Source organism: Pseudopipra pipra, chromosome W (assembly GCF_036250125.1).
Source record: "Pseudopipra pipra isolate bDixPip1 chromosome W, bDixPip1.hap1, whole genome shotgun sequence".
NCBI classification, from domain to species: Eukaryota; Metazoa; Chordata; class Aves; order Passeriformes; family Pipridae; genus Pseudopipra; species Pseudopipra pipra.
Genome location: NC_087580.1, coordinates 9683736 through 9796836, shown reverse-complemented (window position 1 = coordinate 9796836; position 113101 = coordinate 9683736). Strand labels below are relative to the sequence as shown.

Sequence of the window (113101 nt, the reverse complement as noted above, 5' to 3'; positions counted from 1 at the left end):
AGGTTTGATAAGCAGGACTTTCCTCTCCTGAAGCCCTGCTGGCTGTGAGCATTGTCTTTCAGGTGTTTTTCAACACCTCCCAGAATAATCTTCTCCATAACTTCACCAGGCACTGAAGTGAGACTGACAGGGTTGTAATTTCCAGGGTCCTCCTTCTTGCCCTTCTTGAAAATCGGGACAATTTTCACCATCTTCCAGTCAGCTGGGACCTCCCTGGATTCCCAAGACCACTCAAAAATCATCGAGAGAGGTTTTGTGATGACATCAGCAGCTCTTTGAGGACTCTCAGATGAGTCGCATCAGGCCCAAGAGATTTGTAGGGATCCAGCTGGAGCAGCAGATCCTGCACAAGTTCAGGGTTGACTGGGAGTTGATCATTCTTGCTAATCGTGGCCCTGCAGCTCAGGGCACTGAAACCCCCTTGGTCTGTCATCCCTATTGAAGACAGAGGCAAATAAAGTGTTAAACACATCTGCTTTGTCTGTGTCCCTATTTGGGAGGTGACCATCCCCATCCTGGAATGGGCAGATGATATTTCTATGCTGCCTATTGCCGTTAACGTATTTGAAAAAAACTCTTCTATTGTCCCCCACTTTTCTGGCAGCTATCAGCTCCAGTTGAGCTTTGGCCACACAAACTTTCTCCCTACAGTGACAAGCAGCATCTCTGAATTCTTCCCATGTCACTTGACTTTGCTTCCACTGGGCACGCACCTTCCTTTTTTGCCTTATCTCCAAGAGAAGATCCCTGCTCAGCCAAGCCGCCTTCTGTCTCACCTGCTTGACTTCTGATGTTTGGGAATTGCTGCTCCAGTGCCTTCAGGAGATAATGTTTGAAAAGTGACCAGCACTGATGGCCCCCGGCACCCACAAAACCATTTTCCCAGGAGACCTTACTTCCTAATTCCCTGAGCAGCCTGAAGTCTGCTTTCCTCATGTCCAGAGTTGAGGTTTTGCTGGTACTTTTCCTCCTGTCAACAGAGATTTTAAACTTGATTGTTTCATGGGATGGGAAAGGAAGGAGCTGGTTTAGTTTTGGGAAGGGGAAGCAGAACAAATTGCTGCCAGATCCTGGTGTTTCCCTCAAGGCAGCTCATGGGGCATCTCCAGGCTCTCCAGCAGGTATAGCATGGTGGTGGGAGTGTAGGAGCAGGGCAGGGAAAGATAGAGGTGTGCAGAAGTCCTTTGCTTTTTCCTTTGCCACCTCCTCAAGGATAGAGTTAATACACTCAGTGCTTTCTAGGACTGTGAGAGGGCCTGTCTTGGTGTGGAACAGGGCAGCTTCTCCCTTGGCTCAGAGACAACTCTGTGCTCTGTTACATAGCTCTCTCACAAGGTCCTTTTAGTGTCCTCCTGCCCAGACTCAGCATCCACCTTCACCTGCTCCCCACTTTCCCAAAACCTCTCACTAGCTCTTGGCTGGAAATACCAGCAGGTGTCAAAGCCTCTGCTCTCCAGGGCTGATTTTCTGCTGATTTTGTCCTTGTGCAGTCCTTGGAGCTGCACCAGTGGGAGCTTTGCTGTGGACCAAGTCTCTTACATGAGACCCCAAGGAGCAGAAAAGGGATTAATGAGTGTCTGACTGGAGGTGGAGCACAGAGTATTTCATAAAAACTTATCGATGAAGCTTCAAACTCCTTGTGGGAGATCTGGGTAAAGTAACAAGGTGGGGGTGGAGTGAAAGCCTGAGAGAAAGAGGGTTGTGGTGCTGGAGCAGTGGGAGGTGCAGGGCCCTGGGTGTGGGATCAGCAGATCTGCAGGGCTGCGGGATGGGGGAAAGGCTATGGAGCCTGAGCAGGGGAAAGTGGAGGGAAGCACCTTGTCTGCATTCCTTGGTTTTGGACCAACAGGGAGTAAATATGTTGATTGATCTGTCATTGATCCCACACCCCTGCACCTCTCAGCATCACATTCCCCAGGACTCTCTGCAGCACCCACAGCTCCCACATCCTGCACTCACCTCGAGGCACCTGCACCCATGGGGACCTTGGCACCCTGGCACCAGCACCCTCACACCAAAGCTCCCTGGGTCCTCCCCACCGCAGCCTGAGCTGCCCCCTCAACGTGTCACCCTAAGTGGGAGGACATGGGCCAGTGCCTGCTGCCAGCTGCAGGAATCCGGGCAGGGCAAGGACCATTCACTTGGCTTTGGGCTCTTCAATGGCCCAGGGTAATGCCATGGGGATGGGAAGCAAAGCCCGGAGTGCTTGGAGCTTTAAAGGCTTAAACATCAGCCCCTCCAGCTCCAAAACCTTCTCCACACATCCTGATTCCAGTAATTCCCAAGGCTCTCATGGCCTCCGGGGCATCAATTGGGATTTTGCATCTCTGTGGCCTGATCCCAGCTGTCATCCCAGGAGTCCCTTTGGCTCCAGCAGGAAGGGGAGCAGATTTCCTGTCTGCTTTGGGGGCAGCACTGCAGGGGCTGCTCATGTCAGACTCCCTGTCTGCTGGGGACAGCTTTGCTCTTGGGGACACTGCTCTGCCCCAGCCCAGGGACACCAGCATTGCCCAGTGCCACCAGCATTGCCCAGTGCCGGGACCTTCCCAAGTGGGACCCCCCTGTGCACAGATCCTCCCCCACCCCCGGGGGGCTGTGCCAGCACCCCCAGACACCTCCAGCCCCAGGAACCCGGACCAAGTAGAAAGCACAACTCTGCAAATGCTACATGTGCACAAAGCAAATGGAAAGAGAGCTGGGGTGTGAAAAACAAAGACTATTTATTTACAGAAAAGCAGCAAAACGAATGAACTACAGAATGTTTTTACATTGTAAGAATCTTTATACACAACAGTGTATAAAATGTATTTACATTGTCAGGGCCTATATAACAACAATAATGTATGAAATATATTTACAGAAGGACAACAAAACAATAACATATAAAACATATGTACAGAAGAGCCAATTCCGTGTCCGGCCTATCTGGAAGCAAAGCAAGGGCACAATCATTCCAGTCAGGCCCTGCTGGGTGTTCCATTTGCCACCAGCCTGGGACGCTCTGGGCAGAGCAGGACTCTGCTGCCAGGACTGAGACAGGCTGGGGATGGGAGTTGGATTTGGCAGGATGTTGGCCTGAACATACTGTGCCCTGCACATCTGGTGAATTTTTGCCTAACTTCAGAGTCTCTGACAGGAATAACCTCCTTAGGCTTGGCTGTTTTGGTCAGGAACTGCTTGTGCCATTTGAGCTGAGCCAAAGAAGGATGCTATTTGAGGCATCCAACAACATCCATAATCTGCTGCTCAGATAACATCACAGAGTGGCTTTGTCAAGGTACAGAATTCCTCTCATAATTCCATAGAAATTATGTAAACCCTGGTCTGCAGAGCTGTTTCCCTTACATATTCTCCCTCTGCTCTTCTTTGGACAGCTGCTCAAGAACTTTTTCCTTCTTAAAGACCTTCAATACCTTCAGTAGTACCTTATCCCCAAGGTGTCAGTGCCATGTCTGATGGGCTCGGCCTTGGCCATGGAGGGGATGTCACTGTGAGACACGAATACACCAAAACATCCTCAAAGAGGCCACGACAGAAAAGGTGATGAAATATGAACATCCTCAAGAACAAATTCAGGAACTAACGAATGCCACAGACATTGTTTTTATGGCTTTTCCCCTTGGAGCATGTGGGAAGTGGTACTATGGCAATTCTGAGCTTTTGAGGGCCCTGGGTGTCTCCAGTTGGAGGCAGGAGAAGACTCCCCAGGCCCTGCTTCCAGGGCACTCTTTCCTCCTGCAGACATTGGACAGATGTTTGCTGCTCAAGCATGTGGTGTTGTATCATCTCAGTCACCAATAAAGTTCCACAGGACATCAGGGATGGATTGTAGGTACAGACAGTAGAGGAATTTTACATGACGTGTCACAGACCATCTTGACCAAGGTGGACAGGCCAGCTGTACTTAACCTGGTGTATTGGGTTGCTATGGCCAGGTTCTGGGGGAAAGGGGGACTGCAGGGGGGGCTCCTAGTATAAGGTGCTGGGCTGTCAGTCCAGGCTGTGCCAGCTCAGCAGCTTTGGAGAAGTCATTTGTGGTGTCATTTGTTCCTTTCTCCAGGGATTTTCCCAACTCTGCCACATCTTCCCCTCCCTTTCAGGATGTTTCCCTTTGGTATTGATGAGTCAGGCTGGTTTCAGCTTTGTTCAACCCCAAAAGCAGTGTAACCCCCCTTCTTCATTTCCCACTGGGGGCTTTGCAAACAGGGCCTTGTTGGAATTCATTCACCCCATTCCAGGCAGAGCATCCTACTAAAGGATCCCCATGGGATGCCTCTGTCAGCTGTCCCACTCCTTTTCCTCCCTCTCCCACCCCTTTCCCATCATCCCCACAATCCCCAGCTCATTTTGGGGTGTCCCCCCTCCCCCACCCTGCTTGGTTTCAGGGTTTCAGCCCCTTCCCACTCAGTCTGGGAGTTCAAACCCCCCCCTTCTTCCCCGTCCCACACCTGTGAGAAATTTCTCATTATTTAATTTAGAAAGATTCAATTAACTGTGAAACAAAGGAACTTTAAGAGCAAGGAAAGGTTTATTCAGCACATGCTGGGTCTCATCTAACACCGAGCTCCTGGGGAGAAAAAGACCCCTTGGCTTTAAATTTTATACATTTTATAGTTTCACAAAATCCCACCCTTTTTCAGATAAGTTTAATATATTAATTTTTGCCTAAAAAGGTTTCTTTTCTCCAAAAAGGGACTTTCCTTCTGATTGGCTGCGAGGCATCCTCTGTCAAAAATGATAGATCTTCCTTTGTTCTTAGCCCAAAGAGAGGAAAGAACCCCCTGTGTACAAAATTTTCCACATGGGCCCGAAAGATTTTAATTTTTAGGAACTTTATATTTCCTTTATCCCGTCTGCAAAAAAAAAAACCTAGTACCTAATCCAGTTTGGAACTGGATACCTTACAACTTCACAATGCGCCTATAATTTGGTTTTATAATAACACTGTATTTTATTTCTCATACACCCATTGTCCCCCAATCCTCAGCGTCCCCCCACTGAGCTGGGGGGACCTACTCCCCTTTTACCCCCCCCCCCCTTCTTCTTTTTTCTCATGGTCCCCCTCCTGCCCACCATCTTCAGCACCTTCTCTGCCTGATTTCGGGGGTCCCAGTCCCCTTCACCACTCTGGGGGGTACCGCTCCCCTTTCCCCCCTTTTGGGGCTATGTCGTTGGGGGGCCTCTGTGGAATGGTAGAGGGAAGGGCTTTGGGGGGCATTTTTATGGGTTTTTTTGGGTCCACCCCAGGCCCCTCAAATGATCCCAGGGACACCCACCCCCAGCCTCCCTAAAGCAGCAGCGCCTTCACCTCCCGCTGCCGCTCCATGGCAGCGGGTTCGTGATCCAGAGGGATCCGGGAGGAGTTTGGGAGGTCCTGGGGGTCTCGAGGGGCTCCGAGAGGCCCCCGGTCCTGGCTCAGAGCGAACCTCGCGTCGCGCTGCAGCCAATGGGAAGGGAGGGATTGGTGATTGACAGCAAAACAAGCCAATGGAAGGGCGTCTGTCGCAAAAGGGCCGCCCACACCGCTCTTCTACAATGGGAAGTGAGAAGAACGATGACAGACAGCAATAGGAGCCAGTTGAAAGGCGAAGACCCGCCCCCGGGGTGGGTCTCGCTCTCTGAGTGGTGGTGGCAGCGCGCAGACCCGGAAGTGGGGCCGCCGTACGGGCTGGAGCTGCCGGGGCCTGCGGGTGGGCGGTGTGTGGGGGGCGCCAATGGGGAGGAGGGGCAGGGGCTGCCTTGGGGGGTGGGTCTCTGGAGTACTTCAGAGGGGCTGGGAGGGCTCCCTGGGCTTGTTTAGTGTGTCCCTGGGGCTTCCCTGGGGTATCGGGGCTGGAAAGGTCCCTAGGCTGTTTTCGTTGGGCTAGAAGAATCTCTGGGGTGGTTGGGGGTCCCTGGAGTGGGTGGTTTTAGGATGCTGGGGAGTCCCTAAGCTTTCTTTAGGGGTGCTGGGGGAGTCACTGGGTGGGTCTGGGGGGTGCTGGGGAGGCGTCTCAGGGCTGGTTTGGGGATGCCGAGGGGTTCTCTGGGGGCTCCCTGGGATGGGAGGGTCCATGCGGGTGTTTGGGGGAGACTCGGGGGGTCCCTGGGGGATGTTGAGGGGTCTTTGGGGAGTCCCTGGTGTGGTTTGGGGGGTCCGTGGGGTGGGGGGACTTGGGAGGGGCCCTGGGTTGATTTAGGGAGGCTGAGGGGATGCCTCAGCTGGTTTGGGGGGCTGAGGGGGCATCCCTGGATTGGTTTTGGGGCCCATGGGGAGGTCCTGGAGTGGGAGGGCTTTTTTGGGGGTGCTGAGGGAGGGGTCCTTGGCATGGTTTGGGGGGTCCCTGAGGTGGAGGGGCTGGAGAGGAGGAGTCCCTGGACTGGTTGGGGTGGACTGGGGGGATTATTTGGGGTGGTTTGGGGATTTTTGGCAGCTTTGGGACGCCCCTTTTTGGAGGGGGCTGCCTTGGGGGTCTCACCCCAACATCCCCTTTGCCTCCCCCTCTCCTCCCACAAGTTCCCTTTTTGCTGGGATATTCCTGGATTTGGGGCTTCCCTGGGATTCTCCCAACCCACCCCTCGCCCCGAGGCCATCCTGGGGGTCCCCCAACCTCACCTGTGCCCCCCTCAAATCCTGCAGGCCCCCTGGATTCATGGATTCCCTGCTCTTCCTCTCTGCCCGCCGGCTCGTCGCCCACCGCCCCCTTCCCACTGTTCCCGCCCAGCTCTATCCCATCCTCTTCCAAGCTGCGTTCCTGGATGGGAGACCTCTAGTCCTGCAGGATTTGGTGGCGCAGTGGCCATTCCCAGTCCTCAACTTCCAGGGGATCGTGGGGCACCGGGAGCTGCTCCGGGATCATCCCTCCAAGCTCTGCATCCAGTCCGTCATCCTGGCCGTGGTGGACCAGCTCCGGCAGGATCTGGAGGAAGCAGGCCATGATTCCAGGTGAATCTTGGGAATTCCAGGATACACAGAACCCACTTCTGTGGTTTTTCCCTGCTTGTTTATTCCTGTTTTTCCCATTTCCTGGCCCAGCCGGTGCCGTCTCCGTGTGCTGGATGTGACAGGACTCCGGGATGATGCCGCTGGCCGTGCTCCGGAAGGGATGAGTGTCTGGTCTGGCACCGTGGCCCTGGCCAAGGCTTGTGTGGAGGTCTCCAAACACCAGCGGGAACTCCAGAAATGCAGATCCAGGAGCCATAAGGGCCGTTCCGGCACCACGGCAGCTCCACGATTCATCGACATCCACGCCGATCTCTTCGTCAATGGAACATCCTATGGAATCCTGTGGGATGCACTCCAGGCCGGGAACACCAGCCCACTGCGCCTCAAGTGCCGGGAGTTCCAAGCTGAGGAGCTCTGCCTGGCTGGAATTGTGAGTCTGCTGAAATCCTTGGATCCCTCTGGCGTAAGGAGGGTGGACCTTCGCTTCAACAACCTTGGACTGGGGGGTCTCTCCTTGGTTTTGCCACATCTCTCCCGATTCCTGGGTCTCCGAAGCCTCCGACTTCCCTACAGCAATGTCGACGTGCGGCGGCCAACGCCGGAGTCGGTGCTGGGAATCCGGTGTCTGGCCAGGGAGCTGGGAAAGCTGCAGAGCCTCAGGGAGCTCAACCTGGGATCCTCCAGGCTCTCCGGGAATTTGAGGCACATTCTCTGGTAAGTTCCTGCTGGAGCAGATTCCCAACTGCATTCTTCCTGCACTCACTGAGGATTTGCAAAGGTTGGACTTGGTGGTATAAGATATCTTTTCCAACCTTAGTGACCCCATGATTCTGTGATTTTGTTATCCCAATACTCCATGACTCTATGCTCCCATGATTCCATTATCCTGTAATTCCATGATTTCATGACACCACAATCCCATAATTCCTTGACTCCAGGATTCTCAAAGGTTGAACTTGACCATCTTGAAAGCCTTTTCCAACCTTAATGCCTCCTTGACTCCGTGATTCCAGAATTCCCTGATTCCCTGTTTCCAGAGGACAGCAAGCGCTGTATCCCGGAGCTCCACCAGCGCCAGGTGCTCCTGGCTGGCTCCATGACTCCATAATCCCATCACCCCATGATTCCATGATTCCATAACTGTAATCCCATAACCCAGTAATTCCATAACTCCATGATCTGATAATTCCATGACCCCATGATTCCATGATGCAATGAATCCATGATCTCATGGCTCCCACAATTCCATGATCCCATGACCCCACGATTCTGTGACCTTTTAACTCCATAATCCCATGACTCTATGATTCCACAATTCCAAGACTCCCTGATCTCATGACTCCAGAATCCCATAATTCCATGATTCTCAAAGGTTGGATTTGATAGTCTTGGAGCTCTTTTCCAACCTCAGTGATTTCCTAATTCCATGATTCCATGATCATGAAGGGAATCATGGGTCTTGTTTGCTGCAGTTCCCCCAGGAATTTGGGAGCCATTCCAACATTTCAAGGTTTCATGGAGGGTTTGATCTATTGGCACATCCCTCCCAGCTCCATGTCACCACAGGGTCACATCTCCTTTTTCATCCTGGCAGCAAACTCGAGGCTCCATTGGAAAGCTTGGAACTGGCCTTCTGCTCCCTCCTTCCCGCTGACTTCGCCTTCCTCTCCCAAAGCTTCCATGCTCCGGCCCTGAAAAGGCTGGATCTGAGCGGCCATGATTTCTCCCAAACTCTTCTCCAACCCCTTCAGCATCTCCTGGAGGAAACCTCGGCTTCCCTGCTCCACCTGGACCTCATGGAATGCCGGCTGACAGACTCACACCTGGATGCCCTGCTGGTGTCACTCCGGCACTGCTCCTGCCTCCGCTCCCTCGGACTCTTTGGGAATTCCTTCTCCACAGCAGGGCTCAAGGATTTATTATGGAAAACTGTGGTCCTGCCAGATCTCCGCTTGGTCGTGTATCCTATCCCTGTGGATTGCTACAAGTCAGGGCTGGATCCTGGCTGGATTTTGGAGGAGCAGCTGGACAGGGAATGTTTGGGAGCAGTGAGCGCTGAGCTGGGCCGGATGCTGGAGAGCTTCGGAAGAGCCGACATCGTCTGGACTTCCAACCCCTATGGACACGAAGCCCTGGATTACTTCTGCTTGTAGCTGGAGAAGAGCTTGGAGCCTTCAGCCTGGAGAAGTGCTGTGGCCTCAGTGCCTCCTTCCTCAAAGAATTTGTGTGTATTCCACCTCATTTCAGTGTTTTTCACCTCATTTCAGTGTTTTTCAACCTAATTTTGGTGGTTTACTGCCTCATCTCACTGTTTCTCTACCTCATCCTGGTGTTTCCTGCCTCATCCCGGTGTTTTTCCTCTAAACTCATTGTCTTTCCGCCTCATCCTAGTGTTTTTCCACCTCGTTTTGGTGTTTTTCTGCTTTATCCTGCTGCTTTTCCCCCATCACAGTGTTTTTTTCCGCCTTATCCCAGTGTCTTTCTCCTTCTCCTAGTGTTTTTCCACTTCATCCTGGTGCTTCTCCACCTCATTTTGGTGGTTTTCCACCTCATTGTGGTCTTTTCCCACCTCATCCTGGTGTTCTTCCACCACATCCAAGTGGGTTTTTGCCACGGCCCGATGGAGAAAGGAATAGGGACGCAACACTGCACAGAGGGTTCTGACAAGATGGAAGGTCAGGGTGCAATGGCCACTTTATTGAGGGGGAACAAGGACTTATATAGGGTTCGAGTGAGGGGAGGTCTGATAACCAGGGCAGAGCATGGGATGGACATCTCAGGGTATTGCAGGATTGAGGAATGAGGGAAAGTGGGAGGAACTTAGGAGGAGTTAAGCAGCGGAGACCAATGGGAGCTCACTCCGCACTGCGGCACTTATCGGCCAGTCAGTGGGGGATGAGGGGGAAAGCAGGGGAGAACAAGGTGGTAAACAACTTTTGATGGGAAAACTTGTGGACAGGTACAGACATGTTTGGGGCAATACAATCTAAGGGGATTAATACAGAGGTATATATGTAAGGGTACATAAAACATGGGACGAACTGGGAAGTAACACAAAAGTCCATAATTTATCGTCTTCTCTAAGCTCCATATACGTCTCTCCAGGCTTGGAATTGTTCCCACTCACTCTGATGTTCCTCCACAGGTTTTGACCTCATTTTGGTGTTTTTCCTGTTATCCCAGTGGTTTTTTGCCTCATCCCGATGGTTTTCCACCTCATCCCAGTGTTTTCCAGTAACTTTTGTTACCACCTTGTCACCAGCCATAGCTGGGACAGACCTGATGTCACTGGAAAACCCCCCGAACTCTGCTGATTAACACTGGATATTAATTAATTAATTAATAATTAATAAATCAGCATCACTTGGCTGGTGATGAAATTCCTGCCAAATCCCCCCTAAATCCCACTCTCCTGTATCCTGAATCCCAGCACTTCACAGTGAGGAATCAGCATGGTGAGTTCTGTTTTTTTGGGGGAGTTTCATGGAAATAAAGGGATCCCAGTTGCCATGGAAACACCCATCCCAGTGCCAGGATGGGCTTCCCTCCAATTTAGGGATGTTGGGGGGTTCCCTGGTGCCAGGGGTCTCTGATTCCACCATATCCCGTTGCCATGGGAGTTATGGGAATGGTTGGGGGGGGTCTCAAACTCCACCATATCCTGCTGCCCTGGGAGTGACTGGGATGGTTGGGGGTCAAGCCACCTGTTTTTCAGGAATACCAGCCCAGGGACCCCCCAAGCACCCCTGAACCAACCAGAGACCCTTCCAGCCCCCCGAAGCAGCCCAGGGACCCCTCCAGTCCCCCTAAACAAGCCCAAGAACCCCTCTAGCCCCCCATCCCAGGGAGCCCCAGCCCTTCTAAACCAGCCCAGGGAATCCCTGCCAAGGACCCCCCAGAAAACCCCTAAACCAGCCCAGAGACCCCCTCAAACCCCCCCAAAACCAGCTCCCCATCCTAAAGGACTCAGCCAGCCCCTTCTAAAACCAGCTCAGGGACCCCCCCCAAACCACCCTCAGATCGCGTGTGTCTGTCACACCCATGTGGGATCCAGGTTTGTGTCTGTCACACCAAGATGTTTGTCCAGGTGTGTGTCTGTCACACCCGTGTACCACCCAGGTGTTGTCATCCCCCCTCTCCTCCCTGGTCTGTTCCCTTCACAGGCCCAGGAGGGGACAGGCACAAGTGTCCCATGTGTCCCCGCCCCCACAGGTGTGCACACACACCTGCACACAGGTGTTGCTCAACAGATGTTTATTGGTGTTCCTATCACCACGTGGCCTCCGGGGGGGGCTGAGGGGAGGGGTCTCAGGTGCCCCAGGTGTGCAGGCACAGCCCCCTCCCCAGAGCCCCGGGTGTCACCTGCTCACAACCCGCAGTTATACACCCGCTCTGCCGTGGTCCTGCGGGACTCGGGGGGCACTGAGGGAGTCCTGGGGGTCCTTGAGGGCATCTCGAGGGGCCCCTCAGTGGCCTCGAAGTGGTCGACACGGAAGGCCCAGCGCCCTGGGACCCCCAGGTTGCTGCGGTGGCCGAGGGTCTGCACAGTGGGCGTGCGGGACCCTGGCACGTTGTAGTAGTGCACATCATCCCCACTGTTAAAGCCGGCCTGGGGGGCATATGGGGGGACACACAGGGGGCGACAGGACAGGGTGGGTGGTGAGGGGGGCAGTTCTGCCCCAGTTCCCGCAATTTTACCCAAAAGGAGATTTAGTTCACCCCAATCCACTCGTTCCACCCAAAATTCCCTTAATTGCACCTAAAATCCCCCTAATTTCACTTAAAATGCACAATTCACCCCAAATCCCCTTAATTCCACCCAAAATTCCCTTAATTCCACCTAAAATCCCTGATTTCACCTCAAATCCCCTTAATTCCCCCCCAGAACTCTTTACCCCCCCATCCCAGAACCCCCCTAGCCTAGTGTCCCTGGGGGTGTCCCCGTTTCCCCACCTGTGCGGGGATGCCCCCCAGTCCAGTGTGGGGGTCCCCCATGTTGGCAATGCCTGTTGTCCACTGCAAGTCCCCGTAGTTGAGCAGGACAAAGCAGGTGACACCATCGGAGGCCAGCACGGCCTGGAAAGTGTTCACCTGGGGGGGACATTGTCACTGTGTCATGCTGGCACTGCCACCCCCAGCTGTGTCCCCCAGAAAGTTGGGGACACCGTGGCTGGGGACACTATGGTTGGTGCCACTGTGGCTGGGGACACCTCGCTTGAAGGCCAAGCCACTTGAGCCCCCTCCCCTCCTTGTCCCCTGTGTCTGACCTTGTCTGAGGCGGCCCCAAAATAGGCCACACGGTCCCAGGTGGCCACGAGGGCCCAGGTGGGGCGCGGTGGGGGGTCCCCTGGGGGCACAGTGGGTGCCAGGTCCTTTGCCAGGCGCTCCAGCAGCTCAGGGTCACGGCTCTGGCGGTACCAGACATCTCCCCCCAGCCGCGTGTCCACGTCAGCCCAATACGGGGCCACGAAGGGGCGGTGGCCAGGCAGTGGGAAGGGCTGGGGGGTGAACTCGGGGACCCTCGTCCCAAACGACACCACCCCATTGTTGTTCACCTGGGGGCAAAGGGCACCTGTGAGGCACCTGGGGGGCACCCACCAGTGACCCCCCAGTGGTCCCAGTTATGACACTGCCAGTCGCAGTGACCCCAAACCAACCTGTAACCCCAGAACATCCCAGGATGGGCCTGGGACCCCAAGTGTCACCCCAGAACCTCCCCATATGGAGCTAGGATCTTCTAGTATGGGACTGGGACCCCCCAGGATGGGCCTGGGACCCCAAGTGTCACCCCAGAACCTCCCCATATGGAGCTAGGATCTTCTAGTATGGGACTGGGATCCCCCAGGATGGGCCTGGGACCCCCAGTGTCACCCCAGAACCTCCCAGGATGGGCCTGGGACCCCAAAACCACCTGGGGGTCCTGCAGGTGTCCCCCATGTCCCCAGGGGTCTCCACTCACCCATGTGGCCAAGAAAGGAGGTGCCACCAACTCTGGTGGCCCCCATCCCACTTGCCATCCTCCCCTCCTGGTGTCACCCCCCCAGTGCCACCCTCCATGTCCCCCCCGTGTCCCTCCAGTCACGTGACCCACATAGCAAGAGTGGTGGCCGCTCCCGAAGAAGGAGAAGTTTTCCCACAGAAAGATCTCGGGGCTCGTCCCGTCATCCTCATGGGGAGTGGGCTCATCCCCCACGCCTGGCCCGAAGGGGTACAGGACCCCCCCTGGGGACACACCACAGTCAGGGACCCCTGACACTGCCCAGGATGAACTGGGGCACCCCAGGATGGGCCTGGGACCCCCAGTATGGAGCTGGGACCTCCTGGTGTGAGACTCAAACCTCCCAGTGTCACCCTGGGACCTCCCATTATGGGCCTGCGATGCCCAGTTGTCACCTCAGAACCTCCGAGTATAGGCCTGGGATCCCCAGTTGTCACCTTAGAACCTCCCCGGATGGAGCTGGGACCTTCCAGAATGGGACAGGGACCTCCCAAGATGGGCCTGGGACCTCATACTGTGGGACTGGAACCTCTCAATTTGGGTCAGGGACCTCCCAGTTTGGGCCTTGGACCCCCAGTGTCACCCCAGGACTTTACAGTATGGGCCTGGTACCTCCCCACTCTAGGCCTGGGACCCCAAACTCACCCAAGGGTCCCACGGGAGTCCCTGATGTCCCCAAGGGTCCCCATTGCTCTGTGAGGCCGAGGAGGAGGAGGAAGAGGACAGGGGGGACCTTCATTTGTCCAGGCCTGGGGGAACAGAGGGTCCCTCCTCAGCCATGTCCCCATGTACCCCCATGTCCCCAGTGACCCCCCATCTCCTCAATGTCCCCCATCTGTCCCCATGTCCCCCATGTCCCAGTGTCCCCCCATGACCCCAATGACCTCCCATGTCCCCATGTCCCCTCATGACCCTCCATGTCCCCCCATGTCCCCCAGTGTCCCCCCTGTCCCCCATGTCCCCCCCAGAGTCCCCACTCACTGCACTCTCATGGTCCCAGTCTGTCCTACTGCTGTGACTGGAGCCACTTTATCCCCGGGGAGGGGACAGGGTTGGGGACATTGGGGGGGGGGATGACACAGGACACCCCCAGGTGGCACCTCCCAGGGCCCCGGGCAGTTCCGTCTTTGCCCAGACCGCAACTGGGGGGGACTGGGATGGACTGGGAGAGGCTGTGGGGGGACACTGAGGGGGGCTGGGATGCATTGGGAGGCACTTGAGTGGTACGGGGACATATTGGGGGACACTGGGAAGGCTGGGGAGGGACACTGGGGGGCACTGGGACAAACAGGGAGGGATTTGGGAACGCTATGGGGGATGGGGACTGGAATGCACTAGGAAGGGACTGGGGACAGTGGGGGCACACTGGAGGGGACCGGGATCAACTGGGGATGCCTGGAAGAGACTGGGGGGAATTAATGGCGTGAACCGGGAACACTGAGGAGAACACTGGGGAAAACGGGGGGGGGGGGGGGGGGAGGCTGGGGTGTACTGGAAGGGACTGGGGACACTGGGGAGGGGACCCCCCAGCTGTGCAGCCACCCCCTCCCCCCGGGGCACTCGGATGTCCGGGACCCCCCTTCCCCCCCCCCCCCCCCCCCCCGCATCCGGGTGCCCCCCCGCCCCTCCCCCCCCGTGGGACTCGGGCCTTGGGAAATATTGACCCACGGGGGGGAGGGGGGCACACGGAACTGCCCGGGGCGGGACCCCCCCCGGCCCCGGGAACCCCCCCCCCCCGCATTCCCACGCTCCTGCTTTCTCCAGAACTCCCGGAATTCCACCCACAAATCACCCGCAAACGGCGTTTTCTCCCCAACTTTTATTTTTTTTGGGGGGAGGGGCAGGGCGGGTTTGACGGATATAGAAACGCGGCTGTTCCGTCTCCGGGGCGGTTTCGGGTCACGGAAGCGGCGAAAAGTCGATTTTCTGCATCACTGGAAGGGAAAAAAGGAAAAATCCAGGGGAGCTTTGGGGCAGTTTCCCTCTATTTTGGTCATTTTCATGCTTTTTTGAACTTTCCCCTGTTTTCTAGGGCTGTCCCGTCCCCGTCCCCCCACCCCCGGGGGAGGTTCTTTCCCCTTTTTTTTGGTCACTTTTCCCCCTTTTTTGGCTCTTTCCCCCCATTTTTGTGCTACCTTCCCCTTTTTGGGAGACTCTTTCCCCTTTTTTTGGGGTCTCTTTCTCTTTTTTGGACTCTTTCTCCCTCTTTTTGGGCTCTTTCCCCCTGTTTTTGGTTCTTTCACCTCTTTTCTCTTTTCCCCTCCTTTTTGAGCTCTTTTCCATCTTTTTTTTCCATCTTTCCCCTTGCTGGGCAGGCTCTTCCCCCTCTTTTTCACGCTCTTTTCCCCTTTTTTCCTTCCAACCCCCACCAGCCCCTCCCCCTTTGCCCCCCCAGGTGTCCCCACCTGGCTGAAGTCAGGAGCCCTCCAGGCCTGTGCCAGCTCCCTCGTGTCCCCTGTCACTGTCCCGTCGGGGCCCCGCAGGTCATTGGTCGTGGCCCCATCGTAGTCCCCGCAGAGGCCACAGAGAGTCCCCCGAGTGTCCTTTGTCACCTCCAGGGCCACCCCCTGGGCTCCCAGTTCCACCTGGAATCCTGGGATCCACCCGATCCGGAGGGTCCCGCCTGACTCTGTGATGTTCAACTTCCCAGAGAGCTCCGCGGGGAGGGGGGTGGGGACTCCGTTGAGCTGGAAAAGCCAAATCGTGAGGGATTTCGGTATTGGGATGTGGGACTGGAGGAGTCTGGGTGGGAAAGAAGGAGTTTGGGGAAAATGATGGGATGGGTCAAGGCATGGGGCAGTGGGATGAGGGGCAACCCATATAGGTGCCTCTTTGGCACAAAACTGGGGGAAAAAAAGAGTGATTGGGGGGAAAAAGAGCAATTTTAGTCAAAATGATGAGGTGGGTCAAGGCACGGTGAGGGACAACCCATGTAGGTGCTTCCCTGGCATGAAATCAGAGGAAAAAAGAGCAATCTGGGGCAAAATCAAGGTTAGAACATCTTGTGGTGGTGGGATGGGACAACCCATATGGACTTTTTCCCAGCATGAAATAAAGGAGAAAACCCAGATTTTTGGTTAAAATCAAGGTCAGGAGAACTTCAGGGTGGCACTTTTGGGCCCAACTCACCCAGACCCTGCCGTCCGTGCGGGCGGTGATGAGCCCGTGGTGGGTGAAGAGGTGAAGGGCCACCACCCCTGGGTGGTCCCCGATGTCCCCAATGACCCCCAGCAGCCGGAACCAGGTGGGGGCCTGGTGGTCACACACAGTGGCCACCACGTAGATGCCGGTGGCCAGGGTGGCCCCGGGGAGGCCATCGAAGGTGACAAAGTGGGTGGGGGAGGACAGGAGGCACCGCCCTGGGCGGGGGACACAAGTCCGGGTGCCATTCAAGAGGTCACAGGTGTGGCCCAGGGGGCAGGAGAAGGGGCGGCACTGGAGCCCCCCTGGGCCCCGGCATGTGCAAGACTGGGAGCAGTCCCGGGTCAGGATGGTCTGGGCGATCTGTTTCCAGGGAAAAAGGGGGGAAAAGTGGGAAAAAGTGGTCAAAAAATAGGGATGATATTGCTGTGAAGGTGTCATGGTCCATGTCCCCATGTCTCCCCACATCCCCATCCCCCCCATGGGGACACTTAGGGGGGACTGGGACCTGCTGGGGGACACTAGGAATGCTGGGGGAGGCACTGGGGACACTGGGAATGCTGGGAGAGGCACTGGGGACACTGGGACATTCTGGAGACATTGGGGGGACATGGGGACATTCTGGGGGATACTGGGAATGCTGGTGGAGACGCTGGGATACTGGGATATTCTTGAGACACTGGGGGACACTGGGAAGGACAGTGGGACATTCTGGGGGACACTGGGAATGCCAGGGGATGCTGGGAAATTCTGAGGGATGCTGGGAATGCTGGGGGAAGCACTGGGGGAAACTGGAACATTTTGGAGACATTTGGGGACACTGTGACTTTCTAGGGCACACTGGGAATGATGGAGGAGGCACTGGGGTTCTGGGACATTCAGGGGGATGCTGGGAAAAACAGTGGGTGGCACTGGTATAAATTAGGAGCCATTGGTGAGGGGGACAGAGAAAAACTGGGAGGGATTGGGAACACCAGGGTGGATAGTAGGGAAGGACTGGAATGCACTGTGAGGCAACTGGGATGTACTGGGAGGGAAGTGGGGACAGTGGGGGCACACCAGAGGGGAGTGGGATCAACTGGGGATGGCTAGAAGAGACTGGGGGGGATTACTGGGACAGACTGGGGATACTGAGCGGGCACACTGGAGGGAACTGGGGGAGACTGGAAGGGTCTGGGGGGAAACTGGAGCATACTGGGAGGTATAAGGGACACTGGGGGGTGCAGTGACGGGGAGTGGGATCAACTTGGGAAAACTGGGAAGACCCAGGGCTGGGACTGAACTGGGCGGGACTGGGAGGCACTGGGGCCACACCCACCTGGAAGTACCGCCCTTGGTGGAAGCAGCCGCAGTTCCCCGGGGGGACGCAGCGGGCGCCGTCGAAAAGGAGCCCCTCAGAGCACTGACAGCCCTCGAAGCACCGCCCGCTGCAGGGGGGCGGGGCCGACACACCTGCGCAGGTGCGGGCACAGGTGCGGGCACAGAGCTGGTACTGGGAGCGGGGGGGGCACAGCAGGGCTGGGGGCGAGATAGAGGGGTCACCGAGGGGCACCTGGGGCCAAAGGGCTCAATGGGGGTCATATTCCCAACCCCAAAAATTCCTGCTATCCCAGATCCCTGACCCCCAAATCCCCAACCTCCAAAATTCCCATGCCCCAAAATTCCTGCCCCCCCAAATTCCCAAAGCCAAAATTCCCACCCCCCAAATTCCCGACCCCCCAAAGCCTAACACCAAAATTCCCAATCCCCAAACTCCTGCTATCCCAAAAATTTCCAGCCCCAAATTCACAACTACAAAATTCCTGCTATCCCCCCCAAAAAATTCCCAGCCCTCAAAACTCCCAGCCCCAAAACTCCCAACCCCAAAATTCCCACCCCGTCCTCCTCCCCACCCCCCAAATTCCCTAAATCCCCGTGTACTCACGACATCCTGTCTCCTCGCGCCACTCTCGGAGTTCCCCCCCCGCCGCCTGACACGCGGCCGCGTATCCCTGGAATGCGGGGCAGGGATCGCCACCTCCGGCCCCTCCCGCGCACACCTGGAGCTCGCACGTGTCCAGGTGCGCCCGGGGGGGCACCGCGCGGTGACACCCCCCGAAGGGCCCTGAGGGGTCCGCCAGCACCGCGCAGCGCCCCGGGGGGCACGGGGGGGTCCCCGCAGGGTCCGCATGTGTGCAGTTCGGGGGGGGCGTCCCCAGAATTTTGGGGTCCCCGCAGAGCCCGCGCGGGGGTTGTTGCGCGGGAGGCAGCGTCAGCACTGCGTAGGAATCGCCGTCGTACAGGATTTTGGGCCCCCCCCGCACGTGGAGCAGCCGGTGGGACCCCACCTGGGTGACCCCCAGGGAGCCCCCCCCGAGCCACAGGGGGAGCACGTGGCGCTCGCCGTCCACCTGGGAGGGGGCAAAGGGGGGGTTGGAGCCTAAAAGGGGGAGAACCCCCCAAAAATAGGGATTGCAGCCCCACAACTGGGGTTTGTACCCCAAAGAAACAGAGGTTTCTTAACCCCTGTTATAAACCCCAAAAATAGGGTTTATAACCCTAAAAATAGGGTTTACACGCCCAAAACAGGGTTTGCATCCCCCCAAACAGGATTTATACCCCCCAAAAATAGGATTTATACCCCAAAATATAGCGGTTCTACCCCAAACCCCATGGTTTAAAATGCCAAAGAATACGGTTTATACCCCAAACCCCAGGGTTTATACACCAAAAGACAGGGTTTATAATCCCAAAGAAATACGATTTTGTACCTCAAAAACAGGATTTATAACCGCAAAAATAGGGTTTTCATCCCAAAACCAGGGTTCGTACCCCCTGCCAAAAAGGGTTTATACCGCAAAAGTAGGGTTTGCATCCCCCTCAAACAGGGTTTGCACGCCAAAAAGAACAGTTAAACCCCAAACCAGGGCTTGCACCCCAAAGTCAGAGGTTTTACCCCAAAACAGCCCTTTCCCTGCTGCTGAGCCCACCAAACCCCCATTTCCATCCTCTTTTTCCCCAAAAAACTGGTGTTCTCACCCCAAAACCAGGGTTTTTGCCCTCAAACCAGGACTTGCACCCTCAACTCCAGGATTTGCACCCCCAACCCAAGGTTCTCTTCCCCAACCCAAGGTTTTCCACCCCAAACCGGGACTTGCCCCCCCAAACCCAGGTTTCCCCGCCCCGCACTCACCATGACCTCCCAGCGCTGTCCCCTGTCCATGGCCACCGTCATCCCCTGCGCCGTCACCGTCACCCTCCTCACCTCCCCCTCGTGCTGCTCCAGGGCCACCCTGAGGGGCTGCGGCCCCTCCTCAGGGTCCCCCGCGTCCATCTCCAGCAGCGGGAGGGTGCAGGACCCCCCGAAGCCCCCCCGTTGCCCCCCGAAGGTGCTGTAGGTGCCCCTCCCCAGGAGCTGGCAGTGCCCGCAGGCGCTGCGGGGGTGGCACCCCAGGACCCCGTCTCGCACCCCGCACTCCTGGCCCGGGGGGCACCCAGGGGTGGGCTCACACTCCACGTGCCCCCCCCTAGAGCACACGCAGCGCTGGGTGCAGGACGGGGAGGGGTAGAACTGCGCCCCCCGGGGATAATAACGACCCTCCAGAGTGCAGCCGCACTGGGATAGCGGGACACAGGAATCCCCGCTTCGGAAATAACCGGGATCGCAGAAACAGCCCTCGGAGCACGGGGAGGGCTCGGGGCAGGACGGCGGGCCGGACTCGTCCTGGCAGGTCGGGGGGCAGGGGGGGCCACACAGCTCGTAGTGCTCGTTCGGGGGGCACACAGGGCCTGCGGGAAGGGGAGAGGGGTGAGGAGCACAAACACATATGGACAAGCAAAAATCCCCCAAACCCCACATGGACACCGCAAAAAATCCCATGCAAAACCCAAACCCCCGTGGACACCCCAGAAAATTCCCTGCAAATCTTCAAACCCCTATGGACACCCCAAAACCCTCACGGACACCCAAAAAAACCCAACCCCCCACAGACACCCTAAAACCCTCATGGACTCCCCAAATTCCTATGGACACCCAAAAAAATCCCAAACCCCTATGGACACCGCAAAAAAATTCTACAAAACCCCCAAGCCCTCATAGACAGCCAAAAAAATCCCTTGAGAACCACAAAACTCCCATGGACACCCAAAAACCCCACCAACCTCCATGGACACACCCCCTCCCCCCACAAACCCTCATGAACACCCAAAAAACAATCTGCAAACTCCCAGGGATGCCCCAAACCCCCATGGACACCCCAAAACCCTCATGGACACCCAAAAAAACCCCTGCAACCCCCCAAAACTCCATGGAGACCCAAAAATTTCCTTGCAACCCCCCAAAGCTCTATGGACACCCCAAAAACCTCATGGACCCCCAAGTCTCCCTGTGCAGACCCCCAAATCCCATGTGTGAATCCCAAACCCCCCATGTACACCCCGAAACTCCCTTGCCTGAACTGCACAACCTCCCATGCAAACCTCAAACCCCCTTGTGCAGATCCAAGACCTCCCCTGGACACCCCAAAATTCCCCATGTAGACCCCAAAACCCCTCACAGACACCCAAAAACTCCCCATTTACACCCCAAAACCACTGTGGACACTCCAAAACCCTCATGGACAACCCAACCCCTCTCCATGGACACCCTAAATCTCCCCATGCAGACCCCAAGACCCCCCCAGCCAAACCTCAAACCCCCTGGAGCAGATCCAAAACCTCCCAGGGACAACCCAAGACTCTTCATGTAGACCCCAAAAGCCCCATGGACACCCCAAAACCCTCCCATGCAGATCATAAAACCCCCACGGACACCCCAAAACCCCCATGCAGACACAGAATTCCCATTCACACCCCAAAACCCCACAGACACCCCAAAACCCCTATTCACACTCCAAAACCCCCATGGACATCCCAAAACTTGCCATTCACACTCCCAAACCCCGCCATTCACACCCCAAAACTCCCCATTCACACCCCAAAACCACTGTGGACACCCTGAAAACCTCATGGACAACCCAAAACTCCCCATGCAGACCCTAAACCCCCATGGGCACCGAAAAAAACCCATTCACACCCCAAAACCCCTGTAGATACCCCAAAACCCTTTTGGACACCCCAAAAGCCCCATGCAGCCCCCCAAACTGTCATGGACAATCCAAAACTCTCCTGCAGACCCCAAAACCTCCATGGACACCCCAAAACCCCCTGCGGACACCCCAAGCCCCCATGGACATCCCAAATCCCTCTGTAGCCCCAGCGCCCCGTACTGCAGAATGCGTGTGTGCGCCAGGGCCCCACGGCCACGCCGCGGCTCTGGCACGTGCTGACGTAGGCGCCCACGGCCTGGCACACGGCGTCGTGGTGACCCTCAAAGAGACACGTGTCAAACAGACAGTCCTCCAGGAATGGGGCAGGGTCAATGACCTCGTGGCACGTGGCCAAGGGCCCCCGTTTCTTCACCAGGATGCCACAGTGCTTGTCCCCGCGGTAGGTACGGCGTTGGGTGTTGCTGCACCCCTGGCAGCCCTCGGTGCACCCTGGGGAGCACCCAGGGACCTCAGAGACCTTCCAGCTGTCCCCAAAGTGGGTGTCATTGTGGGCAGGGTGGCCCTGGCGGGTGACAAAGTCGTCGTGGGGGTCTCCGTTGGCATTGCCACAGAGGCCACAGACGGCGCCGGCGAAGGTGCTGGGCAGGATCACGCGGGCGTAGCTGTGCCAGTCGAAGGTGACGGTGACGCCAAAGGCCGTGCTGATGAAGCCGTGGACACCCCGCAGGGACACCCGGAGCTCGTGGGAGGGGTGAGAGAAGGGCAGGTCCAGCAGGACGCCGTTGACCTGTGGGTGGGAGGTCAAAGGATGGACTTGGAGACCACCCAGGGGGTATGGGATGGGCTTGAAGGGAACCTGGATGGCATGGGATGGCCTTAGAAGCCACCTGAAGACCATACAGTGGCCTTGAAACCCAACATAACACCATACAATGACCTTGAAACCCACCTAAACACCTTAAAAAGACCTTGAACCCCCACCCAGGTGTCATGCGATGACCTTGAAACCAACCTGAAGACCATGCAAAGACCTTGAAGCTCCCCCAAATGCCACACAATGACCTCAGCCCCTCCCAAAACCCACGAAATGACTGAACCCCCCTCCCATCCTCTGCCTCTCCCCTACCTTGACCTTCTTGGGGTGCTCCTGGCTGAGGCTGAGGCTCACATTGAACACCTCCAAGGTGACCACCTTGGTGAAGGACACACGGTTGTTCCCACGGTGGTTGTTCTCCACAGTGACATTGAAGGGCACGAGGGTGGGGTCAGGGGAGCACAGCCCGGCCAGCAGGTACACACAGGTGCCCATGAAGTCGTAGCGGTGCCCGTCGAAGGTGGTGTAGTGGGGGTCCCCCGTGGCCACACAGATGGAGCGGTTGGTAGCCACGCACCTCCTGACGCCCTCCACCACGGCACACACCTCACCTGACTTACACCTGGCCTCCTCACACACAACCATGCCCAGCTCTGGGTCACAGCGGCACCAGGAGCGGCACGAGGGGTCCCCCCAGAACTCCTCACCGGGGCGGTGGTAGCGCCCGGCACGGGTGCAGCCGCAGCGGGACACAGGCACACAGTGCCCGGCGCTCAGCATGTGGCCGCGGTCACACACACAGGACTCCACGCACGGCAGGGCACACGAGGAGGGAGCATCCGGGTCGGAGCAGGTGGCTGGGCAGGCGGTGCCACATGGCTCATAGTGGCTGTTCTCGGGGCAAGGGAGGGCTGGGGAGAGAGAGAACTGGGATGAGGGATGGAGAGAGTGGAGAGCATCTGATGGGAGGGGTGGGAAAGGGTCTGGGAAACCAGGAGAAGGGTATGGAGGATGAGGAGGAAAGTCTAGGAAGTGTGGAAGTGTGGGATGGGGGCTGGGACATGTGGGAAGGGGTCTGGGATACAAGGGATGGGGGCTGGGAACAGGCAGGACAGGGTTTGGAACATGTAGGAAGGGTCTGGGCCATGCAGGATGGGGGCTGGGACATGCAAGGAGGTCTGGGAAACAGGGAATGGGGTCTTGGACAAGTGAGATGGGGTCTGGGACGTGCAAAGGGTGTGGGAACAGGCAGGACAGCATCTGGGACACATGGGAAGGGGTCTGGGACACACAGGATGGGGTCTGGGTCACAAGGAGCAGAGTCTGGAGTACCAGGAGAAGGTTCTGGAGAACTTCCGAAGAGGGATTTGAGGGCTTCACACTGAGATGGATCTCACTGCTCCAGAAGTGCCCCAAAAATGCCCCCCAGGACCTGAAGTGCCTGCCAAGTGGCCCCTCAGAGCCCCAAGGCCTGGGAGGATGGACCCCATGAAAAGGGGGCACTCTGGGGGGCCTGGGGCCTCTGGGGGTCTAGAGGGGGTCAGGGAGGATCTTAGAGGGGTCTTTGGGAATTTTAGGTAGAATTCAGGGAATTTTGTGTGAACTCCGGAGGATTTTGGTGAGATTGGGGGCACGATTAGGAGGAATTAAGGGATTTTGGGGTTGAATTAAGGGGTTTTTGGTGATATTTGGGGGATTTGCGGTGGAATTAAGTAGTTTTGGGGCAAAACCAGGGATCTGGGGAGAAACCAAGGGGATTTTAGGTTGGATGAAGGGAATTGGGGGACTCAGGGGATTTGGAATGAAACCAGATAGGTTTTAGGAGCTGGACCGCAAAGCACTCCCATCCCTTACGGCATCCTGCTGGTGTCCTCCAGTCGCCCACGGTCGCCCCGCTCCTCCGGCACGTGGCCGCATAAGTCTCCAGCACCCGGCACAGGACCTGCCTCGCGCCGCGGCTCCGGCACAGCTCGGCCAGGCAGCTGCCAAAGAACTCCTGGGGCTTCACCACAGCATGACATGCCCGGAAGGGCCCCTGGAAGGACTTCTTGATGATCCCACAGTAGCTGTTCCCACCCCAAAGCTCCTTCTCCTCGCACACTGGGCACTCCCCATCACAGTGATCCCAACAAAGGGGATCCTGGGCATCGGGGTCGGAGCTTCTCCAGCCCCTGGCCCAGGCCACCAGGGCAGGGATGTTATCGCCGGCCTCGGGGATGTCGTCCAGGGGCTGCAGGTTGAAGTTCCCACAGAGGCCACGGACGTGGTTGAAGAAGCTGCTGGGGAGGTCGATGAAGAGATGCCAGTTCCAGTCGTAGGAGACACGGAGCCCAAAATCCGTGTCCAGGGTGACGCGGAGCCCGCTGGGATGGACACGGAGCCTCCCATCCACCAGGAACACTGGGAGCAGGGCCAGCTCCCCGTTCACCTGCCAGCATTCCCAGGTATCCCAGGGTTGGATTCAACACACACCAGCATTTCATTCCCAATATTCTATTTCCCACATATCCCAATTCTTTTTCACAGCATGTTCCCAACATTAAATCCCATCATACCCCAATGTTTTACACATCACATATCCCTATATTTTATTCCTGCCATATTTTATCCCAACATTCTATTCCTACCATGTTCAAATATTTTATTCCCAAAATATCCTAACATCCCCCAGTATTTTATTCCTGGTGCATCCCAACATCTTATTCCTGAAATATCCTACTATTTTATTCCCTAGATACATCAACATTTTATTCCCAATTTATCCCAACATCTTATTCCCAACGCAGCCCAACATTTTATTCCCAGCTCATCCCAACATCTTATTCCTGGCATATCCTAATGTTTTATTCCAGACATATCCCAGCATTTTATTCCGGGCATATCCCAACATTTTATTCCCAGTAAATCCCAAAATCTTATTCCCAGCCTATCCCAACATTCTGTTCCTGACATATCCAAATATTCTATTCCCAAGATTTCATTCCCACCGTATCCCGACATTTTATTACTGACACATCCCAATATTTTATTCCCAACATACCCAAACACCATATTCCCAACTTATCCCAACATCTTATTCCTGGCACATACCAATATTCTGTTCCTGACATATCCAAGTACTCTATTCCCAACATTTTATCCCCAAAACATCCCAAAATTTCAACAATCCACCTCCCAGTCTGACTGATTTATCCCAAAACAACACTGGTGCTGACAGAACCATTGGTCAGATGAAGGAGGATGTTGGGAAGTGCTGGATAAAGCAAAAAGTTGGAAAAAATCCCAGATTTCTCCCCTTTCCCCCCAGCTCACCCGGACTTTCCCGTCCTCGTTGTGGTGGAAGGACACGCGTTGTCCATAGACGTCGATGTTGACGACGGAGACATAGGACACGGATCTGATCCCGCCCCGGATGTCGTTCCTGGCCTCCACCCTAAAGGGCTCCAGCCTGGGGTCATTCCCATGGGATTCGGCCATGGTGTAGGTGCAGGTTCCTTGGAAGTCGAATTCTAGCCCGTCGAAGGTACGGAAGTGGGGATCCCCCCATGCCCAGCACGTGGCCACCAGCGCTGGGACACAGCGGGATTCGGAGCCACGGGGCCGGCACCGCTCCTTGGGGCGGCACCTCAGGGACTTGCAGGGGTCTGGGAAGGGAGGGAGAGAGGGGGGAATGTGGGATGAGCGTTGGGAGAAGCCACAGTTTGGGGGAAATGATGGGAAAATACTTGGGGGAAGTCATGGAAGGAACTATGGGATGGGAAAAACAATGGGATGGGAAAAATCATGGGAGAAACCATGGGAGGAATCACAGGATGGGAAAAATCATGGAATGGGAAAAATCATGGGAGAAATTATGGAAGGAACCATGGGATGGCAAAGACCTGGGGAAAAAACATGGGAAGAAGAATAAGAAAAAACGTGGGATGGGGAAAAACATGGGAAAGACCATGGGAAAAACCATGGGATGAGAGAAACCAGGGGAGGAACAATGGAACGGGAAAAGTCATGGGATGAGAGAAGCCATGGGAAGAACCTCCCCATTCCTGACCCTCAGTGCCAGGGATGGGATCTGTTCCCTCTGCCTCCCTTACCTGCAGGATTTTCCCCACTAAATCAAAATCCCCTTTTCCCCCATTTTCCCTCACTTTTGTTGATACATCCCAAGACCCCCTCCCGAATTTCACAGGATTCATCCTCAGTGCAGGAGTGGTCGTGGCAGGTGAGGCCCTGGCCTGGGATACAGGAGCACCGGCGCTGGCAGCGATCCTGGAAAACCACCTCATGGGGCTGTAAGGAGGGAGGAAGGAAGAAAGGGGAATCCATGAAAATAGGGGATAAAAAGGAAAAATGCAGGAAAGAAGGACACAAAGGCAGAAAAATCATGAATAAAATGATTGAAAAGCGGGGCAGAAAAGGCAAAAATGGGGGGGAAATACTGGGAAAATAGAAAAATAAGGGAAAAGGGGAAAATGCAGGGAAAAAAGACAAATGCATAAAATTATGGAAAAATGCAGAGAAAATGCATGAAAAGAGATGCCAATGCATAAAATAGGGAAAAATACAGGGGAAAAAACTTCCTAAAAATAGAGAAAAAAAAGGAATTACATGCAGAGGGGGAAAAAAAAGACAAAACTGGGGGGGAAATGCTGGGAAATAGACAGGAAAATAGGGAAAAGGGAAAAATGCAGGGAATAAAGATGTAAATGCATAAAAATAGGGAAAAAAGGAAGGAAGTAATACAAACCGTAAATCCATAAAACTAGGGAACAAAAGGGAAGTGCCATGGAAAGAGAGGTAAATGCAGAAAGATATGAACAAAAGGAAAAAAATGCAGGAAAAATAGAGGTGAAACAGAAAAATAGGGAAAAGAAGGAAAAAAGTGCAGGGAAAAGGATGCGAATGTATAGAAATAGGGAAAAATGCAGGGGGAAAGGATGTAAATGCCTAAAAATAGGGAGAAAAGGGAAAATACCCTGGAAAAACTACCTTGTAGTATTGCCCATCCTCAAAGCACCCGCACTGCTCCTCGGGAATGCAGCCCTGCCCATCTGACACGGAGCCCTGGTGGCACTGGCAGCCCTCAGCACAGGTCTGGGGACACGTGGTGGCCCTCCCGGCGCAGGTGTTGGCGCAGGTGTTGGTGCACAGGGAGTAGGTGCTGTTGGCCGGGCAGGGGAGGGCTGGAATTTTCATGGAATCATGGACTGAGTTGGGTTGGAAGGGACCCTAAAGCTCAGCCCGTCACCATCATCCCATATCCTGAGTGTCACCGCTGTCACCCAACCCCAAAGAAGAGACATCTCCCCCAACTCCCAGCGCTCCAGGTGGGCTCTCACCAGGGGATCTCCCCAACCCCAAACCAGGGACATTTCCCCCCAAACTCACGGCAGAAGGACGGCGTCCTCCAATCCCCCACAGCGACTCCAGCATCCTGGCACATGCTGACGTAGCTCTGGATGCTCTGGCACAGGGCACCTGTATCCCCTCCAGTCACACAGAGGTTATGGACGCAGGATTGGGAATATGGGGTGGGGTCAATGACGCTGTGGCAGGAGCCAAAGGGCCCCTCGGGGGCCGTGAGGAGGCCGCAGTAGTTGGGTTTTTGGAGGACCAGCATCTTCTCCTTGGAGCAGGTGGAACACTCCTTGTCAGGACAGGCGTCTTCACAAGGCCTATCCTTGGTTTTCCATGTGGATCCAAAGGCTGTTGCATCCAGAGCCAGCTGGCCGTTGGAGAGGTGGAAATCATCGTCATGTTGCCCGTTGTAGTTGCCACAGAGGCCACACAGGTGGCCCAGGTAGGTCTGGGGGACCGTGAGTGTCACGTGCTGGGCGAGGTCGTAGTGGACGACGAGGCCGAAGTCAGTGCGGAGCAGGACCCCTGTCCCATGGGGATACACCTGGATTTGCCCCTCGCCCAGGATGGCTGGGAGGTGGTGAGAGATTGAATTCACCTGGGAAAGGGAAGGAAGAGTCCTCCAGTGAGGAGGTGGGACCAGAAATGTGGGGAAAACACCTTCCAACCAATGTTTTAATGCATTTATGGGTCTTGCTTGAAAAGAAAAGTTGGGATGAATATGGATTGGGCTTGGAGATAGGGTGAGGTGTCCCCTCCATCAATGAAACACAATTCTGGGGGGAACCCATGAGATCTGGCCCATGAAGTGCCACCTTACCATGACATCTCCCCCTTTTCCTTGGGTTAAGGTCAAGTTGACCCCATAGACTTCCACAGACAACGCTTGGATCCCGGAAACCTTCCCCTTCCTACGGGCCTCTTTCTGGATTGTGACCACAAACGATGTCATGTCACCCGTGCAGGTCTGGCTGAGGATGTAGGAGCAGGACCCAGTGACATTGAAGGCCACCCCGTCGAAGGTGATATAGGCACTGTCTCCCGTGGCCACGCAGGTGCCGGATGCTGGCGGGGGACACTGGAAGATGCCATCAACGACCTTCCCAGGGCTGCCATCAGGACAGGAAATATTTTGGCATTCCACAGCACTGCTGGAGAGGCACCGGCACTCCTCATGCTCTGTGGGGTAGAAAGTCTCATCCTCCTTGTAGTACACGCCGTGGTGGGTGCAGCCGCAGTGAGCTGTGGGCACACACTCGTCCCCGCTGAGCATGAAGCCATCATGGCACGCGCAGCCCTCGCGGCACCGCCCTGGGCACGTGGCAGAGCTGGCACCGCAGCTGTGCTGGCAGGTGTTAGAGCAGAGCTTGTAGGAGCTGTTAGGAGGGCAGGGAATATCTGCTGGGAAATAACAGGATCCGTGAAGAACCAGGAAATTCCCAAGCCAAACCCTGGAGGTTTCCCAGAGTTCAAGTGTGTCCGGTGATGAACATCACCAAACACAGAGTTTTTAGCCCAATCTTTGTTTTTGTCCTTGTAGACATGATGAGGGACATCATCCAATGATAATGCAGTGCCTACCCAGTGATGATCCAATGATCATCCATAAGGAACATCCCAATGCACTTAAATAGGAATTTTTGCCCCTAAATCACATAATTTTCTCCATTTTCATGGAGAAAACTGGGATGTTCCATCAAGGAATGGGATCCTCACATGCTGGATCCTCACATGACCTCCAGGCTGGATCCCCTTGCCCCAGTTCTGCTATTTTTGGTGCATTTTTGGTGGTTTTCCCTCTAAATCATCCAATTTCTATCCAATACCAAGAAATTGGAACTCTGGGGGAAATGATCCCAGATGAAACAACTTCTTCCTTGCAAAGGGTTTACTTTGGGTGGAAACAGGGATTATGGGACCAACCAAGACTTTGGTTGAGATTCCTACTGGTTTCCCACCTCTGGGTTGTTCCTACATGGATTTGGAGTGGAATTGAGGATCCTGCTGAAGGAAAACCCCTCCAATCATCCCAACTTACAGCAGAAATTATCCATCCTCCACCTTCCAATGGACACGCCGGCAGCCTGGCACGCGCTGGCGTAGCTGGCAATGATCGGACACATCCCATCTTCCTGCTCCGGGACGAGGCAGGAGTCCCGGATGCAGCTCTGGAAGTACGGCTGGGCGTCCACGTGGCCATGACATGCTCCAAAGGGTCCATCCTTTTCCAACATAATCTCACACCCCATCCCAGACACCTCCTGTTGCAGCCGTGGTGCCGTAGTGGCACCAGAACATTCCGCCATCGATCTCTCAGTGCATCCCAGGATATCGGCGACCTTCCAGCTGCTCCCGAAGGCATCGGGGTCTGACGCCATGTTGCTGTTGCTCATCCTCATGTCGTCACTGGCAGCGCCGTTGAAGTTCCCACAGAGCCCGCACAGGGCGTTGGCGAAGGCGCCGGGCACTGTCACAGTGACATGGCTGTGCCAGTCATAGGTAACAACAAGGCCAAAGTTGGTCTCTACCACTGCGTCCCGCCCGTGGCGATAGACAACAATCTGCTTGTCACCATGGAGATATGGGAGGTTGACCAACCGCTCATCGATCTGGGGGAAAAACCATAAAAATGGACCAAATTTGGGGTCTGATGGGGAAATCCCAACTTATTTTCAACAGCCAAAGCACCCAAATGGCATTGGTTTAATTAAATATTAGATGGAATTAAGTTTTGGATTTAAGAGGATGAGGCGGTTCAAGTCCCAGTGGGAGGTTGACCAACCACTCATTAATCTGGGGGGAAAACCATAAAAATGGATCAAATCTGGGGTCTCACAGCAAATTCCACCAGTGTTTTCAACAGCTGGAGCACCCAAATTACATTGATTTAATTCCATTTCAGATTTAATCATTAATTAATGGGTGAGGAGGTTTGGGAGGAGGTGGTGGAAGGATAAAGGACCATTTCCTGAGCTCACCATGATTTTCCCAGGCTGTTCCCTGCTGATGCCAATGGTTTTGTTGTAGACTTTGACTGTCACCATGGCAATGGCCAACAGGCGCCTGTCACCCTGGCGGCCGTTCTGCACCAACACCTGGAACCCCACCAAATTTGGGTTGTCTTCACATAACCCAACAAACAGGTAGACACACGTCCCCTGGAAGATGAACCTCCTGCTGTCAAAGGTTTCATAGTGGGTGGCTCCAACGGCGCTGCAGACCCCAAAAACTTTGGGATAACAATCCTGGATTCCCTCTTGCACCCGACACTCCTCCTCTGCACCACAGCTGGAATTCCGGCACACTGCCTGCCGCTGCTCCGCATCGCACACGCAGCGCTGTGTGCAGGTGGGATCACCCCAGAACTCCTCTCCTAGGCCATGGAAGAGACCCCTGAAGACGCAACCACAGTCGGAGGGGGGGATGCAGATGTTGGCATCCAGGACAAGGCCCTCGTGGCACACACAGGAGTCCACGCAGGTGGTGCTGGCGGCACAGCTGGACGGCACAGCCGGGATGTTGCAGGTAGGGGGGCAGGTGGGGCCACAGGTGCTGTAGGTGCTGTTGGGAGGGCAGGTGAAAGCTGGAAAGGGAGGGAGACCATGGTCAGGGTGAGGTGAGATGTGGTGGGATGGACTTCCTGGGCTATCTACACAGACTTCCTGGAGTTTCCATGGATTTTCTGAAGTCTCCATGGGCTTTCTTGATCTTCTACCTGGACTTTCTGAGTCTCCACAGACTTCCTGGAACCTTCCACCTGGACTTTCTGAAGTCTCCACGGACCTCCCGGACTTCCTGCTTGGACTTTCTAGAGACTCCATGGACTTTATGGACTTTCTACATGGACTTCCTGGAGTCTCTCTGGACTTTATGGACTTTCTACATGGACTTCCTGGAGTCTCCCTAGATTTTTACAGACTTCCTGCTTGGACCTGCTGCCATAACCTTTCCCAGTACACCATTCCACAGATCTTGGGACCCACTTGAATTAAGCTCTGCCCACCCCAGGGAGTATTTCCACCCAACCATCCCCTCTACTCACGACATCCCATCCTCATTCTCCAATCAGAAATGTCGATCCCATTCTCTTGGCAGTCGTCGGCATAGGCCTGGAGGGCGTGGCACAGCACAGCGCGATGGCCACCATGGGCGCACAGGTCATGGATACAGTTCTTCACGTAGACATTTGGATTGATGGTGCCATGACAGCGCCGGAATGGTCCGGCATGCCAGGACAACACCCCACACCACCGCTCTGCCTTGTATATCACCTCCTCATCCCACCCACACCGCCCACAGTCCCCCTCGCAGGTGTCCTGGCAGTGACCGCTCCCATTGGTCACCTTCCAGCTCCGCCCCAGCTCCACGATGTCCCACACCTTGCTCCCATCGGGAGCCAGTGCATCATCCCGGGGGTTCCCGTTGCTGTTCCCACACAACCCACAGACTCTCCCGGAAAAAGCAGTTGGAATTTTGACCACCACATGATCATCCCAGTCGTAGAGGACCTTCAGCATGAAATCCAATTGGATCAACACGGATTTGCCCTTCTGGCGAATCCGGAGCTTCCCGCAGGAGAGGGAGATGGGCAGGCGAGAGCTGTGGTTGTTCACCTGGGGGAGGTAACAACCAGCAAAACAACCAAAAAACCATCAAAATCAGGCAAAATGTGGAGTTTTTGAAGATTTGGGTTTTTTTCATGCAAGGTCTGTCTGCACACTAGGAAATCCCAGAATTATTTAGGAAAAGACCCTCAAGATCACCACTAAATGTGTAATTTTGGTGAAACTCCATAAAATCGCTTGGAATTTGGGAATTATGTTGATTTTTGCTTACCCTCACCATCCCGTTTTCTGCCCGGACCACAGTGACGGTGACATTGTCAATGCGGACGTTGATGGAGCCAATGGAGGAGACTTTAGAGTTCTCCTTTTTCTCCTTTTGGACCTCCACAGAGAAGGCAGGAAAGGTGGGATCAGAACTGCAGAGGGTGGTCAAGGTGTAGGTGCATGTTCCCATGAAATCGAAGGTCTTCCCATCAAAACTCCGGTAGTGTGAACCACTGGCGAGCCAGCAGGTGGAGAAGGTCTCCTGGACGCACTTTGGTTGTCCATCCACCACCTCACACTTCTCGCACATCAAATCCTCGCAGGAGACCGGCTCTGGAGCTGCAAAAAACAGGGAAATCCATGGATGGCCAACTGGATAACACCCAACTGTTGGGTTGATGCAACAGGGAAACCCACTGATGGCCAACGGGACAATGCCCAACCATTGGGCTGACTCAACAATGGGCTCACTGTACTCACCGGTGATGCAGAGCCCAGCAAAACCGTACCCAGTGTTGCTCTCGAACCCAAACACCAGGAGCCCCATGGGCGCCTGTGGGTTCTCGGCGCTCCGTGTCTGGGGACTCACTGTGATGCCGGCCCAGGAGAACTCCATGCTGGGAACGCCGTGCCACTTCATGGCGGCAGCTGGCTGGTGGTTGAGAGTGGTAGCGGCGGTGGCAGTGGTGGGCGCAATGAGGATGGCATGGTTGTAGTAGCCGGGCACAGTGCTGAGGTGGAACGCAGTGCAGTGGGCAGTGACAGGTGGCACAATGAGGAGGAAGGGGTCTTGCCAAGACGAGCCAGTGAAGAACAGCAGCACCTGCACCGCTGCCACTGCAGTGAGGTGCAGGGGGGAGTTGTGGTTCACCACCAATGCCCGTGCCTCCCCTGCTGCCATGGCCATGGTGACCTCCCCGCTGCTGCTGTTATAGGTGATAGTGTTGCAATCCTCCGTTACCACATAGATAAGGTCAGTGCCTGGCTGCACCGGGTTGGGTGGCACCACGTAGCTCCTCCCCCATGCCACTGTTGGCAGGAGCTGCTCCACCACAAAGTCGTAGCCCGCGGCCACCTTGGTGCAAGTGTGGCCGCTGAGCACGGCCACAGGCGCGTTGGCCACCACAGCGGTGCCAGTGAAGTCCTGGCTGCTCTGCAGCTGCAGGCTGTGGTAGGGCTGCAGGAAGAGGCGCAGCACTGCGCCCGGCACGTAGGTGTCCCCGGCATACTGGAATGTGGCCGTGGTGGTGATGGAGACAGCAGTGATGGCAGCACCGGCTACCACCACGAGCTCAGCCATGCCGTAGGTGTCACTCCCCATGGGCGTCACCACATAGTACCTGGTGCCCAGGCTGGGCATGGGCAGCAGGGCCGTGGCACCCACTGTGTAGCCCTTGGCGCTCATGGCCACCACGGCCACATCGGCACTGGCCCGGACCACCACAGTCTTGTTGGCCATGCAGCTCCCTGTGAGCTCCAGGTGGGCGGGAATGGGCACGGCCTTGGTGACACCGGGTGGCACAGTGACCTCGCGGGTGCCGAAGGGACCGTGCAGTGTCACCGAGGTCGCCGTGTCACTGGGGCCCTGCCCGGTGAGCAGCAGCTTCAGTGTTGCACTCGGGGACTCATCGTCATTCTGGGGGAACACAGCCAGGAATTCCCGACCCCCCGAGCTGCAGCTGGAGAGAGCTGGGAAAACAGGGAAAGGGGCTCCTGGGTCAGTGGATAGCGAGGAAATAGGGGATTGGAGGGATGATTTTTATACAGAATTATACATGGGGGTTTATATAGATTTACATGGATTTGATAGAGAATTATATAGATTAATATATATCATACAGAATTATATAGATTTTTTAAGTAGAATTATATAAAACAATATCTATTATATAGAATTATAGACATTTTTTAATGTAGGATTATATGCAATAATAAATATTGGATAGAATTATAGAGATTTTTTATGTAGAATTATATAGAATAATAACTACTATATAGAATTATATAGAGGGTTTTAGGCAGGATTATATAGAATAATACCTACTATATAGAATTACATAAATTTATTAAAAGATTATATGGAATAATACCTATTATATAGAATTATATAGATGTTTTATAGGGAACTACATAGATTTTTTTACAGAGATGATATAGATTACCTAATAAAGACAATTACATAGGTTTCTCATAGAGAATTATATAGAATAGTATATAGAACCATATAGAATTTTTTATATAGAGTTATATAGGTTTTTAATGTAGGATTACATAGAATAATATCTATCACATAGAATTATATGGAATATAGAATTATAGCAGGAATTGTATTTATATGACATGAAAGGTGTAATGGCAGCCTTATCTTTAATTTGTAGGCTCTATTTTTATATATAATCACAGTAGAAATTATATTGACGAGTTATTACGTTGATAAATAACATATAAGTGAAAGCTATTAAACAATTTTAATAACTATTATTATTATCATTATTTTGTATAAATAAATTGTAAATTCATAATAAGTATTCTCTACTATTAATTAACTATATACAATTATAAGTAAAATGTTATATTATAATCCAGTACAATTCTGTCACATTTCATTGTATAACAATATAAAATCGTCCATATTTAATTTCTATTTATATATTATTCCATTTTATAGTTATCTCTCAATATCCAGATGTAATTACAGATATAATTTGCTGTCTTAATATACCAATATATTACATAAACATATATTAGCTATTTTTAGATATATTAAGAATAACTGAATTTTATATATCATATTTTTATATAATACAAGAGAGATTATATTTATTTCCTATTACTATATTCATACATAGAGATTATATTTATTTATTATCTCATTTATCTATTTATTATTATATTTATATAGACATTACATTTACTTTCTATTCTTATAGCCATACATAACTATAGTGGTGTATATTTAAAATTAATTTAGTGTAAACTTGAAATTAATATATCCACAAAATCTAACGATATTAATAAGTAATAATGTTATTCAATTACACTATTTAATATTATTAGCCAATTAACACTTTAAATCTTTTGTAAAAGTTAATATTTATCCATATAAATTTACAGAAAAATATGAAATTAAACTATGCAAAGAATAGGGATTTTAAAAGGACCAAAAAGGGATTTTGGAGATTCTTGGCAGAAAACCCCCCAAAAGATGATTATTGATCACCTTTTAATCAATTAATCAATTGATTAAAATTTGATTAAAATTTGATTTTAAAAAACCCTTAATATATTTATATACAAAAATGGGTGACAAGGATTTTTTTAATTTAAAAAATAGGGACTTAGGGGGTATTGAGAGAAAAAAGCTGATTTTGGTCTTTTTTTTCTGAAAAAAACCCCAAACAATTGGGAATTTGGGTGTTTGGGGTGACAAATTGGGAATAAAAAACAGGAATAAGGGTTTTTTTCTCAGAAATAAATTATAAATAATGGGTTTTTTCCTAAAAGGGGGGATTTTGAAGAAAAATCAACAGCAAAATAAGCCATCATGATTTTTTAAACTGAAATACAGTGACTAAAAGGGTTTTTTTCCTAAAACAGAGTTCAAAAGAGCTTTTTTTTTCCCTAATAAATTCAATAAAAAGAAAAAAGGACTCAATTAAAAAAATTAAGGAAATAAAAGGGATTTTCCTTTAAAAATAATTTAAAGAAAGGGTTGAATAGGTTCATGAAAATTAGGAAAAAAAAATCAGGAAAACAGAGAATAAAAGGGATTTTTTTCCTTAAAAAATATTGATCTTTCAGTAAAATAGAGCAAATAAAAGGACTTTTTTCATTAAAACCCCCTCTAAAAATGGATTTTAAAGTTTTTTTTTTTAATAGATATTTTTGTTTGGTTGGTTTTTAGTGGGGAAAAACCCAAATACTTTTTTTATCTCGAAAAACCCCACTCAAACCCCAGAATATTCAGGACAAAGTGCACTTTTTTCTGTAAATAGTGAGAAAAAAGGGCACTTTTTCCTGAAAATAAAGGGAGTTTTCATGAAAAAAGAAGATTCTACTGGCTCTTGGATGTAAAGAATTACTAAAAAATGTGGGGGTTTGGTTAAAAATAATAATTTTCTGCCCTAAAAAGCTCCAAAATATACCCAAAATGCAGGAAATTTGGGAGGTTTTTGGGGGAAAATGGAAGTTTTCTCACCACAGAAGGAAAGGAGGAGCCACCAGGTCCCACGCCAAGCCATTGCTGCAAAAAACACCCAAAATCACCAAAAATTACCCAAAATCCCTGTTTTGGGCGGAAAATCCATGTGAGCCCAGAGGGGTCACCAGAACGCCCAAACAACCCCCAATTTACCCCAAAATGGCTTTTTTTTTACCCCATGGAAACCTGTTGGGGCTTATTTTGGCCCCTGTTGCCATCAAATCCACCCCAAAAGCTCCAAAATCCATGAACTTTGTTCAAAAAAATTGGGTCAAAATGGGGGTTTTAACCAAAATCCCCCACATTTGGGGCAAAATGTTGTTTTTTTTTTTCCCCAAATCCCTCAAAATTGGGTCAAAATGGAGCTGGGATAACCATCCACACACACCACCACCAATTTTACCCCTTGAGGCCACCTCAGAGTCCCCATTTCCACAAAATCCACCCCAAAGCCTCCCAAAAATGATGAATTTTGCCCCCACAATCCTCCAAAACTGTGGCAAAATGGGGTTAAAAAGCCAGGACAACCCTCCCACCACTCAACCTCCCCTCGATGCCACCTCAGAGTCCCTATTTCCACCAAATTTACCCCAAAACCTCCTGAAAACTATGCATTTTGTTCAAAATCCCAAAAGTTCAGGTCAAAATGGTGGGGTTTTTGCCCCAAATCTCCCAAATTTGAACCCCAAAAATGGGGTTCAACAGCCAGGACAACCCTCTCCCCACCTTGTCCCACCCCCCTATCCCCCCCCCAAATCCTTAATTTGGGCTCAAAAAGCTCAAAGAATCCCAATTTTGGGCACTAAGAGGGCAAAAAATCTGAACTTCAGGAAAAAGTGGACAAAAAATCCTGATTTGGTGCACAAAAAGAGTGAAAAATGCCCAATTTGAACACAAAAAGGGCAAAAATATAAAACTGGGGGGAAAGTGTGAAAATCTGAATTTTGGACACAAAAAGGGGGGAAAATTAGATTTGGGGAGGAAAAATGGGCAAAAACCCCCAAAATTTGGGCACAGAAAGTGTTAAAAAATTCAAAATTTGGGATGAAAAAGGGGTTAAAAATATGAAACTTCTGGGGGATGAAGGGGCAAAAGTCACTAAACTGAGAGGAAAAAAAGGAAAAACTCTGAAATATGGGCAGAAATTTCTGCACATCCCCAAAAATGAGGAAAAAGAGGGAAAAGCAGGGAATGAAGGCACTCACCGGACTCTGAGCTCCCGAATTCCCGGGATCCTATGGACACAGCGTTTGGCCCCAAATCCATCTTTTATACCCAAACGGGTCTCGACTGGAGCCGCTTCCAGAGGCGGATTTGGGCCAAAACCTGCAGATTTCGGCTGATTCAGCAGAATTTCGGGAATGGGGGGAGCCAAGGGGGAGTGACCCCGGAGTTCCAGAGAATTTGGGAAGTGGCAGCTGGATCCTGTCACTGAGGAGACGTTGAGAGGGGAGTAGGACTCCCAGGGATGTCACGACAGGTGGGACCCTCAGGGATGTTGGGACAGGTGTGGGACCCCCAGGGATGTCTTGAGACCTCCAGGGATCCTCACAGACCCCCCGAATTCCCAGAATCGCTGCCCCCCCAGAGCCCTCTGCCCCTGTGACCCCGGGGGGAGGGACGGACCCAAATATGGTTGTTTTTTACCCAAAATGAACGACCCGAGTCCCAGCGGGGATTTCCAGGGAACGGGAAATTCTGGCCCAAACCCTGGGCAGGACTGAGAAAAACCATCTGGAGCCGGGAGGGAAATCAGGCAATTAAAAGTGTTTCTCCTTAAAATGGAGACGGAAAAATGGGGAATCCCCGAACCCCACTGGGACCCCAAAAACCACTCGGGAACCCCCCAAATTCCCCCCGGAAGCCCTCACCCTCCGGACCCCTCAAACCCCTCCAGAAACCCCAAAGCCACACAGAGACCCTCAAAACCAGTCAGGGAAACCCAAACCACCCAGAGACCCCCCAAACCACCCGGAGACCCCCCCAAACCACCCGGAGACCCCCCAGAGACCCCGAGGAACCCCTAGGCCCCCTGAACCCCCCAAATCTTCTCCGGGAACCCCAAACCCACAGGGTCCCTGGAGGTCTCTGGGAGAGTTTTACGGTTCCCCTGGAGGGGTCTGGGGGTCCAAGGGGAACCGGGCACGGAGGTTTTGGGGGTCCTTGGGAGGGTTTGGGGTTTCTAGAGGAGATTTGGGGGGTCCCTGTTGGGGACTGGGGGAGGCAGAGAGGCACAAATCCTCAGTGGGAGCCCCAAAGCCGCTCAGGGACCCCCAAATCCTCTGTGGGAGCCCCAAACGCCCTCAGGAGCCCCCCAAATCCTCTCTGGGAGTCCCAAAGCCGCTTAGGGACCCCCCCAAATCCTCTCTGGGTGCCCCAAATGCCCTCAGGAGCCCCCCAAATCCTCTCTGGGAGCCCCAAATGCCCTCAGAAGCCCCCCAAATCCTCTCTGGGAGCCTCAAAGCCCCTCGGGAGCCCCCTAAATCCTCTCTGGGAGCCCCAAACCCCCTCAGGGACCCCCAAACCTCTCCCGCCCCCCCCTTTCCCTTCTCCGGCCTCCCATTGCCCGCAGCGCCCGCCCGTCATCTCTTGCAACCAATCAGCGCCCGAGAAAGGGCCGTTGGGGAGGGGCCTGGCGGAGCGCGGGCCATGGAGCGGGTGAGGGCTGAGGGGACCCCGGGGACCGGGGGGGATTTTGGGGGGTCCGGGGGGAAATTTTGGGGGTTCCCGCGTCACCTTCCACGGCTTCCCCCCAGGGACTCGGCCTGGAGCAGCGAGCGGAGCGACTGGTGCGAAGGAGGTGGGGGAGCGGCGCAGCCGCCAAGCGACTCCCGGACCTCCCAGGGTCCCCCTCAGTTCCCTGCTCTGCCCTCCCAAGAGCCCCTTGGGGACGCCCAACTGCCCCCCCCGACCCCAAGTACTTCCCCCCGACCTCACAACCCCTCAAATGCCCCCGGGGTCCCCAAACCCCTCGCGGGGAGGGCGATAGGGGGGGGTCGGTATTTGAAGGGTCCCAACCTGCCCTTCCCCCCCCAGCCAGGTCCTGCTCAGGCCCCGCCCCCGTGGGCCACAGGGGGCGGAACCTCCGCTCAGCTCCGCCCCCGCAGGCCCCGCCTCTGTAGGCCCCGTCCCCGACGACCTCCTCATCCAGTGGCGTCTGAAGCGGCGCCGTGGGGAGGAGCTTGCGCTGGACACGTGCCCAGCGGGCGGGGCGACGCAGTGGGAGGCACGTGAGCCCTCCGAGACCCCAATCAGGGGCCGCTTCTGCACCTCCCACCGCCAGGGGGCGACCTCGTCCCGGCCCGACTCCCAGGAGTCCTTGCAGTGGCAACCATACCTGCGGTCACGTGATGCCACTGGAGCCCTGTGGGGGGCGCCATGTTGGGTGTCACGTGATCCTCAGGATGCTCTGCTGCCAATCAGGAGCGACGTCCAGGATTCCCAGCAGGGGGCACCCTCACGGCAGGCACTGGGTGAGGGGAATTGGGGGACTGAGGAGGAATTGGGGGATCTGGGGGAGCACTTGGGGGACCAGAGGGGTAATTGTGGGGCTGAGGGTTCACTTGTAGGGCTGGGGAGGGAATTGTGGGGCTGGGGGGTCACTTGTGGGGCTGGGGGGCAATTGTGGGGCTCAGAGGGATCAGTTACAGGGCCAGGGGGGCACTTGTGGGGCTGTGTGGGTGAACTGTGGGGCTGAGCGGGGGCACTTGTGGATTGAGAGGCACTTGGGGGGTTGGGGGGTCACTTATGGGTCTGGGGGGCAATTGTGGGGCTGGGGCACCCCTTACAGGGCGTGGGGGGGTACAGTGGGGTGGGCCCCCCATGACCTCCAGCCCCCCCAGTTTGTCCCCAGGACCCTGTCCTGCGGCTGCTGCGGTGCCACCGCCGGGCCCTACGGGAACAGCTCTGGTATGCCCCCCCCAGCCCCCCCTCCGATTTTGGGGGGGGTCCTCCTGCCCCTACCCCTTCCCCACATCCCCCTGACCCCCTTTGCTCTCCCCTTTCCCCCCCAGGACTGTTGAGACCCTCCTGGAGCCCACCAGGTACCCCCCCCAACCTGGGGGGGACCAATAAAGCAATGAAACCCCAAAGCTGCAGCTGCACGGACCCCAAAATCCCCTCCCCCATCTTTGGGGTCACTCCAGATGCCCCAAGAGTGTTGGCTCAGGCGCTGTTAGGGGTCTGGGGGGCCTATGAGGGTGTTTGGGGTGGGGTTCTGGGAGTCTGGTCATGAAGGAGTTTTTTGGGGAGGGATTCTGAGGGTGTTGGGGGAGGATCTGAAGGGGGTTTGAGGGTCCCTGGGGCATTAGCAGGGGGCTGTAACTGGCCGTGGGGTGTTTTGGGGAGCCCAGGATGGGCTTGGGGGCCCAGGGGGTTTATCGGGGGAAGGGCCTCACCTGGCTCCTCCACCTTCACCTTCACGGCCAACATGGGGTGGGGGGACACCAGAACGCCCCCACCCCTGGGGGAGGGGTGAATGAGGGGTGCCCCAAATTGCCCCCGGAGCCCACAGAACACCCTCCCTCCCCCCCCCGCTCCCTCCAAACTGCCACCTCCCATTGGCTGCTGCGCCCGCCCATCAACACCGCCAACCAATCAGCACCCGAGAATGCATGGTTGGGGTGGTGCCTTTGGCTGAGTCACTTCACTTCCTGGACTACAACTCCTGTCATGCGGCCCCGTTAGAGACAGGGTTGTCCCTGAGTGCCCCCCAAACAGCCCCCAAATTCCCTCCCCTAATGCCCAAGGGGCCCCAGGCATCGCAGCGATGATGATGATGATGGAGGGAAAGCCATCCCATCACAGCTCCAGGAACAGTTCAGCCTTTAATTAAAACTTCAATTAAAACTGCAATTGCTGCTGTGGGGGGAGGAAGAGGCCCAGGTCCACATTCCATGGGGTCAGTCCCGAAGGAACTGTTCCAGGTCCACATTCCACAGTCCCAAAGGAACTGCTCCAAGTCCACATTCCATGGGGTCAGTCCCAAAGGCACTGCTTCAGATCTCTTTCCATGGTCCCTTTCCTGCCAGGCACTGGCAGGCACTGGGAGCTCCTGGGCCCATGCTGGGAGCCCAAAAGGGACACACTGGGAGCAACTGGGATCAACTGGAAGATACTGGAACCATACTGGATGTACTGGGACCACAACTGGAGCAACTAGGATCATAGTGAGAGCAACTGAAACCATGCTAGGTTCATACTGGGAGTGTCTGGAACCACACTGGGGGCAACTGCTACCATACTGGGACTGACTTGGTCTGATGGGGATCATACTGGGAGTGACTGAGATCATATTGGGATCATTCTAGTAGGGACAGGAATTGACTGGGACCACTGTAATTGTGACTGGGATCAGCTGGGATCATACTGGACTCACACTGGGACTGACTGGAAGTCGCTAGGATCATATTGGGGTTACTGGGATCAAACTGGGATCATTCCGAGAGTGACTGGGATCACAGCGGTAACATTCTGGTAGGGATAGGAATTGACTGGAACCATTGTGGGTGTGACTGGGATCATACTGGGAGTGACTGAAATCATACTGGGATTGTATTGGGAGTGACTGGGGTCATACTGGACTTACACTGGGAGTGACTGGAAATCACTAGGATCATATTGGGGGTGACTGGAATCAATCTGGGAGCGACAGGGATCACACCGAGACCATATGGGGACCATAGCAGGATCGCCGCCGCGCTGAGTGCCGCGGGGCGTGGCCACTGTAGATTTATGCTAACGACTCCGCGGCCGCCGCTGCACCATCGAGTCGCGGCCTCCGGGCGGGGCGGAGCGGTTGCGGGCCGCGATTGGCAGGGGCGGTGCGGACGGAAGTGACGTTAGAGCGGCGCAGAGCGGCGGGAGGTTTGAACGGCGGCGGGTACGGGGGAGTTCGGAGGAGTCCGGGAGTGACGTCACGGCGGTGAACAGGGGGGAAGCACACCCGGGAAGGGCGAGGGGGGGTTTCACCGGCTGCCTGGACCTGCCCTGACCTCCCTCCCCGGTCCCCCCGGGTCCTCTCCAGCGTCTCCCTGACTCCCGGACCCCGCACCGAGCCCACGGTGGGTGCGGCCTCGCCATGCCCCGCCCCAAGCCCACCCCCCGGCGGCGTCGCCCCCCTCCAGCCCCGCCATCGCCCCCCCCGCGCCGGCGGGTACGGAGTGAGTACGGAGTGAGTACCCCCCATAGGGGGGATACCCCTATGGACACCCCTATAAACCCCCCTAGAGCCCACCATACCCCCTATGGACTCCATATGGACCTCCTATAGCCCCCATATCCCCTGTTCCTACAGACCCCCATAAATTCCCTATAGCCCCCCATACTTGCTGTCCCCTATAGCCCCCCATACTTGCTGTCCCCTAAAGCCCCCCATAGATCCCCTATAGCCTCCCCATACCAGCCATCCCCTGTAGCGCCCTATAGATCCCTCGTACCCCCATGTCCACCCAGGCCCTATAGAAATCCCTTATACCCCTCATAGCCCCCTGTACTCCCCCATAGCTCCCCACTGTCCCTCTCACCCCTGCAGCCCCCCATAGATTCCCTGTAGCCTCCTGTGTCTCCCCAGGCCCTATAGATCCCCTAAAGTCCCCTATACCCCTCCTGTGCCTCCCAGGCTCTATAGATCTCCTATAGATTCCCTATAGCCCCCATACCTCCCTTTGTCCCCCTCTAGGGTTCCGCCCAGGCCAGCGGGCACTGCAGGAAATCCGCCGCTACCAGAGCAGCACCCGCCTGCTGCTGCGGCCTCTGCCCTTCTCACGGCTGGTGAGACCCCAAACCAACCCCTGGGAACCTCCCAAACCCCAACACCCACCCTGGGACCCCCAGACTGACCCCCAAACACACCCTGGGACCTCCAAACCCACCCCTGGGCACCTGCCTGCTGCTGCGGCCTGGCCCTTCTCACGGCTGGTGAGACCCAAAAGCAACCCCTGGGAACCCCCCAAACCCCAACACCCACCCTGGGACCCCCAAACTGACCCCCAAACACACCCTGGGACCTCTAAACCCACCCATGGGCACCTGCCTGCTGCTGCAGCAGCCTGGCCCCTTTGCCCACCTGGTGAGACTGCAAAAAACCGACCCCAAAAGCCCAACACCACCCTGGGACCCCCAAACCAACCTCTAGGACCCCCAAGTCCCCCTCAGAACCCCCCCAAACTCCCCAGGGACCTTGCTGGGACCCTCCAGCCCCTCTCAGAACCTCCCAAATCCACCCTGGGACTCCCCAAGCACTCCCTGAGACCCCTAAGTCCACCCTCAAATCTCCTGACAGCCCAAATCCTCCCTGGGCCCCCCTCAAGAACCCCCGGGACCCCTCAAACAATCCCCAGGATCCCTTCAAATCCAACCCAAATTCCCCTTGGGGTCCCCCCAAATCCAACCTAGAACCCTCCAACCTGCCCTGTGACCTACTCAAACTCCCTCTGAGACCCCCCAGATCCACACTGGGACCCCCCCAAAGTGTCACTGTGTACCCCGATCCCCCTCCTGGGATGTCCTCAGGGTGGTGTCCCCATGTTCCTGTGCCTGGGGTATCCCCAGGGTGTCCCCCTCATGATGTCCCCATTACCTCACTCCCCAGGGCATCCCCAAGATATCCCCAGAACGTCCCTGTCCCTGGGGTGTCCCCCGAGTGTGTCCAGGGTGACAACCAGGGAGTCCCAGGATGTCCCCAGGGTGGTAGCCCCAGCCCAAGGTGTCCCCATATCCCCCTCATGTTGTCCCACTGTCCCCCTACTCCCCGTGTCCCCTGCTGTCCCTATGTTGCCCCTATGTCCCTGTGTCCCCTGAGCTGTCCCCGTGTCCCCCCCTGTCTCAGGTGCGGGAGCTGTGCCTGCTTTTCACCCGGGGGGTCGATTATCGCTGGCAGCGCCTGGCCCTGCTGGCCCTGCAGGAGGTGGGGGGGCCCGGGGGGCTGGGGGGGGTCCTCTGGTGGCTTGTGGGAGACCTGGGGGTACTGGGTGGGGGGTCCCAGAGGGTCTGAAGGGGTCCCATGGGTGCTAGGGGGTTCCCATGAAGGTGGGAGGGTCCTATGGGTACTAGAGGGTCCTTGGGGGCTGAGGGGTCCAGGAACGTCTCTGGGTGCTGAGGGGGGCTGGATGGGGCCTGTGGGAGCTGAAACGTTTGGTGAGGGGGGTCTCATGGGAGCTGAGGGGGAGAGTCTGAGAGGGTCTCCATGGATGTGAGGGGGTCTCAGGGGGGCTGAGGGGGTTCTATGGGTTCTGGGGTAGGGGACCATGGATGTTTAGAACCTATGGGTGCTGGGGGGGGGGACTGTCAGGGCACAAGGGGACCCCTCACCCATTTAGGGCCACAGGGTGTTTCATTTCCCCCAGTCCCCTGTGGGTGGGTTTGGAGAGGGTGTCTGGGGGTTTTGGGGGTTGCTGCCTCCTGGGGATGGCTGAGGGAAATCGGGGGGGGGTTGGGGGCTCCCCCTGATTTTTCTGGGGTGCAGGCAGCAGAGGCCTTCATCGTGAGACTGCTGGAAGATGCGTACCTGTGCTCGCTGCACGCCCGCAGGGTCACCCTGTTCCCCAAGGACCTGCAGCTGGTTCGGCGCCTGCGAGGGCCCGAGTGGGGGGGCATCTGAATGGGGACCCCCACCCTGCACTGGTACCCACCCCTCAGCAACCCCAGCCTGGGGGGGGAGAGAGCTTCACACCCCTGATCTTACTGGGGGCTCCTATGGGACCATTGTGCTGAGACACTGCACCACCCCATGGGGGCCTCCCACACTGGGATCCCCCTGAGTATACCCCCAGGACCCACCCCCAGGGGATCTTGCAGCCCAGAGCCCCCTCTCCAAGGGTCGTCCCCATGGGACATGACACCCCAATCCTGATGCCCCAGTCTTGTTTGGTATCCCCCACACAGACCCCTCACCCTGGGACCCCTCCCCAGCCCCCCCATGGGACCCCCACCCCGGGATCCCAACCAACCCTCCCAGGGTCCCAGCCCAGGGTGGGGTCCCCTTCTTGACTCTAGCACCCCTCAGATTATTGGAGACCCCTGTCCATGACCCCCCACTTTGGGAATCCCCCCAGGTCTGCTACACCCCAATAAATGTCTGTGACCCTCCAAGTGCTGCCGGATAAAGGGAAAGAAATGGGGGGTGGAAGGGGGAGGGCTCTGGGGAGATTGGGATGGGGAACACTTGGGGAGGGGGGACCTGGGGGGGGCAGGTGCCACCATGGGGGCTCTGGAGAGATTGGGATGGGGGACACTGGTGGGGGGGTGCGGGGACAGGAGTGTCTCAGTGTTAAAGGGGTTCCTTTTATAGTGGTGGGGGCTGTGTAGGGGGAGGGGTTGTGGGGGTGGGGCTTAGGGGTTCACTTTATGGGCAGGGTCAGTTCTTCAGGGGGTGGGGCATAGGCTTGGAAACAAGACCCTCAAACCTCAGCGACCCCTAAAAGCACCCCAGGGACACACCTGGCACCCCAGGAACCCCCCCTTGCACCTCCGGGATCCCCATCACAGGGTGGGGACCAGGGACCCCTAAACACACCTCAGGGATCCCTACTGAAACCCCAGGGCCCCCCCCGCATTTCCAGATCCCTGAACCCCCAGACCCCAATGCACCCCAATGTCTGTAGCCTAAGAGACACCCCAGACCCCAATAGCCCCCCTAGACCTCCGTAACCCCCCCAGACTGCAATACACCCCCCCATCCAATGCCCCCCAGCACCCTTATAACCCCCCCAGAACCCAGTATCCCAGACTCTGACACACCCCAATCCCTGCAGCCCCCCAGGGTCCCCCCAGGCCCCTATAACCCTCCAGATCCCAATATGCCCACAGACCCTGATGTACACCAGTCCCTGCAGCCCCTCTGAGCCCCTCCATAGCCCCCCCAGCTACCCAAATTCACCAGTACAACCCAGTACAGCCCACTGGAGATCGGTATAACTCAGTACTTCCCCCGAGGAACCAAAACTAGGTGGGTCGGTTTGGGGGGGGGTGGGGGAAGAGGAACCAAGAGCAGGCGGGGGGAGCAGGAATTAAGGGGGGGAGAAGGGCACGGGACTGTGGGTCCCAGGGACCCCTCCAGGGGGGGGGTGACCCAGCTGTGCTTCCCCCCAGCCTCTTTGGGGACACCCAAATCCATCTGGGCAGGGGCTGCCTCCAGTCACGTCACCAGGGGGGTGGGGGAGAGGGAAGCAGTGACACAAAACAATACCTAAAACTTCCCTTTTCTGCCCCAAAATCGCTTGAGGCTGAGGCAGCAGCACGGTGGGATCCCGCTGGGGGGGAGATGGGGGCCCCCAAAATCCCTGGGGACTGGGGGAGAGGGGGGTCCCTAGAGTGTGGATGAGGGGTCCCTGGGGTGCTGGGGGGGCGGTCCCAGGGTGTTTGGGGGGCTCCCTGGAGTCTGTGAGGGGGGGTCCCTGGAGTGGTGTGTGGGAGAGGCCCTGAGCCCTGAGGGGGGTCCCTAAAGTGTAAGGGGGATTCTCTGGTGTTGGTATATGGGAGAGTCCCTGAGCCCCAAGGGAGGTCCCTGGGCTTTAAAGGGGGTCCCTGGGTTGCTGAAGACATTCCTCACTCCTCTCTCTCCCCCTCTCCTGCCTCTCAGGATCCCCCCAGGACAGGGCAGGATGTACGCCCCACTGCTGGTGACACTGGTGACACTGGTGACAGTGCCCACGGGCGTCTCTCCCTACGGCTTCCGCAACTGCATCCAGGCTCCGTGGGACCCAGGGCTGTTCCGCTGCGTCCAGCGCTTCCTGACCACCGTGGGGGCTGCCGTGGCTGACCTCCCGCCCAACACCACCTCCCTCAACCTCTCGGTCAACACCCTGCACCAGGTGCCCCCTGACGCCTTTGCCCACCTCCCGCGGCTCCGCACCCTCGACCTGACCCACAACCGGCTGGAGTTGCTAGCCCGGGGGGCTTTCCGGGGGCTGCTGGCACTGGTCCAGCTGGACCTGGCCCACAACCACCTGTCAGTGCTGCCCATGGGGGTCTTCACCGGGCTGGGCAACCTAAGCACGCTGCGGCTGGACCACAACCCACTGCTCGCTGTGGCCCCGGGGGCCCTGCGGGCGCTGCCCGTACTGGCCACACTGCGGCTGCGGGGGGGCCGGTTGAGTGCCCTGGGCCCCGTGGCCATGGCTGTGGGGCACCTTCCCCGCCTGGATCTGCTTGACCTGTGTGGCAACACCCTGTCAGCACTGGCACCGGGGCTGCCACCTGCACTGAGGGTCCTGCTGCTCTGCAACAACTCCCTGGGGACTCTGTCAGGGGCGGCCCCAGAGGTGCTGCCCGAGGGGCTGCGGGTGCTCGACCTGTCCTACAACAACATCTCAGACCCAGCGCCCCTCGGCCGGCTGCGCCTGCACAACCTGACACGGCTGCACCTGGCTGGGAACCCACTGGACGTGGCACGGCTGCTGAGGGTGGTACCCCCGCGCTGCGTGGACGTGTCAGGCCTGCAGGTGGGCGCGGGGGGCTTGACCGAGCTGTGCCAGCACCTTGTGGGGCCGTGGCTGCGGCGGCTGCAGCTGCGGCACACGGGGCTGGCAGCGATGCCTGCCAATGCATTGGCTGACTGCCCGGTGCTGGGTGCCCTGGACATATCTGGCAACCGGCTGCAGAGTTTGGGCTGCGTGGAGCAGCTGCTGGGCCTGGCACAGCGCGCAGCGCTGGGTGAGCTGGTGGCCGAGCACAACCTACTGCGGTGGCTGCCGTCGTGCCACAGGGCCCCAGTGCTGCGGCGGCTCCACAACGTGTCCCTGCGCTTCAACCGCATCCTGGTGGTCGGTCCCCGTGCCTTCGCCAACACTCCGGCACTGCGGCGACTGCGGCTGGATGTGAACGGGCTGGCGCGGCTGGACCGTGCGGCGCTGTGGGGACTCCACGACCTGCGGCACCTGCGACTCGACAACAACCTGCTCACCGACCTCCTGCCTGGCTCCTTTGCCGACCTGCACCGGCTGCGTGATCTCAACCTGCGCAACAACCGCGTGGCTGTGCTCTTCCCCGGCGCCTTCAGGGGGCTCAACCGCCTGCAGACCCTTGACCTGGGTGGCAACAACCTGCGACACTTGGCGGCCGCCGCGCTCCAGGGGCTGCCCCAGCTGTGCCGGCTCTACCTGGACCGCAACCGGCTGCTGGAGGTGAGCGAGGCGGCGTTCCGACCAGTGCAGACCACGCTGGGCGTGCTGGATCTGCGCGCCAACGCGCTGCGCTACCTGAGCCGGCGCCCGCGGCAGCCACCACCCTTCCGCCACCTGCACCGGCTCTATGACCTGAAGCTGCAGGCGCAGCAGCCGTACGGGCTGCGCGTGGTCCCACATCACTTCTTCCAGGGCTTGGGTGCCCTGCGCTCGCTGTACCTGTCACAGAACGCACTCTCGGCTGTGCCTGCCGATGCCTTCGACGACCTGGCGCAGCTACGGTACCTGACGCTGGCCGACGGCAGTGGTGGGATGGGTGCCCTGCCTGCTGGCATCTTCAAGAACATGAGCCGCCTGCGCAGTCTGGACCTGGAGAGCGCGGGGCTGCGTGGGCTCGGCCCCGAGGTCTTTGGCAATCTGACGCAACTGGAGGAGCTGCGCCTGGCCAAGAACGAGCTGCGCGGGCTGGACACAGCGCTTACCACACGCCTGCCCGCCCTGCGCTACCTAGACCTGCGCAAGTGCCCGCTGAGCTGCAGCTGTGCCAACGTCTGGCTGCCGGCCTGGCTGGCACAGGGACCTGTGCAGGTGGTCTACCTGTACAACTACACCTGTGGCGAGGCGGGCGGGGCCCCAGCATACCTGCACAGCTTTGACACACGTGTGTGCTACCTTGACATGGGGCGATACCTGTTCGCAGGGACAGCACCGGCCGTGCTGCTGCTGCTGGCGCTGCCGCTGCTGCACCACCGTGGGTACTGGCGGCTGCGCTACCACCTGTACCTGCTGCGGGCATGGGCACGTGGGCGCTGGCGGCGGGAGCGGCGCCGCTACACCTACGACACCTTCGTGTCCTACAACTCCGTGGACGAGCGCTGGGTGCTGGAGGAGCTGGTACCCGAGCTGGAGCACGGGGCCCTGCGGCTCTGCCTCCACCACCGCGACTTCCGCCCTGGCCGTGCCATTGTGGACAACATTGTGGATGCCGTGTACAACAGCCGGCGCACGGTATGCGTGGTGAGCCGCGGGTACTTGCGCAGTGAGTGGTGCTCGCTGGAGATCCAGCTCGCCAGCTACCGTCTCTTCGACGAGCTGCGTGATGTCCTTGTGCTCGTCTTCCTCGAGGACATCCCTGAGGCTGAGCTCTCAGCCTTCCACCGCATGCGCCGTGTGCTGCTGCGCCGCACCCACCTGCGCTGGCCCAGCGAGCCTCTCGCCCGGCCTCTCTTCTGGGCCAAGCTCAGGGGTGCCCTGAGTGGTGGGGATGAGGAGGAGGAGGACAGGGAGAGGGAGAGAGGCACAACGGGGATCCCCAGGGAGGTTCCCCCTCAGAACAGCAGCTTTCTGCCCCCAGTTCTCTCTGGGGAATGTGCCCTGAGCAGTGAGGAGAAAGAGGAGGAGGAGGGGGTGGTCAGGGACGAAGGCTGTCCTGACATGACTGGGATCCCTGGGGAGAATCCCCCTCAGAAAAACAGTTTTGTGCCCCAAAATCACTGGGTTTCCTCTGGGGAATGTGCCCTGGGCAGTGAGGAGGAGGAGGACATGGAGAGAGAGGAGAAGGAGGAAGGATGTCCTGGCATGACCAGGACCCCCAGGGAGGCTCCCCCTCAGAAAAGCAATTTTCTGCCCCCAGCTCACTGTTTTTTCTCTGGGGAATGTGCCCTACACAGGGAGGATGATGGCAAGGAGGGGGAGTGGGAGGAGGAGGAGGAAAGCTCCAAGGTAAGAGAGCAGCTGCCCTAGAGCAGCCTCACCCTGGTGCAACCATGACCCCCAGGGACATTCCCCATTAAAAAAAATGGCTTTTTGCCCCCAAATCCCTGTTTTTCCAGTGGGAAATGTACCCTGTGCAGTGGGGACAATGGTGAGGAGGAGGAGGAGAGGGAGGCAAGCTGGACTTCAATGCCCCCAACCCCAGCAGCTCCAGAGACCCTGGAGAATGGTCCTTCCTGGAGCCTCTGGCAGAAAGTACCTTGGGAGACTCGCGGATGATCCCTAGGATTCTGGAGTTTTGGGATACGAAGGATCCAAGGCCTGTTACACCCCCTCTGGAAGAAGAGATCCTGGCAGGTTCTGAAGGGGTTCGAGCTGCTTCAGAAGTGAGTAGCACTGAAGCACAGCTTTTCCTGGCACCCCGACTGCCAGTGCTGGGCTGGATGTTGAAAGGGAAAGTCCCTTCCACACATCATGCCAATGATGCCACATGGAGCCAGTGGATGGCTCTGATCACACAGCAAGATCACACAGAAATCCCAGTTACTCAGGGATCTTGGAAGTTGTCACAAACTGGCCTAAAGGTGAAAATTTCAGACTATCATCATCATCAGAGGAGGAGCCACATGCTGAGGAGGCCCCACCATATTATCAGCTCCCAGAAAATGAAAAGCGTCATGCTCTCTTCACTGACGGTTCCTGATATGTTGTAGGGACAACAGGTGGATTGAGATGCTAAGATTAAAGTGTCTCGGGTGGATCTGGACTGGCAACACTAGAATGAATTATTTCTGGCTCAGTGGGCCCAGGACGCCTCAGGTCATCAGGAAGAGATGGAACATTGGCTCATGATGGAGGGGTGGATTTAACCATAGACACCATGTCCTGGGTTATTCATGACTGTGAAACGTGCTGAGAACAAGAAGGACAAGCAGGTAAAGTCTCTGTGGGATGGGGGATGATGGTGGAAATACAGATATGGGGAGGCCTGGCAGATGGATCACATCATACCCTGTGTTTACAATGGTGGGAACAAGCCCTGGACAGCTGGACACACACCCTGTGCTCACACCACTGCCTGGAAGAAGGTCCTGGGCCTGGAAAAGTGAGTCCTGTAGGAACATGGCCCCTAGAAAGAATTGAGAATTTCAAAAACAGCCTCATGGACCCCTGGGCCAGACAGCTCAGGATGGAGTGGGTGTATCATATTCCCCATCATGCACCAGCCACTGGGAAAGTTGAATAGAACAATGCACCATTCAAAACCACCTTGAAAGCATTGGGTGGTGGGACCTTGAAACATTGGGATCTCCATTTAGCCAAGGCTACCTGGTCAGTTCACACCTGAGGCTCCACCAACTGAGCTGGCCCTGCCCATCAGAACCTCCCTGTACCATCAGAGGGGATAAAGTCCCCATGGTGCACGTGAGGAACATGTGAGGGAAGACAGTTTGGATCAGTCCTGCCTCAAACAAAGGCAAACTCAACTGTGGGATTGTTTTTGCTCAAGGATCTGGGGGCACTTGCTGGGTGACGCAGAGGGACAGGGAAACACGGTGTGTACCTCAAGGGGATTTGGTTTGGGGTGAGAACAGTCTGCGATGTTCAATTGTATAATACTGGTTGCTGAATGACACTGCCACTGTATCCCAGAACTCCCATGGACAACGAGGATGGACTGCTCCAGATACACCAGTTGTGAGCTCCTGATGCAGCTTGAAACCAACCCACAGCACCCCAACCCTGCCCTGGGAGACATCCAGGGTGGATAGAACCCACAGTCATGGACTAAATGAACTTAACAGACACCTCGGAGGGACAGCATTGACTGGGGAAGTGATTCCTGTGCTTGTGTGTGTATGTATATATATATATATACATATATATCTTGTGCTCTCTGTTATTAATATTGTTGCTGTTGCTGTTCCTTTTCTCATCTTGCAGTTTCCAGTAAACAGTTCTTATCTCAACCTGTGATCTTCCCCTTCTGTGCTTCCAATTCTCCTCTCCAATGTGGTTTGGAGAGTCTATGGGAACAATAATATGGAGAGTCTATGGGCAGTTCCATCCCTAAAGCACAACACAAAGCACCCCATGGCCTGGACATGTGCTAGCAGCCCTGCAGGAGGAACCCCATCCTCTGGACAAGGTAGATATTCCCAGGAATTTCAGGAGGTAGAGCAAAACAAGGCTTGTTTTCAAGGAGCTGGTCAAAGTCCTCATCTCTTTTACTTTTGAGGGGGGAGGTAGAGGCCTGGTTTGTGTGTAAAATCTCTCTGTGGATGCTGACATTTACTGAGCCACATGGTGTGAGCTCAGAGCTGGCCCTGCTTGGAGCTGGACATTGGACTGCAGAGCACTGAGCTCCCTTCCCTCCTGAATTGTCTTATGAACTTCCTGACTGGACAGTCCACCTGCCTGTCAGGTGTGCCCTGAATGGCATCCCAAGGCAAAGGAATGCTCCTCCCAATTTAATGCCATGAACAAACATGGTGAGAGTTGTGTCCTCTGAGCCATGATAGAGGTGCTGAACTGCCCAGGTCTCAGCAGAGTCCCCTGTGCTGCCCCACAATGCCCCAGTATGTCCCAGTGGACACCAGGGAGGGTGCGACCCCTTCACCTCTGCTCTCTCAGCATCATCATCCAGCTGCCTTTTCTGCCCAGCTCTTTGTCTGCCCACCCAGGCTGTGATGGCCTCTCTTGGGTAAAAGAACACTGAGGGAGACCAGACCGAAAGTCTTGCTGGAGCTGAGATAAAAAACATCCCTCTCAAGAAACCTCTGCCTTTTAAACTGGGTGAGGAATTGGCTGGATGGAGCAGCCAGAGAGGTGGTCAATGGTCTATTAATTGCAGTGGAAAGGAGGTATGTAGCTACTTGGGTTATTCTCTATAAAACTATAAATATATCACTTCAGAAAATACATAGGAAGGAAAAAGAAGGAAAGGACAAGGGTAGGTAGTGGAGAAGCAAGATCTCACCCCCCATGGATCCAGCAATGAGACCTGATTGTTTCAATTTCTGTGGTCAAAGGGATACTTGAGGTCTTGATCCTTTGGTGTTGGGGGCCCATGAAACAAAGAGTTCAATGTGTCAATAATGCATGCTCAGGTTCACATGGGAACACCCAGGTACTCCCCCAAGGAGGAGTTCCATGCTTCCAAAAGCATGGCAATTCAGGTCCTAGAAATGCAAATTCTTTCTCTTTTTATGGAAATTTGGGAATTAGGATTAAAATGCCAGCATGGTTTATGTAGGTATTTGGAGAGCTGTGGAAAGGAGTTGTGGGTATTAGAATCAAAGAATCACGTAATGGTCTGTTTTGGAAAGGACCTAAAAGAGCAGCTCACGCATCACCCCTACCATGGGCAGGGACCACTTTTAAAATTTCAGGTTGCACAAAGCTCCTAACCTTGGACACTTCCAGGCAGGGGGAAACCACTTATCTGGGAAAACAGTTACGGTTTTGTGCCACTCTCATCATAAGTCATTTCCTCCTCATATCCAGTCAAAGTCTACCCTCATTCATTTTAAAGCCATTGCCTTGTACTCATTTGCTCTGTGAGTACAAGACTTGGGAAAAAAATTTCACTCCATCCTTCCTGGACTAAGCACACAATGTTTCCATCTGCAAAAACCTTGGAGAGGACCCGGAAATCTCTCAAGTGGGGTTTGGAAGCCTCGGGCACAGGACAAATACATGGAGGCTGAGGGTACTGGCTCGATGTGGAGAATTGAAGACAGTGCAGGAGTAGCCTGAGAGGGCTTGAAGGGCAGATTCAGAGATGGTGAGTTTTCCTTCTTAGTGGAAATGAGGATGAGAAAGAAACAATGCCACCGAGGGCAGCTGGTGAGGCCCAGACTGGACATGAGGAAAAAGGAATTTCACTCCCAGGGCAGTGCCGTGCTGCAACACATCACCCAGAAGGAGTCTGGATCAGCCCAAGGCTTTGTGTGTCCAGGAAGAGCCAGGGAGGACGCAGAGATGTCAGTGCAGGAAGGTGCCAGCCAGGTGGGGCAGCCGGGGGGATGACGACAGCCTGCAGGGAAAGGGGCAGGGCATGGACACCGTAGGACAACCTGGGCTGGAGAGGAGAGAGGGATGGGGAGAAGCTGAAAGGCCCTGACAGAACCACCTTCTGCAGGCCTTTGGCCATGGCTGCTGTCTGTGCCCCTGACGCCAGGAGGAGACAAGTGGCCCTTGCAGCCTTGGGGCTTCATGGCCTCCTTGTCCCTGCTCAGCTGCCTGGCAGGTGCCACCCCATCAACCTGCCCTTGGCATTGCACATCCCACATCCCAGTGCCCCAGGAAGAGCCCTGAGGAATGAGGCAGGGACAGGATCTGCCTTCCAGGGGCTGGGGGTCAGGGCTTGGCCCTTGGGTTAATGTGGTCATAAACCAGACCCAAAGGGCCATTTGGATTAAGGAAATTCATCTAGGATTACTCAGCATCAGAACCACCTTTACCTTGCTTGTCCCTGTTGGAAACAATATAACTTTTCTAATTTTTAATGGTCCTAATTAACCTTTTAATTAGTTGTTTAGCTGTGTTAGGCCTTAAATCACTTTTAGTCAGCATATAGCAAAAAGATGTCATAAGCTACTTTTGTGAAAACACAGCTTGGGAAAAGTACTAAAACTGTAAATTCTGTTAAAATTAACCTTGATATGCCTCAGAGATCAACACCGAGGACAGAAAGACATATTGTTGAAATTGGACATCTGAAACACAGGATTTATGGATCACAAGGACATTTTGGCAGAAACCAGCAAATAACGAAGAAGACTAACTAAAGCTCAGTATTTGTGTCAGAAAATCCCTACTGGAGGAAAAAGATGCTAAAAAGATTAAAGATTAGGACTAATTACCACACAAACCAAGAAATTAATAACCAGTAGTGGACAGAATACTGATTAATGAAAGGAAATTATGTAATTTAGAACCAATGAACAATAATTTCTTTCTTTGTTAAAAATGCATAAATAGGTGAAAAAGTGTTGTACTGGAGTTTATGTGGAAGGCAGAAGTTTTGTCAACCTCACAAACACCTAGTGCCATGAATAAAGTAATGCTTTGCTTTCTAACACTAAAAATGCAGTGTTAGAGGGTTCTGTTGTCCTGACCATTTTGGAGGTATTTGGCAACAATTTTGGGCAACCCCTGGCAGGAAAAAAGCTTTTGAAGCTCCATAGATTTATCAGATCGAGAGGTGCTACTTCTGGGGAGAACCTCTGATGTCTTAATCCACTGAGTTCAAGGCAAAGAAAATCCCTGGGAGTTTATTCAGGCATCAACACTGTCTCCGTACAATCCTAAACATCCACTGGTCAGATTACATGACCAATACGTCTGTTCTAGAACAGGCAGCAGTCACAAGTATTGAGGCCATTTTGCTGAGAACACAGCTGTGCTGGGCAGGGCACGTCTCCAGGATGAAGGACCAACCACCGCCTCCCGAAGGTCCTGCTTTATGGTGAACTTGCCACCGGCTGCCGTGAGAGAGGAGCCCCGAAGAGGAGATACAAGGACTGCCTGAAACAACATCTCACCCTTGGCCATATTGATCAGCATAACCGGTCTACTCTGGCCTCCAGTCAGGAGGTCTGGAGATACACCATCTATAACGCTGCTGCTTCCTTTGAGATCGCACACAGGATCACTCTCGAAGAGAAAAGACAACGCAGAAAGAACCGTGCCTTGCAGAATATACCACTTAAGGTGTCTTTCTGTTGTGCCTTTTGCAATCAGATATGTCTGTCTGGTATTGGCCTTATTAGCCACCAGCATGCTTGTAACAAATATGGATAGAGCCTTCCCCAAATCTTTGTTCGCGAAGCCTAGCCATGAAAACTGAGGGTACAGAGAAGGTAAACCTAATTACAACTGCACAAAACTTGAGCTCTATAATGTAATTGGGTTATTGAATTGAAAATACAATTGATTATTTTCTATTAAATGTCATTTTAGCTGGGGATTGTTATGAAGTGAGTTGCAGTCTGACAATTTCCAAGTGGATTCAAGTCCCACCTGGTGGTGAAACTGTACAACTGGTTAACAGGGGGTGCATCTGTAGGTTCTGAAGTTACCCAGTGTCAGTCGGACAAGGTGCTGTTGCCTCCTTGTGCAAGAGGTTTGCCCAGATGCTCTGGGCTTATTAAACCTTAAATTTTGTGTTAATGCTGAGGAAATGCAAACATTTAGTGAGTGTGTATTAATGTGTATTCAGTTTGTCTGTAGGAAAAAAATTCCACTTGGGAACACTTGGGCTACAAAAGTCACTTTCTGTAAGTGTGTGGAATGAATTGTATGTTTGCAATGAATTCTAAAGTATTTGGTGAGTATTAAAACCTTTTGGTTTTAATTCATGTGAGTTGCTAAAGCTAAAATTGTGTTTGCAGCACGATCTGGATTCGCATGTGTGGGCACTGAGCTCCCACCTGGGTCAGTTTTAGGGATTGAAAGGAAAAGAAAAAGCAAAAGCCGCGGGTCTCACCCCGGTCCCTCCTGTCCCTGAGGGACGGGTCCTCGAACCCTTCCTCTGATCCTGGTTTGCATCACATCTTTCCTACAGTTTAAGATTCAAGGGGTGGGGAACATCCTGATCTACACAAACTGGTAACACCACGGATGGAATGACTTGTTTGGATTGTTCCAAACTGCCACGGACACTCTGGATTTAATGTTATACCCTGTTATTATAATGTTGGTATTTTTACTGGTACCCATTATACACAAACACACACCGCCTTCCCCTCCCCTGACCCTTCCCCCCCATCCCCATTTCTTGATTTTTCATCAGTTTCTTGGAAACCAAAAGCAAAAACTCTCCAGGTGGGGAGTGGCTCCTTGGGACAGGAGAGGAACCACAGAGCCCCGGGAGTCCCCACTGGGGCCAGGTAGGGCACGACCAGCGGCCCCTGCCTGGTCCTGAGCACACCAGGAATGGCACTGAGAGGGAACTAGGAGCACTGGGGGAGCCAGGGAGTGATGCTGGGAGCACTTGAGCTGTACTGGGAGCACTGGGAGAACTAGGGAGAGTTGGTGGGGGGCACTGGAGAACAAAGAAGGGCACTGGGAGCACTGGGCACCCCATCATGTCTCCCCAGTTGCCCCAGTCCAGCTCCCTTCCTGGGTGGGGGCTGTGGGGAGGGGTTGAGGGGTCACCAGGGTTTTGTGGTGTCCCCAAAGCAGCGAAGGTTTGGTTGACACCTGGAGGGGATGAGAGGAAGAAAACAGGGCAGGGGATGCTGGGGGTGCTGGGAATGGGTGCTGGGAATGGGTGCTGGGGGGAGACAAGGTGCTGGGGGTGCTCAGGTGCTGGAGGGGGCCAGGTGGGGGGTCCTAGGGGTGCCAGGGAACTTGGAGGTGTGTGGGTGCTGGGAGTTGGGGGGTGTCTGTTGGGTGCTGGGCATGTGCAGATGCAGGGTCTTGGGGTGCTGAGTGCTGTGTACTGAGAGTGCTGGTGGTGCAGGGAGTGCTGGATTCTAGGGGTACGGGGAGTGCTGGGGGGTGCTGGGAGTGCTGGGGGTGCTGGGAATGCTGGAAGTGCTGGGTGCTGGTGCAGGGAGTGCTGGTAGTGCAGGAAATGCTGGTAGTGCAGGGAGTGCTGGAGGTGCTGGGGGTGCTGGAGGTGCTGGGAGTGCTGGATGCTGGGGGTATAGAGAGTGCTGGGAGTGCTGTGGGTACTGGAGGTGCTGGGAGTGTTGGGGGTGCTGCAGGTGCTGGAGGTGCTGGGAGTGCTGAGGGTGCTGGGGGTGCTGGGAGTGCTGGGAGTGCTGGATGCTGGGGGTATGGAGAGTGCTGGGAGTCCTGTGGGTACTGGAGGTGCTGGGAGTGTTGGGGGTGCTGCAGGTGCTGGGGGTGCTGGGAGTGCTGGGAGTGCTGGGAGTGCTGGAGGTGCTGGGAGTGCGGAGGGTGCTGAGTGCTGGAGGTGATGGGAGTGTTGAGGGTGCTGGGGGTGCTGGAGGTGCTGGAAGTGCTGGAGGTGCAGGGAGTGCTGAGGGTGCTGGGAGTGCTGGATGCTGGGGGTATGGAGGGTGCTGGTAGTGCAGGGAGGGCTGGATGCTGGGGGTGCTGGGAGTGCTGGGCTGATAGTTGTGCTGGGGGTGCTGGGTGTCTTGAGGGTGTAGGGTGCTGAGGGAGTACAGATCCTGGGTGTGTAGGGTTTTGGGAGTGGTCATATGCAAGGTACTGGGGGTGACCAAGTGTGGGGTCCTGGGGGTGCTGGGGGTGCCCCAGTGCAGAGTCCTGGGTGGTGGGGTACTCAGGTGTAGGGTGCTGGGAGTGCTGGATTCTGGGGGTGGCCAAGTCCTGCAGGTACTGGGTGCTGGGGGTGTCGGGTGGAGCACATCAGAATGCCAGAGCCCCGGATCTTCACCTGGGGTGAGCCAGGAACATGGAATCTGTGAACTGGGAATTTTGGAACCAAAAATTTGGGACTGCAAAGCAGTGAGATGGGGGTTCCTCTCCCCCTCCTCATTATCCTGTCCTTCCCAGAGCCAGAATTTGGCTGCTGGCTGGAGTGAAACCATGACACACGGCTTTCCCAGTCACATGTGTGGGGTGGCATCAGCTCAGCGGGAAGTCCTGGGGTTTCACTTCTTCTGCCCCCTAATAAGGAGCAATTTATTAGCATAAGTAATCACAGATTCATTACTCCCTGAGCTGCTTTGGTCCTCTGCCAGGCACAGGCCAGCACGGGCTCAACAGTCTGCAGGGCTGCCACATCCTGCCAGGGTTCAATGCATCGGTTTTATTTCCCCCCAACCGGGAAAAGAGCCCCAAATCCCTTTGGCTGAGTGGAGGAGGGGACAGTCTTTTGGCAGAAAACTCCAAAGAACGGTTCCTGCAGCTTGGGAAAAACAAACTAAACAAAACTGAGGCACTTCTCTGAACCGTCTCCATGTGAACCTTTTCCTGGGATGCTTGAGGATGGGGAGCACTGGAAGGGGCCTGGCTTGGGGCACATCTGTCACATCACGCACAGGAGCTCCAACAGTCAGGATGGAACGTGCACAGGGGGAGCAGGGGAAGGGACAGGGCTGCTGGGAGCAAGCACCTTCTGGAGCAGAAGAGACAACAGTGGGTATTGTCCTAGTTAGGACAGCCGGGACCGATTCATCACTGGATGGGTATAGCCCAAAACTGTGTATTCTATGGCCCTCCATGCCATTTCCCAGAAACTGTTGTCGGGGGGGGGGGGGCCTGCCTGTGGGGGAGATGTTCCTGTCCTCATACCCTTTTATGGAATTCCCCGCTCTGAGGGAAGGATTGACCATTCCTTTTATGGAATTCCCCGCTCTGAGGGAAGGATTGACCACTCCTGCCTGAACTGGAGAATATATAAACCTGGAGTTTCAGAACTTCACTGCCACTCGTGGGATCCCGAGGAAGACTGCAGCTCGCCGCTCTCAACCAGCCTGAGACCACCACCCTCAACTGGACTGCAATCACCACTTTTGACCAGACTGCAACAGCTCTCCCACCAGCAGGTTTTTCCCCTCTTCCTTTACTTTGGACTAAAGGGGGGGGGGGGGCAAGGAACACCACTTTGTTCATGCCCCAGGGTTCTGGGTTATACATTTGGGTTTTGTGGGTTAAAACCAATTGTTTGTTTGTATAATTGTACTTACTGTATTATTTTAATAAATTGTTATTCTGACTTATAATCTCTCCTTTGAGTTGAGTTCATTTCCCCTGCTGGTTAACTCTTAAACCAGCACAGTATTCAGCGGAATTTAATGGAAAAGTAATAAAACCATAAGGAAAGAGAAGAGCAGCAGCAGCACCGTAGCACTGCAGCACTGCTGGGTGTCCCAAAAGGACTTCACTGACCCGCATATGGCCCAGCCTGCACCTGTCTCATCCAGTGGCAGCAGCCTGAGCTCTGTCATACAGTGAAAGAGCAGAGACACAGGAAAGGCATGGGAAATGCAAACAGGATCACAAGGAGCTCTGGAGAAGTTCTGGGAGGAGGAAGAAACCACTTCATGCTGGAGGTCCCAACTTGGTTCAGTCCAGCCTCAGATGCAGTTTTACCCCCAGTGTCTGGCTGTGGACCACAGGATGAGACCACAGCTGGTCCTGGCCCTGGGGGACCCCGAGGCTCAGGAAGGTTGATGCCAGCTCAGTCCTGCCCTGTCCCTGCTCCTGGTGATGCTGTGGCAGCATCTGGGGAAACAAGAGGGAGCTCAGGGTTGGTCCCAGCCCCCCCAGCCTCTTTGCCAAGCCCAGAGCAGCTCCTGCCCACCATCAGCCTCCTCTCCATCCCCAGAGGGCCCCAGCCCAGGCAGCACCCCCAGCACCCCATCAGCCTCACTACCCCTCACCAGTCTCACCACAGCTGATGGGCCCTAGGGTGGGGCAGGGGCCACACCTTGAGCCTTTGGAGCCACAGAGAGGCTGGAAACTCACTTGTCCTGGGGACTGTGGGGTGAAGGGCCTTGGGCAAAGCTTCTTATGGGGGCTCAGCAGCTGGGGGAGGGAGAGAGCAAGGCACAACAGGGAGGATCTGATACGCACCATTCATTTTATTTATTTTTTTCACCATTTACCTGACACCCCTTGCCCCCTCAGCCCCATGGGTCATGACAGAAAACAGAGCTCCCAACAGCTGCTGTTGACAAGCTCCTTGTCGTGACATGTGGACACCAATGCCTGGGAGGTGCTGGCACAGCAGAACAGGCTCAGCCAGGGAGGGAGAACCAGCACCCCAGAGGGTGCTCAGGATTGTGCCCAGCAGCCCCTGCCCCCGCAGTTTGGAGCCCAGGGACACTGAGCCGTTCCAATAAAAGATTCAGTTCCTGTTTAGGATCCAGAGTTGGTTCCCTGCCAGGAAAAACAAAGTGAAATGTGCAGCAGCTGCTGAGGGAGGAAGGAGCGATGATCTCAGAGAGAGAGGGGGAATGGGGGAGATTAGAGAGTGAGGGGGGTGAAGGAGAACCCACTACCCAGGAAACCCAGGTGAGAGAGACTTCCCCCCTCCACTGACTGCTCCTACCATGGAGCCCAGAATGGTTTGGGCTGGGAGGGACCTTAAAGCTCATCCCGTGCCACCCCTCTGCCATGGGCAGGGATGTCTTCCAGCAGCCCAGGTGGCTCCAAGCCCTGTCCCACCTGTCTGGGAACACTCCTGGGGACCGGGCAGCCACATCTGTGGGTCCTCACCTGCCCGGGGCCATCTCTGAGCTCCGCTGCTGCTGCCTCACCAGGGCTCCATGTGCTCTCCTTCCCCTGCTCCAGAGTGTGTCTCTTCCCATGGGGTCAGCCCTTCCCCTGCTCCGGAGGGGGGTCTCTTCATAGAATCATAGAATTGAGTCATAGAATTATCAAGGTTGGAAGAGATCTTTAAGATCATCCAGTCCAACTGCCTCCCTGAGCAACCTATTCCAATGCCTGCCCACCCTAACAGTGAAAAAAATTTTCTGATGTCTAATCTGAATCTCCCCTGTCTCAGCTTAAGCCCATTTCTTCTTGTTCTCCCACTCCTAGCACAGTAGAAGAGACCGGCCCCCACCTCGCTAAATCCTCCTTTCAGGCAGTTGTAGAGAGCAATGAGGTCCCCCTGAGACTCCTCTTCTCCAGACTAAACAAACCCGGCTCCCTCAGCTATTCCTTGTAGGACATGTTTTCTAGTCCCTCCATGAGCTTTGTTCCCTTTGTCTGGACATGCTCCAGCCCCTCAACGTCTCTCTTGCAGTGAGGGGCTCAGAACCGGACACAGCACTTGAGGTGGGGCCTCACCAGTGCCCAGCACAGAGGGACAGTCACTGCCCTGGTCCTGCTGGCCACACTATTCCAACAGGCCAGGTGCCACTGGCTTGTTGGTCACCTGGGCACACACTGGCTCATGTTCAACCAGCACCCCCAAGTCCCTTCCTGCTGAGCAGCTCTCAAGCCACTCTGCCCTCAGCCTGGAGTGTTCCATGAGGTTCTTGTGAGCCCAGTGCAGGACACTTGGCCTTATTGATCCAGCCTGTCCAGGTCCCTCTGCAGGGCCTTCCTGCCCTCCAGCGCACCAACACTCCCACCTGCAAATTCCCTGAGGGTGCACTCGATGTTAAACAGGACCAATCCCAACACTGAGCCCTTGGGAACCCCATTCGTGACTGACCCCACCTGGATTTAGTTCCATTCCCCACCATTCTCTGGGCCTGGCCATCAGCCATTTTTTTCCCAGCAAACCATTCCCTCATCAAAGCCACAAGCAGCCAGTTTCTGCAGGAGATACTATGGGAGATGGTGTCAAAAGCTTTAGTGAATTCTAGAGAGACACATCCCCAGGCTTTCCCTCAGCTACTGAGGGGGTCATTTTGTCATAGAAGGAGTTCATTCAGTCAAGCAGGACCTTCCTTTCCCAAACCGAGTCTGGCTGGGCCTGATCCCCTGGTTGTCCCGCACATGCCATGTGATGGCACTCAGGAGGATCTGCTCCATGGCCTTCCCTGGTACCGACGTCAGGCTGACAGGCCTGGAGTTCCCCAGATCCTCCTTCCGACCCTTCTTGTAGATGGGCATCACATTTGCTGATTCCCAGTCAGCTGAGACTTCTCCAGTTCTCCAGGACTGCTGGTAAATGAGTGAGAGTGGCTTGGCCAGCTCTTTCTCCAGCTCCCTCAGTACTCTCAGGTTCATTCCATCTGGGCCCAGGCACTTGTGGGGGTCTCACTGGCAGAGCAGATCACTGATCATTTCCTCCTCGATTATGGGGGCTTCACTCAGCTCGCCATCACCAACTTCCAGCCCTGGGATCTGGGTATCCTGAGGACAACTGGCTTTGGTGTTAAAAGACTGGGGTAAAGGCGGCATTAGGTCCCTCAGCCTTTTCCTCCTCCCCTGACACTGTGCTGCCCTCTACATTCAGCAAAGGATGGAGAATCTCCTGAGCCCTCCTTTTGCTGCTAAGGGATTTATAGAAACTTTTCTTGTTGACTTTAAGTGCAGTGGCCAAATTCAGTTCTAATTTGGCTTTGGGCCTTCAAATTTTCTCCCTGCATGACCTCACTACATACTTATATTCCCTCCAAGTTTCCACCCCTGTTACAATCTGCTTAAATGTTGCAGAAAGAACTTCAGATTCAAATATTCCCCTGAGCAAAATCAAAACTCACACAAGTTATCTGTTGATACCAAAACCTGATTTTATTAGTTGCTAAGAGATGCAAAGAGGAAGAGGAAAAAATAAGAAAAGGTTGGAAAAAGGTAAGATTACTTCTAGAAGCAAAGATACCACCATACTATCTTTCTGCCGAGCTAGTGTGTGTGTGTGTGGGAGAAGCGGTTTATACCTTTTTCTTTCTCTGTCTCTGCTGCTTTTTAATGTTATCTCTTAGCTGCTGGGGGTGGTCTTAGCAGCTTAGTTCTCTGGAAGGCAGCCAGGATGCGTGGCCTTGCTGCTCACATTGAGCTGTGTCCCAGTCCATGCAGGGTCCCAATTCAACAGCACCCTTCAGCCATCAGAAATATGATCAGGGTAGAGGGATAAGATATAATTCATGCACGTGCACAGGGGGCATCAGTTCTTCTCCAGGCTGGCAGAGTTTCAGTCTCCAGTGGCAGGCAGGCAGCACACAGTGGCAGAGAAAAGGTGATGGGAGATGGGGAGAGATTCTCAGCTACGGTAACTGGTTCTTTGATAACCATAAGCAATGGCAGGATCTTTTGGCAGGAAAACTCCAGCAGCAAGCTCTGGTGAGAACTTCTGGCAGAAAACTGACAGAGAATTTTTGGTAGGAAGTTTTGACAGGTAGAAACAATGGCAAAACATTATTTCTGGCATTTCTATATTATCTGGTTGTTACAATTAAGCCAGTTAAGTAATTAATTAAAAAATATTAATTATTATAATATGTAGTTAAAACATATAGATAGACTATTTTAGATTTATTATGAAGACAGACTTACATAAGATAGATAATACTATATTTACATATTATAATAATTACCATATTTATAGGGCACATAAATAGGTGCTTGCAGTTAGACTATAGGAATTACAGAATGCAAGACATAAGATTAGGAAGATTTACTGTAGTTTCCATTTAAGTACCCATTCTCTCTACCCGTCTCTTTACCTCACATTTATTGTTAAATAAAGTCTGTATTAAATAAAATCTGCCTGTTGTCAGCAAATGGTCTCATTTACACCTTAATTCAGGCTGAGGCATCTCTCCCTAATTGGATCAGAACACATGGGCAGGGACACCTTCCAACACACCAGCTGGCTCCAACCCCGTCCAACCCGGCCTTGGACACTTCCCACGGTGGGGCAGCCACAGCTTCTCTGGGCAACCTGGCCCAGGGCCTCACCTCCCTCCCAGGGAACAATTTCTCCCCAAAAGTCTCATCTCCCAGAGGTCACTCCCTGGGGCCAGGCTGCAGTGTGTTCCTCCCCAGCACTGCCTGCCTGCAACAGCCTGGGCCGACACAGGAGGGCTTCCCCTCGCCCACCCCCACCTAAGGCAGCAGCTGCTCTGGGCTGTTCCTCACAGATCCCTGTGCCATCAGCTGCAAAGCTCTCAGCAAGGCTGTCCTAAAGAAAGCTGCCTTGGGAAAGCTTTTTTTTTTTTGCATCTGGCCTTACAGTCAACAAGAGAGGATGAAATGAAATAATCATTTTGGCATGGAAATACTTGTCTTCATAAACTTCAGCCTCAGTTTTTGTTTTGTTTTTTCTTTTTTTTTTGGACTCATTTCTCCTTTGTTCTGTTCCTGTTTCTGATTGTGGGAGCGACTCTTGAGAGTGCAAACCCTCGTGTGGTTTTATGAGGAACAGAATTGGGTATTTCTGTTAGAATCTGACACTGACTGAAAGAATCCGCTGAGTCTAAAGTGTGCCTTTGGTTGAGTGTGAGCTCTCTGTTGCTGTCATCTTCCCATCGGGATAGAGCTGAGGGTGTGTAGTCTTCCCAGGCGGAAAACTCTTGGCCAGTGGAGTCTTCGTCTTGGGAAAGTTCCTGGGCAATGTCGTCTTCCCAGTCACACAGTTCTTGGTATCTCTTGACACTCTGTCTCATGGGACAGTTCTTGCTCATTGGAAAATTTGGTATGTATTGATTTCGCCTTGTGATAGCTCTGGGTCTTTCTCATCCTCCCCCTGCACAGCTCTGGGATTCTCCCCTCTTCCCACTGGGCAACTTCTTGGACTCTCCCATCTGCCTCCCATTGGTGCAGCTCTTGACTCTCATTTTCTCCCCACAGGTTGAGCTCTCGCACTCTCCCACATTCTTCCCATGGCTGCAGCTCTGGACCGCTCACGTTTCCCCAGTGGAACACTTTGAAGTTGCCTTTGGAAAGATTTTTGGGTGGACCAAAGAACTGTGAAAACAGCTAAAAAGGACTGGTTTGCCCACGTCAAAACTGTGCTTGCTTCCTAACAAAGATGACTCCCTGGCAATAGTCAGGCTCAGAGCGTGTGTGTGCAGGCTTGGCCGGACAGGCTCCACAGTCCTGGGGCAAATGTGTTTGGATGCCAGTTCTTGGTGAGCCGGGTTCAAGGGGCAGGTTCAGTTTGCCTTTGGAGAGAACGCACACACCTGTCCTCCCACCCGCAACTGGGAACTCTCCTACTGGGAGAGTTGGGAGCTGAGCAGTCCCTCCTCACAGATCTCTAAGTGGCACCTGAGTTTTCTAATGCATAACTATCTAGAGGAGCTAAAAAATGACATCTGTACATTCTTTTCTCATGCCTTACAAGTGTAAATAGAAAAGACACAAATTCTGAAGTCATTTGAGCAGTGTTCTGTCTTTGCTTTCTTCGTAATTTCCTGGGGAACTGCATTGCAACAGTGGCCTAGATTTTAAGGAATACAAGGCAGTATTTTATATTATTATTGTTGATATTTCTATTATCTATTAAAATATAAATGTATAATATATTATAAATATTTAAAAATTATAATTGGTATAATATTTGATTGCTATTTAGTATTTTAATTTATCTTTATTTTCAATTTATTTGATTTATTTTAGTAGTACTCTTAGTAGTAGTACTTTGTTTATTTAAATAAGGATAAACAAAGAAAGAATCAATAAATTGCTGCTAAATAATGTAGAGTTCCAAATGCATTAAGAAATGAGCCAGAATTCCCGTGCTCGGGTGTATCAAAATCACCCCATGGTTGCACTAGGGTAAAAATCACCTGCGGAGATATTGGGACCAGTTATGTGAGAGGTGACACTAAACACACAGGGTTTAATCTTTTATCCCAAACTGAGTAAAAAACTATTTTTTTTATCCCAAACAAACTAAGTTTTTAATCTGTTTGCAACAGAAAACAAGTTTTATCGTGCTAGTCTGTTGTACCTGGGGTCTGAAAGGCACAAGAAATAAATAATAAATAAAATACAGCTAAATACCCTTGGGAAAGGGGAATGGCTTTCATGGGCACTTCATTGCACGCTGTTTCTGCCACTGCTCAGGGCCAAGAGTCCTTTCCCTGCTCCAGCGTGGGCTTCCTCCGGTGGGAGACAGTTCCCCGGGAACTTCTGCTGCAGGAGTCCTTCCACAGGAGCAGTCCTTAAGGAATCGCTCCAGTGTGGGTCCCTTGCATGGGCTCAGTCCTTCAGGAACGGGCTGCTCCAGCATGGGTCCCCCACAGGGCCACAAGTCCTTCCAGGAAAACCTGCTCCAGAGTGGGCTCCTCTCTCCATGGCACTGCACATCCCTGCCAGGACCCTGCTCCAGGCTGGGCCTCCCCCAGAGTAACAGCCTCCTTCAAGCATCCCCCTGCTCCTCTGTGGGCTCCTCCAGGGGCTGCAGGTGAATCTCTGCTCCCCCATGGACCTCCACGGGCTGCAGGGGCACAGCTGTCTCCCCATGGGCTGCGCAACAGGCTGCAGAGGGACCTCAGCTCCGGTGCCTGGAGCCCCTCCTGGCCCTCCTTCTCCACTGCCCTGGGGATCTGCAGAGCTGTTTCTCCCACACGTTCTCACTTCTCATTTCTCGGAGCGCAATTCCATCTGCACCAGAACTTTATTTTTCCTTCTTCAGTCCATTATCCCAGAGGTGTCACCACCATCTCTGATGGGCTCAGCCTTAGCCAGCAGCAGGTCTGTCCTGGACCCGGCTGGCACTGGCCCTGTTGGACATGGGGAAGGCTTCCAGCACCTTCTGACAGAAACCACCGTTGTAGCCCGCCCGGTACCCTGTGCAGCGTGAGTGTGGGGGCAGCGTGCGAGTGTGCAGGACGCTGTTGTGAGCACTGGATGGAATGGAGGGGATGCAATGTTTGGAGCTGCATTTGGCAATGGCACCTGAGACCCTCTGGGGAAGGACTGAGGGACAAACCAATGAAGCTGCTGTGTGTCCACACGGGAGGCTGCTCTTGGGAACCCAGGCAGGACGATAACACAGAGGAATTATTCTTTAAGGAATATCCAAGGAACATCTCCAAATACACTGTCCTTGGCCTTGCATATTATAATATGTAAATACAGTATTATCTATCTTATGTAACTGTCTTCATAGTAAATCTAAAAGTCTATCTAAATAATATAACTATATATTATAATATTAAAAATATTATAACTACATATTATAATTTAATTATTCAATAACTTAACTAGCCTAATTAACTAACTAAATTAGTTAATTGACTTAAGCCATCTTTGCTGACAACAGGCAGATTTTATTTAATGCAGATTTTATTTAACAATAAATCTTACTGATCTTCTCTCTTGTATTCTATAATTCTTATCGCCTAACTGAAAGAACCGATCTATAATCCCTATAAATATAATTATTATAATATGTAAATATAGTATTATCTCTCCTATGTTAGTCTATCTTAACAGTAAGTCTTCCTAAATATTATAAAAACATACTATAAAAATTGTAATTAAATTAATTAATTACCTAACTAGCCTAATTAACTAACTAAATTAGGTAATTGACTTAAGCCATCTTTGGGTTTTTTTGGAATAATCCTGTGTGTTGTCGTCCTGCAGGGAGTTTCTGGGAGCAAGAGGTCCTGTCTTTGCTCATTCCCTGCAGGAGCAGTCAGGCATTGGAATCAGTGTCTCAGGTGGGTGGTGGTGTCAGTGTCTGTGCTGGAAGCACTGCAGAGGTGTCCGGGCCCGCCTGGCGCTGGAGCAGGGCCTAATCCTGGGGCTGTCCCGCCGTGCAGGAGCGGAACAGCCTGCGCAGAGCCCCGAGTGCCCGCCTTTAGCGGGAGAGACGTTTGGTGGGGACAGGCAGCTGCCTGCTGAGGGCCTGGGCCTCCAGCTGGGGAGGCGAGGGGCTGGGGGGGCAGCAGGGGCTGCGTGGGGCAGGGACCTGGCTCTGTGTCCCTGCCCATGGCACCTGCTCTCCGAAGGTTGGAGAATCTTCTGCCTCTTCCTCAACAGGAGCCAGAGGCCCCTGGGGCTCCTCCTCCTCAGCAGCTCCGGCCGGGGCAGCAGCTGCCGGCTCGGCATCCGTGGCACTCACCGGGGCAGGAGCTGGACTGGGCAGGTCACGGGCTGCCTCTGCTGCCACCTCTGTGCCCACGCTGCTGGCAGAGCTGGGCCCTCCTGGGGAGCAGTCTGGGGGCCCTCGTCGTCATTCCCTGGGCCCAAGGCTTTGTCACAAATATTGGAGGTGGCATCCTCTTCCCCCTGGCACAGCTCTGGGTCTCTCTCACCTTCCCCTTGGCACAGGTCTTGGTCAGTGCAGGACGTCCAGTCTTTCTCCTCCCCAGCCAAGGCCCCCTCATGGGTCTCTTGCCCTGCCAGGACTGACCCCCTCTCTGCCTCCTCCTGAGGCTCACTGAGGGCCTGGGCTTCCAGGCTGCGAGCAGAGGGGCTGGGGCGCTGCAGGGGCTGTGCGGGGCAGGGACCAGGCTCTCTGTCATTTCTGCTGTCATTGTTACCATTTCTCCAGACACTGCAGCGTCGACCACAGCAATTGCGGCTGGTTTCCCAAGGGATTTGGAACTTAGCGGACGTTCTGGAGCAGCAATGTCTGGGCTCTTTATCGGTTTCTCTCCTCTCCGGCCGGAGCGGGGCCGGCGGGAGCCGCTCTCCCCTCAGAGCGCCCTGAGGGCGCAGCAATGGCGGCCCCGCGCTCCCTCAGCGCCGCCCGGGGAGGGAGCAGGCGCCCTTTGGCGCCGAGACGGGAGCGCGGCTCCTGCGGGCTCCGCTCGGCCACGGCCGTCCCCGCCGAGCCCGGCCACACGCCCGGTTTCAAGAAGTCGCCGCCGATGCTGCGGCTGAAGCGCCGAGGAGCCAAGCCGCCGCTGCCCCGGCCCCGCGGGGCCCCTCAGCGCCCGCCCGCCCCAACCCCTTCTGCAGCCTCAACAAGGCGCCTCAGCGGGCGGCAGCCCCTCAACCCCCACCACCGTCCCCGGCGGGCGGGCGTCCATCGGCAGCGCCCTTCTGGCAGCTGGCACCAAGCCCCGGCACCGGGCTCTGTGCGTGTGGCACCGGAGAGGCGACAGGAGACACGGGGAGGGGACTCGGCGCCCTCGCCATCGGCCAGGGCCCTCAGTGCCCTCGCCCTCAGCCAGCGCCCCTCAGCTCTCAGCCATTGCCCCCACACATGGCCTCTTTCAGATAGAAAACAACTTTTATTGTGCTAGTCTGTTGTATCTGGGGTCCAAAAGGGAAAATAAATAAATAATAAATAAATTAGGGCTAAATAACCTTGGGAAAGGGAAATGGCTTTCATGGGCACTTCATTGCACGCTGTTTCTGCCACTGCTCAGGGCCAAGAGTCCTTTCCCTGCTCCAGCGTGGGCTTCCTCCTGTGGGAGACAGTTCCCCGGGAACTTCTGCTGCAGGAGTCCTTCCACAGGAGCAGTCCTTAAGGAATCGATCCAGTGGAGGTGCCTGTGGCAATGCAGTTCCCTAGGAAATTACAAAGAAAGGAAAGACGGAACACTGCTCAAATTACTTCAGGATTGGTGTCTTTTCTGTTGAAATTTGTAAGGCATGAGAAAAGAATGTACAGATGTCATTTATTAGCTCCTCCAGATAGTTATGCATTAGAAAACTCAGGTGCCACTTAGAGATCTGTGAGGAGGGACTGCTCAGCTCCCAACTCTCCCAGTAGGAGAGTTCCCAGTTGCGGGTGGGAGGACAGGTGTGTGCGTTCTCTCCAAAGGCAAACTGAACCTGCCCCTTGAACCCGGCTCACCAAGAACTGGCATCCAAACACATTTGCCCCAGGACTGTGGAGCCTGTCCGGCCAAGCCTGCACACACACGCTCTGAGCCTGACTATTGCCAGGGAGTCATCTTTGTTAGGAAGCAAGCACAGTTTTGACGTGGGCAAACCAGTCCTTTTTAGCTGTTTTCACAGTTCTTTGGTCCACCCAAAAATCTTTCCAAAGGCAACTTCAAAGTGTTCCACTGGGGAAACGTGAGCGGTCCAGAGCTGCAGCCATGGGAAGAACGTGGGAGAGTGCGAGAGCTCAACCTGTGGGGAGAAAATGAGAGTCAAGAAGTCAAGAGATACCAAGAACTGTGCGACTGGGAAGACGACATTGCCCAAGAGCTTTCTAATATTCTGTCTTCTATAATTCTTATCATCTAACTGAAAGAACCTATCTATATGTCCTATAAATATATTTACTATGATATTTAAATATAGTCTTATCTATCTTATGTAAGTCTATCTTCCTAATAAATCTACCTAAATATTATAAAGATATATTATAATGATTATAATTAAATTGATTAATTACATAACTAGCTCTCACACTTTGGGGGTGTCTCTGTTCTGGTGGACTGTGCTGAGGCACCTGTGTGGTGCCTGAATGCTGTGGCAGCCGAGGCAGGTTCTTGACCAGGAGAGCCTGAGTGGCCTCGAAGGTCAGAGCCCCCCCAGCGCTGCTGTCGGGCTCCTGGTGCACAGGACCTTGTGGTTCCAGGGCCAGCTGGGTGGTGTGTTCTGCCCCAGAACCTGCTCAATGCATTCCAGGAGTTCCTCAGGGAAAGCTCCTTCTTAAATATCCTCTTTTTCTTTTTCTTTTATTTTCATGTGACCCTGATGCACAGTTGCTATGGTTGGTCTGAAGCTGGCCAGTGTGGCCATGGACGAATTCCGTGAGCATAGAGGTGAGTGAGCTGATCCCATTCCTGGTGCCTGTGCTCATCCCTGGGAACCTCTGGGATGTGAGGTCTTATCCCTGAGAGAAGCAAAGCCTCTCAGCATGTTACATGCAGAATCCCTTCAGTGCACAGCAGGAGGCCTTTGGAGTGGGGTGAGTTTGGTCAGAGGGACGTCCCTCTTTGACCAGAGACACATCCTGCTCTAGCAGAGGGTATCTCTCACAATTGGTAAGGATTGAAAGACATAACACAGCACTTCTGGGATTTCCTTTCCTTCCCTTGACCACTAAAGGAGGAATCTCCTCCTGGGCTTTCCTCCAGGCCCAAAAGGGAGAAGCCTTTCCATGCAGGTGAGGGCCAGGACTTGCCCACAGTACCTGGAAACTAAACCCTGCCGAACAAAGAGAAGAGACAAAGGCCTGTTGTGCATGAGGGCCCAGCACAGTGAGGTCAAATAGTCCCATCTGTCCATAAATTCCCACTTCCAAGGGCCTCCAGAAGTGCTCTGCTGTATTTCCCAGCCCCAGGCAGGTGTCCAGGGCCCCAGGGTGCAGAGCTGCCCCAGCAGTGGCTTTGCCCAGCACAGCCTGGGCTCTGCTGGCTCCCATCCTGCCCAGGTTCTAAGGCAGCTGTTTGTCTGTCCCTGCTCTTTGCAGCTGGCATGGGGGCAGGGCAATGTTCTTCCCTCAAGGAACCCTTGGAAATCAGCAGGGCCTGGGCTCTCCCCCGTGGCCCGGCCCTTGGGGAGTGAGGGGGCAGGAGGCTTCCTGTCAATGTTCCTCCCCAGCAGCACAGGAGCTCCAAGCCCATGTTTCTGAGGGCTCACAGTGGTGCTGAGATTCCTTTCCACAAACAAAAGTTGGAAGATAAAAAAAGTCTCCATGTCCCAAGGAAGACTTGAGCTCCAGGAGAGAGACCAAGGCTCCTTCCCAGATCAGACTCCTGGTGGGAAAGGGTTTGAAAGCTGGGGAAGAGATCACTAATGGTGCCCACAGTGCATCAGCTTGTGAATTCCCCAGCCCTGCTTTTCAGGGATGAGTTCTTTTCCAAGGCTGCAGAATTAGAAAGGATTCTCTAAAGAAAAGGAAGTGTGGAGCACACAAATTAGTAAACAGGCTGGACATGAGGGACCTGAGTCTCAGTTTCTTGTTCCTTTCCTGCATGAAGAAATAAGACAAAAAAGCCCATTTACATGTTTCACCTTGAGTGCAAGGTTTAATTCCTCTGAAGTGAGTATTTCTCAGGAGGAGAGAGGAATTAAAGACAACCTGGAGGAAGGCCTAAGAAGAGACCCTGAAGAAGAGACTTGAAAACAGGGGATTTGAGCATCCCCAGGGCAGATGGGTGGTCTCCCCTTCAAGGGGGCAGTCTCAGTCTCCCAATGACACCTGTCTTTTTTCACAGAAAGAAAAAGGGAAGCCAAGGCCTCAAAGGCCCAGGAATCTTTGATGAAGGAGGACTTCCAGGAGCTCATCTAACAAGTGAAAGCTATGCGTGAAGATCTCCAGAAAGGGCAGGAATCCAGTAAGTGTGATATTCAGCTGCTCAGAGACCTGAACAGGGAACTAAGTGAGCAGGGCCATTCCCAAGCAGACTTCCATCTCTCTGAACACCAAAGCTGCTCTGCAGGCAAATCACTCTGAGGGCTCACAGTGGTGCTGATACTCCTTTCCAGAGACAAAAGCTGGAAAACAGTCGCCATGTCCCAGATCAGTGGTCTCCCCTTCAAGGGGGCAGTGTCAGTCTCCCACTGACACCTGTCTTTTTTCACAGGAAAGACAGAGGAGGGAAATCCCCCAAAGTCTCAGGGATCTGGGACGGAGGAGACCCTTGTGCAGCTCTGCAAAGAAATGAAAGCTATGCATGAAGATTTCCAGAAAGAGCTGGCATCCACACATCAGGATATTCGGCTGCTCAGAGAAGACCTGAACAAGGAATTAGGTGAGCAGGGCCATTCCCAAGCACTTCCATCTCTCTCAACACCAAAGCTGCTCTACAGGCAAACCACTCTGAGAGCTCGTCCTGCACAGCTCCTCAAAGGGGCTGGAGAAGGACGGCCCTGACATGGGGCACAGCTTTTGTGCTGCCTGACCCTGAAACAGCTCCCTGCTGAAGTGTTCTCTGCAGGTGGTCATGGCCACACTTGTCTCCCTCATCTCTGCAGAGAGTGTGTGCTGTGAGTTCTCTGATCCCCTGATCCTTGTTAAGGTTCCCCCCTTGCAGTCCTGTCAGCGTCTCTCTCCCTTTCCCCACTCCCCTTCTCCCACTCCCCACTCCTGGGGCCGTGTTGGGGCACATGTGATCCCAACCTTGTCTTCCTGTTGAAGATCCACAAGGAGACCCAGCTCCATGAGCACTGCAGGTGTCTCTGAGCACAGGGGCCTGTGGAGAACAGCTCTCCCTGAAGGAGCTGGTGCTGGGAAGGGAAGGAGTCAGCTGGGACACAGACACCAGTGTGGGCCTGAGTTTCTTGTCCCCTCCCTGCTAAGGGACAGAGGGCAAAGGGAAAACCATCTTGACATGGTAACTGCATTGTAGAATGGAATTCCTGTGAGCTGAGGATTTCTAAGGGGGAGTGAGGAAGGAAAAATACACTCAGAGGAGAGCCCTGCTATTTCCTTTTTAAATTGTTATTTTTGTACTTTTATCTCTTCATTATATGGAGAGGACCTAGTATAATATGCCCCTTCACTGTTGGAGAGGGGTAGGGAGAGGTTGAAACAAAAGGGGAGTGACTTGTTTACAATCTCAGTCCACCAGTAACTGTGCAAAGCCATCACAGTCAGTGACCCAGGATCATTGTTCTGCCTTCACAGACAGGAAAATGAAGAAAATGGCGAAGGCCCAGGAATCCAAGATGGACAAGGAATTCCAGCAGCTCCGCCAAAGAATTCAAACTCTGGAACAAGAATTACACGATAGGCAGGGGTCCAAACAACACATCCTTCAGCTCTTCAGAGCAGAAATGGAGATGGAACATGGTGAGCAGGGCCATTCCCAAGCACTTCCATCTCTCTCAACACCAAAGCTGCTCTACAAGCAAACCACCCTGTGAGTTCATCCTGCACAGCTCCTCAAAGGGGATGGAGAAGGACGGCCCTGACATGGGGAGAGGCCCAGAGAAGCTACCTTCAGTCCTGGGAATCACCACCACAATCCATCCCGTGACTAAAGGCCACTTGTCTGGGCCTCTGCACACAGGGAACAAACAGCTTTTGTGACCCGTGACACTGAAACAGCTCCATGCTGAAGTGTTCCCTGCAGGGGGTCAAGGCCCCTCTTCTCTCCCTTGCCTTTGAGGGCAGTGAGGACAGCTCTGACCCGATGGGTGCTAAAGGTGTCCACTCCCAGTCCTCCCACGCACTCACCTTCCTTGTGACAGAGGGTTGTCTCCCATGGCCCACGGATGCTGTCTGCAGACGTGGAGGGGGATGATCCCTACCCCCCATCCTGCCCCTCAGGCCTTTGCCAAGGCCTCAGGAAGGCTCACAGGGCCTGGGCACTTTCCCCAGCCCTGCTGCAGTCAACCCATCCAAGCAATTCAAGGAACCTGGTCAGGAATAAGGGCAGGCACCAGTCCAGGCTCAGGGCTGATCCTCTGGCAAGCAGATGTGCAGAGAAGGCCCTGGGGGTTCTGGTGGACAGAGAGTTGGCCAAGGGTCAGCAATGGCCAAGAAGGCCCAAGGCTGCCTGGGCTGCCTTCGGAAGAACTTTGCCAGCAGGCCAAGGGAGGAGCAGCCCTGGTGAGGCACATCTGGAGTGCTGTGTCCAGTGCTGGGTTCCTCAGTACAAGGGAAACATGGAGCTCCTGCAGCGGGTCCAGCTGAGGCTGCAGAGATCATCAGGGGCTGGAGAGGCTGAGGGAGCTGGGCCTGTTTAGTCTGGAGAAGAGAAGTCTGAGAGGGGACGTCATCAGTGGACACAAGTGTTTGAAGGGTCAGGAGGATGGAGCCAGGCTCTTCTGGGTGGTGCTGAGCAATAGGATAAGAGGCAATGGGCAGAAAGGGAAACAAAGCAATTTCCACCTGAACACGAGGAAGAACTTCATTACTGTGAGGGTGACTCAGCACTGGGACCAGTTCCTAGAGAGATTGTGGCGTCTCCTTCTTTGGAGATACTCAAAAGCCAACTAGACATAATCCTGAAGAATGGTCTCTAGAAGACCTTGTTTGAGCAGGGAGGTTGGACTAGAAGACCTCCAGTGGTCCCTTCCAACCTTACCCAGTTGGTGATTCGCTGAGGGTTTCATTACATTTCCGAATAATTTCTGTGGACTTCTTTGGATATGGTCCAAGATCTTCTAATGAGTCTTCTCTCCTGGAGAGGATCTCAAAGACGTGGTCAGGTCATAATTTACTTCTCTTATCGTTCTTTGCTCTGACACACAACCCTCGTTCTCAAAACTAAGACATCTCCTAGTCCATATCAGTCACTGACACAGGGAAATAAGGGAGCAGGAGGTGGCACAAGACTATCAGTCACAGATGTGGGATCAAACACTATTGTACCAAAGTTAAAAGAATTTTCCAACATCTTCCCCCACTGCTGCAGACACTCCTTTTTAAAAGAAAATATAACTTGTTTGGTAACACTCCTGACCTCCCAGGCACCCCCAGCCCCCTCCCCAGAGTGGCAGCACCAGGAGCAGAAAAGGCCTTGTCTCTGTGTAAGCCCCACCCAGCAATAACGAAAACACCTCTGTTATCATCCCCGTGTTCAGAACAAATCCCAAACAGCCCCACACCAGCCCCTGGGAACAAAAGGAACTCTGCCCCAGCCCAAACCAGCACACAGGACCCAAACTACCCTGGAACTTCCTCCTCTGAGTGGTAGAGGTGACAGGGAGGAGTGGGGCCAACCACAAGGGCCTTGCTGCTCTTCTGACCCCAGGGTCTGTGCAAGGGGCACTGTAAGCAGTTGACCTCCCCCCGGCTGAGCATATTGAGCCTGACTTTTCTGTGGGCAACGTTTTGCCGCCCGGAGTCCCCTGGTGTCCATTGGGACCTCCTGGAGGGAGGCAGGAGATGGTGATTGAGGAGGAGTGGAGGCTCTGTTGGGTCCCCCTGTTGAGTGTTCAGTGCCCAGAAGTGGACACGTGGATTTGCTGCGGGTCTTGCACAGCCTGGAGCTGCAGGTGCCCGTGTGTGTCCCAGATGGGACAGGAGAGTCCATGGCTGCAGGAGAGGGTCAGATTTGGTGTAGCCTGTGCACATCCTTGGGCATGACAGGGACACAGTTCAGAGCCTGCTGGCAAGTGAGTTATTGCTGAACAGATGAACAGAGAGAAAAGGTGGGGTGTGAATCGGGGTACAGACAGTGTTCAAAACAACTGCCATCAAAACCTGACAGCACTGAGGGAGCTTTCATCAGAAATGGCCTTGACTTCTCTACCCTCAGCTCCTGCAGCGATGTTTCTGATACAATGGCTTTGGAGCCCAGCCCCACGTGTTGCTGTATTGCACCTCCTTTATCTCAGCTTGTTCTAATATTTGATCACCCTCATTGCAAAAAGCTACCAAAAACCTTTTTTCACACATTTATTGGGAATTTCTCATGTTGCAGCTTGGGCCTGTTACCTCTTACCTGATGAAGGCACATCTCCAAGAAGATGGAGAGAGAAGTGTAGCCAGGACACTGAGCCCCAAACCAGTCCCCGAGTCTTACAGACATTGTTACCTGGGGGGGGGGGGGGGAGTCTCCATCCTTGGGGATATTCAAAAGCCCCTGGAGGAGGTTCTGGCCACCCAGCTCCAGGTGTCCCATCTGGGTTGGACCAAATGATCTCTGGAGGTCCCTTGCAACCTCTCCTTGTCTGTGTTTCTGTGATTCTGTACAGGGCACGAGACATCTGAAACCACAAGTTTCAGAATCTACAAAGTCAGATGTAGCTGGATCTCTACCCAATTCCTGTGTGTGTTTAATTTTCACTTCCTTTGGCTCTTTAGTCTTTTGCAGCTGTGCCGATAGAAAGTGCATCAGAAGATGAGGGCACTGATATAGATGCATAGACAACTCCTGAGCAGGTGAATCATTGATCAACAAAATTAAAGTCTGGCTCTCATTACATTTCTCTTGAGCTTGGCCCCCCACCTCCTGCACTCCCTGGGCTCGCTGTGTTGGGAAGTGCTCGTGCTGCTGGAAGACTGAGACAATTTTTAGGGCTTTTCTCCCTCCTGTGAGCGGGTTCCTGCTGTGCCAGGGCAGATCCATCCACTGCCCGGTTTTAACAAGTGAAGGCAGCAGCAGCCAAAGTGCAACTGAATTACCCAGCGAGCTCTACACAAAGTCTCAGGGCAGTGTCCTGGAAATCGTGGATTTTAAGTGAATGAGCCTTTCCAGCAGCAGCACAGCTGGGCCCTGGGTTCAGAACCAGAGCCTCGATCCCACTGTGGTTTCTGCACTCCAGCAGAGCTCTGCCCTTCCTGTGTGCCAGGAATTTGGAGGCTGCTGCTGTTCTTTCCAAATGTGTTGATGTTGATGAAGTCCTCCAGGACAGGGGAGGGATGATGAGCTTCCCCAGCTGTTCTTCACACAGACAGTCCATGGGTGAGGGTCAATGAGATGGCTGGAATGGAGCTTGAGGCCGGAATACTTTTAACACAGCTCAGACAGGAAACCAAGGCCAAGCCTGAGCTGACATGGAAGTTCTGGAATGTAGATGGAGCTCCTGAAGCCCAACTGGAGTTTCAGGGTATCTGGATGGAGCTGAGCTCCCAGTTGCCCTGTTAGGGTGAGTAACAGGGAGGCCGACAGCACACTCTACTGGGTGCAAGAGCTGAGAGCATCAAAAGAGGGAAAATTGTTCCCACTCTTTTTTTTTGTGTTTCAAGTGAGGGAAATAGTTCAAAATTGCCTTTGGATAACAGCTGAACACTGTTCCTTGTAATCTCCTCGATCAGAGCAGGGACTCCAGGGCATGGTGAGCAGCAATGGCTTCTGCCCTGCTTATTCTGCCCTGCTCTGGTCATTGGATCCCAGAGACTCAGACACCAGTTGCCACCAGGAGCTGCCCAGTGAGGGCACTGTTGGTTTCTGTGAGCTCAGGCCGGGGGCTGTGTGTCAGAGGCACTTGCTGGGGCTTTGTTCTGTCCCAGCCCTGCAGGAGCTGCTGGGCCAGGACCTTCAGGAAGGTGAGTTGGGCTCCAGGCTCAGCTGGGGTGGGCATCCCAGTGCTGTCATCAGCCTTCAAGGAATTTTGGGGCTGCATCCCCCCCTTCACCATGGGATGGGCACCATGCCCCAGACCCACAGCTTGCAAACGCCTTTGACCTTCCTTACTTCCTCCTCCCCCCAGCTCTCTGAGCTAATTTTAGCTGCCCGCAACACCTAAACTCAACCCCAGCTTTGAAACAAGAACTGGTTCTTACTGGTCCCTTCCTCTGCCCTCCCCTGCAGCAGCTCCATCGCAGCAGCTGAGTCTTCCCCTGTGCAAACCAAGCGAGTTCCTGCTCAGGCTGGGAACTGGAGAGAGGCAAGTGCCTGATTTGGGGTAGTTTCCTCCCAGGACATTCAAGCACCATTTCCCCTTGGCCAGGTTTAGGTGATTTCAGCCTTCAAAGAACCAGGACTTCAAAGAACCAACTCAGCCTTGGCTCCTGCCGGCTGTGTGTGCCCTGGGAAGGTGTTGTCTCAAGGACTTGCACAACTGTGAGGTGTTTGCAGCCCCAGTCCCCACTCCAGACCCCCCAGGTCACCCCACAAGGTGCTGGACGGCCCTTCAGACCCACCTGAGCCCACCCCCTGTGTGCCCACTCTGTGCAGGGCAGCTCGTGGAGCCCCTAGGACAGGGGATGGTGCCTCTGAACCTGCCTCCCAAAGGGGCTTCTGCCACCCCTGGGGGGGCACAGAGGGGACAGGGGCACCCTCAGCTCCTCCTGCCACGAGCTGATCTGGGACAACAGCCCCAGGTCCCGAGGCCTGGGCAGGTCCTGCTCCGTCCTGGGGCTTTGCCAGGATGCTCCCATGGTCAAAATATCAAACCACAAAAAGCTGATAATTCCTGAGACTACCCCCCAGGCAGTCAGAGCCTTTTTCTAACCCTGTTCCTTTCCCCAAGGCTCGTTTCTGTTCACTGTTTCCTGTCCCAGCCTGTGCTTGCTCCCGTTACCACTGCTCCAACCTCCCACATTGGACATATTTTCTCTCCTGGTTCACTGTTTTTCCTAAATTCTTTTCCTGCTCTACCTTTCCCCAAGACAAAGTTAAAAATTAATAGGTTCAGCAAAGCAAAACTGATCCTACAAGAGTGATTTGGGGAATATTTATAAGCAAAAAACCCAAAGAAACAGGACAAGAATCCACTGACACAGCATGTGGATGCTGCTGGTGGGTCACTGGCAGCTGCAAAGAGTTTCCACATTTATTAAAACTCTCTCTAAACCCTGACATCAACAAATTCAAATTATTACCAGCCCCTGCACCCGGCATTTGCTCCATAGCGAAATATTCTCCAGGTAAGAACCCTCTGCCTGTGTTTGCAATGTAAGAACCAAAAGGATCATTTTTTCCCACCCAAACACTTGATTTTTGAATAAGGTTTAAGTGATGCAGCAGTTTTTTACTGTCCCCAACCCCCAAATTCCTCCTGCCCCAGTGTTACGACCTGCCCCAGGAAAAGGGGAGAGGGGGTAACTCAGGTTTTTATCAATAATTCCCTTGGGGTGGATTAGAGTGAAACGAAACTAAATAATCGGTGTCTGAAAACATATACTGGCAAGGTTTATTTTAACAATTCTGTATCAACAGGCATGCTAGCAGTTTGCTAGCATACAACAGCTGTTGTACAACAATGTGACACAGAGATAACCTTTGTGGGGGGGGAAGAAAATGCATAGGGGAGAGAAAGGCAGGATAAGAGCAAGGGAGAGTAAGGGAAAGAAAAGCTGAGAGTGGACAGATGTATATAGTCACCGCCCACGGGGTCCAGCGATGCTTCCATGTCTGTCAGTTGAAGTGGTGGCCTTGATCTGCTGGGAGTGAAGGAGGGAAGCCCCCATACTCCAAGAAGTTATGGGTTATTATATCCATGGTTAGTGTCACGGGCCGTGCCTCGAGCCTCCAACATCTCCTAGGTCTGTGTGCTGAGTTTTTTGTGTCTCGCCTGGTTCCCGCCTTTCAAGATTAGCAGAGGGAGGGAGGGGCCTGATTGCTCAGCAGATGTATCAACAGTCAAAAGCCTGAAAGCTCAGCTCTTGCCTTTTCAGGGCTTCACACCCTCAGCAATGGAGGGAGGGAGGGGCCCAATTGCTCATCAGAGGTATCATGCAAGTAAAAAGCCTGCAAAAGTCTCCTAGAATACATAAATAATTAACCATTTCAGTCTCTGACACCCAGGCTACAGTTTAGGGCATTTTGGAGTGAAAAACAGGTGGAGTTGGAAAATGAGGAGAAAACAGATCCGCTGGGGAATAACAGAGGATCCTACCATGGAAAATACTCCCAAAGGCACAGGGTTTGGGGGAAAAAAGGACTTTTGTGTCCTAAAGAGCAGTTCAAAACTATTACATGCCACTAGAGTTGTGGCCTTTTTTTTTTTTGGCTGCCCAGGGAAGGGAAATGAATCCACAAGTGCACGTGGGAATTATTCAAAGGGTCTTTTCTGTAGTGACCAAAAGAGAGGGAATCCAACCAGTCAACAGGAATTTCTACTTTTTATCTGAAAATAAAAGAGTAATTCAGCCCTGACCTGAGGTGTCCCTGCAAGGAGACACCTGGGGGGGGGTCATTGGACCCCAAAGTGGGACCCACAGGCTGGGATGGAGGGGAAGGCCCGGGGGAGACAGAGTGGGATGTGGAGAGGAAGCTGCTTATTATTTCTCCTCTTAGGCTCACATCCTCCTTCCCCCTCACAAATTCTCTCTGGATATGGCACAGCAATCTTGGGAAGAGAGAACTAAGCTCAAATCCAAACTTGCTTCGTCCTGGTCCAGCCCAGCCCCCACTCCCCCAGTCTGGCCCACAACCACCACCTTGGTCCATCCGGCCTGGGAACCCAAGGGATCCTCTGCAATCCCATCAACGGAGCAGAATTCACTCTCCTCCCCTTGACTCACTACAGGGTAACAAGTGCCATCTCCCTGCCCACGACACACCAGATCTTGTGCCCAAGGCATCAGAAGTGGTGACAAAGCCTCGTTCAGCTCAGCCTTGGCTGCAGTTTACCCCCACTGTCAGGGCAGATGGAATGGGCCGTGAAGAGAGAGCACAGCTGGACCCGGCCCTGTGGGACACCCGGGCTCAGGAGGGCGATGCCAGCTCAGTCCTGCCCTGTCCCTGCTCCCGCTGACGCTGCGGCAGCACCTGGGGAGACAAGGGGGAGCTCAGGACCAGGCCCGGCCCCTCTGACTCTACAGCTGCTGCGGACCAGCTCCCGGTCGTGTCCCTGTCGTGACATGTAAGTGCCATCGCCTGGAAGCTCCTGGCCCAGGGCAGCTGCAGAACGGGCTCAGCCTCCCAAGGAGGAGGAACCAGCAGCCCCGAGTGTGCTCAGGATTGTGCCCAGCAGCCCCTGCCCAGGCACTTTGCAGCCCAGGAACACCTCCCTCCAGCCCAGGTGGCTCTAAGCTCGCTCCTAGCTAGCCGGGAACGCTGCCCTGCTGTAGGGCAGCCACATCTCTCTTCCCGAGAGGAACCGGACGAGGCAGCGCTGCTGCGGCAGCGGCTGCTTCCGAGCCCGCCGGGGGCTCAGCGGGGAGGAGGAGCCCGTGGGCAGCCGCTCCCTCAGCGGCCCCGGGGGAGGGGACCCGGGGGTCCGAGCCCGCCAGAGCCCGCTCCCCGCGGCGCCTCCCCGAGCCCCGGCAGGGCCGAGCGGGTCCCACCGCGCCGGGGCCGCGTCCGAGCTCCGCCGCCGCCTCAGCGAGTGCCCGGAGCCCCTTGCACTTTGAACGAGATCCCACCTCCCTTTCCTCAAAGCCACGCGCTTTACGAGAAACAGCCCCGGCGATGTGCCCGGAGCCGCTGTTTCAGGAGTCACAGCCCTGGCGAGGTGCCCGGAGCCGCTGCTTTAGGAGTCACAGCCCTGGCGAGGTGCCCGGCCTGGCGGGACACCGGGGCAGCGCCGCTGCACTGAACCGGCTGGAGCTCCGTGAGAACCTGAGCTGAAGGGCCTGTGACCTGTGGATGAGTTCGGGATGGAGCAGAGTCCCCCCTGCAGCCCGGGGAGGAGCCCACGCCGGAGCGGGGGCTGCCCAAAGGAGGCCGTGACCCCGTGGGAAGACCCTGCAGAGCCGTGGCAGCAAAGCCCTGGTGTCCAGGGCTGCCCCCCCGCCCGAGTTTGTTGGGTTTAATCCCGAACTCTGCAACAAACCCTCTGCCCCAGGGCAGCAACCGATCGGTGACAGAGCCCCAGAGCGGTGCCAGGAGTGACTTGGGGGCAGGGGGGACCCTCACAGGGACCCTCCAGCACCCCTCGCTGCCTACAAGGGGGAAAACGAGCGTTCCTGGCCGTGGGATCCAGGGCAGGAACCAGCCATTCCATGTTCCTCAGCTGTTCCGTGTCCTGGGGCCATTCCATATCCCAGGGCCATTACCTATCCCTGAACTGTTCCATGTCCCAGGGCCATTCCCTGTCCCAGCTGCCCCCAACATGCTCCTAGTCACTCCCAGTATGACCCCAGTTACCCTCAGTATGCTCCCAGTTGCTCCCAATATGATCCCAGTTGCCCTCAGCATGGGCCAAGTTGCTCCCACTGTGATCCCAGTCTGATCCCAGTATCATCCCAGCCAATCCAAGTATGGTCCCAGTCTTCCCCCAGCATGGTCCCAGTGAATCCCAGTTGCCCCACTGTAGATCCAGTCTCTCACAGTTGCTCTCAGTTACTGCCTGCATGATCCCAGTTGCCCCCAGAGTGGTCTCAGTCATCCCCACCATGGTTACAGACAATCCCAGTGTACCCCAGTTGCCCTCAGCATGGTTGTAGTCATTCCCAGTCACTCCCAGTTACCCCAGGAAGGATTCAGTTTCCACCAGTATGATCCCACTGACTCCCAGACACTCCCAGTATATCCCATATGGCCTCCAGCATGCTCCCAGTTACTCCCAGTAGCCCTCATTTTGGTCCCAGTATGATTCCTGTATGATCCCTGTTGCCGCAGTTCTGGTCCCAGTGGGTCCCAGTGTGCTCTGATCCTGCTCCCAGTAGGTCCTGGTAGGTCCCAGTCCTGGTCTCCATGTGTCCTGGTGTCCCAGTCCATCCCAGGCCATCCCAGCCTGTCCCACTCCCTCCCCATCCCTTCCGGGGATCTGCCACCATTCCCGGATCCTGCCCCCAGAGCTGCCGACAGACGCTGCCCCCCAAAGATGCTGACAGGGGTTGGGAGGGCCATGTTGGGGTTCGTCATCCTGGGCTGGGGCCTGGCCTCCTCCTGCGGGAGAAGGTGAGGGGGGTCCCTGGGGTCATGTCCCCTCCGAAGCATGTGTGTCCCCCTTGGTGACCCCCCCATTCCAATGTCACTCCCTTCCCTCTCCCCACAGCGCTCCTGCCCCAGCTCCTGCTCCCCCCCGGGAGGGAGTTCTGGAGGAGCTCCCCATTTCCTTGACTCTGGGACTCCCTTGAATCCCCGTTCCTGGGCACTGGGACCCCCCTGCACTCACTTCCCTGGGAAACCCGTGACTGGGAAAGGGGATCTACAGGTGCCCTGGGATTTATAATCACCCCGAGGAAAGGGAGACAAGATGAGAAAGAGAGAGAAAGAGGATCGAGAATGAGAGAGAAGGAGGATCGGAGTCACAGCCACCAGTCCTGCTCCGCAGGGGTGGGGACCCGCACACGCAGCAAAAGCTGGAGCTTTTCTCCCCCCGGTGTCTCCCAAGGAACGACCCAGGAGCTTCCCTGGGAGGAGTTCGGGCGGGACACACCGGAGCTGTCCCTGGGAAGCTCTGGAACGCCCCGGTCGCAGTATCCAGGAGGGATGAGGAGGGTCTGCGGGGGGCATTGGGGGGCTGTCCGGGGAGGGCACTGGCACGGGGAGATCGCCCCCCGCCCCCGCGAGATCCGCTGATCCCGGCGCTTCCCCCGCTTTGGCCCCAAACCAGCGAGCTTAAGGCCGAGTTTAACCACAGGGACAAGGAGTTCAGCACAGCCCTGGCCGGAGGTCCCGCAGTTCGCGCACGTGGAGTGCCCCAAGGAGGAATCCGGGGGGATCGAGGGGCGGGTCCCAAAGGGGATCCAAGTGAATTCCCAGGAATTCCCCCGTCCCCTCCCCCCTTCCCCGCTCTCCCTCGGTCACTTTCACCTCCCCGTCTCCCAAACTGCGCCATCGGCGAGCGGTGAGAGCGGAGCAGCGCCATGGCTCCAGTGCTGGGTCCTGGGGCTCCTGGGAAACCCGGGGTGGGCGACGGAGGGTGGGACCCTCGGAAACGGTGAAATAGAAAATGAAATAAAATTTAGCTATTTAGCGATGTAAGTGTGACTTTGCAAAATGTAAAACTGCTTAAAAGTTTCTGCCCAAACTGTGGGCAATTGAGATAAAATAGCTTAGAGAATAGGGAAGGCTTTTTAGCACGTAGAGAGGGGTGGGGAACCTGAAACTGCTTGAAATGATAAAACTTTATGTAACTACTCTATAATGGTAAGAATAGGAGGTAAAACTAAATGTCTATTTAGATAAGGCAGACTGCAAAAGAGTGTGTGTAAAGATAATTTTAAACTTGCTACTTTCAAACTGTACAAAAGGCTATGTTATTTCTTGGCTCAGGGGAGTGCACTGGGGAGAACACATGCCCCTTTGCATTCCCCGGCCGTAATAAAAGTGCTTTTCAGATTGTCCGAAGGTTTCTTTGAATCACCGGGACTCCCTGAACTTCCATTTCAGGGACCCCTCTGAACCTCCATTCCTGGGTATGGCATTTCCCTTCAACCTCCATTCCCGGCACCGGGACCCCCAGTGCCCCCTCCCACAGCATTGGGACCCCCCTAAGCCCCCTTATCCGGCACCAGGATCCCCTGAACCCCTATTCCCAGGTATGGGAATCCCCCTGAATGGGGATTCAGGGATTCCCAGGCACTGGGACCCCCTTGACCCTCATTTCTGGTCACTGGGACCCCCCTGAACCACCTTATCTGGAACCAGGACCACCTGAATGCCCATTCTCGTACATGGGGATCCTCTTTCACCCCATCCCTGGCCCAGGACGCCTCTGAACCATCTTATCCTGAACAAATACCCCTCTGCAATCCCTTTCCCAGCCATCCCGTCTCTCTCAGCCCCCTGATTCTCCCTTTTCCTTGACCCTGGGACACGCTGGACGCACAACTCTGCCTTTCCCAGCTCTCAGACCCCACTTTCCTCAACACTGCAGACCCCTGGAGACCCCTTTCCTGGGCACAGGGACCCCCTGAACCTCCATCACATCTCTCCCAATGCCCTCACCCGCCTTTCCTTGACCCTGGCAACCCCCTGCACCTCTTATTCAGCACCCAGACCTCCCTGAGCCCCCTTATCTGGGACTGGGACCCCCTGCATGCCCTTCTTGGGCACCAGGAGGCCCCTGCACCCCCATTCCCAGGCATGGAAACCGTCCTGAACCCCCATTCCTGCGCACTGGGATCCCCCTGAGCCTCCATTTGCAGGCATGTGGACCACCCTGCACCCCCTTATCCCTCACTGGGACCCCCATGGACCACCATTCCTGGGCACTGGGACCCCCCCAAACCCCCATTCCTGGCCATCTCACATTTCCCCACCCTGTGACCCCCCTTTCCTCCACACCGGGGACACTTGGATCCCTCTTTCATGGTGGAGCAGGATTGGGTGAGGATTCCAGATCAGGGCAGGATTCCAGAGTGGGATCAGGTGAAATTTTGGAGCAGGATCAGGGCTGGATTCTGGAGCAGGATCAGGCAGGATGGATGGCATGCGATTAGGATCAGATTCCAGAGTGGGATCAGGCAGGATTGGGGTGGGATGGATGGAATGGGATCAGGTGGGATTCCAGAGCAGTTCCTCCTATCCCTGGGCTCTGCAGCTGGATCCATCCCACGGGATGGGGACAGGGACGTGGTGATTCTGTCCCCCTCTCCCATCCCGGCAGGAATCACTACCTGATCAATCCACGGTTACGGTTCCAGAGGTGCCAAAAATAAAAGCTATTCCTGTTGTCACTCCGGTTCTCCAGGGTTGTTTCTCTTTCATCCCCTCCAAGGGATCCCTCAGGAAAAGAACCTGTTGCGGTGGCTCCGCGTGTCGTGACACGGGCTCCGACAGAGCCACGAGCGGGAAGCGCCAGGAGGGGAGAACGGGAGGGACACGGAGGTTGGGGGATCTGGCAGGATGCTCTGTCCTGATAGGGCTGATCTGCCTTGGCCTGGAATCCCGTCAGAGAATCCAAATAACCCAAGCTGCCCGTGCTGAGCTCCCGCCGGTGCCAAGGGGCTGCTTTCAGGGTTGAATTGTGCTAAAACCAGCCTGGTTCACCCACTGCAAAGACACCCCCTGCCTTTGGAAGCAGGCTTTGGCAGATAAGCTGCTGGCTGGCCTGGAGAACTGGGACTGGCAGGCCATCACTTTATAACTACAAAAACCCCCAGGCCAACTTTCATGTGGCAGATTCTTCCACAGACTGTCCCTGAGTGTGTGGATTGCCTCCTGTGGAGCAGGGATGCCTCTTCATGGTTACTCAGGGGTTAAGTTGTGTGGTGAGTTACAACAATCTCTACTTAATGATTGTTTCTTTTTGCCAGCTTTGATACAATTTGATATATTTGCTTTAATAGAATTCCTTAGATCCAGTGCACTATTTGATGCTCTATTATACTCTACTAGTAGGTTTTAGTGTTTACACAGTGTAGTAAATAATTCTGATTAAGATCTTTTAGCTGTTCACTCATCTCTTTATTTGTTCATTTGTCATAATAAATAATTCGTTCTATATAAATGGGGCTGATTTGCCATCATAAAAACCTGTAGGACAAAGTGATTCAATCACATCTCTATAATTCCTTTAACTTAACGCATTGACAAAGTCTGAGGCTGAGACTGAATCCAGCCATCCCCAGGCTCCTCTCTGAGAAGGAGTTTAGAAAGCCAGAGGATCCTTCCTGCACCTCCGTAGCTCAATGAAAAGGCTTCTCTAATTAACTTTATCTCAGCCTTCCACTCCCCACGACAGGGAGGTGAAAAGATGATCTTCCCATTTCCAGAGTCAAGTGGTCACTGTTTGTTCTCCTTCTTTCCATAACATCACTGCCCATGAGTTGGTGTATGACAATGGTGCTCCCCGTACAAACCTCCACCCCATGGATTGGGTGCACTGGACTTCACCTGGATCTACAGGGCACTGCTCCTTATTTGAACCCCTATGGATTCTCTCAGATATGGATAACTTTCTCCAAGGTGTTCCACCTGCTCGGGTGCACTATTAGATCATCCTTGAGAGAACACCTTCCCCTCACACTTGACAGGAGTCACCTCCAGAGACTGAGAGTTTCTGTCCTCTCCCCAATCCCCTGGTCAATGCCAGCATCCCTGGACAGGGATCCCAGTTGTCTGGCTTCTCTCCCACCTAGTTCCACACCCTGGGCCGTGTTATCCCAGCCCTGGAGCAACCAGGTCACCAGGGGCTCTCCCAGCTGGAGGTTGAAATCTTTTCTCATATCTCACAGCTCAGCCAGGGATGGGGATTGGGTGATAATCTCTGGCCCTGGCCCTTCCTCCTGTTCTGAGGGCCCTGCATCCCCTTCATCCCTCACTAAGGGAACTGAGTTGGTCTTGGATTTCTTCTTCTGTAGAGCAGCAACTGCTCCTGGCACAGGTTGTTCCTTTGGTTCAGCTGCAGTTTGAGTGGCCAAGGTGCCTGCTGGTCTCCTTTCCTCCTCCTCCCCCTGAGGGTTCTGTCTAGCACTGAACTGTGTCTGGTAAAGAGTAGCCAGGGCCCAGCACACTGCAGAAGTTGCTCTTCTCTGGAGTTGCCACAGCATTCTTGCAAATACTGTCACTTTAACAGAGTCCTGTAGTTGTTCAGGGGTGAATTTCCCCCCAGACTGGCCAATTTTCTCCCCCTTTCCATGTCATTCATGACTATTCCCCCCTCGGGGCAGATCTCTGAATGACCTTCCTGGAAATACCTTTTGTAACTCTAAACATGGTGTGGACCCCACTGAGGAGACCTGGCAGATATAACAAGAACATGCTTTCCTTAACATCCAAAGGGAATTCCAAAGTCCCAAAAGCTGTTGTAACAGGCCTGAAGGAGGAAAAAGGTGTGAAAGGCTGGGGAAAATCACCTTCCCCTGTTCCCCCCACAGACTGGGTACGATTATTATGAATTCTCAGAGGCAGCACCCAAGGCCAGGGCAGGAGAGCAACACTGAACACACATCCCAAATGACCCTCATTGCCCTTGGTGTTTTTATGTCATAAACTCATATCCCACACTACAGCAACAAACAATGCGGATCCCTCTCCCTGCTCTGCAAAAGAGCACCATGAGGAGCACATATGGGAATATCTACAGGGCTGGGCACCACAGCCACCTGGACAGACCAAGCAACATAGTGACCAGTGGCTCTGTACCTAATACACAAATGCTTAGATAAATTTGTTTCCAACCTGCTCTAAAGTCTTGAGATTCACCCCCAAAAGTGAGTCTCCAAAAATAATTTTTGGGCCGATAGCAAAGAAAACGACTGAGTCACTCTTATGTTAAGGATGGGTTTACATCACCTTTACCAAATCCCATGATGGCAGTGATCACTGAGGACATGGTCATTTGTAAAATAGAGCTCAATCACTGTAAAATTTTAAAAGTTTCCCAAATTTCCAGTTAGTGCAATGAAATAGTAAAAAATTCAATTGCTAGTGATCTCTTAGTTTGCTCTTTAGGCTTTTGCCTCCTTAATTGTCAGCATTTATTTCACTGACACCATCTTTTCATGTTGGTGAAGTCAATGAAAAAAATGGATTTCTAAAGAATTATGAGATGAAAGGCATGGAGATCTACTTAGGGAAAGAAACTGAATACTCAATTAAAACAAAGATGACATAACGCAAGAGAAACTGCAGGGAGCTTCTCACCTCCAAAACTTTTTCCAAAACCTTCTGGAAGATGAAGACATAGCAGAAGAAATGCAGAACTCTGTGGGAACATCCCCACACACCCGCACTCCTGGAGCTCTGCCATGGCCACACCAGGTCCTTGCACCATTGCTTTGGGTGGTTCCTTCTTTGCCAACCACCCTCACAGCTCAATCCTGCACCAGTTACCAGCTTGTGTTCTGCCTTTCCTGCCTCCCAGAAATCTCCCTGTCCAAGTGTGAGGGCCTGAAACTGCAGCTGCTCTCCCCGCTTAGTTCTCAGTTGGTGTCGGGACACAGGGACAGGTGGGCTCAGGTCCCTGGGACAAGGGGCCCCAAGCCCTGCAGCTCCATCAGCGATGAACTTGGCTCAGCTTTGCTCTCCTGCTTACCCCTCGTGCTGGGTTTGCCCGGAATTAGAGGAGAACAGTGGAAGGTTGTGCTGGGAGTCACCGACCCAGTGGGCAGGAGCATGTGGAAGGGAAACCCTCCAAGGCATCGGCTCCCAGTTAATCCTTAAACATTCTTTCCACCATCTCCTTTCTCTGGGCAGAGCTTCCTGGCCCTGCTGAGCAACAAAGTACTCTGCTCCTCCTCTCTGCCTCAGTCCCTTGCACCCAGTCCCTGATGTCCTGAGCCAAGAGAGCAGCAGATGTTCCAGGTGCCCCATGTACAGCTCTGCTCCTCCCTTCCCAAAGCCTCACATCTCACAGCTGCCCTAAGAAGTCAAAAGAAGAGGGGCAGCTGGACCAGAGATTCCTTCCAGTTTCCTAAGAGCAACTCAGCTGCAATCCCAAGTGCAGAGCAGAGCAGAGCAGAGGGCACCCTGTTTGACACAGCAGGCCCTCATTGCTGCCTGCAGTGGGCACCCACTCTCTCTGCATTGGTAACACAAAGCTGAAAAATCCTGTGCTGTGTGGCTTGGCCGAGATCTGTCCCCTCCCTCTTCCTTGCTTTAGAGCTTTTCCTGCCTCAAACACCATGTTCAGCTGCTGCACAAAAAGGTGTGTCGCCTGTGAGCCTTGTGTGCCACTGAGCAGACCTGGGCACATCATCTCTTGGGACACCCACAGGAAACCCAAGTGCCACTGGAAACTTCCTTGCCCAGGACTGCATCTGAATCCAGGGTGGGATTCACACGGCTGCCTGTGTTCAGCCAGGAATTTCACTCCAAGTCAGCCAGAGATACAGGATGTGGCACAGTTGCCTCCATGGTGCCATATCCCCTGAATTTAGACACCTGTGCAGGTCAAGCAGATACAATACACATCCCAACAGTGCCCTGGGCCTCTCCAGACTGGCATATGAAGGCTGAGCAAGGTATTGGTATTTTCGTCAGGACCTGTAGTGATACAACAAGGAGGAATGGCTTTGAACTGAAAGGGAGTAGGTTTAGAATAGAGGTTAGGAAGAAGTTCTTCCCTCTGAGGGTGGTCAGGCCCTGGCCCAGGTTGCCCAGAGAAGCTGTGGCTGCCCCATCCAAGTGGCCAAGTGTCCAAGGCCACGTTGGATGGGGCTTGGAGCAGCCTGGCCTAGTGGGAGGTGTCCCTGCCCATGGCAGAGGGGTGGAACTGGATGGGTTTTAGGGTCCCTTCCAAGCCAATCCATTCTATGATTCTATCCCAGCAGGTGGAACTACATTTCCCAGGATGCCTCATGCAGCATCCTTCCTGTAACCTGACTCCTACATCGCTCCTCTTCTTTATTATTATGAGAAGTACAGAACATTACATGTAACGGTACATCTTAAACTTTATAAACCCCCTTTAACAATCACTACTGCGTCACAGTGATTCAGCTCACCACCTACCTTGGTCTTTCAACAAACTTATTTATTTGAACTTTTATCTGTAATCCTTGAAATTTGCTTGACATAAATTTGAACTTTTATTTCCTAAGGGTTTGTGTGTATTTGGGATAAACAATAACTTTATTAACCTGAGGGTTTTTGCATAACCGGGCAGAACATCTATTCCCACTTCCCCAAGGGCCTGCATGTAATTGGTAACCAGGAGAAATTCAACTCCATTTCTAGAAAAGGGTCCTTAGAGAACAAGTGTTGTGATGCAAGTGCAATTTGTTCAAAGCACATGAAGCACGAAGTATCTCTAAGTCTACATACATACATGTTCACACAGCTTCTCTCATTCATACAGTTTTTTCATTCATACAGAAATGGCCACTTCAGTCATTCTCACTTCACACCCAGCAATCCAGGTCCAAAGAGAGACTGAGGGAATCCTCATCTTTTTCATCTCTCCCCTTCCAGACTGAGACAAAAACTGAGCACTGCAGCTGCTCAGAGCATTTCCATGGATTTAACACTGAGGTGTCCTCTCCATGGGGATCCTAGGCAGCACAGAGATACTATGGGAGAGCTGTGCCCTTCTGGAGGACACACTGCAGCCTTGCAGGACAGCCCAGAAAACAGTTGCATGTCCTGAAGTTGCCCGGGAGGGGATTTGGGCACTTGGCTCCCACAGACACATCCCCACAGCAGGACCCAAAGGGTTTGTGTCTGGACAGGAACCTGACACCCCCAATCCCCCACACTAGCTCAGAAAATCCAAGGGTGAGAACAAGGAGAGCCCAGGCAGCAGGGGATGGCAGTGAAATGCCACAGTGCTGCTGCCAAGGGAGAGGGGACACACAGAGACAGATGGAAATAGGGGCTTGTCCTTCCCTGGCCTCTGGCTGCTGCAGGACAATGCCCACCTGAGCCTCCATGGTCCTGAGGACACAGGCTCTGTTTAGGCTGGGAAAGGAGCCCAGGGAGGAGCTGCTCAGGGGAAGGTGTCTGTGCCACAGGGACAGCAGGGAGGTGCCCACATCCTCCTGCCCAGCATTTCTGGCAGCAGCTCCCTCTCACTCCCTGCCTGTCTCTGTGTGAGGAGCTGTTCCTGCCAGCAGTCCCTCCCTGTGCCCAGCTCAGCTCCTCGCCAGTACTCACAGGGTCATCCCCACCCCACTGCCCAGGGGCAGCTCTGTGTGTCCAGGGGCTGAAGAGCAGATCCCAGACAACCTGATGTGGCTGGGAAGGGGAAGGTGTTCTGAGTGGATGTGCTTCCTGAGAAGAGCCCTTGGGAAATGGCACAAAGTAGAGCTGAAGCCCTGACCCTGCAGCTGAAGGACCCATCCCTGCCCTGCCCATCCCTGCCCTGCTCATCCCTGCCTTGCCATGAGGGGTCACTCCTTCCACCCACACCTTCTCCCTGCAAGGCCGTGGGAGCTCCTTGGCTGGGTTGAGAGCTTAACCTGGCAGGCAGCAGAGTCCCTGCCCCAGCACACAGAGCCCTGGGGGGCAGGACCCTGCTCTGCAGGACAGCCCTGGGCACTCCTGGCTGCACCCCCACCTTCCCATCCCACAGCCACCTGTGGGACAAGGTGCCCTGTCCCTCTGATGGGGCAGCAGGAAAGTCCTAGTCTGGAGTATGTTCTGCTGCACATCAGGAAATCCAGGAGAGCCATCCTGACAGGTCCTGTCACTGGTGGTATTTGGCAGGTGTAGGAGACACTTCCAGGAACTCACCTGCATTGCTCTGCAGCCAGAGACTTACCGTGTGTCCTAGTTAGAACAGCTGGGAGAAGTTCATCACTGTGTGGGTGTAACCCAAACAGAGGGTCTATTCTACACCCTCCATGCCATTTCCCAGAAACTGTTAACAATAGACCATTTGCAGCAGCTGCCCAGAGCACACCTGACCCCTCAGGCTATAAGCTGGGTGTTAAGAGGCCTGTGAGATCGGAGGATGTTCCTATCCTCACACCCATTGTGGAACTCCCCGCCCTGAGGGTACTGGGCATTCCGGCCTGAACCTGAAGGTATATGATCTTGGGGTCTTGGGACTTCTGGTACCACTCGTGGGATCCAGAGAAGGACCAGAACCTCAACTGGACTGCGACCACTACTCTCAACCAGACTGAGACCACCACTCTCAACCAGACTGAGACCACCACTCTCGACCAGACTGCAACTGTCACTTGCACCAACAGGTTTTTCTCCTCTCCTTTTAGTTTTGGACTCAGGGGAGCATGTGGGGCTCAGCACGGGAGCCAACAAACAACATTCTGAATTCAAAGCACAGCACTGGACCAGCTTCTAGGAAGAAAATTAACACTATCTCAGCCAAGACCAGGACAGTGTCCACCCCTTATTCCATACCATTTACGTCATGCCTGCTCCCACCTTTTCCAATACATTCCATCACCACCTTTTCTGTAATTTGATATAAACTCACAGATCTCATTGTTTAGTGTATGAACTATGTCTATAAAACTCTGTTGAGTTCATTTAGCCCATGACTTTGGGCTCCATCTGACATAATACTCTGTCAGGACTGGAAAAATGGTGTCTAGTGTTGGATTGTTCCATGTTGAAACCAGTTCTTGTTCCATCACCATTCTACTTGTCTGGTCTCATCAAAGTTCATTGTTCATTACTCTCAGTGATTTTTATTGTAATGCCCCTGACATGGCAAACAGCCAGCACAGAAGTGAGAATGCATAGTGTTATTAACATTATACAGTTTTATGCATTGGTTATTCTCACTCAAAATCAAATCCCCTTAAGGCACACACTGCATTTCCTATCCTCCTGAAATATCCACCAAGTGGACCCGTGTCCTTGAACAACATCAATCCCATGGGTGGGTTTGCCTTTGCCTGAGGCAGGAATAACCCAGACTGTTTTCCCCAACATGTTTTTAATGTGCACTGCAGGAACTTTATCCCTTTGTACGGTACATAAAAGTTTTGGCTGGCAGAGCCAGCCCAATGGGCAGATCCCCCAGAGTTGAGTGATCAGGTGGCCTTTGCTAAATGTGGATCCCAATGTTTGCAAGTCCCACCACCCACTACTCTCAGTCTCCTCTTTACCAGTCCACTGCATTATTCCATCTTTCCTGAGGCTGGTGCATGACGGGTGTGCTGGTTTTAACATCAGCAGGAAATTAAAATCCAAATAAGTCACTCCCCTTCTCCCACTCCTTTTGGTAAGGGATGGACAAAAAAGGAGAGACTGTGGGTTCAGATAACAATTTTCTGAAAGCACACAGCAATGGAATAAGACACGCACAGTAACAACAGCAATATTAAGAGCAAAAGTATACAAAAAAAGAAAGTGTTTAACCCCCAAAAGGTATTCACCACTGGGCACACAAACAAGATGGCAGGTGCTCCTCGTGGGATGTGTCTGCGTAGTGTCCCCAGACAAAGGCAATGTGGTGGGGGAGCTCCCGCATGCTGTGCCAAGTGGTATTTGGGAAATTAAGGCAATGTGCTCAGGGAGCTAACACAGCAATGTGCCAAGGCTAACATTTCCCATCCCCTCAGCCTGAAAACAATGAAAACAAGGACAAACCAAACCCCAGGAGTTGGGCCGTCCTGATAGTGCCATGCAGCCGCTCCTTGAGGCTCAGTCCTGTGCAGGCCTCCTTTTCTCTCGCTTGAGAAGCTCAGCCTGAGGGGGGATCACCTTGTCACCACTCTGTCCCTGCTGGCAGCTTCCCTGCAGGAGCTGTTGGTTCAGCACTGTTGCCGATTATGTTTTTCCTCTCTGTCCCTTTCAGCATCAGAGGTCCATTGTCATTCTCCGGAGAAAATGGGAGGGGGAACCAGTGGGGCAGAGGACAGGAAGCACAGGTCTGATGCTGACAGTCCCTCCACCAGAGAGAGCAAAGCAGGATGGGGTACTTTGTGTCCAGAGCCCTGGCTTTTCCTGCCCAAACCACATTCCCAGTGATGACATGGATGTGGAATAAATACCTGGTCATCCCCACACTGCACTAAACTCCACCCCCTTCTCTGTAAGCAGGACACTGCAGTAACGGACCATAGCAATGGGAATTTAGGATGGTTGCCATGGTAACTGACCTCAGCAATGAATCTCAGTGGCATTGCCCATGGCAATGGGCTGTAGGAAAGGGTTTGATGATGGTTGCCATGGCAACCAACCACAGCAACACATGGAAGAGGAAGCTGTGATAGCACCAAGATTTTGTAATGGGGCTTTATGACAGTTGCCATGGTAACCAATCTGCATCAAGAAATTCAGTGCAGGTTACCTCGCCACCCAACACAAGCCCTAGGTCTTTGTGCAGGTTGCCATGGCAACCACCCCTTGTAACTGGACCCAGTGGAAGTCTCCATAACAAAAGTCCTCAGCAACTAGCATTGGAGGAAGTTACCATGGCGAACCACCATCGTGACGGGTCATTTGTTGGTTGCCATGGAGACCACTGCCATAGCAATGGGTCTCTGTTTAATTGTTCATGGAACCAGTTTCCAGCAACAAGTCTTCTAATGGTTGCCATGCCAACTAATCATATCAAAGAGTTTCAGCTCACATCTCCATGGAAGCAGTCCCCAGTAATGGGTTTTAACTATGCCATGGCATAGTTGCCACGTTTAACTATGCCATGGCAACCAGCTATAGCCACCAATTTCAGTGAATGTTCCCACAGTAACCCAACTCCAGTAACTGGACTGTGATTGTTTCTGACCTCAGCAACCAGCTCGTGGGAATGTTGCCATAGCAACTGCCATAGCTATGGGTCATGAGATGGTTTCCATAGGAACCAACCATAGCAATGGACCTGTATGGTGGTTGTCATGGCAACTGGCCCTGGTCATTGGTCTCAGGGCAGGTGTTCATGGAAACAGTCCCTGGCAATGGACTGAGGGATGGTTGCCATGGCAACAGCCCTAGGTCACAAGAAATGGTTCTGGTTGCCATGGCAAGAGTCCCTGGCAATGGACTGATAGTCCAAGTGCTGGTTGCTATGGCAACAGTCCCTACCGATGTCTCTCTGAGTCTGTTTCTCTAGCACTGCCCCTCACACCTGGTTCCATCGCTAATTGTGGCAACGTCTGAGCACCTGCAGGACGGGGTACAACCCAGAGAGCAAAAGGGACCAAACTCCTGGGCTGAGGCACAGACAGTTCCATGGGGGCAGCAAAAATCAGGAACTCCCTCCCTGCTTCCCACAGGCAGGGGGGTGTTCAGCATCCCCATGGGAGCAGGGCTCCACCTCAGGGAATGGTGACTTCGGGACACAGACACCATCGCTCCCAGTGTTCCCTCCTTCCCCAGTCTGCCCTCCTTTTCCACACCTGACAGTGATGGCACATGGTCTGGGACATCACTGGGGTCAGTTGGGGTCACCTGTCATGGCTGTGTCCCCTCCCAACTCCTGGTGCACCTCCATCTCCCTTTGCTGGCAGGACAGGATGAGGAGCAGGAAAGGCCTTGGCTCTGGGCAGAAACAAAAACCTCCCAGAATTTTCCCCCCTGTTCCCAGCCCAGTCCCAGAGAAGCCCCCTGGAAGGAAACTTACTCCCTCCCAGCCCAAATCATCTCCCAGTGCCCATTCCCCAGCACCAGGTCTCACAGGGTCAGTGCTGTGCCCCTGCCGCAGCAACAGGGCATTGGGATGGTTGCCATGACAACCAACCTTAGCAATGGATTCTTATATTGCTTGCCATGGCAACCAATCTTTCAATAAGATTGTGGGATGGTTTCCATGGCAAACAACTCATGGAAGTGTCCACGACTGAGGTCCCTGGCAATGGACTTATTGATGGTTGCCATGGAAACTGCAGCAACAGTCTCCCTGCAGGTTGTCATAGCAACCGCCATAGCAATGGGTCTTTCTGATGGTTGCCATGGCAACCAGACTTAGCAACAGGTCTCAGTGCAAGTGTCCATGACAACAGTCTCTGGCAATGGGGTTCTATGATGATTGCTGGGACAGCTGACCCAAGCTGCCACGGAAACGTCACAGACCCAGAATTCCATGGCACAAACCCATAGCAATGTGCCCTAATGCAGGTTTCCATGGCAACCAACTATCACAACTGGTCCAAATCGTGGTTGCCATGGCACCACACTTAGGAAGGGGTCCACTGATGGGTGCTGTGGTAACTGACAAGCGGTATAGGATCGTAAATCGCTGCCATAGCAACGGACTCTGGCTACAGGACTCAGCTTGTTCCCATGGCAACCACCCCGGGGTGGTTGCATCTCCATGGAGCTGCCGTGGGCCATGCATGAGCAACATATCCTGGTGATGGTTGTCATGGAAACTGACCACAGCAACAGGAAATTGTGATGGTTGCTAAGGAGCCAATTTGCCACAGGCACTCACAGAGGCTTCATGGTGACAACAGAGGTGTCTATGCTGCTAAAGAGCTGTGATGTCCCATGCAGTGACAGGGCTTCCATGGTGATATCCCAGAGGTCTGGACTACAAACCAGATATATTTATATAAATATATATAGGATTTATTATGATAATGATTAAGTAAAAATATCTTAATCAGAATTATTTACTACCCAGTATAGCAGCTATAACAACTGTTGCAATATAGTGCACGAGGAAGCAATATTGAAGCAACTGTACCAAAGCAATTGCATTTAACCAAAACCAATTATTAAGTAGAGATTGATGTCACTCACCCAGACCAAAGACCTTAGGCAAATCTCTTTGGCTTAGCCTTGAGGAGTGACTTTGAGGGACGTCCCCACTTCAGGCAGGAATCTCCACACACAATCCCAAGAAGGGATATGTCAGAAGACCCTGCCTTTAAAATTTGGGACTGGGCTTTTCTAGTATAAAGTGCTGGACTGTCAGTCAGGTGTGTCCAGGCTATGCCAGCTCAGCAGCTTTGGAGAGGTTCTCAGCGGTGTCACTTGTTTGTTCCTTTATATCCAGATATTTTACAAGGTCTGCCAAATATTCTCTCACTCTCAGGATGTTTAACTTAGGGATTGATGAGTCAGGCTGGTTTTAGCTTTGTTCAGTCCCCAAAACAGCATGACAACCTCCTCCCCGCCCTTCTTAATTTCCCACTGAGGGCTTTTCAAACAGGGCCTTGCTGGTGTTGTTTTACCCCATTCCAGGCAGAGCATCCTGCAACAGGACCCCCATGGGACACCTGTGCCCGCTGTTCCAACTCTTTTCCTCACTGTCTCACCCCTTCCTCATCATCCTCACAATCCCCAGCTCCCCTGACAGCTTGGTATCCCCCCTCACCTTGCTTGGATTTGGTGACCTAGCCCCTCTGAGCTCATTTTGATGGTCCAAAGCCCCACCTTTTCCTCTCTCTCCTCCCCCTTTCCAATCGTCCACAATCCCCAGCCATCACTGATCTTGGTTTGGGTTGTCACACCCCTGTCCCGCTTGGTTTGGGTGTCCCACTCCCTCTTTTGCCCTGTTTTCCCACTGTCTCCCCCCTTCCCGCTCCCCCGAGTTCCCCTTGCCCGCAGCCGGGGGAGTTCCCAGCACCACCAGTCCGGCCCCAACTCCTCCCACACAGCCTATCCCCAGTGCTAGGCAGGTGCTGACACCCCAAAAGCAGCCGGACAATGCCGGGGGGGTTCCCAAAAGTGGCCCTGGCCCACACAGCACTGGGAGCACCAGTACAGCCCAGTTTGGAGTGGGCAGGTGGCATCAGCCGTCTTGGGCAGGGTCAGGCCCCTGCCGCAGCTGCCACCATGCTAAACTGAGCCTGAACTTGATCAACAGTTTATGCCTAGAGGCCCAACAGCACTTAACTTAACAGCACTTAACTGATAACTGAAGTCAAACAATTTAGCAAAGCATTCATATAGAATTTACAACACCGTAACAGTAACTCACTTACAGGCCTGACTGACTTACAAATCCAAAGTGCTGAAGAATCCAGGAGAGCAGTGTTCCCGGGACATTTGTTATGGCAGATTCACACTCACACAGACAGAAAGAGTCTGGACAAGGTACCTGGGAACAATTCCCTTGGGATTCAGGAAAATCCTCCCTTGGGATGCCACTGCACATTCTCAGAAGAACGGCTGAGCCTCAAGGAGTGAGAGGGATCAGCCCTGGATCTGCTGTCAGTCGGGATCCTCCGAATGCAGCAAATGGGAGAGTTGGGTGTGGCAATGGATTTGCCATATGCAGGATGGAAGAAGTCCTGTCAGAGATGGACTGGTGAGGAGAAAGAGGAAAACAGCTCAAACGTTATGGAGACAGAAGTTTTTAATGTGGTTTAAACATGTTTTCAAAATGGCTTTTTGTATTTTCTGCAAGGTTACTGTTTCTTCTTCCCAACACCCCCTGTGGGGGACTTGTCTCTCATACAAGGTGTCCTGGGAAAGTGTTCTGAGGTGTTTCTTATTGGTCCTTGTTAACCCCTTCCTGTTGGCTGTTGACCCCTTACCTGATTGTTTTTTTCTGTGCCCCTGAACTTGTGATTGGCCCCCTTTTGACCCTCCTAAAAGCCTTATAAACCCCTTCCCCACAATAAACTTTCTCTTTCGTCCGTCCCTCCCTGGTGGTTTGTGTGGGCTCCTTGTGGGGTTGCCGGCCACGTGCTGGGGCGGGGGGAAGGGCATTCACCTCGCAGGTAATGGGGCTAGCAGCCTAAGGCCTGGAGGTCTCCCCCGTCCCACTAATCCGTCGTAGTTGGGGGTTCTGAGAGGCCCAAGCAAAGGGAGGTTGCTGTCGCAGCTGCTGCGGCCTCAGAGAGCTCAAAGGGTCTCAATCAGCACCACTGGTTATGGGGTCCACGCAGAAGGGGCTTTAAGGCACAGGAATTGTCCATCCTGGCCCCAGTTCAGGTTAGGGACTTTCTCTGAAAGTTGGAGAACAAAAATACGATTCTACTTGGGTTGTTCTTCAGGCAAGAAAAACAAGTTTCCAAGGCCGTTGGTTAAGAAAAGCAGGAGCTCATTACACAGCACCAGTTCCTATGAGCAGACAGTGTTTCTGAGCAGCTCAAGAGCAGCTCAGCCCAGGGACTGTTCATCAAGGCTGAGGCCTAACGAGCATTTCTCAGATCATAGCGAGGCCTGGGGGGGGGTAAAGCACTACCACAGTGGGTTACAAGGAACATGGGTCACCAGAAACGTTAGTCAACAGGCCTTTACCCACCAGGTCTCTGCCCAATGTGAGTCACTGTGGATCATCCAACATGGGTCCTCCGATGGGTGATGGAGTTGGAGCAGCGGACGAAGCTTTTTCTGCAGTTGGAGCACTCGGATGGTTTCCCTTACCGGTGGGTCCTTTGGTGTGAGGTCAAGGCAGAGCTCTGGTTGAAGCTCTTACCACACTTCAAGCACCTGTAGGGCCTCTCCCCGGTGTGGATGTGCCAGTGCTTAATGAGGTCAGAGCTGCGGACAAAGCCCTTCCCACAGTCGGTGCAGCGGAAGGGCCTCTCCTCTGTGTGCATTCGTTGATGCAGAAGGAGATCAGAGCTGGTCCGGAACCTCTTCTCACACTCAGGACATTTGTAGGGCCGTTCTCCGGTGTGGACACGCCGGTGGATGACAAGGCTGAAGCTACGGTTGAAGCTCTTCCCACATTCCAGGCACTTGTAGGGCCGTTCCCCTGTGTGCAGCCGGCGGTGGGTGAGGAGGTGGGAGCTCTGGCTGAAGCTTTTCCCACATTCCAAGCACTTGTAGGGCCGTTCCCCACTGTGGAAGCGCTGGTGGTATGTGAGGCTGGAGTTCTTGCTGAAGCTCTTTCCACATTCCAAGCACTTGTAGGGCCGTTCCCCGGTGTGAAGACGCTGATGGACCACCAGGTCAGAGCTCTGACTGAAGCTCTTCCCGCATTCCCCACATGTGTAGGGTCGTTCCCCGGTGTGGATCTTCTGGTGGCGGATCAGGTGGGACCTCCAACTGAAGCTCTTCCCACATTCCAAGCACGTGAAGGGCTTCTCTCTGCTGTGAAGCTGCTCATGGACCACCAGATGAGAGCTCTGGCTGAAGCTCCAGCCACGTTCCCAGCACACGGGGGGTCTTTCCTCCTCGGAGCACCATGGAGTGGGTTTGGAGCCCTTTCCCATGGGGAATGTTTGTGGCTTTTCCTCCCCGTTGCCTTCCCGCACAGTGGAGCTGTTCAAAACAGCCTCTTCCATGAGGTTCTGCCAGGGGGATTTGTCCTCCATGGTCTCTGTCCTCAAGTTGTTGTCTGGGGGAGGAAGGACAAGAAGAGGGAGGAACAGAGGAGAGGAAGGAACAAGGAGAAGGAAGAAGGAGAAAAGGGAACAAGAAGACGGAATGAAGGAGAGGAAGGAACAAGTTGAGGAGGAAGCAAGGAGAGGAAGGAGCAAGGAGACGAAAAAGGAGAGGAAGAAGGTGAGAAAGGAAAAAGGAGAGGAAGAAGGTGAGAAAGGAAAAAGAAGGAAGAAGAGGAGGAATGAAAAAGGAGAAGGAAGGAGGAGAAGAAGGTGCAAGGAGAAGAAGAAACAAGCAAAAGGAAGAAGGAGTGGAAGGAACAGGAAAAAAATGGAGTAAGGAGAGAAAGGAAGAAGGAAGGAGAAGAAGGAGAAGGAACAAGGAGAGCAAGGAAAAAGCACAAGGAAGAAAGAGGGGGAGGAAAAAGGAGAAGGAAGGAAAAGGAAGAAGGAAACAAAAGGAACAAGGAAAGCAAGGAAGGATAGGAAGGAAGAAGGACAGGGAGAGGATTTGACTCTGCCAGAGAGAAGGGCAAGGAGATCCCCCCAGATCCGTCCCCGGCAGGACGGTGGCGGCAGCGGGGTTGTCCTGCAGCTGGGGGCCATGCTCGGCTGGGAGATACAGGACAAAACAGGGGCAAAGGGGCACTGACTTCCTCCTCACCTGCCTGGGGGTCCTGTGGCATCTTCCTCTTCCTCGCAGCCTCCTCCTCTATTTGGCCAAGCTTTGGGAAGGAGAAATCCTATTTTGGGGGAAAAACAAGGTGTGAATTGGAGGTTCCTCCTGCCCAAGTCCATCTCTAGAAGTCACCAGGCATCTTGTGTCCACAAAAACCTACAAAACACCAAGATTCAGCCCAACAAATATCCCCAAAACACTGACACAGCCCCAAAAATCCCAAAAGGTTATGATTCAGCTAAAAACCCCTCCAAATCATCAATACTCATCAAAAAACCTTCAAAATATGAAGTCATCAAAAAAAAAAAATCCCCAAATACCAAGATTTAGCCCAAAAAACCTCCAAAACACCAAGATTCACCCCCAAAAAACTCCAAAAGTTCAAGATTCAGTGAAATAAAACCCTCCCAAGTAGTTCCCCCTCTCTGGTCTCTCCACTTTGGGGTTCTGGGAGTTCCCTGTCTCCAGGCTGTAAGGGGTGCTGTGAAACACAGGGGTCCCTCCTCTCTGGTCCCCTCCCTTTGGGATTCTGGGGGCAGTTCTTCTCCAGGTTCCCCCCATTTATGGATGCTGGGGGTTTTGGGGGTCCCAGGGGTACCTTCTCCCCTCATTCTCTGCTACGGGGTGCAAGGAGTCCCAGGGGTCCCCCCTCTCTGGGGTCCTTCCTTCTTCACGCTGCTGGAGATCCTGGGAATCCTGGGGATCTCCCCTCTCTGGGATCCCTACTTTGGTGTCCCAGGGGTCTCCCCTTTCTGCAGTGTCCCCGCTCCAGACTGCTGGGGGTCCTGAGGGTCCCCTCTCCAGGGTCCCCATTTCAGGGTCCCAGGGGTCCCCCCTCTCCGTGCTCCAGGCTGGCAATGAAGGGCCTGACCCAGGAACACCAACCCCCACTGCGGGGGGTGGGGACACGCATCCTCCCACCCACTGCTGGGACTCTGCCGGCAGTTTTTTGGGGACCCTCAAAAAACACCTAATGGGAACATCAATATCCCCCCGAGGGGCATTTGCAGCTCATTTTGGAGTCTTCAAAGATCCAAACGTGTCCCCCCCAAAAAACCCCCAGAAATCCCCCAAGACATTTGGGGTGAGCTCCCCCTCCCCAGTCACCTTTGGGATGCAGGAGGGAGGGGCGATGCTCCCGGGGGTGGGGGGGCTGTGGATACAGTCAGCAGCAGAACAGCAACCTTCCTGCTCTTCCTGCTCCTTTTCCTCTGCTATCCCTGCTCTTCCTCCCACTACTCCTCCTCCTGCTGCATTCTTCCTCCACCTGCTCCTCCTCCTCCTCCTCCAGGCAACCCTAGCTGTGTGTATAGACTGGGAACAAGAGGCTGGAGAGCAGCTGCAGGAAAGGGGCCTGGGGGTCCTGGTTGGTGACCAGTTGGCCATGAGTCAGCAGTGCCCCGGCAGCCAGGAGGGCCAACACGGTCCTGAGGGGCATCAGGCCCTGCGTTGCCAGCCGGGCCAGGGAGGGTATTGTCCTGCTCTGCACTGGGGCAGCCTCACCTCAAGTTCTGGGGCACTTTGGGGCACCACAATATAAAAAAGACATGAAGCCATAACAGAGCGTCCAAAGGAGGCCATGAGGATGGGGAAGGATCTGGAGGGAAGGCCTTATGAGGAGTGGTTGAGGGCACTTGGTTTGTTCAGCCTGGAGAAAAGAAGACTGAGAACCTCAGTGGGGTCTTCAACATCCTCCTGAGGGGCAGTGGAGTGGCAGGCACTGATCTCTTCACTCTTTTGACTAGTGACAGGACTCTACAGCTGGAGCTGAGTCAGGTAGGTTTAGGTGGGATGTTAGGAAAAGGTTTTTTCCCCCAGAGGGTGACTGAGCACTGGAATAGGCTTCCCAGGGAAGTGGTCACAGCACCAGGCCTGTCTGAGCTCAAGAAGCATTTGGACAATGCTCTCGGGCACAGGGTGGGATTCTTGGGGTGTCCTGTGCAGGGCCAGGAGTTGCACTCGATGATCCTGACCCTCCCAACTCAGCTCATTCCCTGGTTCTATGAACTCCCTGCTCTGCCTTGAGACTCGGGCTCAGCCCACCCGACTCACTCCCTGGGGAAGGGACAGATGTGCCCAAGGGAACAAACGCCCCAGAAGTCTGTTTACACAAGACGCTGCACCAGGGGAACGAGAAAAGGGAGTGGATCGGGTCCCCTCGCTTTCGTTGTTCTCTCTCTTTCCTCTGCCTCTTTCTTCCCTCTTCTCTCTTTCCCGTCCCTGTTTCCCAGCTCCGGCCCAGCCCCGCGGCAGCACCAACGCGGGATTCAAGCCCCGGGGCCACTCTTTGTTCCCTTCCCGGCCTTTCCCCGGGCCCAGCCCGGCTCTCCTGTTCTACCTCACCCCCGCGCCGAGCTTTGGGGGGCATTGGGGGGATTGGGGGGCTGTGCTGGGCCTTGCGAGCCAGCGCCTGGCAGAACTTTGGGAATGTGGGGGGAGCTCCTGGAAGTGCTGGGGACAAGAAAACACAAGAGCTCCTGACACGGGAGCGGGTCTTTGTTCAGCCTGACGGGAATTCAGAACGAACAGCACGGCACCGACCGCTGGCTCGGGACAGGGGTCTCGGGGGTCCCCTCTCTCCAGGCTCCCCCCTCTCCAGGGCCCAAGGGATGGGGACACGAAGGGGCCCCAATGGAACCCCTTTCCCGCTGTCCCACCTCCCCTTATCTCCCCTCTCCCACCCCTTTCCCATCGTTCCCCCAAACCCCGGCTCCCCCCCAGCTCCCTTTGGGGGTGACCCACCCCCTTTCTTGCTCAGTTTGGGGGTCTCACCCGCTCTTTTCCCCCTCTCCCCTCTTTCCCATCGTGTCCCCCCCGCCGCTCACCCGAGAGCGCCTCGCCCGTGCGGAACGAACAGGAGGAGGAGCCGGAGGAAGAGGAAGAGCAGGAGGAAGGGGAGGAGCATCGCCCCCCCACCCCGGATCCGCATCACGTAGGTGACCGGGGAGGGGGAGCTCGCCCCAAATATCTTGGGGGTGTCTGTTTGTTTTTTTCCTGGGGGGCGGTTGGGGATGTTTGGATCTTGCAGGACCCCAAAGCTGAGCCGCAGATGGGGGTCCTGGGGGTAACTGGGAAGGAGCTTGGGGGATGTTTGGGGTAACTGGTACAGACTTTGGGGGGTCCTGGAGGCAACTGAGAGGGAGTTTTTGGGTCTTGGGGGTACCTGGGAGGGAGTTGAGGGGAGCCAGGAGGGGGACTAGGGGTGTGATTTGAGCAAATGGGGAGGATGAGAGAGGGGTTTGGGGGCTCCTGGGCAGTCCGAGAAGGGACTGGGAAAGGGTTTGGGGACTCCTCAGGGGACCGGGGACAACAGGGAGTGTGGTTGGATGGTGCTGGAGGGGCTAGGAGGGGGTTTGGAGATTCCTAGGGGAGCTGGGTAGGGACTTGAAAGAGGTTTCAGGAGTCCTGGGTGGGCTGGGGGCGACTAGGATGAAATTTAGGAGGTCGTGGGGGGGTCTGTGAGATGTTCTGGGGGCTCCTGACACCCCCAGGCCCCCAGAGATGCTGCTGGACACCACCCACAGCAAGATGCTGACGGGGGTCCGGGGCTTCATGTTGGGCTTCGTCTTCCTGGCACTGAGGCTCGGCTTCTACCTGCACCAGAAGGTGAGGAGGGTCCCCAGGGGTCATGTCCTCCTCTCCCTGGAGTGTGTGTGCCCCCCCAGGGGACCCCCCAACCTTGGTGTCACCCCTTTTTCTCTCTGCCCAGAGGTCCTGAGCCAGCGGTGGCCACAGTCCCTCCCCATGGCCTCAGGCCCAGACTGGACACCCCCTGTCCCCCTGATGATTTTGGGGGGCATCATGTGTCTCCCCCTTCCCCGTTGTCTCTCTGCCCCTGCTCAGCTGCTCCCAGTGGCTCCAGTAAAACTTCCAAGTTCTTCCCAGGGGGGGCCTTGGGGCAGACAAATAATGCCAATATCACCATGGGAGTCTCCTCTAGACCTCCCAGCCAGAACAATGACACCGATGGATTATTCTTTGAGGAGCTAAAGACACTTCCAAGTCAATTGCCCTTGTCCTTATGGGGGACTTCAACTTGCCAGAAATTAATTGGGAGCATCACACAAATGATACAACCCAGGCCAGAAGATTCCTTAAAAAACCTGGATGACAACTTTATGGAACAGGTCCTAGAGGAGCTGACTTAGAAAGATGCCCTCCTTGATCTGCTGCTTGTCCACAGAGAGGATCTTGTGAGCAAAGTGGAGATTGGGGGCATCTTGGCCACAGTGACCTCAAAGTGATCAAGTTAAAAATCTCTGTTAACAGGAGAAAAACTGCCAGCCAAACCTCAGCTCTGGCCATGAGGAGAGCAGACTTCAGGCTGCTCAGGGAATTAGGAAGGAAGGTCCCCTGGGAAAATGGTTTTGCAGGTGCTGGGGGCCATCACTGCTGGTCACTTCTCAAACATCACCTCCTAAGGGCACAGGAGCAGCAATTCCCAAATGTTGGAAGTCAAGCAGGTGAGACAGAAGGCGGCTTGGCTGAGCAGGGATCTTGTCTTGGAGATAAGGCAAAAAAGGAAGGTGTGTGCCCAGTGGAAGCAAGGTCAGGTGACATAGGAAGAATTCAGAGATGCTGTTTGGCACTGCAGGGAGAAAAACCATGTGGCCAAAGCTCCCCTCCCCTTCAAACCACCAGGAGCCCACTCACTCCCCCTGCACTCACCACCCCTTACACAAGCCCCAGAAGGACTCCTGCCAAAGCCAAGGCCTGCAGGGCACACACATACAGGGCCTTGCCTGGGGCTGGCACATAGGGAGCTGACACTGCTTTGGGGGATGTGGTCCTGCAAAGACAGGGGCCCAGGCAACTGGGGCTGGCCCTGCAGGGTCAGAACCCCCTCCCTGGGGCAGCCTTTCTGCCCCGGCCCTGGGCTGGCCCAGCCTCCTCCCCCTGCACACTCCCCCACAGCCCAGGCCTCACTGGGGCATTTGCTGCTGGGACCCTGCAGAGCTCCCCCATGGGAACACCTCCTTTGTGAGCTCCTGAACGATCCTCTCTGCCCAGGAGTGGCCCCTGGCAACCAAAGAATCAAAACCCTACACCCCCACACTGCAGCCCCACCCATGTGCAATGGGCCTCCAGGGCTTCCCTTGACAAAGCACCCCCTCCAAACTCTTGCCAGATAGAAAATGGGGGGACACCACACAGGGATGCTTTTAGGAAATAAGTACAAGCTTATCTTGACTATTGGGGGGATGCAATTTTTTATTCTTAATGTTCTGAGTTATCCTTTTGGGGGATGGATGTCCTAAAGGTACTGTTGTGTTCCATTTGGAGGAAGTATTTTTCAAAGAAATCCAGGCTGCATGCAAGATACAGAGGAAGCTGTCAAGCCTTTGACCCACTTCTAGAAAGTTGTGAAAGCTTCCAAACCAGGGCAGCACCTCCAGGACCCTGAATTTCTGTTCCCTCTTTCCCTTTCCCTTTCCCTTTCCCTTTCCCTTTCCCTTTCCTTCAAAAATTCCAGGTATTGGGAAACACATAAATAGCCAGGACACAGAGGAGCTAACTAAAAAAATAAACTTTTATTTGAATAAAAGGGAGTGATCACTGAAAAAATCTCAGTGAGATCCATCAACTCAGTGGAGGCATCAACCTCTTTTATCCCCTTTGCCCCAAGCACTGGTCCCTCCCCGTTTCTCCATGGGCTGAGATACTTGGGGTTTACAGGCTTCCCGACACACCTCTTGTATGTCCCCCATTATGGGCTTATTGGGTGGCCCTGAAGGTCACTGACATGGTTCAAGACAGAGGCCACAGCACTTCAGACTTCAGGACATGGCCACGGGATCCTTCTGTGCTGCTGGTTGGTGCCCCTGTCTCAGGGCAAACAGTGCCTCTGTGACTGACAACTGAGCAACCGGGAACTTGTCACTTCTTCCTGTGAACTGTGACTGCACTACAAACTCTGCAGGAACACCGACTGTTCCTAATACAGGGGAGGGAGGAGGGCTGGGCTCACGAGCACCAGGCACTGCCGCTACAGAGACCCTGTAGGGGTCTCTAACCCTAACCCTACAGGGTTAGGGTTAGCCCTGTAGGGCTTGCAGGGGGGCAGGAGCTGCTGCTGGGACACCAGAGTGTTCCCTGCTCAGGGGCAACAGGAAGGATCCCTCTCGGCAGGGACAACCCTGCTGACTCTGAGCCCCTTTGCATCATGGTGGGTGAGAGTCCCTCCGTGAGGGTGACTCAGGTGACACCACAGAAGAGGGAGGAGCAGGGCAGCCCTGCTTCCAGCAGCTGCCTGAGGGCAGCGTTCAGGCAGCAGGAGGGTGTGGGGTGGCAAGGACAGGAGACCCCTAAAATGCATACACAGTTCCAACTCCCTCTCAAAACCACGGGCACAGTTTTGAGCTGCCCGTGCCCAAAAAGATACAGAGCAAAAGTTGAGGTGCCTTAGGTGATCTGGCTTAATTAAAATGCTGCAAAAGTTGAACTAAAGGCTGCAAAACACGATCTACTTGGTTGAAAAAGTGCAAGAAGCACGATACAGGAGTCAAACCGCTTTAAGTGAAAACCTGCTGGAGGCAGGTTGCTTTAATCAAAACTAACCATGTTTTTTAAAACACTTAGGATGATCTATTTTTAGCAAGAAAGAGGGCCCTTCAATATAAAAAGTGTTACAGACAAATGGCCTTATTTTAAACATGTACCTTTTATAGAAGAGCACTGCTACACAGCAAGGCCTTATCCTCCCAAAGAAGGTAAAGACTGGCGAACTAGCCAATGAGTTTTCAGACCTCAACTAGCCTTTAATTAACCCTTATTACACATTTCATACCAGCTACCAGGATATTTATGGGGTGCCCAGTGTGGCATCTTGCTGCTGCTGCTGGGGGAGCTGCTGCTTCCCTGTTCCTCTGTTCCTCTGCCCCTCTGCCTGCCAGTTTGCTCACCTGACATTGTGGTCCTACAAGCTCCTGTGCCTGCTTGGGTGCTGTAGGCTGTGCCAGCCCACACCACTGACCTCGACCCAAAGAATCCAAAGCCTTGTCACATTCCTACAGCTTTACTTCCCATGGAAGGGAACTGCCTCTTAGGGGTGTTGGCACCAAAATCCTGCTCTTGAGGGGGGTGCAGGGACACAGGAGACACAGGGCTTTAAGGGGCTGGGCCAGATGGTGTGCAGGAGTCAGTGGTAGCAGTGGCATTTCCTCATGGTGGCCTTGGCATGGCAAAAAGGGCCAAGGAGCCACATGTGTCATAAATTAGGACCACAACGGATCAGTATACCAATTAGAATTTATTAATTATGGCAAGAGAATATGAGCAAATGCAGCGCTGGGCGACAGGGGAGTCTCCGCTCCACCAACTGCCGCAATATCATGTTGAAACAGTTCCCTTTTTATATCCTTCTAGTTCCGCTTTCTGTGATGTGGTCATAGTACTCTGCGCATGTCTGGGTCTGTTGCTAGGGGGTCTTTTCTGCCTCCCGGTGGTCGTCGAGGCTGAAGTAAGACGTCTTCCTCAGGTGTCCTTTTTCTGCCCTTTTGTTCTTAGTAGCAGTCGTCTTCCTTATATGGGCTGTCCTTTTAGTTCTTGGAACATTTAGCAACCTTAAGGTATATCTTGTACATGCATCAGCCTAGTTCTTTGTGGTTTAGCACCTGCTTTAGCTTAGCGGTTAAGCAGTACATCCTGCCTTAGCTTAGCGGTTGAGCAGTACATGCTGTTTGATAAACAATACCCCCAACATATTCCATTACAATCCCCCCTTTTTTTCTTTTCATAATTATTTGTTTATCAAACACTATTTTCTTCCTCCCTTTGATAACAAGCAAACTTCTTTTCACTTTGGTTACAATTATTATCATAAACACAATGCATTATTTCACACTCATTATCAGACTCATCAGTGGCTACAACATTGTATCTTGAAGTAAGCATTAATAATTTTGTAATTTCAAAGCGTTCTTTAATAAAGCGCAAAACATATTTTAAAATGCATGATCCAAACATTAGTCCCAATATAATCATGATTATTGGTCCTGCTAAGGTCGAAAGTAAAGTGGTTAGCCATGGTGAAACATTAAACTAAGTTTCATACCACGATCGATTGGTTTCTCTATCTTTCTTCCTTTGTTCTAACTCCTTCCTTAATTCTGCCATAGCGTCTAGTACTACTCCTGTATGGTCAGCATAGGAGCAGCATTCTTCTTTAAGAGCTACACATAATCTTCCTTCTTTTAGAAATAATAAATCCAATCCCCTTCTATTCTGCATGACGACTTCTAATAGTGATTTGACCGATGTAGCTAAATTTTCTATAGTTTGCTCTAGTCTTGCCAAATCTTCATCAACAACTAGCTGTAAATCTTGTATCTCTTTTCCCTTTATCAGAGAAGCTATTCTAGTTCCTGCTCCTGCACCTGCAAGCAACAAGCCTGCTACAGTTACTATGGTGACGGGTTCTCTGACCTGTTTAGAAAGTTCTCCTTCAAAATGTCGAAATACCTCTTCTGAGGTGTGATCACAGAGGGTTCAGCAGAAGGTTTAGCAGCATTGGGAGAAGGTTTAGTAATATTCTGCTGCAAACCTATCAAAGTAGACATAATGATGGCTAGGCTACTCTTGGCTCTTAAAGAGTCTGGATTCAAAACTGGATTTGGTCCTACTGGGAGAGGATCATAAGACATTCTTTCTTTCTTTATTAAAAAATGTCCCCCTCGATCAACTCCTTCCTCTCGTAATCTTATTCCCCTGTTCGGCCTAATAGCCAACTCTCATCCATTATCTGGAGAACTTTTAATGTTATACCATTACAATTTCCAACATCTGTTATTCCCCAGGAGAAGTCCCGCTGAGGGGGTCTACATCCGGAATTTTCTTTTCCCCAGAATGTTTGTAAGTATTGATCAGGATGGGTTACTTCCCAGTCTGATGCTAAAGTTTCGCATCCCCAATAACCATAATAGTAGTGTCCAGGGTAACTACAGTAAGGTTTTCCCGGGTTTGAAGCAGGGTACATATAGTATGGGTAAGCGTTTCTACATGGCTCTACAACAACTAGATCACACAGATATATGTGAAAGGTGGGGTTTCCCGTCCCTGTAAAAGTAGCGAGCACTTTTTGGTTTTCCCATCTAATCAAGCTCCATTTGAATGGTTCATGCAGGTTTCCTGCATGTATTGGTGCTGCCAATAGTACAGTGGGGACTGCAATTAAGTAAACAGTGCCTAGAGAAAAGCCTTTTTCTTTATTGATTCTGACTCTTTTATTAATTTGGATATTACCAACCCTTTCACCTTCACCAGTCCTGGGGGAGTTCAGCCATCGCGGCTTTTGTGTCCCACAACTTAGGCTCTTCCATTTTTTTTTTTGGCGTTTCCTCCTCTGCCTCGCCTGTCAGCTCGATTGCTTTGAGTCACAGGGTGTTTCATCTTCTCGGCAGCAGGAGTACCAAGTAGGAATATGCCTCTTTTTAGTGAGACGTGCTGTATATGTGGACCACGAGGCAGCCTTTACCATAGGCTCGTCACACGACACGGCACTAACGTCCCGTCGGCACTGGACTTTTACTATATCTACAACGAAAGGGGTTGGTACTCTGTATGAATAACAAAAATATTGAGGGTTAACTCCAAAATCGTAATAATCCCAATATTTGGGGGATCCCCTCAGAATTCCTTCTTTTTTCAACTGTTCTAATACCCAATAAGTAAATTCTCGTTCTGATCGATAGCCCTGATCACAGACTCCTCTAGGAGGATATCCGTAGATACAGTGCGTCCACCATTTCTCTTGGCACTTTTTACATTTAAAACAAACAAATGGATAACATGCACAACCTGGTGTATTACACCACACTCTTATATCTAGGGTATCAATGTTTTCTAGATCTGCGTGTTCCCTCAGTGTTATGTATGAACCAATATATTTTAACACATTCCTTTTCCCCACTTCGCGATCTTCCATAAGTAATATACAAGCAATGATATAATGAATGCCACAATAAATGCTAGTAGGCACTTAATTCCAAAAGGTAAGGTAGCAAAGAAATTGCTTAATGTCTCTATCATAACTTATTTTCTTAAGACTAGCTTGGTGTCTTCCAGGAGTGTCGACTGCTTTCCAGCGTGAGGGATTCACTAGTCTTTCAATGCAACTGGCATGTCCATCCATGTTCTGCAGCTCAAATTGATGTTTTTACATTTTCACAGCCCTGTTAAATATATGCACTCACAGTGTATCTATTTAATGAGCAACATACCAACGTTTTGGTATGAGACTCATCTTTGTCAGTATACTATATAGCAGCATTAAATGTAGCAGCATTAAAATCCCCATTCACTCTTTCTACTTTTCCCAAGCTTTTGGGATGCCAGGGGGTGTGGCATTCTCATTTTATACTCAAAATTTTCTGTCCATTCCTTAGTGAACGTGATTTGCTGTAGCCCTTGAGATAGGGAATGCCTTCTCACTCAAAGGTAACATAATTTCTACTTTGTTCTTTTAGAGGAAATGTCCAGAAGTCCTCTTTCAGGTAGAATACCAAACATTTGGGTTTATTTGTTGTTCATTTTCCATGGTCAAAGGATAAGGTGACAAGCAGGAGTTCACCTGTACTGAAAAGTGGACTCCTGTTTATGGGGACTTAATTTTAATTTTATCAAGGACTTAGGATGACTACGGTCCCCTAAAATATAGGGCCCTTTTGACTGTCTTATTCTTCTTTCAAGATTTCTTCATCTCAAATCTTTTGTCTATAATTCTTCTTCACGTACTCTTTTCCATAGTAGAAACAACTTCCCCGTTCTCGCCTGATCACCTTTTCTTTTCTGCTCATTCCTGCTTTGAGCATCCCTCTGCAATCTTCTCTTACCGCTGCTTGTTACTCTCTTTCTCTCTCCTTACATATACTCTCTGGGCTTCTCTCAACAACTCATCTAGCCCTCTATCTTGCCAGTTTTCTAATGTCTCAATTTTCTTTCTAATGTCCTCCCATGATTTTGCCACAAACTGTAGCTTAAGCAAACCTCATCCTGCTGGGACATCAGGGTTGGCACCCAAATACCCCTGGAAAGCTTTTCTCAATCTTTCCAGCCATTCAGTAGGGCTTTCATCCTTCTTTTGCATCTTGTTCAATGCTTTGTTGATATTTTGACCATGTTCCCTAATACCCTGAATCACTATTGTTCTCAAATCTTGCATATTAGTTCTGTCGGCCGGTTCTTGGTTATTCCAATCAGGTCTTTGAAGTGGCCACTTTGTATTTGCCTGTGGTCCCTGGCCGTGCAGCACATCCCAGATTCTCATCCCAGCTCGCCTAATCATCTTCTGTTCTTCAGTAGTAAATAATTGACTTAAGACTGA

General features: G+C 53.6%; 7 protein-coding genes and 1 long non-coding RNA gene across 12 annotated transcripts; 5 read left to right on the top strand and 3 right to left on the bottom strand.

Moving 5' to 3' along the window:
- Positions 1-5587: 5587 nt before the first annotated feature.
- On the top strand, positions 5588-11047 carry LOC135406013 (leucine-rich repeat-containing protein 14-like). 3 transcript variants are annotated; one of them, XR_010426117.1, is made up of 5 exons: positions 5615-5697; positions 6620-6925; positions 7016-7639; positions 8520-9149; positions 10071-11047. XR_010426117.1 is itself a non-coding variant. In XM_064640532.1 (4 exons), exons 2-4 carry the CDS (start codon positions 6633-6635, stop codon positions 9076-9078), a joined length of 1476 nt encoding a protein of 491 aa, XP_064496602.1. In that variant the 5' UTR covers positions 5588-5690; positions 6620-6632; the 3' UTR covers positions 9079-9184. The 3 variants fall into 3 exon arrangements, 2 of the variants coding, with proteins under 2 accessions (XP_064496602.1, XP_064496601.1); XM_064640532.1 differs by lacking the exon at positions 10071-11047 and having other exon boundaries at positions 5588-5690; positions 8520-9184; XM_064640531.1 differs by lacking the exon at positions 10071-11047 and having other exon boundaries at positions 8520-9184.
- Positions 11048-11164: 117 nt separating this feature from the next.
- Positions 11165-14350, bottom strand: LOC135406038 (sushi, nidogen and EGF-like domain-containing protein 1). 2 transcript variants are annotated; one of them, XM_064640567.1, is made up of 6 exons: positions 13905-14350; positions 13569-13672; positions 13017-13147; positions 12193-12480; positions 11879-12016; positions 11165-11534 (listed from the first exon to the last, which is right to left on the bottom strand). In XM_064640567.1, exons 1-6 carry the CDS (start codon positions 14156-14158, stop codon positions 11292-11294), a joined length of 1158 nt encoding a protein of 385 aa, XP_064496637.1. In that variant the 5' UTR covers positions 14159-14350; the 3' UTR covers positions 11165-11291. The 2 variants fall into 2 exon arrangements, with proteins under 2 accessions (XP_064496637.1, XP_064496638.1); XM_064640568.1 differs by lacking the exon at positions 13905-14350 and having other exon boundaries at positions 13569-13726.
- Positions 14351-14727: 377 nt separating this feature from the next.
- Positions 14728-37613, bottom strand: LOC135404842 (IgGFc-binding protein-like). Its single transcript, XM_064639575.1, has 21 exons — positions 37496-37613; positions 36288-36332; positions 32570-33778; positions 32097-32428; positions 31303-31873; positions 30239-30843; positions 29299-29869; positions 28081-28661; positions 27291-27858; positions 26892-27085; positions 26051-26192; positions 25218-25549; positions 23760-24333; positions 22218-22816; positions 21311-21878; positions 19237-19832; positions 17989-18454; positions 17383-17582; positions 16053-16427; positions 15329-15610; positions 14728-14857 (listed from the first exon to the last, which is right to left on the bottom strand). The coding sequence occupies exons 1-21, from the start codon at positions 37554-37556 to the stop codon at positions 14855-14857; spliced, it is 8874 nt and encodes a 2957-aa protein (XP_064495645.1). The 5' UTR covers positions 37557-37613; the 3' UTR covers positions 14728-14854.
- Positions 37614-38903: 1290 nt separating this feature from the next.
- LOC135406072 (uncharacterized) lies at positions 38904-40564 on the top strand. Of its 2 annotated transcripts, none has more exons than XM_064640626.1 (5): positions 38904-38948; positions 39047-39090; positions 39327-39763; positions 40098-40199; positions 40304-40564. In XM_064640626.1, the coding sequence occupies exons 1-5, from the start codon at positions 38940-38942 to the stop codon at positions 40522-40524; spliced, it is 813 nt and encodes a 270-aa protein (XP_064496696.1). In that variant the 5' UTR covers positions 38904-38939; the 3' UTR covers positions 40525-40564. The 2 variants fall into 2 exon arrangements, with proteins under 2 accessions (XP_064496696.1, XP_064496697.1); XM_064640627.1 differs by having other exon boundaries at positions 40133-40199; positions 40304-40381.
- A 1559-nt stretch (positions 40565-42123) lies between these two features.
- On the top strand, positions 42124-45380 carry LOC135406103 (histone H3-like centromeric protein A). The gene is made up of 4 exons (XM_064640655.1): positions 42124-42451; positions 42970-43061; positions 44119-44196; positions 44755-45380. Exons 1-4 carry the CDS (start codon positions 42370-42372, stop codon positions 44887-44889), a joined length of 387 nt encoding a protein of 128 aa, XP_064496725.1. The 5' UTR covers positions 42124-42369; the 3' UTR covers positions 44890-45380.
- Positions 45381-46866: 1486 nt separating this feature from the next.
- LOC135406003 (toll-like receptor 13) lies at positions 46867-52095 on the top strand. The gene has a single exon (XM_064640513.1). It carries the CDS (start codon positions 46892-46894, stop codon positions 50153-50155), a length of 3264 nt encoding a protein of 1087 aa, XP_064496583.1. The 5' UTR covers positions 46867-46891; the 3' UTR covers positions 50156-52095.
- Positions 52096-94189: 42094 nt separating this feature from the next.
- On the bottom strand, positions 94190-104652 carry LOC135406061 (zinc finger protein 239-like). Its single transcript, XM_064640613.1, has 3 exons — positions 104554-104652; positions 101767-101845; positions 94190-101116 (listed from the first exon to the last, which is right to left on the bottom strand). The coding sequence occupies exons 2-3, from the start codon at positions 101786-101788 to the stop codon at positions 100194-100196; spliced, it is 945 nt and encodes a 314-aa protein (XP_064496683.1). The 5' UTR covers positions 101789-101845; positions 104554-104652; the 3' UTR covers positions 94190-100193.
- Positions 104653-105690: 1038 nt separating this feature from the next.
- Positions 105691-107326, top strand: LOC135406192 (uncharacterized). Its single transcript, XR_010426209.1, has 2 exons — positions 105691-106244; positions 107065-107326. It is a non-coding gene; the product is annotated as an uncharacterized LOC135406192 (long non-coding RNA).
- The last annotated feature ends 5775 nt before the right edge of the window (positions 107327-113101 follow it).

What these genes read in the sequence shown, in the direction of transcription:
- LOC135404842 (XM_064639575.1), bottom strand. Translation starts at nt 37,556, where the DNA reads ATGGATTTGGGGCCAAACGCTGTGTCCATAGGATCCCGGGAATTCGGG. An exon ending in TGCTGGGCTCTGCATCACCG is followed by an intron (nt 32,429 to 32,569) that starts GTGAGTACAGTG and finishes TGTTTTTTGCAG; the next exon opens with CTCCAGAGCCGGTCTCCTGC. An exon ending in CTTGGGATGTATCAACAAAA is followed by an intron (nt 25,550 to 26,050) that starts GTGAGGGAAAAT and finishes CTCCCTTCCCAG; the next exon opens with ACCCCTGCAAGTCCCTGAGG.
- LOC135406003 (XM_064640513.1), top strand. Translation starts at nt 46,892, where the DNA reads ATGTACGCCCCACTGCTGGTGACACTGGTGACACTGGTGACAGTGCCC.
- LOC135406013 (XM_064640532.1), top strand. Translation starts at nt 6,633, where the DNA reads ATGGATTCCCTGCTCTTCCTCTCTGCCCGCCGGCTCGTCGCCCACCGC. An exon ending in GAAGCAGGCCATGATTCCAG is followed by an intron (nt 6,926 to 7,015) that starts GTGAATCTTGGG and finishes TTCCTGGCCCAG; the next exon opens with CCGGTGCCGTCTCCGTGTGC. An exon ending in AATTTGAGGCACATTCTCTG is followed by an intron (nt 7,640 to 8,519) that starts GTAAGTTCCTGC and finishes TCATCCTGGCAG; the next exon opens with CAAACTCGAGGCTCCATTGG.
- LOC135406061 (XM_064640613.1), bottom strand. Translation starts at nt 101,788, where the DNA reads ATGCCACAGGACCCCCAGGCAG. An exon ending in GCCACAGGACCCCCAGGCAG is followed by an intron (nt 101,117 to 101,766) that starts GTGAGGAGGAAG and finishes TTCCTCCCCCAG; the next exon opens with ACAACAACTTGAGGACAGAG.
- LOC135406103 (XM_064640655.1), top strand. Translation starts at nt 42,370, where the DNA reads ATGCCCCGCCCCAAGCCCACCCCCCGGCGGCGTCGCCCCCCTCCAGCC. An exon ending in CCCGCGCCGGCGGGTACGGA is followed by an intron (nt 42,452 to 42,969) that starts GTGAGTACGGAG and finishes GTCCCCCTCTAG; the next exon opens with GGTTCCGCCCAGGCCAGCGG. An exon ending in CTCTGCCCTTCTCACGGCTG is followed by an intron (nt 43,062 to 44,118) that starts GTGAGACCCCAA and finishes CCCCTGTCTCAG; the next exon opens with GTGCGGGAGCTGTGCCTGCT.
- LOC135406038 (XM_064640567.1), bottom strand. Translation starts at nt 14,158, where the DNA reads ATGTCCCCGTACCACTCAAGTGCCTCCCAATGCATCCCAGCCCCCCTC. An exon ending in TTGGGGCCGCCTCAGACAAG is followed by an intron (nt 12,017 to 12,192) that starts GTCAGACACAGG and finishes TGTCCCCCCCAG; the next exon opens with GTGAACACTTTCCAGGCCGT. An exon ending in TGGGGGGCATCCCCGCACAG is followed by an intron (nt 11,535 to 11,878) that starts GTGGGGAAACGG and finishes TATGCCCCCCAG; the next exon opens with GCCGGCTTTAACAGTGGGGA.
- LOC135406072 (XM_064640626.1), top strand. An exon ending in ACCCTCACGGCAGGCACTGG is followed by an intron (nt 39,764 to 40,097) that starts GTGAGGGGAATT and finishes GGGGGGGTACAG; the next exon opens with TGGGGTGGGCCCCCCATGAC. An exon ending in GCCCTACGGGAACAGCTCTG is followed by an intron (nt 40,200 to 40,303) that starts GTATGCCCCCCC and finishes TTTCCCCCCCAG; the next exon opens with GACTGTTGAGACCCTCCTGG.